The sequence below is a fragment of the Martes martes genome (genome assembly GCF_963455335.1).
Source record: "Martes martes genome assembly, chromosome: 7".
NCBI classification, from domain to species: Eukaryota; Metazoa; Chordata; class Mammalia; order Carnivora; family Mustelidae; genus Martes; species Martes martes.
This window is the reverse complement of record NC_137894.1, coordinates 47,183,175-47,309,800: the sequence shown is the minus strand read 5'-3', so window position 1 is coordinate 47,309,800 and position 126,626 is coordinate 47,183,175. Positions and strand designations below refer to the sequence as shown.

Below are 126,626 nucleotides of genomic sequence, written 5' to 3'. Positions count from 1 at the left end.
TGAGGGTAAGCTGAGAGCTCCATGAACTATTCTGAGGGCTTGCGGATGCAGAGCTAAATTTAGCGAACATGTGTCTAGTGTGGTCAGAGGCTCTGATTCATTGAACGTTCTGATTGATGGAGACAGAGCTTCAGAGAATTGTGTAATGAGTTAGAGTCCTTCACCGCCCCCCCTCCCCAACCCCAGATTTAAAGCAGTCACACAATTTAGGTATGGCATTCTGTCATTACATACCAAATCTTACTGGAGGACTCCAGGTGGAGGAGATGGAAAATCTAGTCAAGTGTGTACCACCTTCACGCAGGAGAACACCCTGACGATGAACTTCCCTGGAATTTGTGTGTCTCCTAAAAGCAGGCTGAACGTGCAGGGTGAAGTTCACGGTTTGACTTAGATTCCACTTAGGGTTTAGTGTAGAGATCCATCCTTGTGTCTCTGTCATAGAAGCTGTTGCAGAAAAGATTTTAGAAATTCTCGGTTTCATATTCTTGGCACTATCTAGCTTGTTATTAACACCTTGAGTCTTGCTCTTTGTGCGGATATCTTTATGCAGAGTTTAGTGTGTGTGTTTGTAGCACTAAAGCCAGTCTAGACTAGGAAGCAGTTTGCTCGATGCTGAGGTGTTTCTCTGACGTGCAGAGTGGAGAATTAGGAAGAGAGGTGGTAACAACCACATGGGCCTTTTGTTGGAACACCACCAAGCCCCATTCCAGCCGTGAATGATCTGTGGTTCTACCTCGTTTCCTTTTGAAAAACTACTGATTCAGAACCTGGACCTCATGGTTATTACTGCAACTTTAGAACACAGGTTTGGGAAGAAAAAAAATTTTCCCTCTAGCAAGCTGTCCTATCTGTATCTACCTGTTGATAGGTCTAAACCCTCTCTCCCCACGAGCACAAATCTGGGAGGCATAAACAGGTCACGTAAAGCGGTTCTTGACCAGCCTCCCTGGTTCTCGCCTGTGAAGGAGGTGACCAATCATTGCCTCTCCCTTTTCTCTTACCAACCAGGTGGCTTCCATGCTACAAAATGGGGGCTACATGAGGTGTGGGGTAGGAAACGGCACAGTTTGGGAGGCCATCCTCTTCATCTGAAGCCCAAGGACAGAGTCTGCACCCATCCTGCCACTCTGGAAAATTCTCAGGATGTCATCAGTGGGGAAGTTAGAAGGCTTCAAGGTTGGAGTTGAGGAAAAGCAACCATAAGGTGTTCCTTTACCCAGGTGAGAGATGAGCCTGGATTCAGGGTCCAGCACTGCCGGTGAACCTTCCTGGTGCCAGGCTGGGCCAGGTGTGGCAGAGACCACAGACTTGGGGAAGGATGTGGGTTCTCTCTGGAAGCTCCTCATCCAACCCAGGTGACAGAAGGGGGCAAGCAAGACGAGGCCACAAAGGTAGCATGCTGGGGGAGCAGGTGAAGTGTGACCAGCCTCAGTTGCCATGGGAAGAGGAGACTGGAAAGTGCCCCTCGGAGCAGTCCTCTCAAACCTGGGCCCACACTGGAGCCATCTGTAGGGCCCAGCCCAGAGTTTCTGGTTCACTAGGTTCCAAGTGGAGCCTGGGGAAGTATGTTTTGACCAGCCCGGGTGCTTACTGATGCTGCTGGCCAGGGTCCACACTTTAAGACCCACTGACATTGAGGAAGTGATACTTAAATTGAGCCAGGGGCTCGGGTATGAATTGGGGCAGATGGGTGAGTGGAGGCAGCAAGTTCTCAGTGGAAGTTGCAGCATGGACAGAGGTGTGGAGAGAAAGCAATTGGAGGGCGCCTGGGTGGCTCAGCGGGTTAGGCTTCTGCCTTCTACTCCAGTCATGATCCCGGGGTCCTGGGATTGAGCCTGACATTGGGCTCTCTGCTCAGAGGGGAGCCTGCTTCCCCCTCTCTCTGCCTGCCTCTCTGCCTGCTTGTGATCTCTGTCAAATAAGTAAATAAACTCTTAAAAAAATTGGAAAACCCTCATAGTCCAGTTAGAGAAACGGTGGTAAATAGGGATGGAGTGAAATGTGGAGAAAACCTTGAAATGCTACTATGTGGTGCCAGTGCCTACTCGGGAGGTAATCAAGGAGGCCAAGGGGTCTGGAGCGGAAAAGACCTCTAACCACAATTACATTGCTGGGAAATCTGGCAGCAGTAGTAGCCAAAACTAACTGATTAGCACTACCTGCCTGGAGAGCTGTGTTGAGAAGGATTCTGAGGCTGAGAACAGACCCCGCACTGGGATTTGTGGTTTTTGCTGTGGGTAGAGAAATGGCATGGTGTCCGGACTGGAGGGCACATGTTAGCAGGACAGTAGAGTAGCTGGGATCAGCAGGAATCAGGAACGAATTGGAGTGGCCTGCCCTCATGCATGTGTAAGGACTTGCAGGGTAGCACAGTGGAAGCAGATGTAAAAGATACTGCTAAGGTAGAACCTGTGAGATGTGGCCACTAACTGAGTCATTAATTCAGCAAAAGTTGGTAGCCCGAAGAAGGCAGGGCTATGAGAAGATGCAAACGCTGCTCTCTGGGAACTCAGCCTCGAGGGGAAAGCAAACACGGTTACCACACAGTGGGGCTGACTGGCAGTATAACCACGGAAGGCTTCCTGGAGGGGATGTCCGCCCTGAGTCCCAGAGCATTGGTGACAGCGCTTGGGTGACCGGCTGGGGTGTCAGGCAGGTCCGGGGTGTGGGTGTGGACTGGGGAAGAGGGCTCGTCATCATGGAGGGGAGTCCATAAGGAGCTCCACCACCTGTTCACTGCCAGGTTGTGGACTAACAGTGAGCTGTGACAGCCACACAGGGGTCAAGTGCCAAGAGCCCAGGGGTCCCTGTTAAAGGCTTTGGAGCTTGTGCTGTGGCCCGGGGCATCTAAGGTCATGCGGATCACAGGGCCGTGAGGATGATGCTTTCCCGGGAGCACAGGTGGAGGCAGGGAGCTATTGAGAAGCCTATGTGGTCTGGGTGCTAAGGATCTGAAGTACAGGGCAGGGGTGTGGATGAGCAGGACTGGGTGGACGTGGGGTGAGGAAGCGCGGGGTGACTGTGGCTTCTGGGCCACTAGGCCAGAGGAGAGGGATGTGGTTTAACGACGGCAAGGATGAATTCCACTTCCACGATCGTTGAGTGTGAGGTGCTGTGGCATCTCCGTGCGCCAGTAGGCTGTGGGATACAAGTCTGAAACTTGGGACTGATGTCTGTGCTATAAATACGGACTTGGGAGTCATTAGCATTAATGTGGCCTGAAATCATGTGGGGAGATGAGGTCACTGAGGAAGGAATGTCAAGAGTGCATACAGTGGTCTGGGAACACCAACCCGCTGGAGTAGGCACAGGCCCAAGAGAAGTTTGCCTGAGAGGGCCAGGACAGTCGGGGAGTGGGGCCTTCCCGAAAGGGAGGCTTGCTCAGTAGAGGATGGAAAGCACGGGAGAAAAATGCCTTGGACCTGTTCAGGACTTGGAGAGGGGGGAGGGGGACAGGCTACTTATCAAAACTGGGAGTCCCCAGAGAGTGCCAGCTTGAATGAGCTGGAAGAGGGGACGGGTTGGGGCTGCTGTGGTTTGGGTCCCATTTACTAGGCAACTGGAATTTTCAGTTGTGGATCTGAAGGAACAGGTTGGGTTAGAGTTGGGGATTTGAGTCACTTGCTGAGAAATACTGGCTAAAACCTTGGGGAAGACAGGGACAGGATGGTAGAACTAATAATTCTGAAGGTAGGACTTCACTGCAGGCCGTGGGGGCCCAATCTCTAGGCCCAGAGGTGCCGCCTCTGTCAACTTGGCCTCTGTTCAGGTGTGGGACGTGTTTGGGGAGTTCCTTAGCAGGAAAAAGCTGGACAAGTGGCCCGGCTAGAGGATTATTCTAGCCCCATGCCATTCCCCACTCCTGAAAAACTTGTTTATTCATTTTAATCTTGTTTCTTAATCCACATTATCTGGGGTCAGTGAAGATTCAACCAAGTAGTCTATTTCTCCTTCAGAGTTTTCACAGGCACTGACCAAGTCCTTGGAGCTGCAGTGTGAAAACCTTCTTTAGGAATCTAAAACTACCTGCATGCCTGTGGGGGGGATGAATCTGGTGGCACTCATCTTTCCTGTACTTGAAGGCCTCTGATGAGATTGGATGCAAAATGCCAACGCAGGGATGGCAGCGCTGGGACTGGTGCGGTGCTTAGATGTGGGAAGAGAGGGAGAGGCACCTGGTGTGACATGCCTGACCTTAGCTGGGCTGAGCTGGGGCTCCTGTTGTCACTGGAGGGCGGGCTGGCACTGCAGGGTACCCTGGGTAAGTGGAAGAGGCTGGGGCAGAATGGGGGGTGGGGATGAAGACATTTCTGAAGCCCCGGGACCTCCTTGGGGCTCCCTTTAAAATCTCCCCACCCAGCAAGAAGAGCTTTTCAATGAAAAGTTTATTAGAAGGGCACTTACAGGGGAAAGAGATGACACAGATAACTTTAACAATAGGGGTAAAATGCTTAAACAGGTGCTCTGCTCTTAAGATACAAAAGTTAGAAAAAATCTAAACCACTATAAATACGTACATGCTTTTTACAAAGGTGTTCAAAGGTCAGGCTGGCTGAGAAGTGAAGGTCACCCAACACCCTCCACCCTCTGTCCCTGCCCCCCCAACCCCACCCCAGAGAGTCTGGAAGAGCCTCATCGCCACAGCAGCAGGGAGGTGAGTGAAAAGGGGAGGGAGGGGGCTCCGGCTCCATCCCTGTGGCTGGAGATCTCACTGCTCTGAAGGGAGAGGGGTTGGGTTCCGAGGTCCTTTGGGGAAGAGCCTGCAGTCCCCCTCCCATTTGTGCGTGCTGCCACGTGCTTAGCCAGTTTGGGGTTGGGGGGTGGCTTCTGGACGCTGAGCGCTGTGCCCTCAACCAGCAGCGTTCAGAACGGGCTGGGCCCCTGACTCTTGCCCAGAGAGACCTTTCTGACTTTCTCCAAAACAATTAAATAGTTCTCTGTCTTGAATGGTTTTAAGAAATTATTACATAAATATAAAAACACCAGAATTCTAAAGTGTACATTATTTCAGCATAAAAAAATCAATTACAGAATCACTGAGAGCATTTCTCAATCCAGTTTACATGATCGGCTAGCTGTGTTTCTAGAAAGTTGCCTGGACCTCATCATGTCCCCACTGCCTGCCACCCTTCCATAAGAGACCCCTCCTCTTCGTGTCGGAGCCACAGCCTGCTGGGTATGTGTTTTGCTTTTCTACCCTCTTGAGAAGTAGTGGATACTCCTCAGATGGATGATCTAGAAGGGAACGTTCAGGCCCCGAAAAGAAAAATGGTACAACACAGCTGTTGCATTTTTAGTAAATTGGGGACATACTATAGATCTTGGGGCCAACTCCCAACTCTGCCCCTTAAAGTCACACAGAGCCCAGCATTAAACTCAGGCCCACTCTTGCTCTGGGTAACCCCCCCTGGGAAACCAGCCTGTCAACAGTCCCCCGATCCGTCTTCCTCATCCTTTTAAGGACAACAGAGAGGGGCCTCAGGTGAGCTCTGGGCCTGGGGAGAGACTGGTACGAAGTCTCAGAGCAGCAGCTGGGGGCCCAGGCTGAAACCCCATCTGCCTTCTCCCCAGACTACATCCATGCGTGTGTGACATGAACATGCTACTTAAAGCCTTTTCCTGCAGTTTGAGTAAAAGCACTTAGCCCCGGGATCGGTCCAAACTCTAGGAAGCCAAGGGAAGATGGAGAAAAAAAAACTAAGCACAAGATATGTGCTAAAGCTCATTCCAATACATAAATGATTTTTAAAAAATCACCACGGTCAATAAAAAAATACAACACAGACAACATAAGGACAATGGGAAAGTCTGCCAGCAGCCTTGCCCTTGTGTGCGCGCGCGCTTCCTAAGAGGAGTCAGAGTCCCCGCTCCTGACTCTCAGCTTGTCTCAAAATGTCAGATCGTCTGCAGCCCGCCAGGAAGGTGGCCAACTGAGATGATGTTCCAGCACAGGCCTGTAACCCGAAGCCGCTGGGGCAGCTACCTACTGGGCTTGTGCTGGAAGGACCTAAGTTACTAAATAAAGTTGGGAAGAGGGGTGGGGGAGGAAAGAAAGAGAAGAGATGTTGGCTTCTGGGGGTGGTGTGCAGCTGAGGACCTCAGGCCCTGGGCTAGCTCCTCGGTGGCTCGGGGCAGCATCAGCCCCAGGGTGAAGGTGACTGGGTGGGGAGTCCCACCCAGGACATGACAGTTAAAACTGCCCTCCACCCCTGCCCCCGGACTACCCTATTTTCTCCTGCCCCTATCAACTGTCTTTTAAAAATTCTCTTTAATATGAAAATGTCATTCCTACAACAGGATTTTCAAACTAAGAAAACCGCTTTGTGACTTAAAGAAAGGCCACTAATATGACACAAGTTCCCCCCCCCCGCCCCGCCCCCGACCCCTGCAGACCACCCCACCCGGGTAGAGCTGCAGCCTCTCTGATGGGAAGGGCACCAAGTCCTCACCTCTAAGTCTGACTGAATTTCTTCTAGAGGTGGACTTACCTACATTTTCCTCTCACATCTTCCTCCAGGGGTCTAGTCTATAAAGAAGAGGGGCCAAGTAAGCTTTTGTAGAAACACAAGACTAAGACTTCACACCTCCTAAAAGTAGCCCTCAGCCCTGAGCATCAGCGGTGCCAAGACACCATCCAGGCGCAGCCACCAGATCGCTCAAACCGTGCTGTACCTGAAGCGAGTCCCCAAGAAACAGGAGGACGGCTGTGTGCCACAGGAAGGCCTAGGAGGAGCAGGAGGCTGATGGAGAACGCAGGCCCTCGGAAACCGCTGCCCTGGCTTCAGGGGAGGGCACCATGGCACCAGCGGAAGCCGCAGTGGAGTGCCCCCACCACAAGTCTCAGACCTGACCAGGAGCATGCGTGCAAGTCCAGATAGGCCCAGCCGGCTTCCTGGAAGCAGCAGTCGGCAGATGGCTTCACAGCAGGTGAACTCGGGCCCCTCGGTGTCCGACTGTCTCAGGGAGAGGGTGGTTGTGTGGGGTCTCTGGGCTCTGAGTCAAAGACCACCATCGGTCTGGCAAGGTGCTCCTCCCATCTCTTCCTGTGTCCTCGGGGAGCTTGGAGAGCAGCTCTCCTACCTGGAAACCACACAGCCTAGAGCTGCGGGGGCATTAGGATCCTGCCGGGGAGGCGCCGGGAAGCTCCCACTGTCTCCATAAGGCATCAGAAACGTCATCCCATTTGACATTTATACCCGCCAGAAGTAGACATTTTCTGCCCTTCACCTGGAATCAGACAGGACTTCCATGGGAAATCCCTTGGTTTTTCCTGGTAGAAATCCATGCAAAAAGATGGGATAATGTCATTTCATACAAAAACAGCGACGAAGAATAAAGTCCCAGTTACAAGTGGCAATGCTGTATTCTGCAAGAGGCCAGTTGAAAAGGAGGGCTTTTTTCCAGTTGAAATAATTTATACCAGTTTCCTCACTAATTGCCACTGGGAACAGTCCTTCTTACACAGTATAGCTGCTGAAGTTGTCACTGATGATCCTCCACCATGAGCCAGATAATCTTACATCCCTGGGGGAAAACGGCACACCTCTGTGCTCCAAGCCTCCAATTTTCCAAGGTGTAAAAAAAAAAAAAATTTAATAGCCCTTTTTCATTTGCCTATGTTGGCCTGAGATTTTTTTCCCTTCTGGTGCATTTGCTTCTATTAATTTCAGTTTCCAGAAGTGCTGGCAGGTGTCTTCTCAACAAAACCTGGAAAAGCTTCACCTTGAAAGAGAGGTTGCCAGTCCCCCCAACAACGCTGGTTTCCCCGTCAATGTGCCAACCAGGATTTTTTTTTAAAATATAAAATAAACATTTAAACGAGCATACGACAAAGCTCATTTAATTAATGCAACTGACTACGTAAACCAAGAGAGCCGGTTGCATGAGAATGGCAGGTGAGCTCTTAGAGAGGACTGCAGACCCACGGAATGGAGCGTCGCCTCCGCTCAGACCCCACTGATGTGACAGCTGCCTCCTGCCTCACGTGACCATCTCACGTGCTTCAAATCTCTGAGATTAACGTGAGAAGAGAAAATATACATTGCATAAGCGCTGAGTCTCAGCAGATCTCCCAACCGTTCCAAGTGAGAAAGGACAAATTTGAGAGGAGGGGTCTCGTCCACTTTCCCCACTGTCTGCGAGTGCATGTTCTGAGCACGCTGGCTCACCCTTCTTGGGACGCTGTCAGAGGAAAGGGGACAGATGTGCCCCCCTCCCCACCCCAAGTCAATCTGGCTCCTGGGGTGCAGGGTCTGCTGGAGTGCTGGGGCTCAGGAATGCTCAGCTGAAGCACTGGTCACAAGCGCCAGAGGGCTAGGCATGAGGTTCGCTCCCGCCCCTGCAGGCTCTGTCCCACCTAGAACACCCAAGGTGAGTTTCACACTCCAGTCCGGAACCCAGGGCCATTTCCTGTTGGACAGTGCATCCCAGATTGCTATCATTAAATCCGAAGGGGGCTGGGAGGAGGGGGCAGGTGGTGAACTACTACCTGTTTGCTCAAGCCGCCAGAGCAGAAGCCGTTCTTGCCCTGCAAACAGGGGCCAGAGGGCACATGTGTTCGGCAGACACAGCTGTTCAGAAAATCCATCTCTGGGTTTGCTTTTGCGTTTTGGAAAACAGGTCAGTGCCGCTTTGATTGAGGGAGAAAAATTTCTTCTTCATTGACAATAGTGAGTTCCAATTTTCTCCTCCTATGCGGCCTTTCCCCCCAAAGCCCACCCTCCCCCCACCCTCCCTCTTCACACCCAGTGTCTCTAAGACACACTGGAACAGCGGATGCTTGGGGAGCCCATCTGGGTGAGGACCTTGTCAAGCCACTGCAAAGGCCCATTCAGGTGCAGCTCGATCCAGCAGGGGGTGCTGGTCACGGTCTGTCTCCTGAAAGACATAGGGAGAGGGGTGGGGTGGGAGACTTCAAAAATGTGCAGAAGGACACACATACAAGTCAGAACACCTCTTCCTGCTTTGATGAGAGTCTTCTAGCCAGAGCCAGAGAGAGGCCCATGGCGCCTTCCTAGACCCTGCTCTAGAGGAGGATCCAATGACTTGCTGAGACTGCCAGGGCAACTCCTCCAACCAGGAAAGAGCCTTGAACAAATCAGGTTCTCTCACCAGGGAAGGAAATAGCCCTTCAAGGGTTAAATGTATGAGGCAAATTCCAGGGTATCCTACTTGTCCACCCATTTCTGTGACACACACACACCCCCCCCATAAAGAACTTCCAGCCTGAACAAAGGTCTCCCTGGGTCCCATCTGTCCTGAATGGGCAACCTCAGCTCCAGGGCCAGGTCCAGTCCCAGCAGGCCCTGATGACGTGTGTCTGTCTGATGGAGGGGTGTTTTCTGCACAGCGCCGACAGAATCCACATGCCATCAGTTCCCAATGTGCTGATATAATTCCCATCTATGGCCTTATTTTGGAAAATCTTACGAGCAGAGCAAGCCATGGAACAATTACTGGAAAAAACCAAGGCACACCACACGTTTCTTTTCCCCAAAGCACTTTGTCTAAATTCAGGCTGGTTGATGACGCAGCCCACAGGCGAGCTCCCAAAGGCCTCCAGTGAGCAAAGGCTATCTGCTGAGGCCGGAGGTGCTCATGCCAGCTGGAGGTGAGAGGCCTGGGTCCGGGGCCCTCCCCGCTTTTGGCCATCTGACAGGAGGGATGAAACCTTACTCTCTCTTTGGCCCAAGAGGCAGAAGGAGGGCAAGACTGTTCTGGGAAGGGGCCGCACCCGCCCATTAGGCAGCTCTGTGGGGCTGCCAGGTGGCAGTGACGTGGTAGGCCGCACAGGACCCCACGTGCTGGCAGCATGTTCCACATGGTGACACAGTGCCCCCAGGGAAAGGCTTCCACCACCAAGGGACCTCCTCCCAGCACTTGGGAGCTGGAGGGCCACTGTGGTATGCAAGCTCGAGGGCTTTTAGCTCAAGGCCACTGCCCTCCTCTCTTGGCCTAGGCTGGGCCCAAGTGGAGGTTTCTAGATGGGCTTGTGGATCCCGGGGTGCCTCTCTGACCTAAAGTGCCTGAGTACTCTGGGAAGTCTGGGTGTAGGAAGAGCAAAAGGACCTCTATCTGGCTCTTTTCCATTGGTGTCCAGCTAAGTAGTTCCCTTCCCCACTAAAAGAAAAATACTAATTTTGTAACCTTTTACTCTGGTCCCATAAATGATTTCAGCCAGGGCGAAAACGTGGGCTAAAATCTCTCTCGGGCTGGGCCCTTGGGCCTGGGCTCATCTCCTCGGGCCGTCATAACTGGGCTGTAAGTTCTCCTGAGAGGCCTGACTACTTTCATTACTCTGTTAGTCACTCATCCTGGATTTCATAGAGACGCGCACCCCCCACCCCGACCAAGGTGCTGTGTTCCCTGGGCCTGCAGGGCAGACACAGGGAACAGCAGCTCAAATACGGTAAATAGGAGAGGAATTTACGGACCGAAATCCTCTAATGAGAATCTGACTTTCCATAAGTCATGCTCATCTGGATTTCATTACAAACGGTGGCCCAGAGCCAATACTGAAATGGGTTTGGCCTGGGTGCAGAATGACTACAAAACAAAATGGATTCCAAACATCTGGAAAAATGAAGAGAAGGGGGCAGTCACTCGCAAGGCGCTGGCCCAGGCTGCCTGGCGGGCTCCTCTGCGTCTGCCACGGGAGCTGGGGGCCAGAGGGCCACAGGGCTCTGGCCCTCCCACACTCCAGTCTAGGTATGGAAAGAAAAGGGACCAGCTCCGTCAAACCCAAACCAGAACACTCTGGGAGATTCAACAGAACAGACCAGGTAGACCTGACCAGTGCTACGTTTAAGCCAGTATCTGAAATTCTGAAAACAAAACAAAACAAAACTCCTTTCTTACCTTTCTTACCTTTTGACTACCCAAATCTTCTCTCCTCCCATCTGCCTCTCAATTTAAATACCTGAGATCCTCAGGGTCACCTCCGTCAGAGGCAGAGCCCCAGAGAAGGGCAGAACAACTCCTTGGAGAGGGTTGTCCTAAAATCATCTGCCCAAAATGAACAAGGAGCAAGGAGCCAAGAGGCAGAGTGCTAGGCTCAGCTCTTCCGCTAATGATGTGACTTCAGGCAAGTCACTTTCCCTCCCTGGGCCTTGGTCCCCTCATCCGTGCACCGGCGGTGGTGCCAGCGTCCCCGCCCAGGGTGATGGTGAGGAAGAGAAGAACTAGAACATACATGTTTCTGGTGCTTGAGACACTGCCCTGCCCAGCCCTTCCTTACCCAGCGTGGCTTGGGCCCTCCCGGCCCGCCGAGCCACGGCCTCTGATCCTTGGTCTCTGCTCTCTGGGGTGAGGGTGGCCTAGCTCATCTCTAAGGGGCCCCTGCTCTGGTGCTTGAGTCCCGTGCAGTTGGGCCCCCATGACAGGTGGCACCCAGACCTGACCTGTATTCCGCTCCCCAGCCTTTGACAAAGCTCATGCGGATGGTGCACATCCGGGTCAACTGGTAGACCGCCTCGAAGCCCTGGTTGACGGACTGAGCCAGGAGGGCGGCGAACTCCTGGTTGTTGAAGATCTTTAGGTTGCACCCTGCCAAGAGAACAAAAACAGTGCTTGTGGGGACAGAGGCATACGTGTCCAGTGCCCCACTCCTGGCTGAAGCCACCTCTGGATCATCCAGAACGGCATACCTCACCCGGCTCAAGTGGCACAGAGTTATTCCGTGCGTTAGCCCCATACTCCGCACTCGGCGCCACGCTAGGGACAGGCCCCCTCAGTCCCTGCCCTTGAAGCCGTCCCCACCTCAGTGGCCAACACGCAGGGCTGGATTCAACGCTGGCCTGTGAGCTCCAGCTCCCGGAGCCAGGGAAGGCTGAGGAAGACTGTAAAGCCAGTGACCTAACAACCTGAGAGAGGTGGGCCTTGCCCTGGGCAAAAGGGCCAAGGCAGGACTCCAGGGACCAGAGAGATAAGGTACCTAAGCCAGAATGCCCATGGCTGTGTGGGGCATGGCTGACCACCCAGGGAGCAGGAGCTCTTGACAGTAGGCGCAGGGGAAACAGGCCAGACGAAAGGCTCCTCAGCCTGCTGCTCCAACAGGTGGCTGGGCAGAGGCTCCCAGGGTACCTTCTACCCAGGCTTCCCTGGTAAATCCACCTGGGACCAGGAAGGAGCAAGAGACTCAGGCCACAGTTTGGCCTTGGGGCACATGGCTGGGTCAGGGTGACATTCGCAGCAAAGTGAAGATGTGTGTCTAACTCTCCAGGCAGTAAAACCCGAGCCAGGCCCAAATAAAGTTTATAATAAATCTCCTCAAGTCGTACTGCCTGAATATGTCAATCAGAAAAATAACAGCACATGCTCCAAATACCCAACAGGTGAGCTAAGGTGACATTTATTAACAGGCCAACACTGGACTCCTAATCTTGCTGTGTGACTCTGGGCCGGTCACTTTCTCTTCATAAGCCTGGGTCTCCTTTGTAAATTGGGAGGCTGGCCTCGGGGGTCCTCCTAGCTCCTACAGTCTATGAGCTAACAAACCCCACCAGGGCCAACTCAGCCCTCCCCAGAAAGGTGTGAGATGGCTGGGGAAGGGAGTAGCCACAAGGCCAGGAACACAACTGAGCTTCCAGTTTTCTTTTTCTTCAAGGGGAAGTCTGGTGACACGGGACAGCAGGTGGGGTCCGACTCCCAGCCAAGCCAAGAAGCAGAGGGACCACTGGACTCCACGGTCCCACCGTCCTAGGCTCATCCCTGATCAGGCACTCCCCAGCCGTGTGCCTCGGGGCAGGTGGCTTACCCTCTCTGAACTTGTCTCCTCACCTGAGGAGCCAGGATAATGGGAGAAGACTGTGTGAGAGCAAAGCCAGAGACATCCTCTGGAGACACAACTACACAATGCACAGGAAATGGCAAGCGCTGTTCTTTCAGACCTTCTGCATTCTTAAGCTGACCCTGCCCAAAGCTCATCACTCTGCTATCATCTGCTACCAAGAGGAGGAAACACATGCCACACCCAGTACCAGCCCTGTCACAGCCCACACTCTGCCAGCAGCAGGGCCCAGGGCTGCGTGCCTGTGAGAAGCAGGCTCTGGCGGGGCTCTCAGCCTGGGTCTTCTAGGTCCGGAGGCCCGGATGGGTCTGTCTCTGCCTGTGTTGCTGTGCAGCTGTGGCCCTATCCAAGCCCCCCTCTGGGGTGCAGCCTGTAGCCATTTCTTGGAATACAGGTGGGATTCATCAGTTCTACTCAGAAAATCTGCAAGAGCGCCCCAAAATAAAATCAGAACTTTCTCGCGTCCTTCTGGGGCCTGGCCCCATCATGCTTTCTAAACATTTCCTGCTTCTTACATGGCCTCTCCAGCCAGAGTTCCACCCGTATGTGCCCTACTCTCCATCACCCCCGGGGTCTTGGCCCATAATGTACCCTTGAGGTCCCCACCCCAACCATCACCCTGTGCTGAATGCCAGCCAGCCCTCAATGCCTGTGTGCCGCCTTCAGGAAGCCTTCCCTGATCCATCCCAACACTTAAATGAGTTTTTCTCCCTGGATCCAAGAGCACCTTATCTCTGTTGCTTCCTTGGTGATTAGTATCTTTCCTTGTATTAAACCCATTTGTGTCTTTGTCTCATACACTCAGCCTGTCTGTAAGGTCTGTGGGGACAGCAGCAGGGCCTCCCGGACCCCTCCGTCTCCCTCAAGCACCTGGCATGGCGCCCACATGCCATGCGAGTTTGTGGAATGAAGGACGAAAGCATGATGCCTGGGCATCTGTGCATGCAGGGCAGCAAGCAGGTGGCCGCAGATCAAAGGCAGAGCGATCAGAGGCTGCGTCTGCTCCTGGGAGGGTCAAGGAGAGTGCAGTCGGCCAGTAAGACACAGACAAAGCCCCTATGAAGCCCCTCCAGGTTGGCAGTACAAACGCAGAGGAGGAGAAAGGTAAGGATGGAGAAACCCCCGGCATCCAGGAAGCGCCACAGGGTGGGGCTGTGAGAGCTCATACCTGGCGGGATCTTGCAGACAGTGGCCGGGTGCCAGCCATAGCGTTGGTTACAGTTGGGCGACTGGACGAAGATGGCGCTGTCGCTGAGGCACTCTGCGAAGACCTCCCCTCCAATGTAGTACAGCCGCACGCCTCGCCCTGGAGAGATGGGGGTCAGACTGGCGGGGGGGGGGCTGGCCCCAGGGCCAGCTGAGGCACGCCAAGGGGCCCAAGCTGCAGCCAGTGCTCTGAGCGACTGCTTCCCCACTAGCCTCACCGGACAAACAGGACCCAGAACCCAAGCTTAAACCCACAGGGGGTGTGGGGGTGACACCGGGTCCCCTAACGCGGAGTGGCCAGTGATGCAGGGAAGGGGCATGGGCTAAGTCTGCATGACGGCCTTGGCCATGGGCCAACATCAAGTTCCTGAGCCTCTGAGCCTCCGTCTCTCCATCTGGAAGATGGGCGACACTCACACACACCTCATAGGGTGGCCGAGCCCCACACGGCGCCTGCTGAGCGGGAGCTACAACACAAACTCATTCAGCAGACATCCCAGGAGCCCTTCATGACAAGGATGGCTTCATGCCACCCTGTACCTTCTCCCCTCAATGCATTTTTCTAAAACATTCCATAGGTTTCTGTCATTCACTTTTCCTCCATCTCTTAAATCCATTCCAGATGGACAGAAATTATTTTTAAGTTGGCTCTGCAAGCTGAGCAAGCAGTTACGTAAACACGCTGACATGAGTGCCGCTCTCAGCCCGGGGAGGCTCTCTTCTGCACGGGACGGCCTCTGTTGCCGCTTCTGGGGAAGAGGCCCAGAGGGCTGGAAGACGGAGCCAGATTCTACAGGCACGAGGTCAAGTGGGACAGAAACCAGGGGGCCGCTGGGAGCTCTGCCTCCTCATCCCATGATGGCCCCAGGGCCCCTTTCTCCTTAGTTTGGCACCACACGTGAGGGGTGTGGGGCGACTCGGGGTCCACAAAGAGGGGCCGCGGGATTGTCTGTCAAGAGCAGAGGCAGAGATGGAAAGACCCCGACAAAAAGAACAAAAATGTGTTTTGTTTTGGTAGTTTCTGAACCACTATTTTTAAAACATAGGAAAGCGTAAGGAGAATAAGTAAACACCTCTGGATGCCACCCAGGATCCATATCTTTTTTAACGTAAAACAAATATGGACGCTGTCTGGTAAGGCTGAGGGCTCAGTGGCAGGGGGCTATTTGTCACCAACTAGGTCACACTCACGGTGTGGCCTCGGCAAGGCTCTGCTCTCCCGTGGGCATCAGGTTGTTCCCTGGAGAACCAGAACCCCAGGCCCAGACCCATGGCTTCCCAATGTTTCATCTTTTAACCATAAAATCCTCTCTTCAAATGAAATTTTCCGTGAAACTCAAGACATGATATGGACAAGATCAAGGGCGCTCTGGTGCACTTAAGACCAGACCCGCTGGTGCCCTGCCCAGCTCTGGGGTTTGCCCTGGAGCCCAGGGGCTCTGGACTGACCATACCCTATTATACCATCTCCAGGGTCCTTTGAGGGACTCAGGATCCCCAAACTACGAATATCCAAGTGACACACACACAGCTCCCTCTTCCATAAACAAAGTGGTCTCTTAAGTATGTTCTGGGTGTTAGAAGGTTCTGGCAGCCTATATGAAATTAATAAAAGATCCCTCTGGACACCACCTACCTATCCACCTAGCAGTCAGTCCTTTAGGAGTATGTTTATTAAGATAATCACATATATTGTCCTCTTCATAGATTTGCCATTTTTATCCCCTCAACTCAGTGTTTTCGTCCTTGGGTTTCCCCTCTTCAGACTTAATCTGTGTTTTCGAATGGGAGCGAACAAGCAATGTGAAGTTTTCTGGCCTGGCCCCTAAATAGGGCAATACAGAGTTCGAGGGCTGGCTGGGGGAGTGGGTCCTTTCCCTAGGCCCCAGCAGAAGGTACGGCACAGCAGGGGGTAGGAGGGGCAGGTGGGTTTTGGGCCCAGGCTGCTGGGGCCGCTGGGGGTTGGGAGGGGGGTGGATGAGGAAACAGGGTGCCCTTACCGATGTGCCTCCGCGTGAGCTCCACCGCCGCGTTCCTGTTGACGTTGGAGAGCAGCCCCAGGCAGAAGCGCTCCGAGTTGGAGGGGTCGGTGAAGCCATCCACGGTCATGGAGGGCTGCGAGGCGTGGAATGTCTCCCCAACGCGCTGGTTCAGTTCATAGTAGGAGATGGAGCACCAGAAGGCCGGCTCGCAGTAGGTGACAGGCTGCAGGTCTGGGGAGACAAGCCAGGCTACTGGGTCAGGGGCCCCCAGTTCGCCTGCTCCCCAGCAAGCTCCCCTGGCTGCTCCGCAAGGCTATTTCTGTACCTCTCCGAGGGTGTTATAATCCCCAGACCTTGTGCCTTGTCCTACCGAAGCCTGCAGGCTGCAATGTGGTAAAGTACTCTAGCGTTTGGAAAAGGGCTTCTCCACTAGCCTTGCCACTTTCATTTAGTCTTAGCTCATAAAGGGCCCCGTCCTGCCTGGCTGGCCTTAGGTTCAGGCTGCCTTCAAGGAGGGCCAGGCACCACCCAGCACCTGGGTAAGCCCGCTGAACAGGCCTGGCAGGTTCCCCAGGGGTGGCCATGCCACCCACACGGCCACCTCCTGGCCTGTCGGCCTCCAGAGGGGCTTTCAGCTTTCAGCTCTGCCTGGTCTTGGGTACTCCTAGCCTGTCGAGCTTCAGAGTCCGAGCCTGTAAGATGACAAGGCTGGCAAAGCCCGGGCTGTGGGGGACCCACAGGGCGCTGGGCCTCCGACCACACGCACATGGTCCACAGAGTGAACCCACAGCTATTATAGAAACTATCTTCCAAATGTCTCCACGTGCTGTCTGTTGGGATGGCTAAGACACAAAGCCACCTAAAAGAAATTCTCCATTTGTCCTGTGGTCTCAACCAAGGGCTCCTCAAAGCAAAACTGCCATCTTGGGAGATACCAGTTCTCTTTCTAATAAGAGTTGGGAACCCTGAAATAGAGGTTTCCCATTACACAATCCCCCCATCATCTTTCCTGGAACTCCCTCACCTTCCTGTCACCTCCGGCCACCCTAGTCCACACCTGCCCAGGCCGCTGGCCCTCCTCCCTGCATCATCTCTGACACCCCATTGGGTCCATGCTTGGCCCTGGGCCAGGCCCCCATCCTTCCTCCCTGCCATCAGTGCTACAGCATCCTAACAGGACCCCCCAGCACTCCGGTCCAGCCTCCCTGCCCCGCACGGCCCCAACATGGGGTGGAGTATCGTCCTGACCCCCCTCACTGCCTATGTGAATCCACCTCCCTCTTGGAGAACCAAGGAGGCCCCGCCCCTTCTCACTCCTCCATCTTAGACCTCCAGCCTGATCTTAAATATATTTGGAGTCCCCTGAGTACTTAGGGTGCATCTGTGGGATCGGGTACAAGGGACAGGAAAGGCTCACCGTGCCAGCGCTGAGCCCTGGCCAGAGACCCCAGCTCACTGCCTGGAGTGAGAACCCACGGGGAAATCTGCTCACCAGGCCTTTGGAAATGTGTGAAGCACAAGAGGGAAAAAAAAAAATCAGAAACTGTTCTGGGAGGGGCCTGCAGGGCCGAGGGCCCAGATCTACTTGTGGGGTCTGTGCCTACGATCCCTTCTCAGGGGAAGGAGAACGCCTACCCTGTGTGTGAGAAGATGCAGATCGGTAACATTCCTGCATTCAGCACAGGCCCAGAAAGCGTCTGTGGGAGGGCTAGGACACCTAGATCAGCCTCTTCGCCCCAGCATCATCAACATCTTGGGCCAAATGATCCTTGGATTGGGGGGGGGGGAGAGCCCCATCTGTTACAGGCTGTCTAGCAGCACTCACTAAATGCCAGTGGCACACATCCATCACCCCCACCCCAGCCGGGCCAAGGACAAATGGCTCCAGACACTGCCAGCTGTCTTTGAAGGGGCAGAAGAGCCCCTGCGTGGAGACCACCGCCTTCCAGCTTTAACCAGGTTGGAGCCCAGGCTTTACCGCCAGGCGGCCCAGAACGCACTCTGTGCTCCACCCGGATTGGCTGTGTGACTGAGCAAACCAGACGAGCTCTGAGGGTTTCAGCTTGACACGTGGCTCTCCACACCAACGCCGCCCAGTCTGCGGACCGACCGGGAGAAATCCCAAAAATACAGGGCACGCATCAAGCATTCCATACGTGGTACTGACGATTAGAACTGAGGATGTACGTGAACCTGAGTACGTCCTGCTCCTGTCCCGGCCTCCACTGCGGGGAAGCAAAACGTCCTTGGCCCTCTCCTCTCTTCCCAGGGTATAGGGAGGGAAGATGAGAGACGGTAGGGGCTACTTTTAATGGGGGAGGGAGGAGTGATGGGGCAGGGGCGACCATGGCTTGTGGCCTGGGCCCCGGAAGTCGGGTTAAGTCACATGGGCCACATCCGGCTCTGGTGTCACTCCACGCTCCGACATTCCAATGAGATAAGCTATATTTTAAACAGTGTGGTCACTAAAATGTGAGCTATGTTGCTTTGGCAACCTTAAAAAAAAAGAAAGAAAGAAATCCAAGTATAATCCAGGCACTCAAAAGGGTCGGGCAACGTGTCAGAGGCAAGAGGTCCTAAGCAGGGGCTGCTGACCACCACTGCCCAAGGGCTGGCTCTGCTAACCTTGCTTTGTGAGCTCTCCTGGCCTGGACAGCCACTGCAACTTTCCTGGAAGACGTCTAGTGCAGACCATCCAGGTCACTGTGCATCTGGCGGGGGTCAGCCTGGAGAGGCAGCTGGGGCTGCTCTGCACTGGCCTTGGCGTCCCCAGCAAAGTACAGAACAGAGTCCTCATCCCAAATCATAAAGCCTTCCAGCACCCCCTGGGTTTAGTGCAGACAGAAGAGAGAGAGAGAGCTTGGCTCCCAGGAAGCCTGGCACAGCCTACCCAGCAAAAGAAGAAAAGCCACAGGCCACCCATTGGGTAGCATGGTGCCAGAACCACTCAGGGGAAATGTGGGCTTTGAGGCATCTCAGAACCAGAGACAGGCTTGGGGTCCTGGCCCAAGAGGCCCCCCAAGCAGATCTGAGCCCTTATCTAAACATCCCTACAACTTACAGATACACACTGGACAATGTGGTGGAAAACGCTGGACTCGGGAGCCTGACACATAATTAAAGAGATGCTAGTTTGAGGAGTTAGGGGTGTGGGGGAGGGCAGGACAGTCAGGCCAAGGCCAAGTCTGAAGGGTACCATTTTCCTGAGTGCTGTTCAGATGAGCTGGCCTGTGTTTGGAAGCAGGACTGAGCTGGGGCAGTGCCCCCAGCCATGTAGTCACAAGTCTCCAGAAACACCTAAGACCCAGCCATGCCTTTCACCTCTGTCCCTCCCGGCACCTCTCAGCTGCCCCTCCTCAAGAACCTCTGCAAAGGGAGCTGCAGACCAAAACGTATGGCCGCCACCTCTGGGTTCTCCCTTGAACAGCAACTTATTCTTAAACAGCACAGGTATCCTCATTTTTATTTCCCACCCAAAGACTTATCCACGTCATGGTTAAGTACAAGAAAAATACAAAGTCAGGATGCTGGAAATGAGAACATTATAAACAGTAAAATCATGGGTTATAGTTACTGAGAGAGCACTCAGCTTGGCTCTGAGCTCCCTAGCACACAAGGCAAAAAGGGAACATCACATGCTACGTGTCTCTGGTTGTGTACAGAGAAGGCTGACAAGTTCTGCAGGGGAATGAAAGCTTGCCCTGGCCCTAAGTCTCAAAAGAAATCTTTTAAGAAATCAGGTGGCAACCTGAATCTCCTCCCACATCCATCAAGCCAGCCAGCCTGAATTCCAAGAGTCTTCCAACAAATGCAGAGGCCATTTTGCATAAGATCGCTCCTTGCAAAGGACCTGAAGACATGCCACACAGAGGCTCCTGTGAGAGGATGACTCTCCCGGGGCTAAGGGCACTTGCCTCCCTGACAGTGGTTTTGCGTCTCCAGGCCACAGACTCAGCACACCTGGCATGCTAGACAATGGCGTGTGCCCAAGGCTGCCCCTGCACACGGCCCTGCTCCCGGGAAGACTGCTGCGTCTGGGCTCATCGCTCTTCCCAGAGCAGAGGTGTTGGAGCCGCAGGAACCTCCCGCTCCCACCGTTCTCCGCCCCCTACCCCCACCAGCATGGTATCAGCCAAACTTCTCCAGGGGCGTGGGGCACTTCATTCACAGCTGGCTCCCCGCCAGCCTGACGGCGCTGGCTGGCTTCGCTTTTAAGCCCTATTCCAAGCTGGCATAGACTTTCTGTTTTGTTTAAGGAAAAGAAAACAGAATAAAACCCAGAAGGCAACGTTTGGATTAAGGGATGCCTATTAAAAACATGTGCAAGAGATCCAAATCCGGTAAAGGAAAAGGAGTGGGGGACGGCAGGGGGAAATTAACTTTCTACGATGAATCAAAAGCTAGGAGCGGGCAAAGCACCAGAGTCACAAGGGGGTAAAGGTCGGAATGTGAACAAACTGCCTTCGCCTGGGCCCTCCTCCCCTGTGGAAGGCAGTGTGACCTCCCGCCCTGGAGATGCCACGCTCCAGTCCCCAGGCACCCCCACGATCCTAGCTCAGTCCCTGCCGTCCCTGCTGCCTGGGCTGCCCACCCCTCAGCGACCCAAGCTCAACCATTCAGCCCTGGCTCACATGGCTCTGGAACATTCCCTCACCACTCTGTGCGTCAGAGCCACTTGTGTCCCCGAAAGGTTAGTTCCCGCAGGCCCAGGATGGCGGGCTCCCCACACCTGGGGCTCCAGTTCCAACCTAGCTCCTTAAGGGGGAGGACAACAAAACGAGGTGTGCAGGGACAGCAGCCCCCCCCCTTCCAGCTAGGACCAGTTTGCTGCAGCCAAGACCAGGGGCTGCCTTGCTGTCATCAAGACGCCTGTAATTTCTTAAGCTTGAGGAGATCAGAGCCTGAGGAGACCATAGCAAGAGCTCTATGTGGCAGCGGGAAGACACCTGGAACCAGGCAGGCTGTCACCTGGACACCGGCCTCTTTCAGGCAGGAGAGGAAGAGAGCTTCCACGTGAGACACTCCGGGAACTGTCACCTGGCCCAGCTCCAGTGTAGCCGCTACCCCGGGGGTGCTCCCTGCTACCTCTTTTCCCTCAGTCAAGACCCCTTCCCAAATGTCTCCCTTTAAAGCAAGAACCACTTACTCACCGGCAGGGTCCAGCTCATCTTGTTCCTCTTCCCATTTCCCTTCTCCCTCCCCTCCATTCAGCCCAGTCCTTGACTTTGGGGCTCAGGAAAGCCCAGGTGACTCATGGACCACGACGTGGAAGCACAGGCTCGGCACCTGCTCACATCCCTTCCCTGCAAGACGGAACTGCCGGGTCTCCCCAGAGCCTGCCTCTGACAAGGAGCTGAGCTGGCGGGCAGTCACTCATCTGGGCCCCGCCCCCAGTCACCAGAAGTGGCCTCGCTGTGGCAGGAGCCTCAGTCTCTTGCCCGGAGTGGGAAGGAAATGAGGAGCGAGCCAGATGTCCTCTGTTTCCTCTCTTCCCACATAATTGCTTTGCAGGAAATAGTCCAATGTCCTGAGATGTCCCCATCCTTCCCTACTGTCATCTTGCCTTTTACTTGCCCTGCCCATACCACTGCAGGACCTCAGTCCCCATCTTTCCCCGCAGGTGCTCCGAGGGTGCCCTTGAACTCCCGACGTCACCTCAAGGCCTCTCCTTCTCACCTGCTCACTGGCCTCCCTCCCACCCCTCTGGCTGCCGGACCCAGCCCTCCCCTGACCCTCAGCCTCTTCCCCAACCTCCTCCCTCCCAGGGCATCCCATCAGTCCCTCTCTGGCCTTCCTTCCTCCTCGAGCTGGGTTTCCCTCTCCCAATTCATCCACTCCCAGGACTTCAGCCGGATCTCTGTCAGAGTTTCCAGGGTGAGATCCTACAGATGGTTGACAGGTTATGAGAGCGAAGTGTTTCGGCAGGGCTCCGATGCGGGGGCGAAAGGCTCCAACCAACGGGCCTCCCTTCCACAGGGCTGCTCAGAGGCCTTCCCATGTGAGTGCCCTGGGTGCCCAGGGCGGGGGGTGTGGGGTGGGGGGGCTTATGGCACAGGTTTCCAAACTCCGGTGATGACAAAACCCTGTCTCCCTGACCCCACTTTGGGAAAGGCCGCCCACAGGCTAAGGGCTTCCAAAGTCAGCAGGGCCAGCCCCGGCGTCTCTCCGGACGGCTTGGTTGTGTCCTGGACACAGTTAGACACCAGCCACTCATTGCCACCTTCCCGCCCAAGCCCATTCCGGCTCCTGGACGTCCTGCCTCACCAGCTTCCCAGTTAAAGTTGGTCAATAATTGCCTGCTGATTCAGGCCCGCAGCCTCTCTCAGTGACCCTCCCAGTCCCGCCGCCATCGCTCCAAAGCGTTCATCTTGGTCTCCTTCACTTTAACAGCTTTCTAAGGGCAGGTTTTTCTTTTTAAATTTGGGGGGGCAAGGGTTTGGCCACCAGCCATTTCCTCTAGAGTTTAACTTCTGTACAGTGGCCAGGTTAATCTTTATGAAGCTGTCATCTGATAACCAACCACCCTTCCCCCAATGACTTCATTCGTAGGCAAGAAGGGAACCACTGAGTGTGGCATTCAAGGCTCTTTGCTCAGTGCCCCACTGCATCACCAGCCTCATCTGCCCCCCTCATCCCAGCCAACCACAGCAGTGGCTGTCCTCTGAGCTCCCCCTCCCCTTTCATGCCCTTCCTTCTAGCTTCGATGTCCTTCCCTCCTTCTCCACCTCCCAGCGTCCCACCTGTCCTTCTGGGGCCAGCTCACACCTGTCACCATGACTCTGAGGTCTTCCTACCTGATCTGGCACTTTCCTCCTTGGCCTACACAGTTCCCCTTCTGCCTACTCCCTTGGGGTCTGGCACAATGCCTCACGGGGGGACAGAGACCCCTCCCACCACGCCCATCAGATTGTGAATGCCCACATGGACTCCCAGTATCTGCACATACTGGGAACACAGCAGACCTGACTGAATGAATTCCACAGGGACACAGGCCAGCCTGAGGGCAGGTCCTTACTGGGACACCGTCACTGCCTCCTCTGGACGCTCTGGCTATTTCAACCGCACCTACTTCTCGTTTCATAATCACGTTTACTCCTGCCTTACTGATTCCCCACAAGGCCACAGTATCTTGATGGCAGGGTCTGTGAGTCCTCCTTGAACCCCCCACCCCACCTGTACTGGCAGGAAGTTCCTGGGGCATCAATGAGGAAGGAGGAGACAGGCTGGCGGGCAGGGCTCCCACACCCGAGACCCGCCCTCAACGCCAATCAGTGCCCTTCTAGAGCTTTGTCCTGAGGAGGAGATGAGGACGGGGGAGCTGGTCTAAACAACGCAGTGAGACCGTGTCCGGCTGCAGACAGAAGCACGTGCTCCGAATCCCAAAGGCCTGAGTTCGAAGCTTCTCCATTGACTTGGCAGGAGTGAGGTGACCAGCCTGCTCCTTGGCTTCCTAATCAGGCAAGTGAAGAATCATAGTACTGCCATCGTGTGCAGTGGTTACGAACCCTGGGTTAACATGCATGAAGTGCTCCAAACACTAAGTTGTCAAGAAATGTCTGCCATCATCATCACCACCTTCATCCTTCCCTTCCAGAGAGGATGCCTGGAGTCCCGTGAGATTTTCTGGGTGGGGACGAAGCCAAGAGTTTTGAAAAGGTGAAGGTGTGGGGGGTGGTTCTGGGGCCCCGCAAGTGGACAGGAAGCAGTGATGTCTTACCACGAGTCCTGCCCCTGACTCATGAGCTGACTCGTCCCCCCCATGCAGGTGTTCCCAGCACACCGGCCCCCACTCTCCCTCCACCCGGCCTGGGGGCTGTTCCTGCCTTTGGAGAAATGACCGAAGCATTCTCAGCCCTCACACAAGGGGCCTGAGGAATGGGGCAGCAGGAGGGAGAACTGAGTCAGTGGGACACCCCTGCCCCAGGTCCAAGTTCAAAAACCATCCTGTCATCCTGGTCTACCCAAACTAGAAGGGAATTCCCAGCAAGCTACCACCTGGGACAGCTTTCATTCTGAACCACTGAGGCAGCACGGCTTCCGAGGCAAGGGCCTGCCTCAGGGTCTGCGGACTCACGGGGCTGCCTTGGCCAAAAGCCGGGGGAGTAAAACGGCCCCCAAATGAAATTTAAACCAGCTAACCCCAAAAGCTGGAAACCCAGAGTCGAGTTCAAGATCCTGGCCTTTAATTTCTCAAGTGTTAACACAGCTTCTAGCCTTCAGAGTTTGTTTTTAATAACTCAATCGGTCCTTTCACATCAGGAATGTGACCTTCCCTCCGCAAAGCCCAACATTCACAGTGATATTATTTTACAAAGATGTTAGAACAGATTCGCCCAAAGTCCCATTTCACACTGCCCACTTGTCAGCCTCTATGAAAGGGGTTTCAGGCACCTCCTGAGGTTCTAAATGCTTTTCTTCATCTGATGCTATCAGTCAAGGCCTGGAAACAACTGGGAATAAAAGCCAGACCAACCTCTACCCCATTCGCGGAACTTGGATATTAACTCTTTCTTTTCCCGAGCCACAAACCAAACCCCAGCAGTCAAGCCCAAACGAAATCAAACTCACATTTTCCCAAAACTACCAGACCAGCACATTAAAAAAGACAGCCCCTCAGTGAAGACAGAGTGGAAGTTCCATTTGCCCAGGGCCTTCAGCAGGCCCCACGCAGGAGCGGATGGGCGTTCCTGGAGCCCAGAAGCCGCCCTCACACAGAAATCATGGTCCACCTGCTCCAAAACATCAGGAGACAAGGCAAGAAGAGAGAGGGGGCATCTAAGTATGGAAATGCCTTTACAAAGGAACAAGAAGAATGAAAAAAAAAAACAAAAAACCGGATGGACAACTGTAATCACCATCAGGGAGGCACTAATACAGACCCCTGATCCACAAACCTCGGAAGGATCATAACAAAACAAGAACAGTGTGGGAGGGTGGGGGGATAAGGGGCAACTGTGCTCACCCTTCCCCCACCCCCAATTTCCTTATATCTCACTGTTTCAAATAAAAGGCACATGGGCTGCCTGGGTGGCTAAGCCAGTTAAGGATCTGCCGTCGGCTCTGGTCATGATCCCGGGGTCCTGGGATCGAGCCCCACATCAGGCTCCCCGCTCAGTGGAAGAGACTGCTTCTCCCTCTGCCCCCCCACCCTGCTTGTGTTTTCTGTCTCTTTTCTGACAAATAAATAAATACTCTTTTAAACACTAAGCTTTTAAAAAAAAAAACTAAAAAGTACATAATTATAAGATGAAATACTAGGATAAAACCCTAAGTCTCTTTTGAAACTAGTCAACAGAAGTCAGGGGGCCAGAGTCCACACGGCCGTCCGTGGCTTTGCATCAAACCACACACGAGTGCTTGGCTGACCACAGCTTCTCGGCTCCTGAGCACAAGGTTTGGGGGATTTTCATTCACTCACGTCTGACAGCCACTCAGGGGAAATACAAACCCAGCACATGGTCACCTTTTTCCTGCCACCACTGCTCTCAGGTTACTCTGTTCCGTGGGTGACCCCAGAATCACTGTAACCAGAAACCTGATGGGCTGAGCTCAGCTGATGGTGGGGGTGGGGCGGGGGTGAGGGAGAGAGCCTTGCGCTCAGGGCCCCCTCCCCACACCGGCCTCCAGCCAGGGCTGCTGCTAGACGGGGAGGTACTTACCCAAATTATTGTGCGCTGGGGACATCGGATTCGGGGATAGGTTTGGAGAACCTGTGAGGTGAGACACAGTCGTGAGAACTAATAGAACATTCTTGACTTGGAGAGCCGAATTACTGAACGCCTGCCTCAAGATGGGGCAGCTCAACCCAGTCCCTGGGTCCCAGTCTTTACCTGCGGCACAAAGGGATAATCAGATAACCTCGGAGGTCTCTCCCAGGACTCAATGGTGTGAGAGTCCTGCCCAAGCCCACAGCGCAGGGCCCCAGAGCTCCCCTGCAGCTATGCCCCCAGGCAAATGAGACGGGCAGGGAAGGCCCTCTCCCCAGCTTTGCTCAAAGGCCCAGGCAGCAAAGCCTCAACGTCCTGCACAGCAAGGCCTGCAGCTCTCCGTCCCAAATGCAGCCCCTTCCCGGGTCTCAGGAAACTCAGCAAGCTGCCTCAGAACTCCCACTGGCCTCCAACCAGAGTGACATCCGACATGAGGCATGATGGTTCCTGGGGAACAATGTCTGAACCCACCCAGTTCTTCCTGTCCTACAGAGAAAACCGCATGGCATCAGACAACCCAGCGGCGCCTCTCCCCAGAGCAACTTGGCTCATCCCCGTGTCCCTGCCCCCAGCTGGAACAGCCTGTGGGAGGCACAGGCCCCTGCCACCTGCCAGTCTGCCTGCAGAGGTGTCTTGAGCTGTTAAAGGGGGTCTGTTACTGCTCCCCAACCCGGCTGTAACCTCCCCGAGGGTGAGGGAGGAGCCATGGGCTGCCTTTCCTCCTCCAGAACCCAATCCATCAGGGGATATGGAAGAGCCCGGGAAGAGGCAGAGTTTCCAAACTGGCCCCAGAGTCCAGGCCTGCGCCCAGTGTATCAGCTGTGGGGTTTTAGCAAAGTGGTTTAACCTCTTTGAGCCTCAATTTTTCCCCCGCTTCAGGTATAAAATGCGAATAATAGCATCCACCATGTGATCTGCAGACGTGAAGGGAGGTTGTGCGCATACAAATGGCTGCCCCTGACTGGCACACGATGGGCGCTCCGTAAATGCTTTCCTGTTTTGTGGCAGCCCAAATCAAGGCAGCCTGGGGAAGGCCTGGCCTAGAAGGGCCCGTGTGCATGTCACGGGGGCCACAGGGCCAGAAAAGGTGGTCCTCAGGCCCCAACTAATACACTACCATATCTCAGCTGCCAAGATAGCAACCTGACTGGTTTCCATGTAGACATCGAGTGGAGAACTGAGGATAAGCCGGAGACCCCACCCATGGGCGGGGGGGGGTCCCTGAAGCCCAATGTCCACCTCTGACAGACGACGGGCGCCCCCAACAGGGCCCCGCAGGTACACTGATTGTGGGGAGAGGAGTGGACAGACAACGGGGCAGAAAGGAGGGCAGGGAGGAGCCGAGAAACGAGAGCTGAGCGGGGCGGTGGGGGGAAAGGGGCAGGCTGCTCATTCGGTGCCCGGACCCTCTCCCTTGGCCTGTTTCCTTTGACAACCGCAATCATTCCACGCACAGGAAAAAGAGCAAGGAGGGGAGAGAGAAAGGAGCGAGGAGCCACGTGGCCTCCGGAGAGATGCTGCTCAGCCGACGCCTCACGCCAGCACCTCAGAGCCGCGAGCTTGCATGGGCCGCTTGGCACCAAGTACAGGAGGCCTTCGGCACATTCCAGCTGGGTCCACACCGTCCGCCACTCAAGGGGGGTGTGTGCTACCCACCACGTGCCACGATGCCCAGACTAGGTAGCAGGCAACTAGGTTCATGGTGAATGAGCACGTTTCCTTTGTGCTTCTTGCGGGAATCGCACACCCTCCCCTGGGCCATGGGCAAGGGTGGCCGGCTCTGTCTCCCACCATGGCTCTGTGTGGACCCAGCATGCCCGCTCTTGTCGGGACGGACACCTGCTCGGCTCCCTGCTCCTCCTCACCCGACCACACACCCTGCGAGTGCACAGTCTATGTGGCTGGCAGGTGGGCTTCGGTTCTGGGAGCCAATGTGGTCCGGTAACAAATGACGCAGGACATCTGGTGACAGGGTGGCTGGGTCCCTCTTGACAGGAACACCTCAATCACGTTTGGTCACTACACACAGATCCCCCAGCAAAGACCCTGTCTCTGCGGGGCTCTCCCGATCTTGGGTGATGGAGCCCACCCCCACCAGCCGACTGCCAGCAACATCTCACAGTGGGGTGGGGGAGAGGGGCCAGACTCTGCCTACAGCCCAAGGGGACTCCTGCCCACTCCCAAGCCCCGAATGACTGTCCTCCCACCTCTCCCCGCTCTCCAGCCACACTGAGCTCTCCTCGTCCCAGGAAGGCACCAGGCTGTCCTGCCCACGTGCCCCAGGACTCTGCCTGGCATACCCTCTGCCTGCCCCGACGGCTTGGCCAACACCTGCCCAGTTCTAAGACTCAACTCAAGAGACACCTACACTGGGGCGCCTGGTTGGCTCAGCGGGTTAAGCCTCTGTCTTCAGCTCAGGTCATGATCTCAGTGTCCTGGGATCAAACCCTGCATCGGGCTCTGCTCAGCAGGGAGCCTGCTTCCCCCCTCTTGGCCTGCCTCTCTGCCTACCTGTGATCTCTGTCAAATAAATAAGTAAAATCTTTAAGAAAGAGAGAGAGAGAGAGAGAGAGAGACCTACACTGTGAGGCACTGCTCCGTCCCCAGGGCCTCCCACCTTGTGCCCCACGCCCTAGGGGCATAAGGCAGATCACTGCCCGCTGTCTCCCTCTCAGGCAGGGAGCAGCTCAGGCTCACTCCTCTATCCCCAGCACGGGGCACACAGAGGTTGCTCTGTAAATGCCTGAGAGAGGGCTGGAGGGATAGAGGGATGGAGGAGAGGCAGGCACTCAGACAGGATTAAGACTCTGACCTGCATCCATGCTGTGGTTCATCTGGTGGTCACTGGTCTCTCCATCTTCACTCAGGTAGCCAGGGGGTGGGGTTTCTGGGAATCAAAAGGAAAGTGGTTCATTAAATGGCCTCCAATGTTTGGCTTGGAGAACCCCGCTACACACATCACACAGTCACGCCACCGCAGCAGATGCTGCAGGAACTCAGCCCCGGGGCAAGGGCACTGTCTCCTGGATCCTGCGATCATCACACTCTTCGACCCCTGGCTCCTCACCTGGATGGGGACCACCTCTGTTCATGTGGCCCTGACTCCCGAGACTGACATGCTTGTTCCGAGAGCCTCTGCCAGACTAAGTGCTCCCCACCCTGGAAGGTCAGGTGTAAGCCCACCCCTCCAAGGAGGCTGTGGACTTGCCTCAGCCTTGCCCATCTCTGTCCTCCCAAGGGCAACCGTCTCATGGTGCCCTTTGGCTCTGCTGTCTACTCCTGCAGGGACACCCTGGTCTTTGTCGTCCCTCTAGGGGCGGTCCTGGCCTCCCAGGGCGGCTGCAAGTTCACTGACAGCAATGACTGTGATCTAGTTCTCTGACTGACCCTGGACGGTGACTGAGCTCTCTAAGGTTTGCTCGGTGAACACAGTAACCTACCGCCAGGGACCAGTGCCCCTGTGAAGGACCTGGAAAGGCTGGGTCTGTAAAGGGGTCTCTTGGAACGCTCTGCCCCAGCGCACAGGCCTGTGGTCAACCTCAGCACCGCTAATTCACTCAGGGTGAGAGGCTCCCTCCAACCAGAGCGCTCTCGGAAAGGCAGGCGGCAGGATTCCTGCCACTGGGACCAGCCCAAGCACCGCCAGCAGTTTTCCTGGAAGCCCCAGGGCTGGGTGATTCACACCTTATTTGCATGTAAATGAGGGGCTTCTAAAAACATTTGCACTCTGACAGCTGAGCCCACTTTCTCCCGGTGCAGTAAAAACTCCAGTGGGCAGTAGCTCCCGCCCAGGCTGCAGTCCCTCCACCAGGCTTACTTACTTAGGACCCCGGTTCGGTTCTCCGCACTGGCCGCCCAGCCCTCGGCTCCCCCACGGCTCTGTAGGCCCCCAGACCGCCGGGGGATCCTGCCCAAACTCCAGCCTCGGCCGCGAGGGCGGTGAGAGAAACACAGCGTTGCTATTTCCGCTTCCAAAATAAATGACTGCACTGAGCCCGGGCGGAAGGGTCACGCCGCCGCTCCTCCGTGCCAAGAAAAGCATCATTAGTGAGCGGGGAGCCAAGGCCACGGGTCCTCTCCCAACGGGTGTGCGGTTCTGAGTCAGGGGCCCTTGGGCCAGCGCTGTGTGCAGGGGGGACAGGGCCAAGGGGGGCCAGGAGAGCCGCGGGGGGTCGTTGGGGGGATGGGAGGTGGGGCCCCTGGTGGCCTACACACCCTGGCGCCTACCTGGAATATTGCTCTGGGGCTCGATGCCCGCGGGGAAGTTCGTGTTCTCGGGGATGGAATGGCTGTAGTCGTCCAGCGGGGGGAACTCGGCCGGGATTTCCGTGTGGCGTGGGACCAGCACAGGAGGTAGAACTGTCCAGAAGAGCAGACTCGGGTCAGTGTCAAGGCCGGGCTGGCACCAAAGCCCTCCTAGCGTCGCTGGCCCACAGGCATGGTGGGCCCGCCCCCACCCCAGGAAGAGGAAGGAGACACCCGGCAGATAGCTGCAGACCCTGGGGGCAGATAGCTGCAGACCCCTGAAACGGGGGCGCCTACCTGGGGTCTCTACCCTCTGATAGTGGTAGGGATTCACGCAGACCTCGTCCTTCTTCATGTTGAAGGCGAACTCACACAGCTCCATGGCCCGCAGCTCATGGTGGCTGTGCAGGTCGGGCCATCGCCACAGGCGGCAGTAGATGACATGGGGGAGCCCCTTCCGATGGGACACCTGCAGGCGGCCATCCAGGGACCTGTGCAGACGGGGGGAAGAGGAACAGCGGAGTGGATTGGGCTGACGCTCTCCCTGACATCGGCCCGCACTGCTGGTCCTGGGAGCTAGCTGGCCCAGCCTCAGGAAGCCCCCCCCCCCACCCTATTTCTCTGAGCTGCACAGGGCCTCAGGATCAGAGAATCCTGTTAGGGCTGGCAGGGATCCCAGGAGAGGAACACAGAGGCCCACCAAGGAAGGCCAAGGGCCTCCCTGGGCTGGCAGGGTGGACCTTGACCTCACCAAGCCCTGGTGTGAGTTCTCCAGCCCTTGCTCCCCCATATGAAGGGAATGGCACCTGACTCATACTCTGAGCAGGTCCACGGGCCGGGCCGAGGTGTGCAGAGGGGCTCAGGCCTGAACAAGAAAATGGGATTTCTTCTTTTTTTTTTTTTAAAGATTTTAGTTATTTATTTGACAGACAGAGATCACAAGTAGGCAGGGAGGCAGGCAGAGAGAGAGGAGGAAGCAGGCTCTCCGCGGAGCAGAGAGCCGGATGCGGGGCTCGATCCCAGGACTCTGGGATCATGACCTGAGCCGAAGGCAGAGGCTTTAACCCACTGAGCCACCCAGGCGCTTGAGGTATGTACGTGTGAGGACCACAGGGACAGAGAAGTGACGAAGCACAGGCCCCATCTAGCCCTCCCAACATGCAGCCCCTCCCCCCACATCAGAAAAAAATGGGAAAAACCCCTCTCCCTTCTAGCTGCTATTTGTGAAGAGCTGGGAAGGAAAGAGGGCAATGGAAGGGAATTTCAAATGGTAAGAGCCTACAGTGGCAACCTCTCAAGAACCCCTTTCTGGTTGAGGGTGTCACCCAGGTGTCACTGTCCACAGAGTGCTCCTAGTTCAGAGCCAAGGCCTGAGGCCCCCAGCCGGAGCTGAGGAGAAAAGGAGCCTCCAGCTCTACACCAGGCTGAGTTCTGCTACTGTCCCCCGCCTGGCTGGACCAAACACCACAGCCAAGGGGCCTTTCCCTGTGCAAACAATGTCTTCTGTGGTGACCTGACGCCCCCACCTCTCAGGCCAGGCCAAAGCGTGGGCCCTGACCAGCAGCACGGGGCCACGGAAGTGGGTTAAAAGGAAGACTCTCAGAAGCTTCCCCAACCTACTAAGTCGGATTCTTCCTCTTCATAAGCCCCCAGGTGAAGTGCATGAGAAGAAAGGCAGAGTAGGGGCGCCGGGCCCGCCTGCTGGGAGCCCGGGACAATCCCTGCCAACAGTAAGGCAGGGACCTGGGAGGCTTCTGAAGATGACGCCCAGTGTCATACAGGTGAGGAGATCTTGTTCACACAGTCCTTTCTTTAACAAACCTTTTATGAGCTCCTACTACGTGTGGCACGGGGGACACAGTGGGGTGGGAAGAGATGTCATAGTCAAACAGACCACAGAGTGGTCCCTGATCCCATGAGCCTCCAGTCCAATGGACAAGACAAACATTAATAAAATCATTCTACGCAGCTACAATCACCAACCGTGCAAGGATTCTGAAGGGAAAGTGCAGGGAGCACATGACCCCGGGGACTTTGTTTTACTAAAGGGCTGGACAGGGTGCCTCTGGGGTGGGGATGGTTGGCCTAAAAGTCCAAAGGACAAGGAAAACTAACCAGGCAAAGGTGTGTGGGAGGAGGGCATTCCATGTAAGGGGAAGGTCATGTGCAAAGGCCCTGTGATGGTGGAAATTATGGTAAGGAGGGAGAACAGAAAGAAGGCCAGAGTGACTGGGGAGGAGAGAGGGAGAGAACTGGGTGTAAGATGAGGTAGGGGAGCGGGCAAGGCTAGCCTTGCAGGGCCTTGGGAGCCCGGATAAAAGGTTCTACCTTTTTCCCAAAAGTCAAGGAAGTCCCTGAGATGTTTCAGCTGAGATGTTTTCAGCACACATGTGTGTGCACGAGACTGGCCCTGTGAGACTCTGGCAGCCCGGACAAGACTGGGGACCGTGGGAGTGGACAGTGACTTGGAAGTACATGTGAATAAAGAGGTACATGGCGGGACAACTTTCCCTACAATAAGGCCCAGGCTAGGATCCCACCGCTCAGTGGGTGCAACTTTCCTTAATAGCTGGGTGGGGCCAGTGGAGAAGTGTTCACAAGCTCTCCCTGCCCTCGGCCCCCACCCAGGCCTGAGGGCACCCATTTGCCTGGCTAAACAGAATCCGAGCACAAGCCGTAAGGGAGGGCTGAGCCAGATGCAACCAGAAGCACCAACCGAGGGGAAAGAAACAGAAATCCAATCAAACTCTCTAAGCCCCTGGCCTGGGAATGAGGAAGGGACAAAGGTCAGAGCAAGACTTAGTTACAGGGATTGACAAGTAGCTGCTGACGAAGGGCATCTCAAAGGATATAATTACCTCCCTCCTGTGGGGCCTGAACCAAGGAACCCCTCCAGCCAAAAAACAGTAATTACCAGGCAGAGCGAGAGAGGACAACCTGGGACTCACCACCCCCCACCCCCAGCCACCGCCCCCTGAGGCAGAGAAGGAAGACTACAGAATATGGAGTCATGCGACCTGGGGTCAACAAGAGGCTCTCCTCTCCCAGCTGGGAGACCCTGGGCAAGTCATGAGGTCTCTGGGACTCTCAGCTACTTCATCTGGAAAATCCAAATCCCCTGCCCCGCCCCCCCCCCCGCCCCCCGCAGCTCAGTGTCCACTAGAAGCACTAGCGGTCTCTCTCCACGGGACAGCAGCCCTGGGGCAATGGGGTGAGTGACCAGGCTGTGGAGGAGAGAAAGGGAGGGTGGGAAGGGATGAGTGGGGACGGGATTACTCAGCTGCTCCCGTTCTCTTGCAAAGCCACTGAGTGCCTGCAGATGAGGACAGCGGCCACAGTCACTCCGTGTTTGAAAAAAGCCTGAGCTACGAGCCAGCTGGACACCGAGCGGCCTCTTCCAGGGGCGGCCCTGGAGAAAGGCTCAGGTGGGCAGTGAGGGAGGGCTGGGGCTATGGAGGGGCCCCTCAGCCCCCACCCAGCTGATTGAAGGGGATGACACTCTTGTTTTAAAGCTAACAATAACACAGGGCAAGAGCAGGGGCGGTGGAGGGTAACACAAGAGAAGGGTCTCGGTTTCCATGGGGCAGACGGCCCCAGAAAGTGAGCATGAGCCGAAGCTCCTGGCAACTCTGTATCTGGGCCAGAGCCTTTAGGAAGAGAAGGGGGAGGGGACAGGATGCTCTGGGCGCTCCTGAGGACGACAGACCCTCACACACAGCCCTGACATCAGAAACCCCCAGAACCAGGACACTCGTGGCTGGCAGCTCACTTCCCAGAGACAGGACTGGACCCAGGACCTCACACCTGCTCGGGGACCTGTGAGGGGGAAAAGGGCCCGGAGAGGGCACACATGGGACGGCCACGCAGATGTGCAGCTCTGACACGATACAGGTGACGCTGTGTGTGAGGCAGGCTGTGATGGGGTGGCTACAGGTTTCTGCCGCTGAGGGACAGGAGGGGGCATCGAGGTGGCAAAGGCGGACAGGTGCACTGCACTTGTAGGTCGAGATCCTCAGTCTGCTAGTCCCTCATCTCTTCCTTTTTGCATTTCATGGCTGTTTCCTCTCAAAGATAAAGTGCTTGGCTGTCTTCCCAAAAGATTATGGCATAGAAGCCTCCAGGCAAAGGAAAGACGGGGGAGAAAGGAGGAGAGACAGTAAAGGGGAGGGGGTATGGGAGTGGGTAGAAGAAGGTAGTGGAGGGAAGGAAGAGAGGAGAAAGGGAGGGGGGAGGAACAGATGAAGGGGGGAGGGAGGGGAAGAAATGATCTTCCATCACATACAACAAACTGAAAGAATGCGTCTACCTCTGTCCTGCGCAAGACAGCCAGTAGGAGAAGCACGCAAACGCACTCAGAGCCGGCCAAGTGGGAACCGACTTCGGAGTGGAGTGAGCGGAAACCAAGGCACCTCTCAGAGGAATCCAACAAAAGGGATTCCATTTGTGCCTCAGAGTCTGGGAAAGACTTGGGAACTGGGGGCACCATACACTTCTCAAGATGAGGCCAAAAACAGGAGGATAGCCTGAAGTCTATGGAAGAGACGGGCAGGTCAGCTCGCCTCCCTGAGCCCCCCAACTAGTGAGAAACAGGTCTGCTCTCTGCAGAAAATGAACTGGAGAGCAGGGCTCCAGATGGGACCACGACGGCACAGCTAGGGTCAGGCGAGGGCTGGAAACAGGATGTTGTCGACCGTCTCTTGCTCATGCAGTACCCAGGATGGTGACAGGCAGGCACGTCCCCCCCACCCCACCTGTTGGAGACATTAAACAGCCCAGCCCGCAAGACACGCAGTAGTGACATTTGGGGAACCCCCAACAAAATGGCCCTGTTCCTGCCAGCTCACCCTACGGTGGGGGCGGGGGGCTCACCTGCCAATGTCAAACACGGAGCATTCAATCTGCTTTTTACTGCTTCACTCGGAAATACAAACGCACAGCCAGAAGCCTCAACCATTTAAAGAAAGCCTCCAACAGGAGGCACAGGGACCGAAGTAAGTGGGGGAGAAAAAGGAAGTCTCAGACAACGCAGGGTGCAGAGAACCTTTCAAACAAAATGAAACAAAAACTACTCTCAGGGAGACAAGATATTATAATCCTAAAACCGGAACATTTACAAACTATTATAAAAAACACTTAGAGGGGCGCCTGGGTGGCTCAGTTGGTTAAGCATGCAGCTCTTGATTTTGGCTCAGGTCATGATCTCATGGGCTGTGGGACTGAGCCCCGTGTTGGGCTCTGCGCTGGGTGTGGAGGGATTCTTTCTCTCCCTCTGCCTGTCCCTCTCCATATGCCCCCCACTGCTCAAAACCAAAACCAAACAACAACAACAACAACAAAACCCTCTTGGAAATAATAATATAATAATAAATAAATAATAAAAATAAGTTTAAAATTCTGGAAAGACCTGAGTTTTTCAATTATATACATGATTTACCAGTTTTTAGAAATCAAGGAAAGCCCAGTAACCAAGGCAGTGTGATAATGGCAAACCACTGAGAAACACATCAACGGAGCCTAATGGAGCCCAGGAATAGTCACATGTAAATGGACAGCTGATGTTCAACAAAGGACCGAAGACCATTTAGTAGAGACAGGATTGTCTGTTCAACAAACAGTGCCAGGACGACTGGATATCTGTATGCAAGACAAATGACCTTCAACCTACACCTTGCACCCTATACAAAAATTAATGGAGATGGGTCCTAATACAGAACCTGAAACTACAACCACAGGAAGGAATCTTGGTGGCCTTGGGCCAGGCGCATGTGGTTCACACACCACCACATCCAAAGCATATTCTGCTAAAAAAACAAAGCTCACCAATCGGACTGTCATCAAAATGTAAGCTCCTGGTCTTTGAACAACATCGTTAAGAGAATAAAAAGCCACAAGTTGGGAGAAAATATCTGCAAAGCCTCCATCTGACAGAGGACCTGCTTCTGGAATAGATCAAGAACCCCAAAAACTCAGTATTAAGAAAACAAACAATCCGACTATAAAAACAAAAACAAAAACAGGTAGAGGAATTGAACAGACACACCACAAAAAGATATAAAGATGGTAAATGAGGCACATGAAATGATGCTCGACACCACTAGTCATTAGGGAAGCGCAAATTGAAACCACGATGAGACACCCCTTCGTAATTGTCCGAGCGGCTACAATTAAGGGCCGGGCCACAGGCTGATGAGGGCAGGGAGTGCCTCGTGCTGTAGACGTTGCTGGTGGGCATAGATCATGGTGTAACTACTTTGGAAAAACAGTTTGGAAATTCAAAATAGTTCCTCAAAAGTTCAAAACATCAACTTCCCACACGATCCACCCATCCCACTAAGTGCTTCCTCCCCCAGGAGAAGTGAAAGCATCTGTCCATTAGGAGACTTGTGTGTGAACGTTCCCAGCCACGTTACCAGTAAGAGCCCCAAACTGAAAGTCACCCCGTGTTTCTCAACAGGTGAACGGACAGACAGACCGGCATCTATCCACGCCTAGGAATGCTCCTCAGCTGTAAAAACGATCGATACATCCAACACAGAAGAATCTAAAAACAGTTATGCTGAATAGAAAGAAGCCAGCCAGGACTCGGTTTCTGCCACATGACCGAGTAACTTAAAGGAAACATGCCAGCTTCTCCAGAGTGACAGAAAGCAGATCAGCGGTGGCCTGGGGGTGGGGCAAAGGGACGGGAATGGGGGCAGATTAGGGGCTAAAGGTTATGTGGACTATTTTTACAGCATGGGCGGCTTCACAGGTGTAGACAGATGGCAACATTTCTCAAGTTGTTCACTTTAAATACATGCAGTTTGCTGTACGTCGATTACACCATTATTAAAAAAAAAAAAGAAAGAAAGAAAGAAAAGGCAAGAGCTTTGGGGCTTTGGACTCGGATAAACCTGGATTCAAAGACTGACTGTGCTCGAGGACCGTATAAACTTTATCAAATTGCTTCAGGTCTTGGTCTTAATTTTTTACCACCAGAAATGTAAACCCCTTCATTCAATTGCCAGAAAGATCCATGGATCCTTGGTGCAGAAAGCCTTTGGCAGAGAGTTGGACACAATCAAGGTGTCCTACTGACACTATTGTTTTCGGCTCTTGTTACTTCAATCGCCAGGACAGTGCCTGGCGAAGTGCATAGGAGGGCGCTCAGAAACCCCAACCCCCTCCCCAGCTTGGACACTCGGGTCCATGGCTTCATTTAGCCCGGTGCTGCTGTTGTCTGCAAGTCTTCTGTGCTCCTCTGCTCAGAGTAGCATGCCCACAGTGCTGTGCAGGGAGTGGGGGGCCGCAGCGGGGAGGGGAGGGGGGTAGTGGGGCTCAGGCCAGGCTTGTGAGGATGGTACACCAGTATGATGTCCGAGACGCCAGGCTCCTCGCCTGGGATCACACAGCAGTCTGCATCAGGCTGCCACTAAAAACCAGCCCTCTCGGCTGCCAGGCTGCGCCCCGATGACGGGGAGACGATCAGACTCTCCAGCTCACAAGCACGTGACCACCAGCCTGGCTTGGCAGGATTTTCCAGAAGTCATCTGGTCCATGCCCCTGCTTCAGGGCTATTCACTTCTTCTCAGGCATTGGCTGCTACTCCTCTTGGTTCAGAGTCTGGGCTGCCCAGAGCCAGCCCTGGCGGTGTTACTTCTCTGTCCCATTCCCTCTGTCCCACTGGAAATCCTCCCTGATGCTTACTGCAGTAAGAACAGTGAATCAGGCGTTTCAGCTGCTGGATCTGATTTAGCTGATGTGTCCTGTATACACCCTCCAGAGCTCACAGGGCACCAGTCCCATGTTAGGTAAATCCAATAAACAGGTCTTAATTCCGAGCTGATGTTACACCATGAACATGCTCTGTTACAAAAGACGGCCCATTTACGACCCACTCTGCCCCCTGACCCAGCCCTTCCTTGTAGCCCAAAACCAGTGGCTGAGGCTGAGAGCACTGTCCCAGGAGCCGGCCTCTGGGCCTCCTCCCCGTTTATGACGGAGATCTCTTCCCACACCCAGTGGCTTCCTGATGAGAGACCTCCAAGTCTTTCTCCAGCAACCCTCTCCAGCTCCCCTGACAGAGGTTTTAATCCTTAAATATATTCTTCACCAGCCGAACCATTTCCTGTGGCAGGAAATTAGGTTTCCTCCCATTGGCTCCAAGTGGGACCCGTGAAGTGTCCCAAAATGGTGGTGGGATCCAGAGCCAAGGATGTGGACGTGCCAGAGCCCAGAGCTGACGGCAAGGCAGAATCTGCCAGAGTGCTCCTGGGGGACAGGGTGGGACTGGGCCCACTGCCTGCCACGGGCCATTCACAGCCTCTGTCACCAATGATCTGCAATCCACAGCCACCTGGGAGCCCCCACAAAGTACGGGAGGATTTGGACATGGGGGTCCCGCAAAAGACTGGGAGCACAGCACGTAAGTTCCAGAAACACGCCAAGATCGATTCCGCATGAGCTGTGAGCCAGGTACACTGCTATTATGTGAGAATACAAAATATGGCAACACCCCGGGTCTGCCCAGCCTCCACCTAGTTCGGAACTCAAGGGGCTTGTCCAAGTCCTGTACCTGCGCAGGACGGACCCAGGATTCAAACCCAGGCCAGGGCTGAGAAGTTCAGGAGAGGGAGGGTAAACGGGGCTTTTTCTGCTGTTCTACGCTTGCATGCCTCTCAGGGAAACGGGCCTCTTACCAACCAGCAAATACTGACCGCATACCTCCCACAGGCCAGGCAGCAGCCGAACAAGTGAACAAAAAGTAGATTTGTTAACACTATCCTAGTTCAGTCAAAATCGATTTTGTTTAACACATGCGATACTGGGATGCCTGGGTGGCTCAGCTGGTTAAGCAGCTGCCTTCGGCTCAGGTCATGATCCCAGGGTCCTGGGATCGAGTCCCACATCGGGCTCCTTGCTCAGCGGGGAGCCTGCTTCTCCCTCTGCCTCTGCCTGCCTCTTTGTCTGCCTGTGCTCACTCTCTCTGACAAATAAATAAATAAAATCTTTAAAAACAAAACAAAACAAAACAAAACAAAACACATGCGATACTAACCTTTCCAGCTTCTTCAAGAGATAAACTTGCTTTCTTTGACCCGCCTCTTGAGTCACAACAATAACACCAGTGACAGAAGTTACAACTGCTACTACTATATGCCAGGTACTGTGCTGGTCTCAGAGTGAGTTAGCCACCTTCTCTGTATCCATGCCCTTAGCTAGATGGCTCCACTGCTCCTCCTCCCATGGGTATAGTGTACTTCCTAGGCCCTTGACTTTGGGCTCAGCTATGGACTAGCTTTGGCCCAGGGAACATGGGTCAACCAATGGTCAAGAGCCATTGTGTGCTTCTGCTTGTCCTCTTCTACCTTGCTTCGAGAAGAGCTTCCTCCAGAGAAGCTGCTGCCCCCCACCTGGGCCCAGGCTCTCACACAGGGGGGAGCAGAGCCAAACCTGCACAAGGCACCAAGCCCAGGTGAGCCACGGAAGCCCGTGTCAGCACCAAGATGGCTGTTTTGATCTAAGCTTCTGGAGTGTTTGTTACTCAACGCTAGCCGACTGATACGCCACCACCGGTCTTCTGGCTACACCTGCAAGTATCCCTATCATCACATCCTGATGGAGAAACAGAGCACTGACAAGGTTTCCCAACTTTGCTAAGGCCCCGGGGTTAATACAAAAGTGAAGTCAGACAATGTGACGCTCTTTTCAGTAACTCTAAATGGGGCATCATGGCTATTTCCTGACCTTGAAGAGGACACAGGGAGAAGATGTAACCATCTCAGAAGGACTTCCTTTTTATTTGTGGAGGACAACCTTCTCTAGGCGTTCAGAGCCCATTTGTATTAAATGGGAATTTACCACAATTTCTCAACTACTGCTCATTTTTTGAAGTGGTTCAACTAGCCCATTAACCTCAAACCCAAACCTTTGGTACTCACGGCATCTCAATCTATTCTCTACCTTTACTTTCCTCCACCCCAAAATATCTGCTATATCTTATTGTAGGAAAAAGGGGTTATTTCCCATCTTGGGGTTACCAGTTAATACCACAAACCCACACCCACCCTTCCCTGAACACAAATGCTGCGGCTGACAGGCCGGGTCCATGTGCTCTGACCGTGCGCTGCATTCCCCTCCCACACTAGTGGGATGAGGCCTCTGCCTCCCCTTCCTCCCTTCGACGACGATCCAGCCAGCCACGAACTACGGGTCCACTCACATGCAATAAAATCCTTACATTTTTCTTGAGCTTTGCCGTCTATGTGGGTTTTCTTTTTGTTTTGTTTTCTTGGTACAAACTAAAAGCAAGGCTTGAGTGACTTCGGCTTTGGGTTAGGTGCTCACTCAGCAGACCATCCAAGAAGGCAGAAAACATTCTGGAGACTTCACAAGGCCCCGAGCACTGGTTCCGTTAGGCCTTTGGGCCAGAGTGGAATGCCTGAGAGCCCTGCTCTCTGCTGCTCCATAACAAGCCAACATCAGAACACGCCTTCCTCTCTTCTGTGCCACAGACAGCCCTGGAAATGCTGTGAGAGTGCAGCAAATGCAAAAAGCCCAGAAAAACCTGCTGCTGAGAGGGTCAATGGATTTGGGGGTCCACCCAGGATCCATTCCCTTTGACAAACACAGCTGAAATCAAAGCATCCTTTGTTCTGGGCAGAATTTCTGCCTGGGAATTGTGGGGGTTTATGCAGTCTCCTGGCTGTGGGGGACAAAGCACAGAGGCCCAACATTCAGGGAACAATGTGTCCCATGTCAGCTAAAAACCTGAAAACCCACTGTAGAGAATTACCCACAGCTGGGACTTGAGAGTGATCTTGTCCAATCTCTTCTTCTGGTGTCTGAGGACACAGAATGGTGGACTGAGCATCTCCAGGCCACCCAGCAAATGAACACAGATTGAGGTGCTTCCCCCAAGCAGGGTTTCCCTGGAGCCAGGCTCCCAGCTAATGCACTGATGAAGTCTGTAACGTGTACAATTCTACTTTCCCACCCTGGGAATTCCAGCAGAGTGAAATGTTTTTTGTTGTACTGCATCTGCAAGGGCCCGAAGATCTCCCTCTTCGGGAGGACTCATGTTCAAACACAGAACTGAGCCAAGGCGGACTCCAGTGAAGACAGGATTCTGTCTTACCGTGGCAACTTGCGAAGGCGTGAAATTACACAAACGTAAAAAAGCTACCAACAAACCAAGAAAATCGAGCTGTCTGCTGAATACACTGTTCCCAGACATGTGCAAAGTTGTCTTGGGTGGAGTTTAAAGAAAAGAAAAATTTCTTGACATCAGCCTGTCCTTGTCATTTGGGGCCATCAAGGAGGAAGCTGGCGTGGTGAAGTGTGCGCTGGGGTAGGTTCGGGATAACTGAGGTTTCGCTATGAGCTCTGCCACACGGACCACACGCTCTTGCCTGGTTTCGTGTGTTCTCAGCAAGTTCTGAAAGTAGAAGCCCATTTTTGAACATTCCACTTTAGACTGGCCTGGGAGGAGCTCAACACAGGATTTCACAATCCTCCACACCACTTCCACCAAGGACAACTCAATTTCCGTCGGAACCTGCAAATGGGCAACATCCGCTGCTTCAGGCTGTCAAATTTGGTGACCGCCCCATAAAGGCCCAGGCCTGGGCCCCCTGTGCCTTGCCCCAGCATGGCAGCTAGCCTCCTCTTCATGTCTCCGCCCTGTACGTAGGGTCCCCCCTCTCCCTGCTAGCCTGCCAGGGCAGGCTGCTCAGGTCCAGGACGAGGACCGCAGGCAGATGAGCCCTGACAGTGAGGCCCAGAGGTTGAGAGAACCTTCTGGGCAGACCTCAAGGCAGGAACACCTTGTCCTGCCATCTGCAAGGGGCTGGACCCAGTGGGAAACACATGAAGATCATGGGGGAACTCGGGTTCTTCCTTCCTCCTCAGGGGCCAGGGTTGGGCACAGAATGCATGCTTCCTGGGGAGAAAAAAACCCAGAAGGCTGGTGTGTGGAGAAAGCTCAGCTTAATCATGATCATCTAAGCACACGTAGACCAAGAGCTTTTCCGCATGTGGCCATAAAGGGAGCCGGGCTGCTGATCAGTTTCAGCTCTCGCCATGTTTGGGGCCAGATGATTCTCTGTCGTGTGTCAGGGGCTGCTCTCTCTACTGGAGGGTGTACAGCAGCACTCCTGGCTTCTGCCCATAGATGCCACTCCCAATCCCAGTTGTGATAACCAAAAGTGTCTCCAGACATTGCCTAATGTCCCCTTGCAGGCAAATTCACTCCCCTGGGTCCCCTGAGAACCTGTGGGTTAAGGAAATGCTCTGGCCCAGGTCAGGCATGAGGGGCAGAAGCAATTTCTCAGAGCAGGAGTCTACCTGGCACTTCTTCCTCCTTATCTCACTGGATACAGGGGCCCTGTGTGGCGGGTATCCTCACTTTCACTTTCCAGGTAAAAGATGCATGTGATGTTGGGGGACTTGCCCAGAGCAGCAAAAAGCAGTGCCTGGCCTTGAATCTGGGTGTCACACCCCCCAAACCCAGTTCCCTATGATCTCAAAACGCAGTGTTCATTGTGTTAGAATTAACAGATTGTCCTTGGGCTCTGGTGTGACAACTGTGCTTGTCCCCTCCTTTCCCCCCTGTGCAAATAAAGTCATTAAACCTCAGCCGAGGAGGAGGAGGAGGTTGCTTTTGAAATCTTTCTATTTAACAGCTTCGGTGTTTGAAACCTCCCCTCCCCCCCGCCAAGCACCAGATTGATGGGGACTGCTTTTTCCTGATTATCCCCAGGATCATAGAAACTTCAGGCCATGGAAGACGCCAGAGATCTGGGTTGGTCTCTGGTTACTGGAAGAAGGGGAAAGAAGAGTTCCCAAGCCTCACAGAACTTTCTGGAAGGCCATTTCCCTCTGCCAGTTAACATTCACTCAGAGTAGAATTAAGCCCGAAGATCGTTTGTTTATTTTTAAAGAGCTCACTCAGGAAACTCACAGCCCTCAGCGCTGTTCTGATGGCCTCAAGGCAAAAAGTACACTTGAGCCCAAGTTTTATTACAACCCCCATCCCTAAAGCTCACCTCATAAAACACATGGAGCTTGAACTGGAATCATAAATCCAGGTGTGTTTAGAAACCTCCTCTTATCCTACTGGGTGCTTCTGGCCTCAGGCCTCCTACAGCCCGTAACCAACACAGAGGCTCGGTTTCCAAACTGCTTTTGGGAAACGGATGGATTTGTATATTTGCAATTCAGGAGAAAACAAAATATAATGCCAGGCTCTACCCACAAGACGGAAGCCACCAGAACAGAAAGGACTCCTCCACTCTGACAATGTGATGCTCCAGGTGGGGTAACAAAAAGGAGCAGTTAGGGAAAGAAATGTTTTTACTAGCCTCAAAAGTCTAACCTTGGCTGGAAAGACAAACAGAAAAGAAAAGGGGACTATTAGAGAATTATCTTGGTTTGAGCTCTTTTCTCTGCAGCAGGTGGGGCGGGGAAGGGGGCTGAAATGCAGATCTTGACCTGCCATGAATAAATGCTTTAAGACTGAGAAAGATCAGGGCGCCTGGATGGTTCAGTTGATGAAGCATCCGACTCTTGGTTTCGGCTCAGGTCGTGATCTCAGGGTCTTGAGATGGAGCCCTGTGGTGGGCTCCTTGCTCAGCAGGGAGTCTGCTTCTCCCTCTGCTGCCCCCCGCCCCCTCTTCCTCCCACACACTCTTGCAAAAAAACAAAAACAAAAACAAAAAAGACTGAGAAATATCTTTGCTCCCTAAAAAATAAAAAGGGCAGCGTACCAGAAGGTTCTTTCCCCTGACAACTACTATTTCTCTTGTCTTATCTGCCAGTGAACTTCAACATTAGCTCACTTCACTAAACAAACAATTCTTATTACAGGACTCTTAGTCATTCTGTTTTTCACTTTCTTCCACAAAGCAGAAACCATTAAGGTCTGAGTGTCCTCTCTAGGCCGTCTTTTCCCAGACCCGCTTCCCAGCCTCCCACCTCCTGCCCCATCAGGTTTGCATGAATAGAGCACCGTGAATCACTTCCTGTGGGCAGACTGCACGTTTATGAGTGGCATTTTCTTTTCTTCTTCTCCTGTTTTTTTTTTTTTTTTTTTTTTAAGACGATCTCACAGACACTAAGGGTTAAACAAGTGGAACCAGGTGATGGTGATGATAACTGGCTGCCTTGTCCTATCAAAACACATCAAAGTTTCCAAAGACTTATAGAAAATGTCAGGCTGGTGTTCGTGTCTAGGGCAAGGGGTGGGGGTGGGGTGCAGAGGTGAAGAGGGCAAGTAAGGAGGTTTTGTGTTAATTGCACAGTTTTGACTTCCTTAATTATGAGTCACCGGCCAGGGAGATAAAACAATGCCACAAATGTTAGAGAACATGCAAAGGGTAAACGGGGCAACGCGGGGACATTCCCACTGAGAGGCAGCACTCACTCGAACTCCAAATTTACGATTCCTCACAAAACACCATATAATACGGGTTGGAAAAGGAACATTCCCGCATTTCGGTCTTAACCACATTTACAGCTCTTTCCCTGTTTTTAAGAGAGGCCCCAAAGCCTTTAGAATCCTCAAACCTTTCAGGTCAGCCACTGTGGGGGAGCTGGAAGTAAAGGGGGATGGGGAAGAATGATCCCGTTTCTAGAAAAAGTTTAAGGACCCTGAGATTAAATAGCTACCTTTGTATGTAGAAAACACAGCATTTGCTGGCCGCCAGTCCCTGACCTTCCCCAAACACGCTCCTCCTCTCTGGACCACAGTTTACAGGCTTACAGAAGCAGTTTCCATCTAACTGGGAACAAAGGATGGCTGTCCCTCTATTCTGGGCACCGGTATCTTGAGGACAGTTAAGCACCAATTAGCATTCCTTTCTGTCTAAGGGGACAGACTTCCTATTGTACCTTAACAAAAGGTTCTGGTTCATTGGGGGCAATTTCACCTAAGACAGCCAAGAACCCCTATGGGCAGGATGGTAAGAATTCCCAGTCAACAGGAGAGGACTTCAGAGAGCCCGGCAAGTGCTGGGAATGTACCAGATGGCCCTTGGCTAAAAGCTGCAGCCCAGGTAGGAACACAGGCTTCCAGGTGAGCCTCCCCTGGGTGGCTCCCGGGCACTTCCCACTCCCGCCATACTCGGCCCACCCGGTCCTAGCCAAGATTTGCAACAACCCACTTTTGCAAGCAACCCACTTCCCCAATCCTCTTCAGACCCCCCACCCCCACCGCCGTCTGCAGACAGACAAATGTTTCGAGGCCTGATGTGCAGGGACAGAAATTCAAAGTGCTTAACCGAGCCGAGCAGCAGAAGTAGAACGTGCAGCCACAGCACATGAACGTGGGGCCCCTGCTCCCTGAGCCAGAAATCTGCAGCTGGTGGCGGCAGCATGCCACCATGACATATGGGTCCGGAGACTCTCCTCAGCCCTCCGACAGGCCTCATTTTGTCTTTAGCTCAAAACAGAGCCCATTCTGTGGCTCCTTCTGCATGCAGAATGCCCTCTCTCTAACCTCCTTCCTCAAAGTCACAGGCACTGCCATCCCATGTTCCCCTGACTCATCGGCACTTTGCCCCAATGGCCTGGTGAGATGAAGGAACTTCCAGGTGTTTCTGGCTTCCCCTCCCAACTAAGACAGGAGCTCCTTGAGGGCAAGGAGACCCAGCTCGGCTTTCCCTGCAGCCAGGAAGGAGCCCAAGGCTCGCATATTACCTTTGCTCACGAAGCAGGTGGTGACAGTGCATTGGCTGGTCTGTGCCTCCACCAGCAGAAGATGCGGGAAGCCAACAGAAACCTCAGGCCGCACCCCACCCAGCCTTGTGACCCCGATCAAGATGCCAAGCCTCCGGGCGCAGGGATCCACAGCCGCACGTGACAGCCCGAGACCCAGTCTCAGCCACGTTCTCTACGCCACCAGCGGCTCGAGAGGCACAGGTGGAACAGCAAAGGAGGACAAGGGATGACGACCGCGGGTGCCACTCATGCTGAAGAAGCCCGTGGGGAAGCTCGAGAAGCTAACACGCTGCTGAGAGAGGAAGCTCCTCCCACTCCACCGGCCGCCCCAGACAGCACCAGGTCATCTGTGGCGGGCTGGTGGCCATCAGGAGTTACAAGGCTTTGTGAGAGATTTCCTTCACAGATATCTCTTGACTGCAGACTTTACCAGCCTGAGGTGTCCCAGAAGGGAGAGCACGCAGACCCCCAGGGTGGGCGGTGGTGGGGAGTGGAGCGTTTGCAGCAATGCTGCCGAATAAGAGGGCCTCTCGGTCCGGGGCACCCCAGCTAGAACATGATGAGGGTCACCGACCCCTGGAGGCTCCCTGCTTTCCAGGCGCCGACATCCCGCAGACCCGCAGCTTCAAGGTGGCTGTGCCTGAACTTGCCGTTCCTTCACCGCCTTGAGCCACGCGGGCCTTGGACGGAACAAAGCTGCAGCACCAACTGAAGCCGAGCAAATGTGTGACCGAGAGTAAGGACACCCACCGAAATGCCTTCCTTCTCTACCGGAAGGGGGACCCCAGGGCAGAGGGTGAGGCTGCAAAACAAACAAAAAAACCCCAAGGTCACGGCAGGATCAGCCAACCCAGCAGCCACAGCTGTGATGGGACACGAAGGAATCCAGTGGCTATCAAATACCGTCCCGAGAGAGAAGGTGGCTTCAAAGGGGAAAGGTGAGGGAGCCGTGGTGAGTGTGACGGCCACGGAAGGGCTCCTGTCGGGGCTGGCCGGGGTGCAGTGCGAGCCGGTCGCAGGAGTGCACACAGATGCCCTCTTGTGCTGTCTCCCAGGCTCAGGAACCACAGGGCCCCAGAACTGAGGGTGGGGGGTGCGGAGGGCTCTAGAGCTCAGCCCCTTCACAGCCTCCTCCCCGACCCTCCCCCACACACTAGGACACCTAGGCTCAGGAGGGGACAGCATCTGAGCCAATACCCCTGTCTTTCCTCTAGTTTAGGAACCCATGATCCCAAACTCTCTGGGACCCCAAATGGAAATCACAGCTGCGGGCTGACAAAGCAGCTAATACCACAACAAAGGGCAGGGCGCCCACCCAGAGCAGGGAAGCCAGGGCCGGCTCTGTGCAGGGGGGCGGAATTCCCGCTGTTCTCACCCTCCACAGCCCAGCTGTGGGGTCTCCAGGGCCCCCCCCCCAGACTGCATTTCAAGTCAGCCAGCGCCCATCTCCCAGGTTCTAGAAACATCTTCAACTCTCTCCTTCCTTGGCCTGACACCCCCTGCCACGGGGCCTGCATTGTTTGGTAATAATATAGGGGACATTAAGCAGGAGCTGAATGAAGACAGGAAGTGAATCATGGATGTCTCAAACAGGCTCCTTGGAAGGAGCAGGGCGGAGGGAGGGGCGGCAGGAGCCTGGGGCCACTCCCGGGGCCTCCTAGAGTATGTGTGTGTGTGAGGGAAGAGTCTTGGGAGTTCTCTTCTTGCCCCGCAGTACGGTGCCCTCACCCTCTGTCTGCCTGTGACCAGGGAGCTGCTTCAGGCATCAGGTTCCTGAATGCACCCTCTTGAGGGACCCAGGTGTTCTCTGTCCCTTGGGTCAGGCAGAAGGAGGGGAATAAAGCTGGGTCTCCACACACTGACACCACTTTATCCCCACACCCCTTAAAAAGCTCGAACCTGAGAAGAGGTGGCTGCTGGCTCTCCGAACAAGGAGAATGGGCTGGGCTCAGAGCATTCATTACGTAAATATCAATGTTCTACACACACACACACACACACAATGACTGAGCGTGAATCCAGATTGCATCTAAGTGGCTGAAGGAAACGTCCTCTCCTGCCCTTCCTCCCTGCCTCCCATGCCCCTGGGTCTGCCCTGATTCCCACTCAGCCCTGGGGCCAGGCACAGCCAGCTCTCGGCGCCATCTCTCGCCTCCAGGCCCCACCCCCACAGACTGACCACCTGCCATGGACTTGAACAGCGCCTTTCAAGTCTAGTCTCTGCCAGGATCTTGTCCCGTTTTAAGAGTGTGTGTAGGGTGTGCAGGGGCACACTCACGGGTGCTCTGAGCATCCACAGGGAAGGGACTTGACCAGCCAGTCTGTGCTTGCTGAGGGCCTACTATGTGCAAGGACCTACTGTGTGCAAGGCACCTGGTGAGTGCCTCCGTTTTCTTAACTGTGCAAAGGATCAAGGACTAATGGACCAAGCCAGAAAACATATAAGCTTCTGAGTGCAAGAAAGGGCACTCCACAGTTGGTGCAAATCTGCCCTAATTTTTGTTTTACAGGAATTTTTTTTCATTTCATTTCGCTTTTCCTGCACCTGCCTCACCTTCATGAAAGGAACATCAACCAGTTGCTTTCTATAAGCAAGTTTTTTGCTACACACTTTATACACATACGTTTTAATCTCACTTCCCAAAAGACAATGAAATTCAGAGAGATTAAGATTATCCCACAAGGTCACACAGCAAGCGAGAGCAGAATTAAACTCTCAATTCCAAACATGAAAGCTCAGGGTCCTCCCACCGTGTTGTGTTGCTGTCCTGCACACCTACGTGCCTTGAAGGGAGACAGGCAGAAATGGGAGGAGACCGGGAGACAGGACGTGGATTCCAACTCTGGCTCCCTTTTGAAGCGTGGGTGAGCCTAGGCTGGTTTCCTGGGAGAAAGGGGCTATCCAGCAAGACTGTCAAAGGGTTCGTGTGTGAGGCTACATGTAGGTTTTTCCTATGCTAAATGCTACACAAATTTACAGTGTCACCTATCACCTTTCATTCGTGTGCCAGAAAATATTGCCAGACAAGGCTGATCACCCACCCCTGAATTTTTAACTTCTTCCTGGAACAAGTTGGTGACAAGCTCAGGAGACTGTAAGATATGAGAACATTCTAGAATCATCATCTGGGGACAATTTATGTGGCTTTTTAAAAAATAGTATGAGCAGCTTTCGACACAGGCTGAGAGATTAATAACTTCTTTCCCAAGCCTCCCAAAATTTGCCAAATGTTCCTGAAACTCCTACCTCACAGATGAAGGTCTTAGGCAGTTGTCTGGGTCCCCCAAGTCCCAGCTCTGCTATTAGGGACTACCCAAGTAGTCCCTCTCTGAGCCTCAGCACTCATCTGTAAAGTGGGGTCAGTGTTCTCACAATCTGTGACTGTTAGTCAGAGGCTCACCGGCTTTTCACACACACAGATGGCCGCTCAGTGAAATTCTCCGGAAAGAAACAACGAAGAGAACACACTTCCAACTCCCCCACCGACAAAACACCGTTCTGCTCAGGCACCTGCTGGGGGTTACCCAAATCCCCAAAGCACAGGGGGAGCACAGCTGCCATGGTGCCCTCCCACCCCCACCGTGGGCCGGTGGCTTTGTGAGGATGAGGGAATCCCAAGACGGATGTCCTGGCCACACTCCGCCCCCTCTCACACACGCGATGCTCTGGGCAGGAACCACGGAACTGCAGAAATCACAAATGCCCGACCACAGAGGAACCGAGGGCAGGAAGGCCTCTCTGCTCTCCCGTTCTATAGAGCCAGAAGACAAGGTCCGGCCCTTACAGGACAGTGGAAGGCAAGACTTCAGTATTTCTTTTTTTTTTCCCCCCTAAGATTTTATTTATTTATTTGAGAGAGAAAGAGAGAGAGTACAAGCAGGGGAAGCAGCAGGCAGAGGGAGAAGCAGGCTCCTCACTGGGCAACAAGCCCAACTTGGGGCTCAATCCCAGGACCCTGGGATCATAACCTGAGCCGAAGGCAGAGGCTTAACCCACTGAGCATCCTGAGACTTCAACCTTCCTGCAGAGCCGGCCTAGTCCCATGTCTCCAAGCACGGCGGGCCCAGCACACGTAGGGTGTGGTACCGCTAACTGCTGATGAAAGCTCAGAACCGAGTCCACTCCTGACCATGGCATGAAGTCCTTCTGCGCTGTGCAAGTCCAGCTCCATCATCACTAAACACTGGCGGGGGATGATGAATTAGGAGAACGTTCAGGGCCAAGAGAGTACCAGACAAAGTACCATCAGAAACTTGAAATACAAAAACAAAACACAATCATACACATTTTATAGAGCTTGCTTACTTCTGACAGTTTTAGCTGAGATTCTCTGCCTATGCAAACATTAAGATCAAAACTCTTTTTTACATCTGTACAGTGAAATATTGCCAGGCCGTAAAAGGGAATTCATGATTGCAACAGGCAAAGACATGAAGGAATCTGAAAATAATGATGCTAGGTGAACGAAAGCAGACCCCTCCCCAAGGACAGAGTACATCCCGTATGATTCCCATTAATTTTAGGAAATTAAAACAAATGTACATTGACTGAAAGTAGATCAGTGATTGCCTCGGGGACTGGTAAAATTACAAAGGGGCAGGAAGAGACGTTTGGGGGCGACGGCCATGCTCACAATCTTGACTGTGGGGGCAGTTTCACGGGCGCACACATATGTGGAACACATCAGACTGTCCACTTTCAATATGTGCCCTGGATTTACGTCAATTACAACTCAATACAAATGTCTCAACTCTGAAGGGAAAGTGATCAGAAGCCAGATTTTAAAATGTAGCAAAGAAGCAAAAGGCCCAGACTATTATTCCAACAGACTCCGTCAAAAATATCTTCCTCTGCTCATTGCATGACAAACTCTGAAAAGAGCCCATACTGAAACACGAGCAGGCTGCATTATGTTCTAAAAAAGTGTGACACATACATGCTAAAGATCTCCGTAAGAAAGGAGTTATGGCCTATCTGTCACATTAATGTCTCTTCTACTCCGTTACTCCCGTGAAAACGTCTGCAGATTCCTTACGTGACATGAAAAGTTATCACTCTGGGCCAACATTGCTCCTAATAACTGTTCACCAACAGAAAGCCCTGAGGGGCAAAGCATCCCAAAAGTGGGTCACCGAATTTCAGGCTGGCATTAGAGAATCCATCGTACCCAGAGACCCTCACCCCTTCTGCAGGGATGCTGGGGCTGGGGTCCAGAGACCTGGCTCTTCTGCCTAGAGGTCCGGTCAGGCCGGGAATGACCCAGTGAGTAAAGGACGTGCCAGGGAAAATGAGCAGGTGTTTAAGGCACAGGAGGAAACGGCTGGGTGTGTCAGATGCTGAGCTCTCTCCCGCGCATGGGTTCATGTCTCCGGTTCCAGATCACACGGTGGGCCGACCCGATGAGCCGCATGGGCCTTTTCATGAGCATTGTAAGGCTATTGTGTAAGCTCTTGCAAAAATCACCTTTACAATTTGAAGTCCCTGGGGCACCTGGGTAGCTCAGTCGGTTAAAGCCTCTGCCTTCGGCTTAGGTCGTGATCCCAGGGTTCTGGGATCGAGCCCCGCATCAGGCTCTCTGCTCAGTGGGGAGCCTGCTTCCCTGCCTCTCTCTGCCTGCTTCTCTGCCTACTTATGATCTCTGTCTGTCAAATAAATAAATAAAATAAAATCTCAAGTCCCTACAGCTTTGTTGTTTTTTTAGCATGGTGGTTTTCGAAGGTCTTCAGATGCTGGCAGCCCCTACATTCACTCAGGCCTCCGGACTCCCCTACTCCAGCCTCCTATTCCAAACCAAACAGATGCCTAATTCTCGGTCCACCAAGAAGCCTGAGATTTGGGGCTTGGAGGGGTGCATATCAAGGAACATCATTTAGAAGCCTCTTATCTAGGACACGGAGCAGAAAAAGAACGGCACACACTCAAGACTGACCTGAGGAGTGGGGGGGATGCAAACGTGGGGGGGCAGCATTAACAAGGTGAAAAACAGAGTGTCGCCAGTCCTGGAGGAAATGCCTTCCAATCCGTTGGTGATTTGTCCTTAAAAGTTCTACAGAAAGACCTAGTTTATTGCCAACCCAGCCCTGGGGTCGAGGGTTTCTAGCACAATTCCACGCAAACCGTGGAGGCTCAGGAAATGTTCACAGATGGTGATGAATTCCTACTTCTGGCCAAGTACAGAGGGCAAAAAACACCCCAGCTATTAAACATCTGAATCCTGAATCCTGATCGTCCTGAAACAATGGGGAAAAAGACACATGGAAGAATGAACACACAAAAGGAAATGAAAAAATCGAACAGGTTAGCATAAAGGGTAAGAGAGCAGGGGAAGTCAATCACCTGGTCTAGGGCCTGGCTTCTTACTGCCCAGCTGTGCGGCCTTGGGCAAATTACTTAAGCTCTCTGTGCCTTGGTTGCCTCAAATTATCCTAGCAGTCGCTATTATCCCTAATTTGAAATTCCCGGTGCGGGAGACTGGAAAATGGGAGTGACATTCCACAGCGTCAGGAACAGACTTTCCAAGAGCTGCTACCTCCCCCAAACCCTCACTCCCAAGCAAACAGAGCCTTTCTCCCAGTCAGAGCTCAACTGTCTTTTCAGGGTGGGGCTCCTGGCTCCAAATTCATCTGCCAGAGGGTAGAAAGAAGCCAGTACCTGCTGGGCGTCCATCAGACATAAGAGCCACAAGCCAGAAATGGTATGGAGGCCCAGGAGTCTAGGGGTATGTGCAGCAGGTAGCCTCAAGGCACTAGACTTTCTGGCAAGGAAAGGCCAGCAGAGAGGTCCTCTAATCCCACAAGCACAGGATGCCGAGCTCCATTAGAAAGTTCTGCCATGTACAGCGTTGAACACAATCTGCTCCTCAGCAACTTCTGCCTCCTGGTCCTAGCACGGCCTTCTAGGACCAGGCAGAACAAGAGTCCCCTGGCTGGGATCCCTCTGCTCCAGGTTTTACGTCTCCAGTTCTTTCCTTCGATGCGGATCCTCTCATCCTGTTGTTAAGTTCGCATTCATCCCGGTTCAGATCTCAGGGAGAGAGCCATGGAATCCCAACAGTGCATGACACACAGTCCGCCGGCATGAGGAAGACATGGCTCATCCCCAAACGTTAAAAAGAGAATACAGCCTGATGGAGAAAGTGCTCTAAACACAACAGGTGCTCAATAAATATTTATTGTGCAAATGAATGCTCCGTGGAGGCCAAGTCAAGCTCCTTTCCCCTCTTCCCCACCTCACTTGTAGTCAATCTGGGCAATTTCCGTAAGAAACTTCCCATTGCCGGAATTCAGAAGACCGCCACCAGTTAATTGGTCTAGGCTGGAGGTCGAAAACAGGCGGCAGCCTACAGATGTTGGGCTTGGACTGCAACCGTGTTTTTAAGATGTTTTCATTAGTTGCCATCTTTTCAAAGCTGGGAGGTTTCGTATATAAATGTAAATCTGGGGCATCTTTGGAAAAGAAATCAGAAGTCCTGGCAATGCTTGGCCACTGGCTGATTCCGAGTCACCAAAGCCCCTTCTGACTGGGTCCGGCTCCGTCTTCTTATGCCAGAGCCACTTCCTGTACTCCGCCTGTCCTCCTGAGCCTTGGAAGCATCAGTCCTCATGAAACAGAACGGAACCCGGAAGGATAGGACAGGGTCTGGACTTTGTGGGCCGACCGCACGCCCATCTGTTGGGACAGCTCCAGTCACACCGACTGTGCCAGTGTCATTAGTGACGGTCTCCCCCTTCACTCTCAGAGGCCAGGCTGGGGTAGCAAAGAGCTCACGCAGTGCTTCCTCATGGCTCTCTCGAGGCTGTGGCAGCGGCCAGCCCCACTGAGCTCCAGAGGAGGCCATGGAGGGATGGCCAGTGCCCTTGGGGTGGGCAGAGGTCAAGAAGCAGCATGGGGAGAAGAAAGGAGGACAGAGAAAGAAAGGAGTCTAATTAGCAATCCCACCTCTGGAAACCATTTCTCTTGCCTGAAGTCAAAGGGACAACCCTCCTCCCCCCTTTCAGGTGGGGGACTGAAGAAGAGAGGATGGTGGCTGAAGGATGAAAAGACGAGTCATCCATTCCTATTTATTGTTTCTTCCAGAACCCTGCATCCTCTTGGATTAAACCCACTGACTTGTCAGGGTCAAGGGCACCGTTTCTACCTGTGCCTGCAGACAGATTTACCAAACCTTTAGTTGGGAGAAGGTGGGTCAGGGCTCACCCACCCCTCCCCCAAAAAATCTAGTTACCCAACATTTGGGGGGCCTTTTAGTTTAGCCTAGGAGTACCTCGCTTTAGAAGGGATACTTGACGAAGGCACCAGGACAGGAAAAGTGGGCGCTGTGAGCCGCCTTTCATACCAAACACTAATACTCGGCCGGCACCAGGACCTACTGGTGCTGCTGCATTCTTAAGGATTTCCTAATACACCTGAATTCCAGCCTAGGCTAATACAGAGGCTTTACCTTTTTTTTTTTTTTAATGTATTTTCAACAGTTTTTTTTTAATTAAAAAAACTTATATAATACTTACAGTGTGCCTGATATATTATAGTATCAACTCTCTGAATCCCCTATAAGGTTATCCTCATTTTATAGATGAGGAAAGCGAGCAGAGGCTTTATCTTTAACCCTAAAATCAAAGCATTCCCTGCCCCGTCTTTAAAGGGTTAAAGGCCAGGGCCTGAAAGATCTCAGTAGGGAGAAGAGCAGAAGAGCCTCCTCCCCGTCATAAATCTTGACATTTTATAGAAAAACTTGACATAACTAGATATCCTGGGGCATCTGAGGCTCATCTTCCCCCCTAATGTGAGCAAACAGGAAAAAACCCAGTTCTTAAAATCCTTAAGGTACAATATGAATTTAGACTTGGAAGTTAGATCTTTTTTTCCTTTGGTAGCTGTCTTAGACAAGGCCAAGCTCACTTTATCGGGCAGCAGGCGGGCAGCGGGCGGGAGAGCTTGTGGAAGACACAATTTGTGTCCCAATGGGTTCCTGACACTTAGCTCTCTCAAAGGTAGCTCTGTAAATAGGCCCAGCGAAGGGCTTTTGCTTTGAAGTGGGCAATCGGCCACAGTTGTTTAAACACGGACTAAAATTCCACAAAAAGGATAGAGAGAAAACACATCAAAAGAAATGATATGTTACATCTTCCCCGATTGAGTCAACCAACAGCTTTGGTCTGGAGGGTTAACGGGAGGGAGCTTTTAACCATCTTGCGAGAGGGGAGGAGTCGAAGGGCATTTATACATTCTCAGTTGGCTTTGGCCAGAGCTGCTTTTATTGATCTAGACAGACACAAATTATGATGCCAGACATGACTTGTATATACAAATAGCCATCTGAAAACAGTCACAGGCCTAATTGAAGGAGACAGGGAAAAAAAAAAAAAATCAAAGGACACACAACTGGAGGAATAAAAAAAAAAACAAAAACCAAAAAACAAAAACGAAAAACCCACCCTGACCCACACAGCACCATTCCAGCTGCCTGGAGAGGCTGAGCAGGGCCTTTTCCTCTGAGGGGAGGTGGATGTTTACTTACACAGATGAGTTCGCTTCCCTTGGGTCCAATCGTCCCAGGGAGCCGCTCACCAAGGCCGTGACTGGAAAGAAGGAAGAGCAACCCCAGCCAGCAGGCTCCCCCTGTACGCTCTGCTCCAACGGCAAGCCCAGCCCTAAGGTCAGACGGGGGAGCAGAGTCTCGGGTGACCGGAATGGAGCAGAGGGCCATGAGTAATGCCTCGGCCTCACTCACGCAGGGGGTTTCCTACGGGAAGAGTGGCTTCCTGACACCCCAAGCCCCCACATCCCCCCCGCCCCCGGAGCAGGATGAAGCCTGGAGGCCTTTGACAGATCTCTGGCCAGCAACCCTGTGGACCAACAGGGAGGCCAGCCCCTACTGGAGAGAGCACTTGTCCCCATCCACGGGGCTTCCTGGCCTGGCAGGCCCTGAGCTGTCCCTTCCGATGTCTGCTAAGTGCGAATTCGGGAGGTCACAGGGTAGAAGGCAGGGGATCTGATGACAGACAACACTGCCCTTCCCAGGAGAGGTCGTACTCCCGAGACCTCCCATTTTCTCCGTCACAAAGAAGAAAGCACTAGCCCCCCAGAAAGGAGAAATCCGAGGGAGAATCATACTTCACAAGACTGTTCCACACTCATGAAGAAGAAAGACATGTTGACCCGTCATTCTGGTCCCCACGGGCATTGTGGTCAGATTACGAAGAAAAATGAGACCCCAAACAAAACTGGAAATGGCTAACATCACGCACCTGAAACATCTGTTGCAGATAAAAAGTGGGTTGAAGAATCCTATCTTGTTGTCCACAATGAAAAACTGAAAAATCCACCCGGGGGAAAAAAAATAAAGCTCAGGGGAAAAAAGTTCAACATAAAAGTGAAAGTAGTGGGGCACCTGGGTGGCTCAGTTGGTTGAGCCTCTGCCTTCGGCTCAGGTCATGATCTTAGGGTCCTGGGATCGAGCCCCACATCGGGAGCTCTCTGCTCTCTACCTGCCTCTCTGCCTACTTGTGATTTCTTAAAAAAAAAGAAAAAAAAGTGAAAGTAGCTGAAACTGCAGGCTGTGAAACTCATTGACTAAAAACTGATGAAAAAAATTAAATAACTCAGGTCATGCAACATTTTCCCCAGGAAAATTGGACTTGGTGGCAGAAAAAAAAAAAAAAATAGAAAGAAAGGAAGAAAAGGAAAGAAAATCCAAAATGGCAAACATTAAAATCAGTACCAATAAAAAAGCAAACAAAAAGAGAAGAAAGTTTTGTTGTAAAGTGCACATGGAAATGAATGGATACTAATGAAAATAATTTCAGCTTAAACAAACAAAAGGAAGAATTCTGGCACAGTTTCACTGTGGTATACACAAAAGGACTAAGATATTAAATTGATTTGTAGTCAGTTGAAAATGGTAAAATGAAAAATGTCTTAGACCATTTCAGGAAAGAGAGTCAAAGGTCAAGCCCAGGAGAATGCCTCCCAGTTTCCCTGAAGAGGAAGCAGGACCCCTCTCCTTGCTCTGGTGGGCACTTGGCACTGTGCCTAGATGGGGGGCGGGGGTGGGCAGGCATCATCATGCCGGAGGATTAGACCCCAGCATGGAGAGTAGACATGGCAGGAAAAACGCCTTCAGCCCCCAGGAGATGGCCTTCTGGTCCAAGTGGTGCCACTGACCTGACCCTGGGCGGGTGACTCTCTCTCTCATCTTGGGGACACACACAAGCTGAGGACCTGCTCAGGAAACCCTAACAGACCATGGGACTGGCCCTGCTTGGAAGGCCCAGTGACCTCCAGTTCTCCACACGTGGGGAAGGATGGGTTAGAGCTCAGAGTAGGAGGAGGGCAATGAAGGAGTTTAATCATTCCTCCTCTCTATGTTCCAAATTCTCTACAGTAAGCCCACGTCACAGTTGTGGCCAAGGCAGTGGGGAGGGGTCAGGCAGTGGAGAAGCATTACAGAAAAAAGCCAAAACACCTGCTCTAAGAATAACTGACTAGGCCTGTATTTACTCACATGAAAGGCCCAGATGACCCCGGGAGCTCAGGATGGCACAAGCTCAAATTGGTCATCAAGCATGCGGGTGGGGTCAAGTTTTAAGTCAAAAGCAGTAGACTTAACAATTTGGGAATTTCAATTTGGGAACAAGTGGGTTTATGCTCTTTCTGAAGTCACACGCCCCCGGCCTTAGGTATTCACGCGTCTTCTTCCCCAATAGTGATCATTTGCTTTGGTGGTTCAAACACATTCCAAAGGGGGCAACTAGAGTTTATAAACAACAGGCTACCCAGTCCTGGCTGGGAAGGACACACACCAATTTCAGGAGAGTAAACACCTGCGAGGAAGGAGGAAGAAGAACAGGGAGAGAGCAGAGTCTTCTTATTTTTCTTAGCAAAGCAGTAAGACATTATCGATATCTGAAGTCAATATGGAAGAACACCAACATTTGTTAACTCTGGTGGAAGTGGACAAGTTGTAATTTGCCTATAACTAGAATGTTTCACATCTGTAGGCTACAACGAAAGGACCCGCACAAAACCCCAACAACAATAGCCCAAGGCCGGGAATTGCTCCTGGCGTCTTGGAGAGGGCGTCTGAGCCAGCACAGACCCAGCTGAGAAAATCCAAGTTCACAGCCCTGTGGTATGTAAACACTTAGGACATTTCTTGGCCCGAGAGTATATACAGCAACATATTAGCTTGTCTCTGTCTTCTACAATTTTTGTTATCATGGCGGGGTCAGGGGTGGGGAGGTTATTTTAAAAAAATGAGTGGAAGGGAAAAAGAAAACTATTATTTAAGAGGGTCTACTTGGTACCAGGTGCTTTGCAGGAAGTGCTGGGTATCAGCTCCTCTAATCTTGACAGTGAAGAAGGTGCTGTGATCCCCTTCTTTTCCCAAGGGAGGGAAGGGAGCTTCTAGAGGATGAAGGGTTATAGAGACAGCAGTGGCTCAGAGACAGCCAGCCAGCTGGCCTGGGGCTGCCTCCTGGACTTCTGGCACAGGGAGGGGGCCTGGTGAGAAGGACTCACCAGAGTCATCCTCTCTCCTCTACCCACGGCTCCTGCTCCCCTCACAGTGTCCCATAGGACAGCCAGCACTTGGGACAGCCAACTCCTGGGACAGACAAGGAGCCTTCCCAAACAAAGCCCTTCCCTGCCATCTCTCTGTCATTCCAGAACCAGGCCAGCTCCAGTCCTGGCACCTCCCCCACTTACAAGCCGCTCTCCCAAGACAGGGCCACCCTGCATGCGTGTCCTGGGAGGGTCTGAAGGGCCGACGGCTTGGGCCTCTGCATCGCCACCACATTCCACTTGGCCTCTATGGCCCTCGGGTTCCTCATCTGTCAAAGAAAGGAGGCCCGGCCCTGCCTCCCATGGTCACTGTGAGAAGGAGGTGCTCTCAGAACAGGGCCTGGCACCGTCCCGTGCAAATATTTACCATCACTATCATGGTCCTTAACACCCACATGGAAAGACGGTTTTTCTTAAGACCTGGACTTCAGAACTTTCGAGAAAGGGGCTGATGCACCAGGGGGAACGGGAAGGAAGCCCCAGAGGCTGGGCTGGAGTGAAGGGTCCACCTAGGGGAGAGAGAGATGTGCCACCTAAAGGAAGGGTTCCTCCCAGCCCTTGAAGACATCCTGTTGATGAGGAAATGGCAGAGCTGGGCCGCGAACTCACAGCAGCTGCTCTGCAGAGTGTTCTCCCAGTTCGAGGTCTCTGTGTGTAACACACGCACACACACACACACACAACGAGCGGGAGAGGGAACATCACAGCGCTGCGCCTCCGATGGCCCAGTGGCATCTCAACGGCCCGGCTCCTCTGGCGGGGCAGCCTCAGGAAGAGCTCCTGTTGCACACAGCTCTGCATGGACACACATTCCCCGCTCGTTAACCACAGGCTGATTTCCCTCACACGACAGCACAGTCACGGGCACGGCGCTGGGGCTGGGCTGGGGGTGAGCCTGGGGGAAAACCGGGCTCTGGAAAGTGTGCCAGGGCATAGGCACCAGCACGTCTGCACCCTGAGCACGTTGGGGGCGGTGGGGACTCCGACCAGATCACCCCACCCCGTCTCACTGGGAGCCCTGCTTGGGGCATGAGCCCATCTCAGGGCTCAATGGAGTGAAAGCCTCAAGCTGACCAACACCTGGGAAGTGGGGGAGGGATGGCAGGCAGTGGTGGCCAGAGCCTCAGAGCACAAATCCCAGCTCTGGCCTTCCTGCTGTGTGACTTTGGGCAAGTTGCTTACACTCTCTGAGTCTCTCAGGTGCCTCATTCAGAAAACGAGAAGGTCAGAACACATTCTGAAGTCCCTGCCAGTTGAGATTGTTGGAAAAGTACTTTCTTCTGGGGAATATTTGAGTCGGTCTTACTTTCCCAAAATCACAGATCTGAGTGAAAACCAAAGCCACTCTTGGGTGGCTCCCCACCCATCTGCTTCTGCTAGAGTTTGTGAGTTGGGCCCTGAAAAGCCCTCCCAATCCTGTTCTAATTTGTAGTTAATTACAAGGAACTGCACTTACATTCACTTTTGGGTTCACAAATGGAAAATACTAATGACTCTGTAAATTAATTTCAGATCTGGGTCCATAATTTCTGGCAATAAGATCATACTTTGTTTTCCTTCTCATTGTTTTTAGAGGCGAATGGAAACTCAGCCCACTCTTCTCCAAAAAATACATTAAAAATTCCAATTAAGTTTTTCTTTAAAAAGAAAAGAAAAGAAAAGGCAATATATATTGGCATCTGGGGCAAACTTACGTTACAATGTGGAGATTACAGCTGTAAGCCGGGAAGTACGTCAACAGGCCAAAGGGGACATGATTTTCCTTGGGCAAGAACACGGATTACAGGTCTGGGAGGGCTTTTCCCATCTCTGTCAGCAGTTCAGCAAATGGGGTCGAGTTCACCCTTCCAAAAAATCAGACTGTCCCAGCAACCTGCCCCGAGAAGAGGCACAGCCCCCACAACAGGGAGGTCCCAGTCTCTGCTACTTTGATAGGACCAGTGCCTGGTGTCCCATGTGTGATGCTATGTAGGCCATCAACAGGCTGCACAAGTGTTTCGAGAGAGTGACCAGGAGGGTGAGGAGGCAGAGAACACGGGTCAGAGGAGAAGCAAATGAAGATGTGGGCGATGCTTTGCAGGGAGGAAAGCAGTCCGAGTGGACAGGGCAGAATATCCAAAAGGGCAGAAGACATAATAGTGGGCTGTCCTCAAGGGTGGAGAGGTTAGAGGGAAGCTGATTTTTGCTCAGCTCAGGAGTTTATTAGAAGGAGACAAAGTACACGGCCCTGCCTTAGGGTGACAAGTGGAGGGAGTCTGCAGCTCGCGGGTGATAACAAGCCCGCCTCACATCAAAGCCACGTTTCCTGGTTCTTCAGGACTGGGAGGCATGTCTCCTCATCTGAGGCACGTGCCACTTCTGCAAAGGCAACAACGCAAAGCTACTGGAAAGTTCATCTTCCTCCATATGGAAATGGGAACTCAGAGGTCATGCATCCAAAAGCACAGGGGCAGAGACCTGAACCCAGACCTTCTACCCAGTGCGCTTTCCCTCTCATTCCTCCGATTCCAGAGCCTTGGAACCCCTGCCTCTTGGATCAGAAGGCTAGACTTGGGGGTCCCGTCCCCTCGGCTCCCCATGGGAACCACAAGGTATCCACCCTGGTCTAGTTCTATTGTGCCCATGGAGGGATCCCCAAGGGGGCCAAACAGCATGCAGTGTGCATGTCCCCTTGGTTTTCCATCTCGGACAAGGGCAAACAGTGAGGTGGCCTTCCCAAAGTCCCCTGGCAAGGGTGGTGGGGACAGAGGAGCTTACCTAGCAAGTGCTAAGTTCTAAGCCTGTCACTTCCTGTAAGGTAGAGTGAGGGTCAGGCTGAGGTTCCCGGCTTGGGAACGTGCCGTTCAGACACAGAGAGGGGATGCATTCTCATGTACCTACATCAGTCCTTATGGCTGATCTCTCTTGGACTTGGTATCCCCCTCTATAAAGTCAACAGCTTGCTAGTTATTCTCCAAGATCCCTTTGTGTCACAAAGTGTAGGATCTCTCAGGAGACCGGGTTCTCTGCAGGCCTGCTTAGGCTGTTGGTTCTGGAAGAGGGCAGCTCCAGATGCCCCCAGTTAAGGAAGCACACCCCATGTGCTACACCCCGCCTAACAAGGGAAGAGGGACAGATCAGAGAGATACACTGATGGGGCACACATGCGGGATCTCTCTCGCACTAACACAGCATCCTTGGCTAGAGAGGATCCCAAAGAAGCATCGTCTCCTGAGCAGGCTGGTTTCTGAGGGGTAGACCAGCTGGCCCTGTCCCCACCTTCCGGTTGATAAACCTGAAGACCAGACAGGGCTTCACAAGAAGTATCGGCAAGTGGGGCTTCACATGAGGACCCGTATGGGACCCCAGTGACAGAGCAGCAGTCAGTGGCTATCTCAGGGCTCTGGAGAGTTGTGGAACTTCAGAAAGTACCGTCTCTGTGCCTTGCGTTCCCCCTCTTGACAAGCGCCCTGGGAGGACTCCCCAGTGCCTGGAACACACCGGACGGCAGCCATGATTCAACACCCAGTGACTGTGATTGCGGTGATTGAAAATAAAACCAAAAAAGCACACTGAAAACAAAAAATCTGAGCATGTAGCTCAACGCCCGGAAATAGAAGAAGCTCGGTGCCTGACTACTGGCTACACAGGCAGGCGGACAGATGGACGGATGAATCCAGACCCCTTAGTTCTGAGGACTTCTATTTGCCACTCAGCAGCCTCGATAGAGATCTGCACGCTGAGCCTCAGCGTGTCCTGTACTGGGCAGAGGGGAGAACGTGAGTGCTTCCAAGGGCTGCCGTGGGGCCCCCTCAAGCTGATGACCGGGATCCTCCGAGGTAAAGGGATTGTCGCAAGATAACACCCAATCATTCTTGCCCAAAGCGTGTATTCGGTAAATATTTGGTGAACAAGCGAGTAACTGCATGAGCACATACATGCCTTCCAGAACTTACTCAACACCAACCTCCCCGAATTCCTGGGAACTTCCCAGGCAGAAACTCTCAGCTGTTTGGAGGCTCATGAAGTGCACGGCGTTCTCAGCTGGTACGGGGTGCGGGGCCCAGCTCACCACATCCCCCCACTGTTACTAGCCCAGCCCCCAGGAGCAGAATAGGGTGCGCCTTTCCAGCAGAACCTGTTGGAAAGAACTAGAAAGAATGCTGCTTTTATGCACGTATCGCCTCAACCAAAGCAGGCCCACGCCTTCTGAATGGACAACCTGGAGCCCCCGTTGAACAGGCCAGCAGCAGTGCACCCCGCCCCCCCCCCCGCCCCCACAGCCCAGGCCTCTGTGCTCTCTTGGAGTACTCAGCCTGCCTACCATGCAGTGTGCTAGTTCTCCGCTCTCTGCGGAGGGGGAAGAGAACCAGTGAATGGAAGGCTCTGAAGTCAGCAGGCCCAGATTCCCACTCCCACCTCTGACCGTGACTGACCTCGGGGAAGTTGCTTGGCCTCTCTGAGCCTGTTTCCTCATTTGTAAGACGCATCTGATACCGACCACACAAGACTGCCAATGTGTGAAAAGCATATACTGGCTCACCTGATTCTTTGGAGAATCCAGGTGGTAAATTCTACTCCCCATATTTTACAGGTAAGGAAACCGAAACGTTGAGAGATTTGCCCAAGGCCCCTGGAAGGTCAGGACCAGCTGGGAGCCCAAGCCTAAGTCCAGGCTCCTCTCGGTCGTCCAAGAAACAAGCATCTGATCCACACTCCTTGTCCGCATGAGGCCTCAAAATCATGCACTTCCTAGAAGACCTCTACCCCGGCGATACTCAGCTTCCCATCCCTGCCCCTACTGCCAAAGACTTTCCCAGCAAGTCAGAAATGACACACCACCAAACACAGTCCGTGCATAACCCTGTCCACGCCTGGCCCAGGCTCGGTTAGCTCACAATTAGTCACATTTTTAAAAGGCTGAGTGGTACGGAAGGTGGATTCTGTTTTGTGCCTGTGAACTTCCTAGCCTGGGTACAGGCGGGAACCTGCAGACATAAGGATCCAGTGAACCACAGAGGGCCTGATAAGGTACTTTTTCAAAGGAACTCATCAGCGAGGCTGAGTATTCCCGAGCTGCAGAAGTTCAATCCCTCCCAACTCCATTAAAGACCACCTCCTTGGGGCGCCTGGGTGATCACTGGGTTAAGCATCTGCCTGCGACTCAGGTCATGATCCCAGGGTCCTGGGATCGAGCCCCGCCATGCTAAGCAGGGAGCCTGCTTCTCCCTCTCCCCTTCCCCCGATGTTTGTGCACTCTGTCACTCACTCACTCTCTCAAATAAATAAATAAAAATCTTTTAAAAATATGTGTATAAAAACCACCTCCCTGACACTCCTACCATATCCTCTGGGCTCTGGCTGCCCACTCCAGCCCAGGCACAGGCTTCTCTGGCTCCCAGCAAGGATGCCCAACAGGCTGCCGGTAAGTGTGTATTGTTGGATGAGCAGGTGAGGAGACGAATGTATAAGCCAACCCCATAAGGGAACAGAAGACACAGACAGCCGTGTGTCTAAAGGAACTCACAGGACAGGGTACAGAGGACAGGGACCATGAGAACACCAGGTGTCAGCTGCCCCAGACTACCTGCCAGATGAGTCCTGAAGGGGATGGAGGAGGAGTGACGGTCCTGTATGGTCCACCCTGTGCCAATCTGGGAAGGCTTCCGGGAGGAGGACGTGCCTGCATGAGGAGCAGGGTTCAGACAAGACCGGAGGACATTCTGATGGTTGACCGTGTCAAGCCATCACTTAACCTCTCAACCTTTCGGTTTCCTTTTTTAAAAAGGGGGGAGGGACGGCAGGCAGGAGAAAGAGAAAAACAGACCTCCTGGTAGACGGCTCACATTTGACCTCAGACGGGGTAAATATTTACTCATGCATTCATGAGCCTGGCTCTAGGTTTGAGCCACCTGGGTTTATACTGGTGTCTGGTCCTGATCGGAAGCCCAAGGTGGCCAGTGTTTAGGCCTGTGGCACAGAGTCCGGCCCTACACCTTGACTGTCTGCGGGCTGAACGGATCCCGTTTGATGGCAGTGGAAAAAGTGACTGCGATGATGACCCTGCCACTCACGCCAAGACACCAGGGAGCCGCAGCACATGACCTGCCCCCCCACCCCTAGCAATGTGGGGACACTCCATTGTGTGCGGGCAATGTTCATCTTACCCTCGCTAGGGACCACCTGGGAGGGAGGCACACTGCCCCCCATTCCTTGGATAGGGAAATGGACATGCAGCAAAGCTGTACCAATTACACAAACTTACCAGAAGGGAAACCTGGCCCAGCCCTGTGAGACTCCATTGTCCACTCTCCTGCACTAACCATGGAGCTGAGGGAAATACTCATGTACCCTACCAATATTTACTGAGGGCCTACTGTGTGCCAGGCACTGTCCCAGGCACCGGGACAGAGGACATGAGGATACAGCCATGGACAGGACGGGGAAGGTCCCTGTCCTGGGGGAGTTGGCATTCCACACGAGGAGCCTGGCCCTCAACACACAAGACTAAGACCATTCCAGGAGGCCCTACGGGTCTGAGGTCGGAGGGTTAGGCGGAGTTAGCCACTCGGTCACTTTAGCAAAAAGGTCTGTACGAGTCACCAGGAAGCACATTTAAAGTACGTATTTCCAACTGGTATCCCAGGGGTTCCATTCAAAGTGGAGGGAGAAGGCTTCAGGAAACCCCCATCTTCAGTAGCGGGCTGGGAGAGAGAGGCCCCGGGCTCTGGGCTTGCCCCGCCACATGGAGCCCCCACAGAGAGGAAGGACAACACGTACCCCAAGCTCCTCATCCTTGAAGAGAGTATCGTCACCTGGGCCTGCACTACCTCACAGAGCAGCGCAGAGACACGAAGAAGCCCATGAAGGTCAACTGTCAAGGGCAGAACAGAGGCGAGTTGTGTCCATCCTTAGATCACACTCCTGCGAAGAGAGGATGCAGGAGAAGCCCAGCAAGCGACCCCTGGGAACCTGGGGGCTCCTGTCACATGTGCAGCTGCTTGGGACAAACACCCCTACACAGAGCTCCCCGAGCCAAGGACGAGAACTCTTACTCAAGCGTGGTTGCTCAACTCGGCCAGGCTGTGTGGGTTTCCACGCAGTCGGCCCATCCTGTGGGAACCCCGCATGTGGGGCCCCCGGTGAGGCGAGCAGCGGCGGGAGAGGACCCCACAGCCCGCAGCCTGAGCCCACGTGTTGCCCTTCCGGCCGGCGCGCCCCGTCCAGCAGGGACCTGACCCCCCAGCGCCGGTTTAGTCGGCAGCCTCTCCTGTTATGTGAGGCCCCGGCTCGCATTTCAGGCCGTTTGCTCCCCTGGGCGTGACTCAGAGAGTCAGTTGTCTTCAAAAAACGCTTTTCATATTTCAAATCAAAAATAAATACCACGCACTCTGGACGCCAGCCATCGCAGATGTCTCTCTGTGGAGCTGGTGAAGGGAAAAGGCCCCGGGGAAGACGACAAAGTGGTTAATTCAGATCATCCTGTCCCCGTGGCCTTCGTGGAGGCCCGGCCCGCGAGAGGCCAGGTCGCCGGCCGTCACAGGGGAGTCGGGGGTTCATGCGGTCACTGGGACTGGAGAAGGTGGAAAGCAAATGCTCTGCGGGGCAATCCCACTAGAAAACAGGAGGCAATCTAGGCAGAGAGGAGCAAGGTCGCCTCAGAGAGGCTCTCTGTCGCCGGCCACAGCGGGTCCCCATCCCTACAGAAGGAAGGCGAGTCAGAAGGTGTGGGGCTGAGAGGTGCAGGGGGACAGCCACGGGCAGGGTCCCGCAAGCCTGCCCAGTAGGGAGGGGTCCCGCCACCATTAAGGGCCCTGGCACTTGCTTCCCAGCCTTCCCTCCCCCACCCCCCCATCCTGACCCACCCACGCCTCTGACCGTTTGGCTTCCTGGGTGGGGTGCCCACAAGGAGAGAACGCCCTGGCTAGAACCCCACAGTGGTTATACTTTCCAACAAATAACCTAGTGGTTTGATCTGTGTTTCAGCTTCTTGCAGGTTAGTGGGAGCTGGGAGTTCTGACTCCAGGCCTGACCCTGCCCCCTCCCCCAAAAAGGGGTTTCTGAATTGAAAAGGCCAGGCCCAGCTCCCAGGTAAATTTCCGAAGGTCAGGGCCATCCTCTGGCCACCAGCCTCCCACTGGCTGCCCCCACATCCCATCTTTCCTTCCAACCCTCCAGGTGCATCCTCTTCTGGACACCAGGCTGTGAGGTTTTTCAAGGTGCTCCAAGGCCACAATGAGAGGAATACCTTTGAAAGCTGAAGTTAAACTGACACTTTACCTTCAGCCATTTTCCCCAGAGATAACAGATTCTTTTTCTAAAGACCAAGAAGCCTCCAGCCCCTCAGGCCCAGATGCGGAAGGGAGTTCCCACGGCAGAGGTCAGCGAGCTGGGTCAGCTGCTGAGGTAGACAGTTGGCTGGGTTGCCAAGACACCCCAGGACAGTCACCAGCAATTTCTCTTCCAAAGGAACAAAAGCTTTAACATAAAAGCAACCTATTTCCAGGGCTTTGTTGTCTTAGTCGGCAGGGTCTTCAAAAAGTTGGTAAACAGGATATACTCTTTTCCCTGTTTCTAGACTTTCTGGACACTCTGGGATGTAGATGTTGTACTTTCCAGATTAGCAGTTAGACCCATCTCTTTAAATTTAGAGATCCTCAGGGCACCTGGGTGGCTCAGCCGTTAAGCAGCTGCCTTCGGCTCAGGTCATGATCCCAGGGTCCTGGGATCGAGCCCTGCATTGGGCTCCGTGTTCCATGAGGAGCCTGCTTCTCCCCTCTCCCACTCCCCCTGCTTGTGCTGGCTTTCTCGATGTGCCTCTCTCTATGAAATAAATAAATGAAATCTTTAAAAAAAAAATTTAGAGGTCCGCCACCTGAAAAGAATTCCAAGGGTTGCAGGAAAACACTGAATGTATCATTTAGAAATATAATTAAAAGACCCTTTCAAAATAAGTTTATCCCGCTTCCCAACTTTGTGGTGTCCTATAGGTCAGAGTGCTTTACAGATGGGACACCAGGCTATAACATGAGAGTGTTGGAAGGAGATGATACTATCATAATGGGAATGGCGACGGTTTAATGAGCATTTACAATACGCCCGGAATTGTAAACCTCTTACACATGTTCCAAGTTAATCTTTAAAACAAATGCAGGGAGGTATTTGTTTCATCCCTACTTTACAGATGAAGAAATGGATACTCAGAAAGTTCAAGTTTTTGCTTAAGTCCCATGACTTTCCAAGTGGTGGGTCCAGGATTTGAACCCTGGTCTGTATAACCCTAAAGCCCCATGCTTCTCCACCCTCCTGAATGGTCTCAGATCAGAGGAACATCACTGCAGCGCACAAAGTGATTACTTTTTTAAGATTATCACATAAATCCTGCCTTGAAAACAAGTTTAAGAATCCTAGCTACCTGCATGACCCTCCCAGTCCTCTCATCTTTCTGGACGTCAGTATTTTTGGCTACAAAACTAGTGTATATTTCCTGAGGCCTCTTTTGGCTTTAATAAAAGGCACCCCCCGCCTCCATCCCCGCAAGAGATCACCAACATCCACAAATCCTCCAACAGGAAACAGGCCAAAGGATTACTGTGAGGAAAACACTGCTAGCTTACTCACTCCCAAACCCTGATGAGGACACCAACAGGAACCAGCCACCCTCAGCTGGACGGGGTCTGGGAAAAGGGCAGGAGAGCAGACGCACACAGCACCCTTCAGGCTACCTGAAGGGCCCCTGAACCTTCCAGATCCATTTCTCTTCTCTGAGAAAGAGGAAAAAAAAAAAAAAAAAAGAAAGTATAACCTTCAGTTTCCTTATTTGTAAAGCGAAAGTCTCTCATTTGGTCATTAGACAAAGGACGGCTATATGAAGCCGCTGAAATATTCATCACAAACGTGCTTTGATAAATGAATGGATGGATGGACAGACGGACTCTGGAGTCAGGCAAATCTGGGTCCTCACTCTCGCTCTGCCATGTACCGGCTATCTGTGGTCCTGACAACTTAATCTCTGTGGGACTCAGTTTCCTCATCTATAGTGTTCACACCTTAGACCAGGGCTAGAACCTTCTGTCTGGATGAAAATGACCTCTTCGGTGTTGGCTCACGTGGTAGTGGCTAGCCACATGTGGCTGCTGAAGACCTGAAATGTGGCTCATAAGACTGAGGAACTAGATTCTAAATTTTAACTACCTGAAATTTAAACAGCCCCATGTGGGTAGCAGCCACAGAATTACATAACACCGCTTTCTACTGCGGTGATAAGAACTACATATGATAGCATTTACAAGCTGCCTTGCACAAGTCCTAGAGGGAAAAAAATCCATGAAGATGTGGAAATCCTACCAGCGGAGATTTTTTTTTTTTAAGCACAACAAGAAATGGGGGTGCTAAAAGCAGATAGAGAGATACGCAGACATTTTAGAAAGACCTAAAGAGATGAGATATTCTACTGGAGTCATCCCTTTGCATAAACGAAATGGCTCAAAGTCTGTTTTATTTACAAATGCTCTCATCAGCAGATCAAGAGCAAGCCGTTTTAGGCCAACCTGGGTTTTTATATCCCTAAACACCCCCTGTACAAACTGCCCCCTGAGCAAACTCTCGCTCCTCAACAAAACCTTCTATCCTAACGGGCAGCCACCCCTGGCCCAGCTGCAGCCTCCCCGGGGCCCTCCAGGGAGCTGCCCACCCAGCCCCGGGCAGAATAGAGCAGCAGGCACACCCTGGCGGGGACCACGGTGGGAGACAGCTGCCCACGGAGCCTCACTAGGGTCACAAGGCAGGCTGGCAGCGGCCCGGGTCAGGAGTGCCCCCCAGCACTTGCTGGCAGCTGGCCTGCGTCACAGCCCGACAGGAAACGAGGAGAAGACAACACAGGCCGCGTGGAAATCCCCACCGGGCTCCAGGCCAGAGAGTGACTCAGTGGGGCTGGCCAGCGAGCTGCCCTCTCCCACCCCTCGGCCAGGACCCAGGGGGCTGGGCGGCAGTCTGAGCACGGACTAAGACACCCAAGAGCTTCAGCAGTATTCATTACCATTACAGATACCATCGTGCCCCGCCTGACAACATGCCAGGTGGGGGTTCGAGGCCCTTTTATGACAGCAGAACATGCTTTCTCGAAAGGGAGGTCTGAGTTCAAGTCAAGAAGCTGCCACGAAGCCTACGAGATCCGCTTAAACTTTCGCAGCCTGACTCCTTTGAGAGCAAGGCGCACCCCGTCCCCCCAACCACGCAGCATTCCCGGGCAATCCTGGTCCGCAGGACCTCCTGCCTCCTCCCAGCCCCTCTGCCCTCTCCATACCATCCTGTGGCCGCCCTGTGATGTGAATCACCCTGTGGACATTTTGCCAGGCCTCCCCTCAGATACGAACGAACGTCACCAGGACCGAGGCCGTGCCTTACACTGCCTTCAAAGGGAGTTTGCTACATAGAGGAGTCTCTCCAACCCTTCCTGTACTGACCCAAAGAGATGGCAGCTGTCCAGCGCCGCCGCGGCTGGGCTGCCAAGGCTCCCGCCATCTCTGTGCCTTGTTGCCCCAGGCTCTTCTTCTTTCCTGCCTAAAATATACGCAGTCTATTCCAGGGGCCCACAGCTATTATGAAGCAAAAAGAAGTAACAAGTTTAAAAAAAAAAATTCCTAGTGAGATGGAAGAGGCTCACTAAATCCAATGTCTTGATCCTTTGAAATTACACCAAAAATCTGACCTATGTTATTTCATTTGAATAATACCAACTCACCCTGACTCTTTACTTTCAGAAGCTCTCTGAGGCCATTTACCTTTGGACTATAAACTTCTTACCAAATAATCCGTTTGCCCCATTTCCCTGAGTGTGTATTGGTCTGAATTTCATGGATGTCTTTGCCAAGTCTCAGATACAACTCGGGCAGGGTTCCGCACGTCTACTTAAAGCACAATTCCTTTCAGCAGGGCCATGAAGCACTGGAGGGTCCCCCCCACCTCTCTGGGTCATCCCTTGCCCAGGCCCCCACATAGCCCACCCTGTGGCTCCCTCCCCGCATGGATGAGCCACTGGCAGGGCTCCCCCGGGCCCTGGGCTCCACGTCCTCACCTGACACTGCATGGGCCTCTATCCCCAGCTCTCCACCCTGACCTCCCAGTTACAAAACCCAGAACATGTGCTTTTCACACCTTACTACCCTAGATCCTCTCTCTGCAGTGTCTACTGTTCCCATCCTCGGTGTCCCCGTATAGTCTGGCTTCTCCTCTCTCCCTATCCCCTAAGTGCGGCTGTTCCTCAGCTGCTGGCCTGAACCTTTTCATCCCACCCTTACATGCTCCTCAACCTGGCTGCCTCCATGTGATGGCTCCCAAATGCAAAGATGGCTCAGACCCCTGCCCCGAACCCCACACTCCTCCACCTAGCTGCCTGGTTTATGTCACACATAACAGGTGCTCCATAAAAGCTTGTTGTTGTGTGGCAGCATTTAGTAAGGCCCTCTTTGTGCATGGCTCTGTTCTAGGCACAGCAGGAGATGCATGCCCCTGAGCTCAAGAGGAACACGGTGCTAGACATGAAGCAGAGCTCTTTTGGTGGCTTTTTGTGACAGATATTTTCCCCTAAATTCTAGTCTGCCTGGGGTGCCTGGGTGGCTCAGTCGGTTGAGCATCTGTCTTTGGCTCAAGTCATGATCTCAGGGTCCTGAAATCGAGCCCCGCATCGGGCTCTCTGCTCAGCAGGGAGCCTGCTTCCCCCTGCTGCCTGCTTCCCCCACTCCCTGCCTGCCTCTCTGCCTACTTGTGATCTCTCTCTCTGTCAAATAAATAAATACTTTTTTTTTTAAGTGACCTGCCTTTAGGCCGGAGTTTGCTGGCCCCACTCCCAGCTCGCTCAGCAATAGGGTATTACCTTCTTGGCAAATATGAAAGACCACCAGAAATCAGGCAGAACAAGAACCGACATATATTAGCAGACATATATTACCCTAACCCTGGTAGGGAATGTTCTGGAGAGAAAAGCTCCATGCATATCTCGGTTCCTCTCAGCTGGGCTGGACCCCCTCACCGGGTTCCTCCTTGGCCATTCCCACATGGACCACGTGGTACATGCTCAGCCATCCCTACTGTGTCGAGGGTGTCCAGCCCCGCGTCAGGCGTGTGGGCAGCACCCACAACAGGCCTGCTGAAAGAATGGATTTCAGATTCTCAACGAGGAGTTCTAACTATAAATTATCTACATGCGATGCTTAGTATTATTTGCTTTCTCTACTCACTAAAACATTACCATTTGATCCCGTTTCCAGGTGTTTCTAAGATAACATGAACTCTCTAAAGAAAGCCTTAAGTTCTGTGCTCCAGAAACCACACCTCTCTCACATGAGCTTGGAGGGGTTGGTTCCCAGCAGGCGGGAAAACACCCACACATCCACCAGAGTCTCACACCCGCACCCCTGCTCCAACTCCATGTGGGGCCCTAGTGACTTCCTGGTGATCCAAAGGGGACATCCACTCTGAGCAGTGAGTATAGCCTGGGGCTGGGACTTGGAGGCCTGAATTAGAGGGCTGCCCTCCTTCACCATCACCACTCCTATGCTGGGCATATGGCTTCCTCCCCTAAGAATGAAGGAACAGACTTAGGAGGTCTGAGGTCCGTCCTGGTTCTTACAACAGTTCTCTTTCACCTTCCGGGTCTGACTGAACAAAACCGTGCTACCCAGTCCCTCGGGGGCAGAACCCAGCATCACCACCTGAGAGAGGCCAGAGGGTGGGAAAGCAGCTGGGTTTGAGGTCTGTATCCTAATCAGGACGCTCCCTGTGGGGGGCCACCGACTATATGCACGCAAAATGGATTATTACTCTTCCTGGTGACTCCGTTAGACACGCCAGCCATGGCCCCAGACCTCTAGGCACCCATCCTCCAGGGAGAGAGAAAGACACATTCACACTACGTGTGTTCAGGTGTTGGGGAGATGGAGGGCACCGGAGAACTGGGTGGGATAGCCCAGAAAGGCTTCCTGGAGGAAGCAAGCATGGGGATTTCCAAGCAACTTGCAACATTTTTCAAGATAAACATTGTATTTATCCGCTTTCTTATCCCCTGACCTTTGCCTTCCAGATGGGACGTGTCATCATCTCTGGTCACAACATTTTTCTATGACCATGAAGCAGAAAGCTGGCTGGGTCACTTCTCCAGAGCTGCGAAGCCATCTGCCCAGCTCCTTGAACACATATCCATTTCCCCTGCGCCTTGTGGATGCACCCATCACCCAAGGTCGTCCTCACCTGCCACTGCTCAAGAGCTGTGACCTAGAGCCTTCCAGCTCCCATGGGCTCCGAGGAACACTCCCTACACTGGCAACCTCTCCTCCTCTGATTTCCTGCAGCACCTGACTTTCAGCATGAATCATGGGGCTGTTAGGAATAACAGCGCTAACCGTGGCGGCTCCCCTTTGCCATGTGTTTCTCCAGCCAGGCGCTTGCTGGACATGGCACAGCCAAGGCTGCAGCACAGCCCACATGCCTGCAGGAGATGGGAACACTGTTACCCCACCGGAGCAGGAGGTACCCACAGTCCAAAAGCTTAGTTAGGTCCCTTGGCCGAGTCCACGTGGTTAGTCTGCGGGGAAGACAGCTAAGCTGCCTTGCACGGCTCAGATATGCATCCTCAGGCAACATTCCCACTCGCTCTGTGCTGGGCACTGCAGTTAAGGACGTGCATAGAGCAGGGCTGGGCCTTCGAGGCCCTCTCATCAACCCTCCTGCCCTGATGGACCTCAGAGCTGCCCTCCTGCACTTGGAGATGAACCTGGCACCTAGCGATTGCTCCAGAGACCTGCTGAAAGAAACATAAGAGGAGACGCCAGACAGCAGTGTCCACAGTCCTCCAGGCAGAGATCCCCATGGACCGTGCCTCCCTGTGCAAGGCTTCTGCATTTGCTTTTCCCTCCACTCAGGCTGCTCTTCTCCTGGGGACTCCTACTCACCCTTTGGGCTTCAGCCCAGATGTCCCTTCCTCGGATAGTCTTCCCTGACTACTCCCTCCCCAAACAGGGTCAGGTCTCTCTCCGGCTTCCTGTCCCCATTCAAGGTCTGCGATGTGACACCTGTGACCCCTGGGCTCCCCAGACTGCAAGAGACAGGTGCCGCTTCTGTTCACCACTGAATACACAGCCTGGCAAGATGGGAGGGGTCAGTGTATTTTGTTGAAGGCGTTCATGCCATTAAATCTTATTTCGGCCTCATCACCACTCCAACAGGGAGGTGACCCAGACATCGTCATGGCCCCCACCTTACAGATGAGGCGGTTGTGGCTCAGAGGACATAAGTCTGTCACCTGGGGGTCAGGGACAAGGTCAAGACTGTGGCAAAAGCACCCTAAAGGGGACCACGGTTTTTTATCTTTTTGGGTTCTTTGGCAACCAACTCTGAGCACACAGATTTGGACAGCCACATACATGGAAACAAGGGCATGATCTCCAAAACCACTTGGGGGTAGGGTTGGGGTGGGGGGTGTTAAGCATCACATTTCCATCATAGCAGATTCTGGAGGGAGGCCACATCTGTTTGCATTTGGGTCTGTTCTACCTGCCCTGTTCTGAGAACACAGCTAAGTGCTAGAGGGATACAAAGAAATCCACAGGTGTGGGTGCGACTTCACTTCTGGGGAGAAAAAGACTTTCCTATTGTCTCATCAGGTAGACGAGACACTCGGAGAGGCTCCGGTTCCAGGAATTTTAAGCTTGTTCGCGCAACTTAATACACGTTCGCTCACAGGCTGGGGCAGAGCACTGGACCAGGAGTCAGAGGCCTGGTTTCTAAGCCCACCTCTAGCCCTAACCACCTGGTCACCCTGGGCAATTCAGTGTCCCTATATGAGCACAGAGGGGTTAACAGCCCCCACCCTGCCTTGGTTGCAAGGCTGTGGCCAGACTCTAGCTAGAGGGCGGGTGTAAGATACTCAAGGTAAGCTATGGGCAGTCAGCAGACATTCATAGCATTACAAGGCTGCTCCTGGCCCCGGGCGATGGTGCAGAAGGTGACCCCAGGGGCCTGCTTGCAACTTTTAATGGAAGCATGGCACTTACCTGTCAGAAAGAAGGCTGGCCTCTCTACTTCCGAAATTAGATAAAGACCGGGGGTGGGGGGGGGTGCCAGCAGGTGGAAGAGGAAGGAGGGAACAAAGTCAAAGCCAGGAGTCCCTGGGCTGGAGCCACATCTTTGCATGCCACGACACTCAGAGTCGTGAGACTCAGAGCAAGTGGTTTCCTCCTCTGAGCCTCCACTTCCCCATCTGTAAGTTGTGGAATAAGGATCACCTCCCTAGAGGCTGGAATTCAAATCTATTTAAAAAAAAAAAAAGGAGTCTACTGAAAAATAATAAAGCCTTTTACTGGGAATGGGATGGAGAAGGCCACTGCGATACTATGAATATATTTCTCATTTGTCCAGGGCTCCAGCCCAAGGGCTCCTAAAATGCTTGGATTTTTCAGCTATAGAAGCAATAAAGAAATCCTTTGTTATGTCAATGAAGGTGATTTGGGTACTTTGCCAGGAGGACCACACTTGTGAGTGGAGGGTTGGAACTTCCGTTCCTACCCTCCTGCCACCTCCCAGGAGGGGAGAGGGCTGCAGGTTGACTCAGCCAATGGCCAATGACTTAGTCAATCCTGCGTGTGCGGGCCTCCCTAAAAACCCAGCGGAACCAGGGAGAGTGACATGCCTGCAGGTGAGGGCACGAAGCTTCTTGCCCTTTCCCCAGACCTCGCCCTACGTATCTCTTCATCTGACTGTTGATTCATATCCTTTAATAAACCAGTAAAGGTAAGTGTTGCCCTCAGTTCTGTGAACCGCTCTAGCAAATTCAGGAACATAAGAGGAGGTCCCTGGAGGCTCCGATCTGTGGCCAACTGAACTGAAGCACAGGTTCACAGCCCCGGGCTTGTGACTGGTGTCTTAAGTGGGGGACGGGGGTGGGAAGGGGGGTGACCTTGTAGGACTGAGTCCTTCACCTGCACAATCTGATACTACCTCTGGGCATGTAGTGTCAGAATGGAGTGGAATTCTCTGGCACCAGTCAAGGTGTATGCCTTGTGTGGGAGGAAACCGCCCCTATGTTAAAAATTGGGTCCGGGAACCCTAACAGAGCGACCCCACATGACATATGTAGTCAGTTGAAGGTGGCTGGTTCCTTGCCTGCCAGCAAAGGAGCTGATCTGGGTAGCCCTCTTTGCAGAGTGGCCATCCCTGCGCCCAACGCCACCTTCCCTCTCTGCAAAGTCACTGCCATCTCTCAGAGCAAAAGCACTCACACGCCCCTTCACCCAAAGGTCATTGCCGCTCAGGAGCCGAATGCAAGAAATAACTTGCAAAATGCAGCCAGAACCCCACCACTGCCCCTTTTCCACTCCCAGGTTAGTCCAAACCACTCTCAGACTGGTGGTGGAAAGGTCACCATTCTGAATTTCAGAAAGAATTCAACCAAGGTGTTGTTTTTTTAAGCACTTTCCTGTCCAGTCCTAGCACTATGCAAGCGAGACACAGTTCCTATCCAAAGGAGCAGAAACACAAATGAAATAATTATGTGCTTAAGCAACTCTGGTTCCTGGGGCCCACCGGAGAAATCCTCTCATGTGGTCGTTGCTGAAAATACTGGGTTTCTCCCTGGAAAATGTTTTGGTTTTGGGGGGTTTTTTTGTTTTTTTAATTCTTATGGACACTTATGTTACCCTTGGCAGAGGTCACATTTCTGTTTTACTTCTGGCTACGAGGAAGCTCAGAGCCAAATTCACAGGCCACATCTAACATCTCGCAAGACTTTATAATACGCAATACTGTTGCTAACATTACCTTTGATCTCATCTTCCTCTCCTTTTGTCTTTCCCCTGATTTCCTTACTTCTGTTTTTATTCACTATACTTCCGAGAATTACCTCACATTCTTTTTTGGAACGAGGTAGATTATGAACAATCCATTGAAAATGTTGACTAATATTACAAAATTTCAGTCATTGTGACCGGCACGAAGATGGACACAGCGATCAACAGACTAGAACGGAGAGTCCAGAAATAAACTCTCACTGGTTCTCAACAAAGGTGCCAGGCAATTCAGCAGGGGAAAGACCAGTCTTTTCAGACAGGGCTTGAGCAAAAGAATAGACCTGGACCCCTACCACACACCACACGCAAAAATGAAATCAAAATGAATCGGCCTAAATATAAGAGCTGAAACAATACTGTTTGAAGAAAACAAGGGAGTCGATTTTTGTGACCTTGAGTTAGGCAGGGGTTTCTTAGAAAGGACACCAAAACCGAAAAACAAGTTTAGCTTCATCGGAATTTAAAACTTCTGCACTTTGAAGGACAGCGTTGTGGAAGTGAGAAGACAACCCACAGGATGAGAAAATATTTGCTAACCCTTTATCTGATAAGAGGACTTGTACTCAGAATATATGCGGACTCTTAGAACAACAGAAAGACAGCCCCGTTAAAAAATGGGCGAAGGCGGGGGCGCCCGAGTGGCTCAGTCAGTTAAGCATCTGACTCTTGATTTTGGCTCAGGTCATGATTTCAGGGTCCTAGAATGGAGCCCTGTGGTAGGCTCTGTGCTCAGCAGGGAATCTTCTCTCTCTCTCTCTCTCCCTGCCCCTTCCCCCACTGATGTGTGCATGTACGCACTGTCTAAAATAAATAAATAAATAAATCTTTTTAAAAAATGGGCAAAGGCTCTGAAAAAGTACTTATCTCAAGAAGGTACACGATGGCCCATAAGAACATGAAGAGATGCTCCGTATCATTAGCCATTGGGGAAATACCAATCAAGACCACAATGAGATACTACTTCACACCCCATAGGGTAGCTAAAATAAAAGAGACAGGCAATAACAAGTGTTGGGGAAATCAGGTCCCCTCATAAATTGTTGGCGGGATCGTAATATGGCACGGCCGCCTTGGAAGAGAATTTGGCAGTGCCTCAAAGAGTTAAACACAAAGTTATCAAAAGATGCAGCAATTCTACACTTAGATCCCTACTATGTATCTAATGAGAACATGAAACCATACAAAAATTTATAAAGAAATGTTCACAGCAGCATTAGTCATAATAGGCAAAACATACAGACGACCCAAATGTCCATTAACTGAAGAAGCCAATGGAGACACAAAATGGGGTACACCCAGACTGAGGAATATTATTTGGCCATGAAAATGAACCAAGTACCAACACAGGCTACAACATGAACTCTGAAAACATCACGGCACGCGAGAGAAGACAGTCAGCAAAGACCGCATATCACAGGACTCCAGTTACAAGAATGTCCATGCAAGGCAAATCCACAGAGGCAGAAAGTAGACTTTCCAGAGCCGGGGGAGGGACACAGGGAGTGGTTACTGACGGGTATGAAGTCTCTGGGTGATGAACATATTCTAAAATTAAATCATAGTGACGGTTACAGAGCTCTCTTAATACACTAAAACCAATGAACTGTACATCTTAAAAGGGTATTTTATGGTATGTCAATCATTTGTTAAAAAGGCTGTCATGGGGCGCCTGGGTGGCTCAGTGGGTTAAAGCCTCTGCTTTCGGCTCGGGTGGTGGTCCCAGGGTCCTGGGATCGGGCCCTGCATCGGGCTCTCTGCTCAGCGGGGAGCCTGCTTCCTCCTCTCTCTCTGCCTGCTTGTGATCTCTGCCTATCAAATAAATAAATACAGTCTTTTAAAAAAAAAAAAAAGGCTGTCATTTGGGGCGCCTGGGTGGCTCAGTGGGTTAAGCCTCTGCCTTCAGCTTGGGTCATGGTCTCAGGGTCCTGGGATCAAGCCCCGCATCAGGCTCTCTGCTCAGCAAGGAGCCTGCTTCCCCTTCCCCCTCTGCCTGCCTCTCTGCCTACTTGTGATCTCTGTCAAATAAATAAATTATAAAATCTTAAAAAAAAAGAAAAAGACTATCTTTTTTTTAAGTTTGATTAAATAAATTCTGGAGTTGTGTTCCGAGTAATATGCTGGTATTGGTTTCTTCGTTTGGACGGATGTACTGTGGGAATGGGATATGTTAACATGAAGGAAATCTGGATTAGGGATACACGGGAACTTTGTGTCATCTGCAATTTTTCTGCAAATCTACAACTACTCCAAAACAAAGTTCCTTAAAAAAAAAAAGGCTGATCATGTACAGCTCACAATTATGGAATTATTTAATTAGGCTTGCATGACTGTCGTTTACCTTCCCTTATGGACCACGGCAGCTCGGGGGAAGGGACAGCCCATTCAGGTGTCTACACCACTGACGCTCAATGAACCGTAGGCAGAAGGGCTGAAGTCATAATAAACAACAGTCCTTTCCCCCGCTCACTCCTTCCAAGGCTCAGCACGACATGGTGAGGTAAACACGGTCACCCTGGGAAAGGGCCAGCCAGAGGTACTGTTAGCATCCAATCTGACCCCCCCCAACCCATCTCATTGTGTTTATATACACACGCTTCTGTTTTGCCAAACCCACCAACCTGTAAATCCACATCTCTCCTGCTGTAGGCTGGGGTCATGGGGGACCTAGCCAGGCATTTCCTCGCCCTCCCTCTCCTGGTGGAGCGTTCCATGGCTCCTCGCACACACCTTGATCTGAGCCCTTAGACCTCTGCGTATTTATCAGTCTTACCCTCCAGCTAGTGTAGAACTCCAAGGGCAGAGACAGGATCTTTATCCCTCTGCCCCCAAGGTCTTACAGATAGACACCCAAGCAATGGATGAGGTCATGAATCCATTCACTAACTGCTGACCTGGACGAGTTCCCAAAATACATGGCAGCACCATCCCCTAAAGAAATGTGCTGATTTCAGGCCAAGAGCCCCTAAAAAAAAAAAAAAAAAAAAAAAAAAAAAAAAAAAATCAACCCCCTCACAGGCCTCTCTTTCCTGCATGGCCCTTGCTGGTGGGTCGGGGTTCTGTTTTTCTGAGAAGCCCTGGTTGGGTTTCCCTGCTCCGTCCAGCCTGGGAGCTGTGGCATCTTGCTCTCCGGGGACACGAGGGGGCTGGGAACTTGGCCGGGGTGGGGGGGCGGGGTAGAGCCGGCTTTGCTTCGCATGCTCACTGGGCAGATTGCAACCCAGCTTCCGGTGGGGCCACGGCCTGCTGACATCACTGGGAGGCTGGCAGCACACGGGGTCATGTGAAGTTCAGCTCCAGGGCTCTCGCAGGTCATTGGTTTTTACTCATCCCCTGTCCATGAAGCGTGTTTCTCCCCCTCTCGCTTTCCTTTCTCTGTGTGCGTGTGTGTTTTAATTATTCGATGGCTCTTGGCTTGCTTCCCCAAACCCCAAATTAACAGTTCTCCCGGCTACTGAGAAACTAGGCATTCCACCCACTGGAAAGCAGTCAAAGAGGCCAGGGAGAATTCCAGCTCTGTGCGTGACCCTTGGGGACGCGGTCCGTATCCGATCGCCGAGGAGGAGGATCAGAGAGCATGAAGAGCAGAAAACTCTCCACAGCCACATGGCCACTCCTGCCTTCCGTCCATTCCGCAGATGACAATCACAAGGCCCAGAGCAGCGCAGCGACTTACACAAGGTCACCCGGCCCGGGTCAGAGCAAAATGACTCAATCTTTCAAGACTGCCCCTGCAAAGCCTGTGTCAGTCCAGGCCAGCACTCCCCCACACAAAGATTTTTACAGTGGAATTGGTGTCTTACAAATTAACAAGCCATGGGCATGTACTCATCACCAAGCACTAGAAATTCCGAAGTTCCTATTCATCCCGTGCATTCGTTTGCAAAGAATGTATTAAGTGACCGCGCTATCAGGCACCATGCTAGGCTCAGAGGACATGAAGATAAATAAGGTCTTGTCCTTCTGCTTTCAAGGAGAACCCAGTGGTGAGACACAGACCAGCCCGTGGAAAATAAACCCGTCTCAAACGAGGCTTGATTCATGTAACATTCATTAAGGAATAGCACTTTGTTCTTTATAATTTCATCCTTACCTCCAGGTCAGTGAAATCTCTAGATTTCCACTCCTTTAATTTCTTCCCAAGTGAAAATGAAACACAACTGTCTATTTTCCGTATATTAAGTCATAAACCACAGGGCCTACACTGGACCCAAAGCTCAGTTTAGAACCACTACGGTCCAGAAAACAGAACTCACACAAGGCAGAGATCCCCCCCGCAACCGCTGTGGGGTCCAGAAGTGCGCCATGCATTGTGGGACCTGGGAGCTGGCACCCCACCAGCCTCTGACCCAGACACCGGCCCCCAGAGCTCCTGTTCTTGAGAGGTTCACTGTTTAGGATGGAGAAGAAAGACCCAGAAATATAGGACTTCTTGACATATCATGGTGCCTGCTAAGAACTAAGTTTGCTCCAGTGACAGTGGGACATACTGGGCTCAGCATGAGGCAAAGCACAGTGTAAGAAATGGCTTGCAGCAGGACAGGGGCACAGGATAGATAGGACAGGATAGTCAGAGTGGAAATTCTTGGCCACGTGGGGCAAAAAGGGAGCATTCTGGACTCCAGAGATTTTCAAAGACCCCTCCTACAATGCCGTACTTGAAATCATTGACTCTGCAGACCGTGCTAGCGTTCACGGGGATCCTGATCATTTGCATCCAGTATGGAACCTACCAGCGTCTTCAGCGGCCAGGTGGGACAGCTCCTTACCAGAGCCACCGAGGGCAAGTCTGGGGGAGAGGTGGGAGACGAGGCAGAGATCCCAGGGGACGTGCCACGTCATCCCCGAGGCTCCCGGAGCTGGGGATGGATTCTAGGCAGGGAGGTGCCAGGGCAAGAAAGAGGACCTCAGGCACATGGGGAGAGCAGATCCAAAGGCGTGGGATGGGAGGCTCAGTCATCCAGGTGAGGAGGGATTCTCCATACCAGATGTCAGTGTCACAGAAGCCTCATGCCCCAGATAATCCTCCCTCCCAAAAACTAAACTAAGCCAAGCTCACCCACTCATCTTCAATGACTGCCATCCTCTTTGCACCCAAAGCTCATCCTTCCTGCCTCCGTTCTCAGGCCACATCCACAAGGGGTGGTGGGGAAGTTGGGGGCGGTGGGGAACAGACACGGCACGGGACCCACAGCTGTGGGGCGGGGGTGGGAGCAGAAGTTCTAAGGAGTTCCCGTCAGCGCCATAACCACAGTCAGCTGGGCAATGATCGGACTGTGCACACCGATGTGACCTTGACAAGGGTGGGAGGGGCCGGGGAAACCTGCTCTCCTCAGAGGCGTGATTTTCAACCTTTTGGGGCTTTGTGGGCTTCCGCCTGCCAAGGACCACAAACTGCCCCAGCTGAGGAGAAGAATGTGGTGACAAGACCCCCTCCTCTCCTCTGGCATCTTGGAAAGCAAAGAGCTAATAAGTCTCACGCGGGACAGAAGGACAGGTGGCTGGAGCGGAGTGACCAGTGTGGGAGGTGGGGAGAGATCTGGACTCAGGGGCTCGGAAGAGCCACGCCCCTCTGCCCACATAGAGCTCCCTCTCCCGGTCTCCTGGCACGTTCATGGCCACGGTGCCTGAAGTTCCCACCATTTGTCATTCCTCTGGCATCCAAAGCCGACTGACTACACCAAACGTTTTGTTCACGCATGAGTCAGTAAAATCTATTTCTTTTAAAACCATGTAGTAAACATGAACTGAGGGCCTGCCCATGCCAGGTCCTGGGCTGGGCCTCAGGTAGGGGAGGAAGAGGACTAAGGCGTGGAGACCTAAGGCCAGAGGCGTAGACACGGAAGCCGACTGTGCAGACTGAGCCTTTCGAACCTGCCTAGGGAGACCAGCCTCTACTTGGGCTCTCTGGACGTTCCTGAAGAATCTTAAACCACTCGGGAATGATATGTTTTGATGCCATCATTTTGCATCCCCTGGGGTTTAAACACTGGTCATTAGCACCTTTAACACCTTAGTGTGAATTAGGTAATCATACGAAGTGTCACCCTGTAGAAGACGGAGACAGGGGGACGGATAGGTTTTGATGCCAAAGGAGTGATGCCAGGAGACACTGATGCTCTATGGGGGCTGGAGAGTAGGGGACAGGCCCCAAGAGAACCAAGGTGCCAGGGCCACGGCAGCTCAAACAAGCGGACCGTAGTCTACATACAGTCCTGCAAATATTTACCCAGCTCCTCAGTCCTGGGCCCCAGGGCATGGTGGAGAACAAAGGAGATGGTCCCTGCCCTGGAGGGGCAGACAGACAGTAAACAAATAACCACACAGACTTAGAACTACAAGCTGGGGAAGGGCTATGAAAAAAAAAGAACAGGAAGTATATCAGGGGACAGAATTTAAACAGAGGGGGAAACAGCGAGGGTTCTCTTAAGAGGGGAGAGTTAAGCTAAGACCTGACTCACATTAGCCGCAAACTGTGGGGAAGAGCATTAGCTACAAACTATGAAGAAGGAACAGCATGTGCAAAGGTCCTGAGGAAGGAAATGCAAAGGCCTGAGTGGGGAGGGAGGAGAGCCAAGCTGTCGGGGGCGGGGGGGGGGGAGGCCTGACAGGCAGGTGAAGCCAGATCACAGCCTCATCAAGGATTCAGACCCTTACCCTCAAGGCAGCAGCAGGGAGCCCTGATTTTAGCGCATGTGCCAGATGATAGGACACACCTTCTACAGAGATCTCTCTGGCTGCTAGCAGAGAGCAGGATGCAGGGAGAGAGACCCATCAGGAGGAATGCCAGGCCAGAGATACCCTGATTTAGAGGAGGCGGCCCCAGTCAAGATGGGGGAGCAGATGGGTGGAGCTACTCTGGAGGCAGAACCAGCAGGGCTTGGTGATGGACGGGATGGCGAGCAGGAAGGGAAGGACGGTGAAAGGGATGACCTCCCCAGGTGTGGCTCAGGCAACTCGGTGGATGGCGGTCCTTTCACAGAAAGAGGGGAGAATGGAGGAGGCTGGGCAGATGGCAGGGAGGAGGAAGGCCGATTGACACTTAGATGTGGGACGCACTCGAGCAAGGCCTGGAGAGGCAGCCCAGCAGAGCGGGCCAACAGAGGCATTCATGGCCCCTCTATGCAGAGATGGGTCACTGGGGGGTTGTAAATCCTGTGGGATCTCCAGCCAGGCCATCCCAGGAAGGGAATTTCTTGGCACCTGAGCCCAGAGGAGACACATTCTTGTTTTTCCCTCCTGTGTGCTATCAGAGAGAAAGGCTTTCCCTTTTCTGGAAGTGTCAAAAAGGCAGCACAGAAACCTCCTTCAGCTGCTAGGGTGACTAATATTTATCACTGGTATATACAGTAGCCATTCTTCAAGGCCGTGAAATTTAGCCACAGAGGCCCTGCCCAGGCTCAGCCATGCCTCGGCATTCCACAAAGCTGAATAACACCCTTCACTTCCCAAAAGGGCTCTGCTTACCTTACACCCCCGAGGCTTCTCAGCACCCTGGCCTCATGGCCTCCGGGTCAAGGTCCAGGCTGTCCACTGGCGCATGGGGGTACACCATGCCCTCACCCAGCCGGCCCCTCCAGCCCAAGTTCCCACTGTAGGACAGAGGAGATGCTTGCCTCCCTGGAGACAGCAGCGGAAGCGTAGGGAGTGCAGGAACCTCCAAAGCCCCTAGGTCAGCCCTTTTGTTTTCAGAGGAGCAAACAGAAGCAAAGAAACCAAGCTGATTTGGCCAAGCTCAAGCAGCAGGGGCGAGATAGGAACTCCAGGCTAGAGCTCGCGCGCGCTCTCTCTCTCTAGGGTCCTGGCCATAGGAGCAAAGGCAGCTGGGCTGGATCGGCTGAGATGGTATGTGGGCAGCTTGCCAGCAAAACCCCCGGGGGAGAGCAGCAAGCAGATCGGGATAAACGGCCACTGGGATATCCTGCGAGATGAAACTCTCAAAGAAGATCGCTCGTGGGATGCCCCACCGTCTGTCCTCCCCCGGGAGCTCTCAAGAGAGAAGCAGACAGCAGTGCTAAACAGGAAGAAGAATCAGGGCTTGGGAGACGGACCAGAGTCTCCTGGGAACACGGAGGTGGAGGGGGGTGCCGGCGGGGACGGGCTCCTTCGAGGAGGCTGCTTTGCAAGATCCCAGCTCTGAACAGAAGCGGTTTCATTCAGACAACACAGTGGATGAATATATCTACATCCAAGGTCTCTGCGAAGGGAGGCCCACAGAGGAAGTCCTTTCTCGTGTGACAATGACCATCGAGGAAACAAGATAACAAGCTAGCACGGAATACAGTGATCCCGTGTCAGCTCTGTCATTTGCACCAAGCCTCTGGCCAAGGTTACCTGCCTGCAGCACCTGCCAGCACAGAGGAGGCTAATAGGAAATCCCATGGAGAAAGGGCCCTGCCCACGGTCAGTGTGAATTTGTGTCCCTGAGTATGTGCAGAACAACGCCAAGTCCCCATAAAGGGGGTTTCTGCTCCTTCCCCATCCCAGATACCCCGGGATTCAGGAATATGGGAAGGTGACCACAAAACACAGAAGGACGGGATGGAGACGACAGCTTCCAGGGGGCAGTCCTTTCTTCCCAGAAGCTCCGTTTTCCAGATTTAGACACACTGATAGGTATTTAATCCACAACGTCATGTATACCTGGACTATCTCCGGAGAACTGGCAGCCACGTGCTCACTGAGCACACTGCACACCCAGGGGCCTTGCCATGCGGGGGTTACAAAAGTTGAAGAATACCCAGGCCCCGCCCGGCCCAAGATGCGAGCTGGCAAAATGGGGGGGGGGGCACAGTGGTGAAAATCCTGAAGTCCAATCTTATCTATTTTCCTGCCTTTGAACACCCCCCCCCCACCAAACCAGCAGAGGCTGGTTTGGGATCTGTTACATATACTGTGCAGCTCCGGGCCCCTTCCCTTCTTCCAGATTTCCTGCCTCCACTTCTGGGCCGTCATTCCAACCACCCTTAAATGTCAACACCTCTGCAAAGGGGTGATGAAAATTCTGCCACCTTACATGGTGCAAATAGCCTCTCCCATTAGTCCAAGCTAGTGTTCATGGGGATCTAGCAATAAGCGAGGCCCAGGAAAAGAAAGAGGTCCAGCGTGATCCCTCGAGGGGACATTAAAGCTGCAAGGGCTAACCCAGAAACAGTAAGGTTAGAGGGAAGCCCTCCTGACTGTTTTGGCTGAGTTCCAGTCACATGAGAGAGGGAAGCCCACCCCGCCGCCCCATCTGCCACACAGCTCCAAGACCACCAGTGTCAGAGCTGGAAAGGGTAGTCAAGCCAAGGAAACTGAGGCCCAAGGATGGTGAGAGGATCTCAAGGGTCTTGGACTCCAGGTCAGCAGCATACACCAGCTCTCCACCTGCCCTCCAAGCCCCTCAACGGACCCAGCATTAATGTCAAGGCCACATGTTATTGACAACCTACAAGACCATTACTAACTCACATCTGCACAGTGCTTTGTGGTTTTCCAAGACTCTCCTGATCCTCGTGGTAGCCTCTGACCTAGGTCAGGTAGATCTTACTATCCTCACTCTGTAGGATAGAGGTAAGTGCCAAGGAGGCTGTGCACCATGTCTGACACCACACGGAACAGGGAGAGAAGTGTCTAGGCCTTGCAGGATCTTATCTACCACGCTTCTGTAAGCTGGCGGGATGGGGGTGGGGTAATAAAAAACAAGACTAAGACAAGACTAAGACACAGTTCCTTTCCAGGGACATTGGCCCTCACACCTGGGTAGATGAATGACACAGACGCAAGTTACCCATCACGGACAGGGCCACGTCCAAAAATATTTACGGAGCGTGTACTCTGTGCCAGACCCAGGAAGTGATTCAGGAGACCATTTAGAGAAAGGGGAGGTGGTCACAGTGAGCTGGGATAGATAGTCAAGGAAGATGTAACAGGGGAGGCAGGGCTCGCTCCCGGTTTTAAAGACAGAAAGGTACAAAGAAGTCTGGGAATGCATCCCAGGAAACATACGGGTGAGTCAAAGCAAGGCGGTGGGTGGGGATACAGCAGGCTGGGGAGGAGCTGTGAGGAGACTCATCTGGAAGGAACAGAGGCCCACAGAGAAGGCAAATCCACTGAGTGGTCGGCTCTGGAGGACCTGAGGTACCAGGCCTAGGGGACCGCAGAACCTGCCTATGGAGGGCTGGTGATGAGTTCTTCCCAGACCGTCCAAGACCGCCGCCTGCTACGGTCCCACCAGGACCAGGGAGTCCAGAATTCCAACTGTTTCACAGAACAGAACCTCTAGAACCTTGATGCCGTCACACACAGCCGACACCTGTGTACCCCCCCCCCCCCGGCCCCGCCAAACACACACACGCGCCAGCCGGGCCTGGCCAGAGACAAGCACCTCAGGCAAAGACAACATTCCTGTAGATCAGGAAAAAGCTGAACATTCACAAATCCATTTGTGCTCCAGACCATGTGGGTGTAAGGCATACTTTCAAAAGGGCCACATTTCACACATTTTAAGTGGTTTTCACACATTTCTGTGCAAACGCATGACTGCTCTGTGTGTGTGAGCATAACACATTTCAAAAGGGGAAAAAACAGTGGGTAAATCTGACTCATCGTACTCCCCTGGCATTCTCCTCTCTCAGAACACATACACATTCTCCCCCAACCACATACACACACACACACAGCATTTCCCCGGGGCGCTCCAGTCTGAACAGCACAATGGGCCTGGGGGCCCAAAGGCTTCATCAGGTCAATTGCGCGCCCTCTCAGCATGTGGCCTTCCAGGCGACCCGTGAAAAACACAATTACGCTGTGAACTTGGGGAGGCAGGGACTGGGTTTTCCCCACAAGGCCTTCGAGCAGGGGCCTCCCAGCCGAGTGGCCCCCAACAGAGACTCCCCCGAAAAGGGCCAAAAATGCCACCCCCTCCCCACCCACAGTTGTAGACCAGTGTGGCCATCAGTTCAGTTCTTTCAGCCCCTCCCACCCCTCGGTCTCTTTCAGTCACCCCAGGAAGAGCCTCGGCAGCTCACAACAGCCCGGGAACGTCCATCCATTTGCTTGGGTGCTCCCCCGGACTCCGTGACGTGGGAGGGGCCAGGAGAGTCCTCGGGCTACTTTGCGAAGGTCACGTCACTAAGAGGGACACCGGGTCTGGGTCTGGTCATTGCTTGTCCCTGGATCCTACCGAGAGAAAAACTAGACTTCCAAGACTCTGAAACATTATTCACCACATCCTCGGGATTAGGTCCACGCTTAATTCAACTACTGTTCAGTCTCGTAAATGGCAACGCTATCGTCACCATCATCACCATCACTATGTGGCCAGGACAGTATGCCAGAGCTTAACTTAAGAGAGAAGGCAGACCTAGCCACTACACAACCAGAAAGGGGAGGGGACCCCTTGCTACATCTGAAACCTTCTCTGACATCCAAGCATTTAAACAGCTCATTGACTTCCATACATAAATATTACTATAAGCTACAGTTTCATTTACCCTGTGCTGGGGCCAAGAAGGGTTGAAAGTAGAGCGAGCACAAATTAGGTACTGGAAAGTTTCTTATTTCCTGTAGCGTCAGATGTTCACAGTCAAAAAGAGAAGCAGCAGCAGCGTCACGTGCTAAATCCCCCATCGAACACCACATGTATGTGTTTACACATAATTGGTTCTTTTTGCTAAATGTTGCATGAGTAGCGCCACTGGAATTGTTCTAGACACAGGCTTGGGGACACAGCCCAGGCCTTTGGCTATTTCCACCGAGCAGCCCCAGGGCCTCCTGACAGCTGAGCTAACACAGGTGCCGTCCCACCAGCTCGGGATGGGTTCCCCAGGTACTCAAGGAAAGCACAAAACACCAGGTGAAAAGAGCTGAAGCTCTGCAGCCCAGAATGTACCCAGGGATGCCAGGGAGTACCCACTTTACCACTGTAATTTTCCTAATGGAAAGCGAGAAGCTAGAATCCAAATCCTGACTCTGGCACCTTGCTCTGCGCACCCTTGTGCAAGGGACAAGTCCTTTCTGGGTCTCCGGTTCCTCATAAAGGTGGAACCTGAATCAGAAAGCCCCAAGCTTATTTCAGCCTCAGTGTCCGTAAAAATGACCCCTTCACTTTCTCTTGCATTCCATGCAGGCCTAGGAGAACCCAAGTTTTGAGAGCGACGCCATGAGAAGAATACACTTTTAAAAACCACATATTGTGTGTAAATGCACATAGCAAAAATAAGCTGTCTTAAGGTGCACAATTCTGTGGCATTCAGTTCAGGCACAATGTTTGCAACCATTACATCTATTCAGTCCCAGAACACTTTCATCACCCCAAAAGGAGACCCTGTACCCATGAATCAGGCACTCCTCATTTCCCCGTGCTGGACCCCTGGCAGCCTTTAATCTGCTTTCTAGCTCCGTGGCTTTGCATATCCTGGGTATTTCACATCAATGGCATCCTACAATGTGCGGTCTTACGGGCCTGGCTTCTCTCCCTCAGCATCACGTTTCCAAGGTCCATCATCTGGGCCGTGCCACATACTTCATTTCTTGGCTGAAAAATATTTCATTGTATAGAGGAACATGCCTTTAATGGCTAAGTCATTTGCAAACTTCAGTACTACGAATGAGTCGTCGTAATTAAGTAAGATCACCTACATAAGATTGTGGGATCACAATGAGTGCCCCATGGGCCGGAGTTTCATGTTTATCGTCACTGTCGTCCCTAACAACTCCTCTTCATGCGTCTGGCTGGCAGTGGGACACCACATCTCATTTGGGAATCCGTGGCCTGGATGCCCCCTGAGGCCACCCCCAGGTCCCAACATCTCGGGGTACGTGGATCAGAACATTCTGCACACATCAGCTGTTCCCCCAGTGCTCCCACCTGTGGGAACCCCTTCTGAGACCGGAGGAGTAGGCAGCGACCATCGTCAGCTAACAGAACAGTGGGACTCCTCTTTTAAGCAATCTTGCAATGTGAACTCGGCCAAAATAGAGCAGTGCTGGGGAGACAGTGTAATTCTTCATTTTTCAAAATGACCCACAACAGGATTCCTTGAAATGGTTTTCCTGTCACGCTTAAGACATAATTCAATTTGCACCATCAATGTTTCGGCAATATACCTTCTCCATAAAACAGTACGTGGCCATTAGAGGAGTTTGGGGTCCCATCCTGGAGGGCAGGGGCGGTCGACAGACAGCGGGAACTAATGTGTGCTCCCCGCCCCACACACACATAATTAGCATGTTCCATCAGGACACAGAAGTCCTAAGTCCTTAGTTCACCTTCCAGTCCCAAGACCTGGAACAATAACAGCCACCTTGGGGTGTTGGTTTACTCTTGGGGAACACACCAAGGCGCACTCACGTTCCCTGAGGCCAATGGGAGAATCCAAAACGCCCCAGCGATGTGAATGATCATGATTCACAGAATTCACTCCAGGACTCCGTCTGTATTTGCGAAGCATGTCAAAACACCGACCCATCTTCGTGGGTAGCTTGAACTCCTTCCACACGGGCCCCCTCACAAACCGAGACCACCTCCCCTCTCGGGGAGGCCCTCTGCCGTCTCTATCCGGGTCTCCCCTCTCAGCAGCCTGGGCCCTCAGGGCACCACTAGGATGTGGGGGCCCCGGATGCCCACTTCCACCTGCCTTCCGGGGACCGTGGAGACCTCCGCAACCAAAGAAATCCTCCCCAAGTCCTCTGTGGCCAGTTCTCTCCCAACTCCCAAAGCTTGTTTTCTTTAATTAGCTCACTGTGGCAGGAGAAAAATGCAGCCCCACCCTCGAAATGAGCAGATCTGGGCCTCAAATGTACTCTGTGGTTTGCCTCGGTGCTGCCAAGCTCTTAGCCAGGGAGTAACAAGCTACCGGGGCTCGGGAGGAAGGGGGTGGCGAGAAACCCCTGCCATGGTAAGACGGGCCTTTTTCTTCCCGACATCTGACATTTGTCAACCGCAAGGCTGGGCTGCACCCCTTCCTGAGTCCCTGAAGCCCACCATTGTGGTTCCAGAGAGGGGACAATTCCAAATGCTGTGGGTTTTCTTGCTCTCTCTCCCTCCCCATCCCTTCTTCCTTGTTTTATAACCTGGCCCACGGGGCAGCTCATGCTTCATCCAAGTCTGTTCCACTCAGTTCATGGAGGAAGAACTGAAGGCCAGGCAAGGTAACTGCCTCTTCGTCTCTCGTGACAATAGTGAGCAAGATTTCAATAAACATGGAAGATACACTGGAGAGCTCTTCCCAACACAGCACCTCAAACTGAACCTTAGGAAAGACTTCTTCATGTGTCCCCTCCACGGGGCCTCACGCCGTAGGGCAGGCAGACCCACCGCGGCTCCATTTTACAGATGAAGCAAGTGAGGCTTGGTGGGAAAGGGACTGCCGCTGATTACATGACAAAGGGTGAGAAGACAAAGAACCCAGACCTCCAAAGTTCAAGCATTGTCATTTCCCCCTCATTCCAGTAACTTCCAGTTCCCCTCATTCCAGGAACACACGGTCTGAAGAGCTGCTTAGAAGTCTGAGGCAAAGGTTCCATAGGCATTTATACTCAGACTCTCTGAGGTTAGGCCCAGAAGGCTGGGGTCCCCAGATGCTACTACTTTGGTCCTAGCACCTCTAGGGATTTTTCTTCCTCCCTCAACGTCCTGACCATTTTAACCATTTATTCAACATTATGTACCCGGCACAATGTTAACTGCCTTCCCTGTACTCAATACCCTATGAGTAGTTACCATTAACCCCATTTTACAAATGGGGAAACCAAGGCTCCAACAACCTAAGACTCAAAAACTACTTAAGAAGTGAAAACAAGAGTTGACCCAAGAATGGGCCTCCAAGAGGCTCACATTCTTGATGTGAGGGACATTACAGCAGAGAAACTGAGGATCACCTGATGAGGAAACAGATCCAGGAAGAAATTCCTTGCCCAAGGAGACCAAGCCAGCACTGGATTCAACCAGGGGCCTCTCTCAGCTCATTGTTGGCTCAAGCCTCAAAACAGCTCAAAAATTCACAAGAGTGAATGCACAGTGGGCCCCAAAACACCTCCTATAAGACTGTGTGTGGAGCCTCTGGCATTCCCGAACTCTATCAACAGACCCATCAACCCCTGGAACAGCCTAGAAACCTCAGAGAGAGCAAGTGTCAAGGCTCATCTGTCCATATGTTGTTTCTTGGCTCTGCAACCCGGAAGACAGTCTGAGGAGGCCCGGGATCTAGCAAAAGGCCTGTGTGTACAAGATCAGCTTGAGACCTCCAGCCCTGGGATGCCAGCCAGCAAGGACTCCGTAATTGGCGGGCCCTTGGGCAAAATGAAAATGTGGAGCCCTCCAGGCAGAAAGCAGGAAGAAAGTAACATTAACAGTATTAAAGCAGAGAACTTTTTCCTTTCCTTCCACAGTTTCTGTCCTGACTTGTTATGGTGGTTTTTTATTTGCTACTTAATAGCATTCTAAGAAAAGTGAAAGTTTTAAATTATTAGCATGTATTTTATCACTCTTGTATAGGTTACGCAATGCAGTTTTAAATACAAACATAAGAGCATTTCACGCGTATGTGAAATCCCTGAAATTACACAATTTGTACTTCGTGGCTTGGACAAACATACACACTGCGACTTCACCAGAATAATAGCAATACGGCCCAAAACTCACTCAGCTGTTCTTACTCCACTTTTTGGTATGTGCGCATCCTACCAAGCCTCTAGCCTCTGCATCCTGAGGGAGGAAGGGTTTTGAAAGGAAAAGGCACTATCGGCTAACTTGGCTTTCCCTCTCCTACGTCATCATTTTCGGCATGAGCGGTTGGCTGGTAGGGGACATAACACACGTCAGAAGGCGGAGGAGAGGATTTCTTGGTCATTAATGTTTCTTAGAATGGCAGGGCCTTCTTTCCCAAGTTCTGGTTCAAATGGAAAGTGGCAGGACTTTCTGTCCTGTTAGGGCAGAAAGAAACACTGTGCCTGCCTCTCTCTTCTACTCGGGCAGACCCTCCACTGACTCCCTGGACATTGCTTACAAAACCCTCGCTCAAAGAAAAGCGAGAATTTCAAGATGCTGACAGCAAACTCTGGCCCAAGCACGGGGCCCTCCTGAGTGTGGGGCTGTGTGTGATGGCGCACGCCCGGTGCCCATGAAGCTGGCCTTGATACCAGCCACTCCCGTGTCAAGGACAGGCTCAAGACGCGCTCCCACGCCTGTCCTTTCCTTTGCTGGCTGGTCCAAAGCCAAATTATTTCAAGTCCCCGTACCCAGAGGCCCTGCATCCCAGAAATGTCGGTTCAGGGATTCAATACTGAAACATAAAAGTGGTCTGGATTAAAATGCTTACCCACCTCAGCACCTGACAGGCTGGGAGACTTCACAGGCATTTTTTTTCATCTTACTGGGGCTGCCATCCTGTGGGACTGTTCCTTTGTCCACACAGTATAGTTGGCTTGGGTGAGCAATCCGCCACCTTTTTATGTGGTCAACACCAAGGAAAGGGAAGAAGGGACCATTTACCAGCTCTTAGCAAGGTGACAAACACTGAGCTGAGCTTTGTATGCGCATTTTAACTCAATCTTATCACAACCCTAAGAGACAGGCATTATTATCCTCATTTTATTGCTAGAGAAACGGAGGCTCAAAGAAGTAATGTGACTTGTCCAAGACCTGCCCATCCAGTCAGCTCAAGCTGACTTTTCTGGACTTATCACCACCCCGCTGAGGTTCCTTGTGATAGTGTGATTTATAATAAGAAATATACATTTGGTCTTGGTCCACTGTTCCTGGCACATAACTCCTAAAATCCTTGCAATTTCCTAGAGGAGAGCCTTAAGGGCATCTTTTGTTTTGTTATAATTCCTGAAATAACTCCAGACCAATGAAGGTGAAAAGAGTCTCTTTTGTTTTTCATAACAAGCCCTTTCCAACACAGCTGGGTTTCTGTAAGCGAGGGGACTTCTGGAAAGTCCCTAAGGATGGACAGCTGGCTACTAGGGAAACCAACCGTGTGATTAGAAGGCTGGAACCTTCGGTCACAGTTCCCCACCTCTGCTCCCACCTCTGGGAACAGGAGAGGGGCTGAAGATTGAGTTCAATCACTGATGGCCAACGACTTAATTAATCATGTTCATGCAATGAGGTCACCACAAAACCCCCAAAGGATGGGGTTCAGGGAACTTCTGGGTTGGGGAGCCCAGGGAGATGCCAGGAGAGCTGGGCTTCCAGAGAACATGAAGGATCAGAGCCCCTTCTTCCCTTTCTTATCCCGTGCATCTCTTCCATCTGGCTGTTCCGGATTCGTATCCTACCAACTGGTAAAATGTTTTCCTGAGTTCTGTGAGCCACTCTAGCAGATTAAGTGAGCCCTGGTAGGGGGTGGGAACCCCTGATCCATAGCCCAGGGGTCGGAGAAGATGTCAACCTGGACTTGGGAGTGGGCATCTGGGGGGGGGTCTTGTGGGACCGAGCCCTTACCCCATGGCATCTGACGCTGTCTCCGGGTAGAGAGTGTCAGAATTCAGTTACACTGGAGGGAGGACATTCCGCTAGTATCCAAAGCATCTGAGAATTGCTCTGTGTGTGGGAAATCGTGTGTGCATACACACACGTGCGAGATACACACACACACACACAGCAGCCAGAAGCATCTCAAGGAAAATATGCTGTAGGAGACTAGAGGAGACACACAGCAGAGTTTTCTAAACGCCCCCTCCCCCAAATGCAGCCCTGCCAGCTGCGGAGAGGCTTGGGGAGCTGGCTTAGAACTCAAGTGCATTTAAATCCAGCAGAGGAAAGCAAAAAAGACAAAAAACTTGCTGGCATATAAATAAAGAATTAAGGCGAAGGCTTCTTTTGAGACACCTGTTAAGTGATGTGGCCACATTCTTCCCTAGCTTGGTGCAGCCCAGTACGCGTCCCTAAGTGACTGTAAAGCCAATCTCGGGTAATTATGATCCTCGACTCGTCCCTGGCTGCACTGGCAATAACGTATACTTACTGAGTTAACAGCTCAGGTCCTGCCTCCACCACAGTCATTGAGTCATTAAGACCTGCCCGGGCAGGCCCGGAGTTCCATGTTACCATGCCCCACCCGGCCCTGCCACAGCCTTCTCCTCAGGGTGGCAATTTTGAGCCGAGCTTGAACAAGAAGATTGTTTTGTGCTGAGTCGACCTTAGAAGGCAGCCGGGGAAGTGCCCTCCACCCTGCCCAGGTGGGATGATGGCACCTGCTCGCCCCCAGATGCAGGCTGAGTGGAAGTGACTGGCGCTCTCCTCCCAGGGGCTTCACTCCCCAATTTGAGGTCACTTCTAGGTGCGGCCCCCACAGTAGTGTCGTGGTTGTTGGCTGAAGGGTGGGGCACATCTTCTGCCCTGCCTGGGGCTCTGGCTGACTTTTCTGGGTCCTTCCCCCAAGGACCCACCATGCCGGCCACTCACTATCCTGACTGCCCCCCCCTTCCCAGGGCCTCCCGTAGAATGAGCAGGAAACCAGCTGGAAAAGTGCCGGCCATGCCTGGCTCAACACGGCACTCGGGTGTCATGCAAAGAGCCCCGGACCAGAAACCACATGATCTGGGCTCAGATTCCTTGCCTGTTTAACCTCAGGTAAACCGCTGGAGGTCTCTGAGCCTCAGTCCCTCAGCCATTAAGTGAGGAAGGCACCAGAGTCTGTGGCGGGATGGCAGCTGGTCCTCCTCCTGTTGGTCCATGAAGTTTCTCTCAGGTCCTGCCAGAGGCAGGAAGATGGGAAGGACTGGCTGCCTTTGCTTCTCCCGACCAGCTCCCATCAGCTTGTCTAGTGCACCCACACACAGGACTTGGGGGCCCAGTGGATCACCACCGGTCAGCAGGAACTATTACCCTGTTCCTCTTTTCCCGGCTCAGCAGGAGCGACTCCGTGGATGGCTGAGGCAGAGTGGGCCTCTGTCTGTCCCCTCAGGGGTTTGCTCACATCCTTCCTCTTCAGCTGGCTGAGCCTGGTTACTTCTCATAAGACTCCCTATTTGGTCGGGTTGTGGGAGGAGTTTGAGAGAAAGACGTGTAGAAGACCCCGGCCCAGTGCTTCCCCACAAGGTCGTGACAGGACAAGGGGGGTCCTGGATGCCTGCCCTCGCTCACAAACTCAGATTTAGTACTTCCCACATCGGGACTAGAACACGAGACCTACAGGGGTGGCAAGGCCGACCCTGACAGATGTGGACCCTGAAGGCTTTCCCCTCATGGGGCCCACTAAGATTCAAGGCAGAGGTTGTGTCCATCGACCCACCTGATCTTCACCAGGGCTATCCAGGGAGACAAGGCAGAGGTTTTACAGGTAAAGAAAGTAGAGCTCAGAAAGGTTAAGTGGGCTGCCCAGGAACACACAGCCAGCACAGGCAGCCAGGGTTCCTTCCACTCCGCCAAGTGGCTAGACAAGAGGGACAAGAAGGGGTAAGCACAGGGGCAGGTTAGAACCCTAATAAAAGCAGGGCGGGGCAGGGAAGCTTGACTCCTAAATGCCAGGCTCCGTCCAAGATTCCTACAGACCTGCAGCTCGCTCGTCAGCTTCCTAAGCGCTCAGCATTGACTTTCAGACCACACACGTCACGGGCTGGTACCAAGGCCAATTTTCTGCTCTTGCCACACTTCCTCGGCAAAGCTCCAGAAGACCCCATATAGGGACCACTGTGCCCATGACTTCATTTAATCCTCACACTACTGCCATGGCTTGATATTTTTAGCCGTTGAACGAAAGAGGAAAGAAGAACCACAAGGTTAAGGGCAAGGGTGAAGCGTGACCCCAGAAGCATACCGCGCTGGAGTCTTGCACATTTGCCCTGCACCACACTGCTCTGGATAAAGAGGCCTGACCGCCAGCACCCTCGGCACCCCGTCCCCCTCTTCACTGAGGTGCGGCATCGCCCATAACTGTTTCTCAAACTAGAATGGGCCTCGGCAGCCCCCCTCCACCCCAAAGGGCTTTTAAAGCACAGATTGTAGGGCCTACCCACAGGGTTTCTGAGTCAGGAGGTCTGGGGTGGGGCCTGAGACTCTGCATTTCTAGCAAGTTCCCGGGTGATGCTGAGCCTCCTGGTGGGTCCACACTTTGAGAGCCGTGGAATTATCATTATTTTAAGCACCCCCCCAACAGCTGGGGAATGGGCAGGCTAAGCATGGTACTTTCACTTGAGTTAACATGCAGAAGTATGGAGACCATGGGAAAACACAGGAAAATGCTTCTGATGGTATTAAATTAGGAAAGAAGCTTGCACCCCAGGCTGGTCTGGACCCCGTCTGCCCTCTGATCCACTCCTCATCCTCTCGTGTTCTACTCTGTATACCCCAGAGCTGAAGTCTGACTTTCTAGGCCCCACCTCAGGGGCATCTGGTGGGGTATGGACAGCAGCAGGCACTCAGGAGACCGGAGGGTGGGAGGAGGGGAAAAGCCAGGACATTTCTCCCCTTTCCCCCTACCTTGGGTAGGCAGGTTGAGAAGCAGCTGCATCCACTCTAGGTTGACCGCCAGTGACCCTGACCCTGGGCTTTGGGAACACAACCTTCTCCCTTTGTCCCTCCAGCCTAAAGGGGGCAGTGGCTTCCTGCCACAAAGCTCTGGGTCACCTCACCTTCCTATATTTGGCTTCTCGGCTCCTTTATCACCCGTGTAAGCAAGGCCACAGATTAACTTCCCTCTGTGGTAATTACTGGCTGGAATTCCTGCTTTCCTGGTTTGACGGACTGACACACTGATGACAGCCACATAAAAACACACACACAGATGGGCAACTCTAGAAAATATGGAAAAATCAGGGTGTAAAAATAAGGGTTTTTCCCCCCAACATATTAGAAGAGTGTTGGCTATCTATTATTAATATGTAAAGCTGCTACCAAGTCTACGACTTAGAAGAAAACCAGGTGGGTCTTTATGAGAGAAAGGTAGGGGAGCCGTACATCCATGCCAACAAATCTAAGGAACCAGTCCCCAGACTTTCATTTCTACACACACCTGATTTTGGAGAAACCATGGCCACAGCCACAATGATGCCAGCAGTTCCCCTGAAAGTACTGGTGGTTACCTGGGGGGTGAGTGACTCACTGGTTGAAGAGGTCACATCGTAGTGCCACAGTGCTGGAACCCTGGCCTCCCCGGCAGGGCAGATCACTGGGCAACACCCCAAACCACCTTCAGGCCTTGTTACCACGGAGACAGCTCCCACCCCAGGCCAGCCTCAGGCCTGGAACCTCCTGGGAAATCCCTTCAGAGGGGACAGGGTCCCAGAGACTGGGCGACAGGAATCACACACAAGGATGTGGAAAAACTGGGAGGACTCTGCTCAGCCCCTGTTCACCAAGCAGCATGGCGGCCATGTGCATGCACTTGCAGAGCTGGGGAGTGGTGGGGGGGGTGTCTCATTTTTACACTATTCTGGGGTTTTCCTCTCCCAAGAGGGTGACAGAAGTCTAAAGAAACAGACTCTGTGAAACCAGATGGTAATGATCTAAGAAATCCTGGATTCCTGCATTGGAACCAACAGTCTCCCTCACGGAGCTCAAGGCAGAACCCTACATCAGATAATCCAGGGCTCAAGCGGGGAAGGAGGGTCTTGGACAAAGTGCAGTTTGGTGGTCTGTTGGTAATATTTTAGCCAAGGGGCAGGGCACAGAATGGACCGGAGGCTTACCACTAGGATGGGCTAATTCCAACCCCAAGCCAAAGAGGACTGAAAGCGCTAGAGGAATGGGGGTGGGGAATACAGTAGCGGGAAGCATCGAGGCTCTTTAAGAGAAACCTGTCTCCTTTCCAAGACCCCAAGTGGACCGTCACAGCAGCTGAACCTCACTTACCCTTACCCTCACTTACCAGGCACACTTAGAAAACTGGGATTTAACCGACGATGGTTCACGTCAGACAGGCATACGTGTTAGCACCCTGCCCTGATCTCCCATCCATGCTCCTCTCCCCAAGACACTGACATCAGAGGCCTCACACATTCCTTCGTGGGTGTTAATGGACTTTACCTTGTAAGACAACTAACTACTCAGGGAAATCTGTGAGGGGGTGAACAAATAGACATAACCTCAGGTTCATGAAAAGTCCAAGCAAACGAAAAAAACACCCAGGCCTGGGATCAAGAAACCTGGTCTCAACTAACTTCAGCTTTACTGCTAATTCACTACAATCTTGGGCTACTCATCACACCACTCAGGGCTGCAGATTCATCCTCTGTCAACGACAGGGTTGGACAACAGGGCCTGTCAAGTTGCTTCTGACTAGGAGAGTAACTGTTCTAAGACCCCTACTATGGCAGGGACTCAAACTTCCAAAGGACATACTGAGGATCCCCAAGTTGGGGTTCAGAGTATTGAAGTCACTCTCCAGGAGCCCATGGCTACTACGCAGCAGAGCTGGGGTTTCCAACAAACCTGTCAGACTCCAGACTCCTCGATCTTCCTACCACAGCAGGAGAGGCGCCATGACCCAAACCACCATATTCCCAGACATGCCCTTTGAAGTTCACCTCTTGAATCGGAATGCCCCGCCCTGAGCAGGGTGAACCCCAATTTCAGGCACTCCCATGCCCTGTCACCACGCCCTCAGGGGGCCCTTCACTTGACCTGGGTGTAGCTCTTCCTCACACGCTGGTCTAGGCTTCCACGTGGGGCAGGGCATGCACAAGCAGGCTCTCTGAGAGAGGTTCACGCTCAGGAACCAGGAGACCAGAAGAGCCAAGCCTACTGCCTCCGATCACTAGTTACACCACCCATGGCTTCACTGGACTCTCGCTTCCCCCTCCAGGGCATTCAGCCAGCGCCGCCCACTTACCACTGCGCTGCTTGCTGGCTGGTGTCCTGGGCCAAGTCGCTCAGGGCCTCCGACCCTCCATTTGCTCATCTAGACTCGCATCTATTTCCAGGGACTGTCACAGAGGTGAAATGAATTCATACACATGAGCGTGCTCTGTACATTGCAAAACACTGTACATAGGGTAGGTCATGGTGGCGGTGTCCCCTTCCCTGTGACAGCAGCTGGAAAAGAATCCACTATCCTCACATTTATTTCTGAGGCCACACAGTGTAGTCAAAGAACCACACTGACAAAGGACTAGAGGAAGAGCCTAAGTCCCTGCTTCTGCATTCCCAGGTAAATTGTCCCTGGTCACCTACAAAATAGGGGTAAGACCCCCTCTGCCCTGCCCCCACCCAAGGCCGTCTCAAGACAGAACAATGGGCAGTCGCTCTGCAGGCTCTAGAAGCATGCCAGCCATCCCCCCACCACGAGGTTGGATATGAAGGAGGTCACAGAAGAAAATGTGGCTCATTTTCCTGCTGTTCACCATCTCCAAGAGGCTTCAAGGCAAAAGGAGAATTTGTTGAAAGCAGCAGCCATGATCATAGCCTGGCTTCTTCAGAACTAACAGCCCAAAGCAGCCATCCTCCCCTACACACACCCCAATTTTAAAAAAAGCCCACTTTGTAAAAGAAAGCTGTTGGGTGTGCTCACACCCATGGGGGTCTCCTGGAAACCATGAGTCAGGGGCTGAGGGTCTCTGGGGGAAAGCCCCCCCCTTCTAGCTTCCCTGGGCCCTCTCTGTCCAGAGCAAGGGGACCCTGACAAAGGGATGAGGTCAGGCGGGCCACACCACACACTCCCAGGTGCAGACTCTTCTGGCAGAAGCGGCTTCCCTCCTCACCCCAGAGCGGGTGCTGCCTCTGTTGGTGGGGTGGCAGGGGGCAGCTCTGAAATGGTCTTCCCAGCAGCACGCAACTGGGAGTGGTGTGAAAAGCAGCAGAACGCCACAGAGTTTCCTCTGCTGCCATCCCCACCATACAGCCTCGGACAGCTCTGCGGTTTGGAGGGGGGGGGGGTCTTCTCCCCAGCTTCTCCTGCTCATCTGCCTCCCTTCCCCGTGTTTCCCCAGCTGACAAGCAAAGCGAAGAAAGAACAACAATGTGACCCCCCCATCCCCCCCCCCCCGAGAGGCCACTTCCGCTCTGCAGCGGCTAAACCCAGTGTGTGCCCCACCGAAAATTAGTCCCAGGCTTGGGGCTCTGGAAAGTTCTGACTTCCAGAGCAGAACCGTCCACGTGGGCGAATGGGGAACCGAGAAAACCGACCCCGGCCCAGAATGACCCACAGAGGATTCTCCTGGCCGCTGAAGTGGTCATGGGGGATAAACTAATAAATGCAGATCCCCATCCTCCACCCCCCCACCCACCCCCAAGGCTCAAAGTTTCTATTTTTGTTGTAGAGGAGCTCGAGTAATCACCTCTGAGCTGCCAGTCAGCTGGTCAGAGGAACTCTAAGAACTCTGACCTAAACCAGGGCTTCCAAAGGGCCCGGCCGGCTCCACCCATTTCAGGCAGGGCTGGCCTCACGGCCAAACCATTTCAAAGCACAGAGCCCGTAAACACAAAATTAAAAGGTGAAGCAAGGAGGGAGGGAGATGTTTACTGGAAACTTAAATTCTGCTGCCCAGAAAATATAGGTCTTTTTTTAAACACACAGGGACACGCACGCGTGTGCGCGCACACACGTGTAATGGCTTTGCCACCCACCTTCAGAAATATGTACTTTGCTCTATATATAACTTTCTTATCTGCCCCCGATTACACTCAGCTCGTGACCGTGAAGCCTGGAATAATTACCCACAGAGAAATAACAGCCTTGGCCACAGCCGGGGCCTCATGAAGCCAGTCCTGCCTTGACGGACAGTCACACAGCTTGCGCACAGGACAAACGTGAGTTTTCTGAAGCACGGATAATCGTTCCCATCCATACCTGAAACGCAGCCACCGCCGAGAGGGTGCCAGGTGGCTACTGGAACCAGGACCAATCGTATTACACGGTGTTTCTCAGCCCAGCAAAGAAAGACGCTCCAACTGAAACTATGCAGAAAATTAAGGTGGGCAGATGGTGGTCATCAAAGCAGGGGTCTGGCAAAGTGCACCCCTCCCTTGCAGGAAGACTTTTGAAAAAGCTAAAGGAAAATTTACTCTTGGAAGCCAAGAATGTTGATGGGGGCAAGAACAGAAAGTTATTCCTGCTAGCAAGGAGGTGCCCACCAGGGCTGTTCCCCTAAAACCATCGACGTCATGTTGAAAGTGGGGGGGAACCTACACAACAGTGGGGTGGGTGGGTGTGTCTCTCTTTTACTGGCTCACACCCACATTCCTTGATGCATCTGTCCCATCCCCCCTACTTCTGAACTCCCAAGTACTCACCACGTGACCACAGCAGGGAAGGCCTTCGCTACTATGCCCCTCCTCCACTTGGGTATTAAGCCCCTAGGGAGACTACAGGCTCTTTGGAGACGGGGACTGCATTTCCCACTTCTCTGGGTGTCTTGCTCAGCGCCACAAATATTTGTTGACTGCTGTACTCCTCGCTCATCTCAAAAACAGCAACTTACATCTGGCCCGTGTGTCTACCCCAAAGGTTGTCATCTCAGAACCTCCTGGAACATCCCCCCCCACTTTGTGAAACTCTTTGGAGTTGATCAGAACGGACAAGTTCTCCTTCCTCCATGGCTCATTTCACACCAACTTAAGCAGTCACCTTTGCATTCTGAACCACCACCTGAAAGAGATGCACATTTAGCTGGCCTTTCCCCTTTGGGTCCTTTTCCATTAATGTTGAACCTGGACAGCTGTGCCCCATCAGATGTCTTAGGCCGCAGAGATGGCTGCCCTGCTGCCAACCACTAACAACTGGGCAAGGACGGGCGTGTTTAAATGTTACTCATGAAGTGGTCCATGCTCTCGACCAAGGGCAGGACCACTGTCACCGAAGCACAGGGACAACAGCCTACGTGCTCCATAGCCCCTGGAATCCACCCGGGGCATTGCCAAAGATCTAACACGAAGGTACGCCAACGTGGGCCAAGGCTTCTGACTTCGTTTCTCGAAAAAAGTGTGGGTGTGTGTAATGGCCTGTTTAATCCATCTGGGCTCCACCCCCCACTCAGTGCTCGGAGTTTCCTGAGCAGAAGTAACCAACCACAGATGGTTCCACTCCTTCGGAGATGTCGAGAAACCACTGACCCAGAGATACAACAGAACCAGGGCTCTAAACCTCAGGGTAGCGGCCGCTGTGCTCACCAAACCAACACGCTGCTAGAATCTAGAACTTTGCTGTTTGAGTGCACGTGCTTTTTGTTTATTTATTTTTTAAGCAACCGCGATCATGCTCTCCCCCATACAACCCCACCCCCCCCAGAACAGATGTCGGTAACACCGAACCACAGCTTTACATAAGATCTGAGGCTCGGATTCTCCAACCTGGCTGCACAATCACCAGGAGAACTTTAAAATACGGATTCCTGCAGGCCCCACCTGCAGAAATTCTGAAATCACAGGTCTGGGGTACAGTCTGGGCAGCAGAGTTTTCATAAAGCATTAGGGACCTTCTACAGGGAGCCCGACAACCAAATGTGAAACGTTCTAAAGCAGGAGTCCCAGTTACCACGGCTCACCTTGAGCCTCTGATCTTTTTCCATTCTGTCTTCTGGGGGCCCCCATCTCTAGCCCCCACAGCGATTTTACAGTGATCCCGAAACTATCCGAATGAGTAACACAGCCAGTCATTTCTTTGAATGCAAGCTCGAGAATCAGAAGTTTTACAGTGGAAGAAACTTTAAAAGCCTGGTAAGCCAACGCCTTTGGTCTGTAAAGGAGGAAAACAGGGGCTGGGGGAGTCAAGTGACTCATCCAAGGTCACCAAGCTGGCCCACTAGGACCTTCTGCCTCTAGGTCTCTCTCCTGACAGAGCAACCCCTATGGAGCATCAGAGGAAGGCTCGTTGTTCACTTACCAGACGCTCTCAGAGACCATTCTCCAGTTCCTCTCTGGAAGGTTCCAAGCCTCAGTGGTCTTAAAACAGCTTGAGGACAAAAGGATGCTTCTCTCTAAAGATTCCTGACTGCGTCAGTCAAATCGTAATCCTCAAAGAATATACTTGCTGGCTGAGGTTTATGAAAAAAGCCATTCGCAAAGAGGCTCCTAACTGCGGTTTTGAAAGGACGCTCTGTTGAGCTGAGCTGCGGGCCTGGCACACAGAGAGCCGGTGGTGGATTCTGGTTTCTTGGGGATACGAGAGAGCTGAATGTTGGTTTAAAATCTCTAACCAACCTGTGAACGCGTTTCCCTTCATTCCTGTATTTTACGACACCACGGACGGAATGGTGCCTAGACGCAGCGGAAGCACGCTTTGGGCTAAGTGGGAATTGCTCTCTGCCTGTGGACTGATTTCCCCTGGCCCAGGAGCAAGGAGGAGATCCCCATCAGGTGGGCCTCACTCCAGCACAAGCCAGAAGTGTCAGAAAGGCAGAAGCATGCATGACTGTCCAAGTCAACCGTGCATTTACAACTGCCAGGCCACCGCAGTGTCTGGTCCCACCACCGCCACCGACTAAAGATGCTCAGTAAACTTCTGGGGAATTCGACAGGGATTATGATGGAATTAAGTGAGATCATTAAGGAGGAATGGGCCACATCTGAAGGTAGAACATCAGATGAAAGCTTTAATTCGTCCCCCTAGGAAAACACGAGCATCCAGAAAACAGCACAGGGGCACCTGGGTGGCGCAGTCGGTTAAGCATCCAACTTTTGCTTTCAGCTCAGGTTGTGATCTCAGGGTCCCGAGAACGAGCCCCAAGTTGGGCTCCCGGCTTACTGGGGAGTCTGCTTGAGCTTCTCTCTCCCTCTGCCCCCTCCGCATGCACATGCATGCACTTGTGTTTACTATCTCTCAAAAATAAATAAATAGGGGCTCAGTCAGTTGGGCATCTGCCTTCGGCTCAGCTCATGATCTCGGGGTCCTGGGATCGAGCCCCGGTGTCGGGCTCCCTGCTTAGTGGGGAGTCTGCTTCTCTCTCTGACCCCTACCCTCACTCATGCTCACTTGTGCTGTCTCTCATATAAATAAAATCTTAAATACATTTAAAAAAATCTAAAAAACAAAACAAAGACACAAACAAACAAACAAACAAAACAGCCAAGGCCAGAAGCCAAGGAAGAAAGAGAGGACAGAGAGGAGTCAGAAAACATGATAGCTGATTTAGAGCTCTGGGATTCTCTAGAGCCTCTCATTTTGTAGCTGCAAAGACAGATACCCAGAGAAGCCAGGCTGACCTTCCTGAATTCACAAAACCAACCTCCACCAGGGAGTGGCCAAGGGCCCCTCGGTCTCACGGAAGCAACAGGACCCAGAGACTACATTGCCTCCATGTGCGCCTCTGTCTGTCTTCTCAAGGATTCAACACTTCATGAAACCTGAGGCCCCAAGAAGAATGAAAACCAGCGTAGGTTGTGGGAGGAGGACAGAAAGGAAAAGCACAGGTTCAATTCCAGGTGTAGCTGGGACGTTCCCTCGCTGACATCCAGAGCACAGCGGTCTGGAGGGTCTCTAGCTATGGAGAGAGACACAGAGCTGGTGGCGGGCACCAGCGTGCACGGCAGTCTGGCTCCAGCCCGGCTGGGGTAGCTTGCCGTCCAGCCTGTGGCTTGATTCTTTTCATGACCGAAGTGAAGGCCGATAGGCAAAAAAATACATAAAATAAAACTAAAAACACCGTGGCCAAAAGATGACATTCAAAAGGATTCTTGGATCAAAGTCCCTTTGTGAGTACTGTTATTCTATCCTCCTCCTAACGGTAACCACTTCCCACATGAGCCCCAGTAAGGCAACCGTGCAGCCCACAAAAGAGATAGAAATATGACCACACTTCCCTCTTATAAACAGGCGATGGTAAACATCTGAGACCACTGGTCCACAGCCGTGGTTAAACAAAGGGCTGGGGGCACCCTGGGATGGCAGTCGGGCCCTCCACCTCCACACATGCTGACTCTCCCTCTGCGAGTGGGGAGCTCGGACCATTAACTTCCGAACCGGAGCTGATCAAACAGGTCCAGCCTCACATGGGGACAACTTAGTTCGGCTTCAAGGCCAGTCTCACCTGGCCACGACTCCTGGAAACTCGGAAATTTTCAAGGAAAAGGAGCTTGCTTTGGTTCCAGGCCTACGCTCAAAGATGCCTCTCTGTGGGGAACCGTGTTAACAGAGCAGAAGGATGACGTCACATGTTTACTGACACCCCTCCACGTCCCCCCACACATGGATCAGCAGCGGTGATAGCTTCCCTTTTTTTTTAAATAAAAGCAAAAAACGGAAAAAAAAAAAAAGCAAAAAACGGCAACTCTTTCAATCAAGCAAGAAAAACAGGCATACCTCAAGCAAACATCTTTAATTAGCTTTGAGATGTTCCCCGGGGTCCCGAGTTATCCCAGCATCTAGATCAATAGGAAAATGAAACATGAAGCCTTGGGACGGGCTCTTTTTTTTTTTCCCCCTGAATTAGAATGAAAACGCACTTGCCGACCTGAAGTCAAGTTATTAGCTTTCTGTGACAGGAAGACTGCAGGGCATTCCATCTCTGCAGAAAGTTCCATCAGAAAACAACCAAAAAACTACATTAATCAGCCAGCACTTTTGTCTTTAACCGCTACAACATTTACAGAATTCTCATTTCTTCATCTATATGCTTTCAGAGAAAGTTTCCAGCAGATTCAAAGCCAGTGAGACTCACAAAGACACTGAGCATGCCGCTAAATGGCACATGGTTTTGAAACCAGAATACCACACGAACCTTTAGAAAATTTCCCCTGGGGGCAGGAGGCTCTCAGCTCTGTGTCTTTCCCCCATTGCACACCCAAGGGCAAGTTTCTGCCTTCCTTTTGTCAACAGGAAAACAAGACTGGAGTGGAGGAGACAGAAGTCTGAACTGCTTCAAGCCACCTGGCTTGGGTCACAAGATGCCACCCTCAGGCACGGCTTTCTGAGGCCTCAAGGGTCTTCCCTGTGAGTCACACAGCTATTTGTCTCCCCAAACCCCCGATCTCACACTGCTTCCACAGACGCCGCATGGCAGACGGCCATGGGCCACACGCTAGAGGCTCTCCATCACTTAACTGTTTCTCCATCTCCTCTGGACTCTAAGCTCTGTGGGGGCAGGAACTGCTCCCGCAGTGGCTTTCCACCACAACCTCAGAATTAGCAAGACATCGAGTGAGTGCTCAGGAATCTGCTCAGAGAAGGTAAGCAGGAATCAGCATGTGCTAACTGAAATTTACCAAGTGCCTAGCAGGGACTGAGCACAGTAATGAGCCAAAGAAACAGTCCACACCCACGACTCCAAGAGGCTTCTCACAATCCATGACTTGTGCCATGACTGCACCAGACACGACGCTGGCCAGTGAGGTCCCAGGAGGCTCTTCCTGGAGAGAGACCCCCAAGGATAAGAGGCCTTTTCTGCCCCCTGGACGTGTAAGGAGGGTCATGCCTGCAGTAGCTGGGGCCATCATGGGACCCAGAGGGGTGGAGCTTGAAGGCAGAACCCCTCAGGCTGAAGACGGGCCAAGCAGAAAGATGGAACCCTCCCCGCCTTCCGACTTAGAGAAAATAAACCTCCCCACTGCTGAAGGTGGTACGTGGGTTTCAGGTGACTTGCAGCCCAAAGTACCCCAATGCAGTGAGTCTGGCCCCAATACGGATAGAGGATAGGGGATGGACCAGAGAGGGAAAGGCCAACTGGCTTAGAGTGGTACCAGGCATGAGGGACTGTGGGCCTCCGCTACGGAGGAGAGGGCTGGAACGATCTGGATTGCTGGAGCCCGGCAACAGACTGCCGCCTTACCCACGAGACGGCCTGGTCATCTCCATGGAGCCCAAGACCCAGTTCCCACGATGTCTCTCCGAAGAACCGGAACATAAATAATTAATACTCCCTGCCCATACTCACCCACACACATGCCTCCTTGTGTCTGTGAGGCAGAGAAAGCGGCGGGGGGGTGGGGGGGGGAATGCGTCTTGTGCTATTTATAAGACACGGCATAGCCACAAAGGATGACGACCAGAGCTCCACAGTATCAGCTCAAGTTCTCCAAGCAAATGCTGCCAAGCTCGGCTTGAATTTACACTTCCCTTTTCTCAGCCTGTGACCGGTCCTCTCTCTCACTCCAGCTGCTCTCCTTGGAGCTCCTCAGACAGGGCCTCGCCTACCACAACCGTGTGCTGGGAGAACACAGGGGACTCACCTCTCCAGACTTCCGACAAATTATTCAGGGCAAGAGAAGATCACAGGAACAAATCCTGAGAACACAAAGCAGTGGTGGAATGGCTCCGAGCCCTTCCCTGTCCTCTGCGGAATTCCACTGGCGGAGGGGTTATGTGGGGCCACGTGCTTCACAGAGGCCCTGGCACATTCCATGCATTTAACACAATCAAAGAGAAAGAGAAGGCATGCTTGCTGTTATTTTTAATTCCTTCCTCAATGCCTTCCAAAATTCCTCAGCAGAAGGATTAGCCACTAAACTTGCACCAGCCACCGGCCAGTGGGATCCTCAAGGCCTCTAAAATGGAACGGGGGAGCGGGAGAGGTCAGCTTCCAGAAGTCTCTGCTCCTGGCCGTTAAATACCATCTCAGTCTCACTGGGCCTGAGGGCATCTCCTGGGTTTCAAAGGGATGAGGCCTGTAGAGGACGGCAGACCTTCTCCAGACAGAGGAATGCCTTACACCGTCTCCCAGCAGCCACCCCCACCCCTGCCCTCTGTCCCTTTCCCTTCGGACTAACCATCAGCCGAGCCAAATATTCCCTAATTCTACTCCACTTAAGGAAGCTCTAGTGCTAATGTGATTCTTTCTAAGGCCTCATCCCGTTTTCAAATATTGTGTTGCCAACTTGCTACACAACCTTAGGCGAAGTCACTTCCCTGGGACTCACAGTAAGTAAGCCAGACAGTCCCTTACCCTTTAGTGGTACCATATGAACTGGCTGGTCTAACATTCCCAGTTACCTTGGCAGGTGGCATAACCGTGGCCACAGAGGTAGGGGGCTTGAGGCCACCTGTTTGCCCAGGTTTGGCTGGACAGTCTGGGCTTATGCCCGCTTTGGGGCCCTAATTAATAACAGCACCGCCCCCTTTTCACTATTAGAAGTATCCTGGTCTGTTCAATAAATTCTATCGTCACTCTCGATTCTAGAAGGGCTGGTAGAGCTTCTGAGGCAAATCCAACTCCATGTTTTATCATGGGACCTAAAGCAACTTACCTAGGCCATCACCTGCTTATGAGGCTGAAAACGGTAAGAATGGTAGCCCCTTGTGGGGGAGCTGGGGTGGGGAGCAGACAGTCAGAGTCAGGAACCAGAGATCTGAACTCAGATTCCTGCTCTGCCATTGACCCCTCAAAGCCTCAGCACCCTCCTCTGTGACCATGAGTAACCCACCCTTCTCAGAGTACGGCAGATGGGGAAAGAAGACGAACTAGTTGATAGGTGGCCCATGATAGCCTCGGGCATACAGTCAGCACTCGGTTCACACTGTCCCACCCCCAGGCGAGAGGGCTCAGGTGACCGGCCCCAGGTCAACACTGCCGAGTGAAATCCTCAGGCAGGGCCCAGAGCATCAGTTCGTGGAAGGTTCTGGCACTGCCGCCTCCCCAAGCATGCACGCCCCGAGTTCATACTCCAGTTGAATTGTGCATCCTTTGTGATTTTTCTCGAAAGCCTTGGTGAAAATCTGGGTGTGAACTCGCAAGCCTCAGTCCTTCTCTCTCAGAAAGCATCTTTAGCGATACGACAGAGCCGCGCTTCATAAAGAAATAGCAAATGACGCTGTAATATTTTCCAGTCTGCGAGTGCTCTGAATGCATAGCTCATCCACATAAATAATGTCAACAGTCCTACTGGGGAAGGTAGTATTGTTCCCGTTTCACTGATGAAGAAAGGAGGCTCAAAGAAGCGAGGGGACCCACCTGTGTCACCAAAGCAGCGAGTAGGGGAGCAGAGGTCTGAACCTGCCTCTCCCGAGCATAAACCCAGAGCTCTCCTCAGTGGTCTGCGGTCCCTTCAGAAGCGGGGCTCCATGGGTGTCTTCAAAAACAGTCCACAAACCACGAGCAGTCCGTGGACACAAAACCTTACCTTCTGAAAACCTGCCAGCTTCTGCTGCCAGCATCCATCCACAGCAAGCTGACTCCAACCACATTTGTTAAGTTGTACCCAACCTCTAAATGGTCAGCAGGCTCTCGGCTTGCTCTCGGGGCTGACAGAAATGAGCAACACGGGGGCACCGGGCGGGCTCAGTTGGAAGAGCCTGGGACTCTTGATCTCAGGGTTGTGAGTTCGAGCCCCACGCTGGGTGCAGAGATTACTAAGAAACATAAATAAACTTTTAAAAAAAGAAATGAACAACACAGACTTAAGTAAACGATGCTGTTCCCTAATTAGGGAATATAATCTGTTTTTTTAAGACACTGAAACAGCGTTCTGTGAATCTGCAGGAGAGAAGGGAGGCATGCTTGCCGACTGCAATGTGGTCGGGAAGTGAAAGGCCTGCTGGCCTAGATGGTCATCAAGGAAGGAACCAAAGAACCCTGTCCGGGGACATTCCACCCAAGGCGCTGGGCCAGGCACACGGGACACCACAGGGGACGCCAAGATCTGGTCTCGAGGCCTTTGCTTGAAGGGACCAGGCACCACTCGGCTCACTTTCCCAAGGAATCCGTGGGAAGAGGTGAGCATGACTCACCAGCTAATTACCTGAACACTCGGGCTCCCGGAGCCCTCCTGGCTGGACAGCTAGTCTTCTCCCCTGAGAACGAACAAAACGCTATTTTCACCAGGCCCAGACATAGCCTAAAGCTGTCCACATGGTGGTGTGAGGGATTAGGACTCTGACCTGGGTAACTCAGGCAGGAAATCTTCTACCAGCCCCGAGGTCGGGGAGGAAATGAAGTCCCAACCCAGCGATGGCTTGGACCCCTACTTGAAAATCCCCAAAGTGCTCAAAGAGCAAGGTCCAAATGCCAAGCCTGGCCTACTGAAGCCTGGCCACACACCCCCTCCATGGCCTGGCCACCCGGAAATCTCCTCCAGTGCTCCGTCTGGCCAGTGTACCAGGCAGCCTTTGCCCCATGTGCATGCTCTATCCATCCACTGAGGTCCTGCTGGAGAACCACCGCCTCTGGGAAGCCTCCTGCCTTCCCCCCAAAAAGAGAGCTGCTCTTCCCCTGGGCTCCCAAGTCAATACTGATGTGACCTTTATGAGAGCATCTGTCCCATAAACCCTCCCTAACAGTGGTCAGTGGGACCTGTCCTGCCTCTATGCAGCTCAGAGATAGGACCTCACCTCTACGTCTCCACATCCCCTAAGGCCCAACACAACGTCAGTGCCCAGTAAACACATCAGCAAACAAATGCACCTGCGGCCGTCCTGCTCTTCATCCCACTTCTGAGACTGGCAACTACAATACATATTGCCTTCTCCCTGAGTTGTAATCCACCCGGATCCAGGTTCAAGGGGAAGGAAATCAATCTCCGTGGAAGTCCCCAGAGCCTTGTCCATACAGTGGTACCACCTAGGCTGGGCCTCAGTCGTGGCCCCAAAATAGAGAGGAGGTGCTAGAAACAGGCCTGCTCCGCCACTGGTGGGTCCTAAGCAGAGGACGTGCAAAGGCCCACATGCCATAGGTCCTGTTTGAAAGATAGAAGTCAAGGTTACAAACCAATAAATATAATATATTCTATCCTTCTACCCTGCGAAATACCTTAGTGCAACCTCGGAAGGCCAGCTTTGCATTTAGAGTTCCCTGACTCCTGGGTTTCACAGGGGAATGTGGACATTCAGGGAGAACAGGGCCCAGAGGCCAGCCTACCCCTGGCACCATCACACATACTGACCGGCTTCATGCACACCCATACAGACGCCACAAGTGTGAATTCCATCTGATTCCTCCATCCCCCTGCCCTGCACGCCTTGTCAGAACCTTAGGCCCACGGGTGCACACATGTCCATGGCCAACGCAGTATGCCCTCCCTGGGGCAGATGGATCCAGGAAAGGCCCACACAGGACTTGGAAGCAATCTTGAGACGACCGGGGCAGGGAACTGAAGGGTCAGGACCCAAAGCATAGCCTGGAAGGAGGAGGTATGGGCCCTAGATGGGCCATCCCTGACCCTACAGCTGTCACGTGAGAGGGAGCACCCCCGGAAGGAGGACTAAAGCCCGGCCCTGTAGGCAGGAGTCCTCTCTTGTGAACACCTAAGGGCAGTCAAGGGCACCACCGCCCGCATCTACACAGCCAGTGCTGACCATCCTTACTCAACCACCAAGCCAAATGGTGAAGTGGTGGTTGGGACCAGAACTGCTTTCCAACCAGGTCTCAAAAAAAAAACCAAAAAAACAAAAAACCCCAGCAACAACAAACATTGTGCACTTGCACACACTTACCGGCTGGCTATCGGTGACAAGGGTGTGAGTCACCGCATTTCTGCTTCAGGAGCCGGCCCATCCCCCGCCCCAGGAGCCCTGATTCATCAAAGTTTGTTTTCAATACTATTATTTTTAGTCAGCCAAACAATTTTTTAAATGACAATAAAGAGGGGGAGGGGGAGAAGGAGGGCAGAACCACCCAAGAATATGAATTGTTTCTCTTTCCTTGGCTGCCCTAGCCCTCAACCAACCAGTGGCATGCTTGGGGGCCCTCACTGGGCTGGGGGCGGGGATTCTGTCACTATGGGAACTGAGGTTCTCCCAAGGGTGAGCTCAAAGAGCAAGGTGGCGGGGGGGGGGGGGGGGGTGTCCTCTGCTGCAATCCACTGTCACTCTCTGTCAAAGATCCCTCCTGAAAGGGAAGGGGAGTGTTTACTGAGCACCTACTATGGGCCGTGAGCTGCAAATATGGGACAAGGGCTTGATCTCTCTTACCTCTTTTGAGTTGATTTATGGCCGTCCCATCCCCATTTTACAGGTAAGGAAACAGGCTCAAGAAATTGAAGCACATGTACCCAAGTTTGCCACAGAGCCAGCAACTGGCAGACGCAGACCCAGGCTTGTCAGACTCCAGTGCCCTTTGCTCTTTCTTCATTACCAGGCTTTTCCTGTCCACCCACGCCCACCCCATCCCCACCCCTGCTCCCCAGGTAATATTTTAAGCATCTGTTGGGTTAGAAATAAATGGCTACATGCAAAATTTAAAGGGACAGCAGAATAAACCAACTCACCCAGCCCTCCCATGCACACAGAGACCTTGACTCTGAATTCAACGAGGGTCAGAGAGACTTTACAACGGGAAAGATTTGAAGCAAAAGGAAAAACCCAATTTCCATCGTCAGGGCCTGCTTTCAGCCGCTTGTAACTACTCAAAAAGTCTTTTCTGGATCCAATACTCCACAGTTGGGCTTAGCCCAGAGGTGATTTTTTAAGGAAAAAATGCCTTTTGGCATTTTTGAGCCGTGACAGCGTAAAAACAGACCTTTAAAACACACACACCCAAAAAGCATCACTATTTTCAAGAGTCCAGTCTAAAAGGAAAAAAAAAAAAAGTGACACCTCAGAGCTACAACTTGGCTTGGCAATCGGTGATGGAACACGGAGCAGCAAAAGCAACCAGATTTATAGCTCTGGAGCGTTCAGAGGTAAACCCGTACACAATGTGTCTTACACAGCGCTCTCGTCCTTTGCTGAGCAGAGCAGTAAGGAGAAAAACTTGCCTGATGTTAGCATGGAGGGCCAGGGGTTACAGAAAAAGTACTTTTTCGGGGGGAAACTCACTTTTCATTCCCTGGCTGGGGTTTCAACTTGTAACCTCCACACTGCCTACCAAAAGGCAAAATGCTTTCCAAAAGTATAGCCTTTCTTTATATAGATACTTGAAAATAAATAAAGGAGGCTTCCTGGGTAAGCTCTGACATATGAGCAAACATTTTCCACAGGTATCCTCTAGAATGCCTACCTCTTCACAGGTCGCCGTTTTTAGGCGTCTGTGGTCATTAGTGTCTGTAAACTTCCGGCTCTGAGAATGGCCAAAAATAGCAACAAAAGGAGAAAAATTGCTCAATACATCTTAAGACACATAGCCTTCATGTCTCTAGCCTCAAATTTGGTCATTTTTATATTCCTTGGTAGTTAAATTTTGGGGATTTAGATTCAGAGAGTTAAGGGAGAGGCAGGGAGGAGAGAAGGGTAACATAATCAAAATTAAGACTGGATTGGAGTTTTATTACTTTCACTTGTATAAATTAATTGGCTCCAGACCGACAGGCTCTCAGGACATTAATAATCAAGAAAGACCTGGGATGTATTATTCAACTAAATGCATCCAAAGGAGAGCTCCTGAAATGCTTACATGAAAATCATTTTAGTGTTAGGCCCTTCAATAACGCTTTGCTCACCTATGAACTGGGAACATCTGAGGCCCAGAGATGTTAAGCAATTTGCCCCAGGTCACACAGCCAATCGGAAACAGAGCTAAGCCTAGAACCTATCCCAGGTCTGCTGACTCCTGCCTCCAAAAGGAACCCCAAAGCCCTGTTTATAACAAATTTTTCTTTGACAGCATTTCTGGGGAGAAAAAGCCTGCTAAACAAACTTCAGCCTAGTCCAGAATTAGCCAAACTTCTTAATTAATAGGCTTCGACTGTGTTTTCATTTTCAATTGAGTCTCTCTGTCAAAACATTCTACAGCAGATACGGCTGTGGCTGGCTCTGTTTACAGCAGGGGCCTCGGGTAATCACCAGCGAATAGGGTGACCTGTACTACAGATTTATTATTTCTAAAACCATTAATTAAATAAAAACAAAGAATACCGTTACACACTCACGTACACTGGCACACACACACGCAAATCCCCTTTGTCAGGAATCCGTAAACTGTAGAGCTTGAGTGATTCGGTTCTCTGGCATCAAGAAAACAGTATTTACAAATTCACCAGGGGGAACACCTACGGCATTATTACAAATCCAAAGAACCCGTGTTGGCAGCCGGTGGACTAGAAGCGACCAGACGGTAGGGGTGGTGCCGGTCTTCTTTACTCTGTCACTCCTGCCCCCTAGCATAGCGTTTGGCTCCAGGGACGGATGATGCAGGAAAGCAGAACAAGGAAGGGGACAAGTTCTCTGGGGATCGTGGTTCTGAAACTTGGCACAGAGTAAAATGAGAAACCAAATTTCTGGCGGGTGGGGTTGATATGGCCATTTCCAACTGTTTCCAGGATCCACTGGTCTTGAAGGTAGAGACACGTTGAAGGCTCCGTGGCCAAGAACTGCTCAGTGGTCAGCAGACGAGTCCCCGCCCCCTCTGGGGGAGTGGCTAGTACCGTCCAACTGGGCCCCGGCCATTCCCACCTGCACCAGGTGGTAAAACCTCCCAGCCCCAGACACAGAGAAGGACAAAAAGTTTATTAGGTCTAATCATGAGCCTTGTTAATTGCAGAAAGCTCTATCTCCCTTTTAGGAGGCTGGGGGGGCGGGAAGCAGAATAAAAAGATGGGAGAGTAAGTAGTGGGAATAAAGTCTGATTTCAATTTTTAAAGCCAGCGCTGCCTGGCCCTATTTATTTCATAAAGGAGCTCACGCAGAACAATGGCTGTATTGTGCGTTACATGGCATTAAAATCCCTTAATAAATTAACAAGGGAAAATTAATGGTCGCTCGGTCCATTAAATCATGTTAATTTTATTTCCGTTAAAATAATACAGCAATTACAAGTTTACATTATTAAACCAATATTTATTTTTCAAGAACTCATTTTAATTGGATTTCTGATGTGATAAGCTTGAGCCACATTCTCTCAATTTCATCGGCTTCTTGCATTTCTCATCAGAACTAAATGACTACCGTATTGGCCGACTTTCTTCCACGATTAAAATGGTCATTTGAAACGAATCCTTGCGAAGATTTTTAAAAAAATAGATCATTCAAAGCTCTTATGTCCACGCAGAAAGTCAGGCTTACAGGATTCAGTTCAGCAAGTGTTAACCAGAGACCCAGAAAGCTAGGTCACACCAGAATGCTGAAATTCTAAGTATCCACGATAATCAACAAGTTACCCAGTTTTTACTGACACTCTTTGTTACATTCTGAGCCAATATATCTAAAGTCACCGTTCCCACCAAGGAAACCTGAATTTCAGGTTTGCAATACTAAATTACCTCTTACTTCAACGAGAGAATGCTGTAAGTGGAGTAAATACTGCACACCGGTCACTGACCCTTCCATGCAGGCCACGAAGTAACATTTTTTACAACAGTACTCAGTTTAGCAAAAGACCAAGAAGATAAAGACATCCTCATTCTTAGAGACCGGTATCACCACGTACCCACAAGTTCATGTGATCATGTTTGTAGTCCAGAAACTTCCTTTGGATAGTAATTCCTCGCATTGACCCTTCCCTCTCTCCCCACCCCCTCCCACAGAATTATCAGTCTGTCCCCATGTCCCTGGGCACTTTGTCCATCCCTGGGCTGTAGCACATTTCCTGTATCTTTGGCCAAGTCCGTTTCCCCGCACCCCTACCCCTGGACAGGGAGCTCCTTAAGCACTGGTGTCCTGCCTTGTTAATGGTACTAGGTATTTAACAAATGAGTGAATAATTCAGTTACGAATGAGTGATAAACACAGAAGGCTGAAAACGTAACACATATCTGTCAAACTCCCTGGTCTACAAAACATCTCCATAGGCCTTCTATCAGCCTGATTTCACAGGTGCAGATGAGAAGGCTCTGAGACATTAAAGGGAACTCCTCAATCCTTCGAGATAGGAAAATGGTAAAATCCAGGACTTGAATTTTTTTTTTTTCTGGCAAAAACAGATGGCGGCCATTATTTTGTTTTCTAGCAGGGACTTCCACAATATTTAAAAGACACATTATAGTCCCCAGCCCCCACCCTCAAATCACTCCATGCTAGAACTCATTTTTCTTCTGATGGGGGGGGTGGATAAAAAAGCAATAGCAGTTAGACCTTCACGTAATGCCTTGTTAATCCTTCCCTTATTGAAGTGGAAGCTCCTCTCAGGCAGGAGCCATCTCAGATTTACCTGCGCATCCTCTCCCATTGCCTGGAATATTGACTCAGACCTGGGAGGGGGCCAAGAACCATCAATGAATCAACAAGATCCAACCCCGTAGCCTCTGATCAGGAACTGGGAGCAAAGAGCTGTCTGTAAGATACACTAGCCCAAACATTCAACTCCTGGGGCAAGCGGCAAGTTCCAAGGTTCCAAATGCCAAGGGAACACCAAGTGGCTCCAAGATTCAGCCAGAGCTCGGAGCCAGCCCCCCAGGGCAGCTTCTGTGGTCTGTGGGGCCCTTCCTCTCCCCAGCTCCCTGTGTGAAACTCCCTTCATCAAGGTTAACCAGGGAAAGGAGTGGATGGACAGCCTCCCTGGCAGCCGGAGGTGGGCTTGCTTCCTGAGGGACCAGAGTGGCGCTCTGAGCGGCAGCAAGGGAGGTGGGGGGACAGGAGATTGACCTCACTATCTCCTGTCAGTGAGGTCAGGCAGACCTGGTCATAGGTCTGCCCCCAGACGTCTGAGAAAGGAGCCTTAAAGATGACCATCTTTTCCCTTTCTCCCTAGGGGGAGAGTAGCCTGGCAAATTCCAGGTGGTGAACAGGAGGAAGCCGTGTTCAAAGAACAGAGTCACAGAGGAAGAGGAGATGGCACGTGTCAGACCCACTGTCTGGTTCAATTCCCCCATTTTCCTCTGGACGTTGACACAAGAAAGCCCAGATTCCCTCCCAAACCAACCAGACTGGAAGCCTGGTCCAGCTCCCAACAACCAGGCCAAGGCATGGAGCCCGTCGGTAGAAGGACAGTTACCAGTGTCCATCAAAACAAGTTATTCTTAAGTGTGCCTGGCCCGATTACTGACCCAGCATGAGCACACCTTCTCTTCCTCTCCGTGGTAAAGCTAGGACTCCATGCTTCCCAGCTGGCCAGGAAGATGCCTGCTGCCTTACTCAGATACTCGGGCAGGTGACGGGTAAGATGCTGTTATACAACTTGTCTAAGTTCTGCCCAGACTGCCAGACCTCAGAGTCTCCTGATAGCCTCTCGCCTGGTGATTCTAAATCAAGCTCTTACCACTTCCTTGGCACGGGTCTCTTTTACATTCTTGGTATCAGTAAGCCTGCATCGCTCCAGCTCTCCTGATCACCGAGACAGGTTACAGCCGGCGTTAACACAAGCAAGCCTGCCGTCTGGAAGACCCTAGGATACTGCCGTCCTTGCCAAAGGTTGCTGCTGTTGATCATGATTACACATTAGCCAAAACACGCTTGTCAAATCTCTCCAGATTGAGGTCTCCTGAAACCCCAGGGTAGTTTTAACCACTCAGTCCCCCATCCCCCTCCACACACCATGGGATAACTAGGTTAAACATCGCCCTTGGTCAGCTCTCCAAAGCCTTCGTTATACAAGGTAGTGTAGAGACAGCAGACAATTTGACATACACCACCACCACACTCTTTGGGGCTTAGCAGACACACTGATATCACCAACGTGGAGGCCAGCTAGACACCTCCCCAAGACGTGGCCTTTAGTTTCCTGCCCACGACCAAAACAGTGGCAGCCGTTGCCAAGGGAGACAAGGTGACCCAGAGGCGTGGGCACAAAATCCGGGGATGGAAATCCATTTTGTCTGGATCCACCCAAACAACTGGGTTTCCCGAAGAAAAGATTAAAAACAAAATCTACCTTCCTATTCGGCCCTTGCTAGGCAGGTGGAAGATACTGCACTCCTAACAGAGAGTCGTGCGAAGGCCAGGTGCAAGTTAGCCTGAACTCAGAAAGGTCCAAACTGTTCCTATGCCTCACGCTGTGGAGGACTTTGGAAGAGGAAAGGGCAGGCCCTAGCTGAGCTTCCCTAGAGGGCAAACCCTGACCAAGGCAAGAGAAAGCAAGGGTTTTCCTCCCAGCAGTCACCAACCCAAAGACAGAACATTAGCAACCTTACCAACAGAGATCCACGGCTGCCCCTGCCCCAAGCTAACTGTGCTCTAGCATTCAGCAAAGAATGTATTCAGAACTTTGGAAGTAGAGAGCAGCCTGTGGTAGGAAAAGGAGCACATGTGGTCAGAGTCCCAAGTCCACTGGGCCAACCCTTTTCATCTCCCTCCTCCAGTTTTCTCAACTTTAAAAAGGAGATAAATCTGCAGTCTGACGGCCTTATCTATTTTCCAGGAGTTTCTTTCTTGATCTCATTAAAACCATGTGAAAGTGCTTTGTAAACTATAAAGCACTTTACACAGCTGCTCATTTTATAACTAATGCCTTTCTTTCTTTTTTTTCCTGTTTCAAGGCACAAAGCACTTGTCCTCAATGCACCCAGACAGGTAAGAAGGCACGTTTTGCACACCCCTCCTCAGATGTGAGAAGTATGACACTCATTCACCCTACCCCCGCCCCCCTAACCAAAGGAATAAAGAAGAATTCAGAACCAGAGCTGGGCCCAGAATCCAAGGCTCACGACCCCATCACATCACACCACCGCCTCTGAAGTAAATTCTGGCTCCTGATCACAGGCCCAGGGCGCACTTCCCAGACGACACACCACCTTCCCCCCCCTTTATTGACTGGATCCACCCAGTTAAAAAAAAAATATACTACTTTTTAAGCCAGCTCTTCCACCATATGTGGCATTTATTTCCAGAGGAGGCCCGTTCTGGGTTCCTGTGGACAGATGTTGCTTTGTGCCTGCCTCACACGGCTGGCAGGCCGTGTACAGCTGCCCCAAGCAGGTGGCCAAGGAGGCAGTCCACTCCTGGCCCAGCGGCAAGGCCCACAATCTCTGTGGGACTCGGGCCCTGCAGACCCTCTGCTCATTCCTCTGCAGCCTGGGACCCCCAGGGACATCCCACCCCTATGCACACACACAAACGCCTATGCACACACACAAACATCCTTGGTGCAGAGTCCGAATTTAAAGGCGGCCCAGAGGGAGAGATAGGAGGCTAAGGTGTCCCCCCTACCCTGACTCTCCCTCTCTCTCTCAAACACACACACACACACTTCCCAGCCAGGGGCAGCAACACTAAGAGAAAGCCCTGGGGAGTGAAGTCACTGACCCCTTCTATCAGCCATCTGTGAGCTCCCGCCTGACCTAGCTAGCGCGATGCGGAGGAGAAAGGAGGTCCAGACAGATGGCAAAGCGCTTTGGGAAGGAGGGCTCTGCAGGAATGCGAGGGCCGATGCGAGGCCCACTTTGGGGTGCGTTGTTATCTGATCAGCTCGAAGCTCGTTCTCTCCTCCATCAGCCCGCAATCTCAGGCTGAAAGCTGGACAAAAAAATCGGCGGGGGAGGGGGAGAAGAGAAGACCCTAACCTCTGCCACTTCTCTCATTTGAAAGCACTGCGCGGCAACTAAAGTGCGTGTGTGCGGAGGGGGCGGGAGACTGGCACAACCGAGTCTAAAAATACTGGATAAAAATGCTAATCCCGAAGGCAAAGAGAGAACGAAGAAGGAATCTGTCAATCACGAGGCTCCCGCTCCTCACCCACAGCCCCAGCTGTACGGACTGCATTCCTGTTGCGGAGGAAAGAAGTGGGGGGACAGGACTGAAGGAAAGAAAGGGAGAGACACCACCACCTCCACGAGCGCGGGCCGCGGGGGCGGGAGGCGGCGGCGGAGGAGGGGCTCCGGCCCGCGGAACTGAACAAAGCGGGCCTCAACTTCTGTCCCGCAGCTCCCCGGAGTGGGGGCTGCCAATTCCAGCAGCACCCCCCTTTCGCGGAGGTGAAACACGAATGTGAGGTCTGGAAGTGAGAGTGCCCCATGGAAGCCCCAGGCTCTGAATCTTTGCAAATCCAGAGAAGGTTTTGTTTGGGGTCCCCCCCAGCCTCTTCCGGACCGCGCTCCCACTGCCCCCCTTACAGACACACACACACACACACACACACACACACACACACGAGCCCTTTCGCTCCAACCCCACCCGACCGGCCCCGCCATGCCAGGGGTCTGGGCGGGCGCGCTCCCCGGGTCGCTAGGGCCCCCCACCTGGGGATGGTGATGCACTTGGTGTTGACGTTCTGCGTGGTGATGGCCTTCTCCAGTTCGTCCAGCTGCCCCGTCTTCTTGAGCTTCTTGACCAAACTCTTGACCGCCTTCTCGCACCACTTCTCCTCCTGCCCGTTCTGCTCGCCCTTCTTCCAGCCCAGCAGGCGCTTCACGATCGGGGGGGTGAAGGGCAGGATGGACGACATGGCTGGGGAGGGCGCGCGGGCTGCGAGGGGCGCCCCCGGCGGGGCTGGGCTCGGCGGGGCGCCGAGGGGGCGCAGAGGGGAGCTCGGCCGCCCAAACTTCGCCCCAACTCCCGGCGAACTTGCCCGTGCTCCGGGACGGGCCGCGGCGCTGCAGCCAGCGGGGCTCGGCGCGCGGCCCTGCGCCCGAGCGGTTCCCGCGGCGGGAAGGAGGGCGGCGGGGGAGGCGGGCGGACAGCGGCGCCGGGTCGGGAAGGCCCCGAACGCGGGGCGGAGGCGGCGGCCGCGAGACTCAGAGTGGCAGAAGAAAGTTTGGGTTTCCGCACGGGGTAGCTGTTTGGGTGCCGCCTCCAGGAAGGAAAGTCCAACCCCCAGCCAAACTTTGCTCGCCTCGCTCGCTTTGATGCGCAGATCCCTCCGCCTCGGCAGCCTCGCTTCCCCGCTCCCCTCCTCCTCCCCGGCTCGCTCGCTCGCTCGCTGGGCCGGCCCGGGGCGTGCGCCGCGCTCCCGCTCCCGCTCCCTCTCCCGCTCCCGCCCGCTCCCAGTCTGTGTTTCATGCAAATCCGCGTGCAGCCTCCTTTCCAAGCGCTGTCACCGCCCCCTCGCCGCCGGGGCTCCCCGCCTCCTCCCCCGCGCCCCGCCGCCTCCGCCCCCGGGCGCCTTGCCCACCCCCAGCCTTCCGAAGGGCGCCCGGCCTTCCCCCGCCCGGAGCAGAGCACGCCCACGTGGGCGACCCTGGCCGGCGGCGGCCCTGCCTGGTGCGCGAAGGACCCCGCGCGGCCCAGACCTCGAGTCGGGCGGGCGCCGGGAGGAAGTCGTGGGAACCGAGCGGCGAGAGGGGAGGGCCGAGCTCTTGCCGTGGCGTCCACTCTCTGCACCCACACTCAGGAAGCTCGGTTGCAGTGTGGGGCTGGAGAGGGCCAGACTGGCAGCGAGCGAGCGCCGTCCGGCCAGAGGCTGGCGGTGCACCCATTGGGGCACCCGGGTCCGAGAAAGGGCGCGCGGAAGGCTGAGGCCCAGGAAGTCGGGGCGCGCTCTTGGATGTGCGCGGGCTGATGCCGGCCAGGTGCTTTGGCGGCGCCGGAGTCCCTGGAGCTGTTTTTGTTGTGGTGGTTGGGTTTTTGTTTATTGTTTTTTTATTCTCTCCTCAGTGAGATCACACCGGCTGAGAGCCCCCGAGCCCGTGTGCGAAAGAGAGAGTTGGGATGGGGGGATGGAGATTTGGGGATCCCTGAGACTCCCTGGATAATAGCCGGAGCCAGTGGTCCCTTGGGCCTTGTGAATCAAGTCCCGGGCAGAAAATGGGCCTCAAAGACATCTGTTGAGTTCATGAAGGAATGAAAGGGGGCGCTTTAGAATTTATCTTGGAGGGAAGGGGGGATTACATTACTGGGTGTTTGAAATCTTATGATACCAAAAAATCCGAAATTCGACACCCCCAAAACTGGGAGAGAGCTTTGTTTCCAAAGCTGTGAACTCGCAGAAAGTGGGGCAGAGGGGGAGTACTCGGGAGGTTTCTGTATTCAAACTTAGGGTCGGTGGGAAGCAAAGAAACCCCAGGACATTGGGGCACCTGGGGATTGTCTCCCCACCAGCAGAATTCAGGGCCTTCTAGGCGCAAACCCCGCAGTTGCGGTAGGGAGTTATTCCAGACCCTCAGGCCATTTCTCCTACTGCCCCTCCCCTGCCAGGCCTCTAGCCGAGTGTCTACAGCCTTTGTTTGTTTTTAACAGCAGGAAACCCCCCCGGTGAGAAAGACGTTATCCGCTAGCGGGTGGGGAGTTACAAAGCTCTGTGAGGTGTGGCCCAATCCACAAAATCCACCGGGTGGCTGCAGGGGTCCCTGCTTTGGAGAGAATGGCCTCCCACAGGCCATCAGCTGCCGGCGAGGGCTGTGTTCTTCACACTCCCCTCCTAACTCCCCAGCCGCCTGGCCCTGAGAACCCCTGAACCCCAAGTGGGGCTTTCCCTTTTGGGGCTAGACCTCAGGTCACCTGCAGCCCCTGTAGTGTGAGGTTTCATTCGGTTCCTCCCAGCCCTCATCAGAAAAAAAAAAGAGAGAGAGAAAGAAAGAAAGAAAAGGAAACAACAGTCAACATGAATTGGTGGCTTTCTTCATTCCAGGTAACCCAAATGCTGCTCTCTGCTTTAATTCTCAGAACGGCATCCCCAGGTAAGATATCCCTGTGCCTCCCATTTACAGGTGCACGTAGAGCCTACAGTACTTAACTCGGGTTTCCAAGCTGGGGAGCTGGAATTTGAACCCAGTGCTCTGTGAGGCCGAAGTCCACATTCTTGCCTGTGCATTCAGCTCGCTGCTTTTCAGAGTCCTGGCCCTCGAAGGTGACATCACTGCTAGAGCTCTTTGCAAAACAAAAGTTCTTTACGCAGGTGCACTATTGTGGCCCTGCAAGGAATGTTTGCTCGCTGATTAAATAGGGCTAGAAATAGCTTTCCTCTCAACCTCAGGCGTGGTGGTCGTTGTGGGAATCTCCTGGGAAAAGCTTTGCAAACAGTCAAGGGCTGCTAAGGGACAGAACCACAGCTGCGGGCCCCAGGGGCCGATGCCACGAAGAGTGGTGTGTGGTTAAGCGAGAAAGTTCTGATAGACACGCGTCTGTAGGATGCCTCTGTGTAACAGCCCTCTCCTTCGTTTCTGGGGAGGCTGAAAAGGATGATGAAGGCCCCTCTCCTCAGGGAGCTCACAGCCTAGAGAAGCACCAAGGCATGGGAGTCGTGTGCCTGGGAGAAGGGGCCCCTGCAGGCATCACCTGCTAGTAAAACCTGAACTCTAGGGGCACATGGGTGGTTCAGTGGATTAAGTCTCTGCCTTCGGCTCAGGTCATGATTGGGGATCGAGCCCCGCATCCGGCTCTCTGGCTCAGTGGGGTGCCTGCTTCCCCCTCTCTCTCTCTGCCTGCCTCTCTGCCTACTTGTGATCTCTCTCTCTGTCAAATAAATAAATAAAATATTTTTTTAAAAAAACCTGAATTCTAACCTGAATATCAAATCATGCCAATGGGACTGCTGTGAGGCCATCAGATGAAGTAAGGCTCCCTCAGTGACTTGACCTGACCTTCTGCCCTGGCTCCCCTTCTCATGGAGCCTCTCCTCCCAGCTGTCAGAACAGAGAAAAGAGTTGTTACTGTGCAGAGTAGTGAATCCAGAAAAGCATCAAAAGTGCCCTCCTGCGACATGAACATCTCATTCCACAGAGGCAGAAGCCACGCCTCATGGAGGCAGGCGATGTCCTACATGGAGGTCAGGAGCCAAAGAGATCGGGAAATTAAGCGGAGTGGAAGGGCCTGGTGTGGACCTAACTCTCTAAAATCATGGCATGGGAAGAGCTCTTCTTCCAGTGCTTCCATTTTCCCAAGGGGAGGAAATAACTAGTCAGCAGCTAGTTAGCGTGGCTGACATATGCTTTCTTGCACTTCTTCACAAGCCATCATCGTGTGACAGGGACAGTCGTGCGTGCAGAAAAACAGGGTCGGATCCACGTGTGAGTCCAGCAATGCCGTTTCGGGGCTAGTCCTTTCTCCTCTGGGCTCAGTCTCTCCACAAGAAGAGTTGAGGGGCTAAGCCCAGTTTCAACCAAGCGGCAAGGAGGGCTGAGGAAGGAATTCCTTCCCCACCCCAACCCCCCCGGGCCAAGAGGACCCTGCGTGCTCCTGTGACTGGGCGGTGAATGGGAGGATGGCTCCGGATGGATAGGAACCCTGTTCTGGCGCCTGGTCTCCCGGGGCCCAGCCAGGCCAGCTTTCGCAGAGGTTGTCCTTGGAAGGGAAATATGAGCCCAGTTAATTTTTCATCACCATAAGTGCAAAGTTCAAGAGAGGTGGGATGGGGCTGGAGGCAGCGAATCTGTTTCCCTGGGAATAGTCAGTCCTATCAGGAATCGCCTCGTAAATGGACTTGCCAAAGGGTTCTCGCGGATTTGGAGCCGCTCCCAGGTAGAACACTGGAGAGAAACAAACACATGACTTCATTTCTGATTATTTTTTTTTCCATGAGCTAAAGGGTGTTTAATCAACAAGTGGCAAATCTAGAAAAAGCTTTAAAATTGTTTTGTCTTCATGTCACCTAGACATGAAGGGACATCTGGTAAAGGGAGGTGACTGGCAGATCTAAGTCAGATTCAAGGCAGGACCGCAAGTCTCACCAGAGTGGCCTCATCTGAGAAAGCACGTTGGCCTGTGGCTCTGTGCAGCACCTTACACGTGGGAGCCCGCCCCATGGAGCCAGACAGAGCTGGGTTCGATTTCCAGCTGGTTCGACTTCCAGCTCTGTGACTTTGGGTAAGTCCCTTAACTCCCTGCGGGTCAGTTTCCTATTCTATAAAATGGAAATAATACTCACACCTCCCGGGGTTGCTGTAAGGAATCCAATAACCCGGGAGCTTGCCACAAACACACGGTACATTCCACACAGAGTAGGGATATAGTGGGTGCTCAGCACAGAGTACTAGAACAATGAGTACTAGTACTAGTACTAGAAAAATGAGTACTAGTATTAGTATTAGAACAATGAGTGTGGCGCACACAAAGCAAACAGGTGGATCTTAAAAACAGTGCGGAGAGCAAATAGGAGCGCAGAGAATGAGGTAAGTAACATAATGCTACTTGCGGAGAAAATTACAGATACACTGAACAACTGTGTGCTTTCTGAAAGATGTCTTAAACAAAAAGATAACATGTCAAACCACTTCACACTTACGCATATGGGTAGTATTTTAAAAAAGGAACAAAAGAACCAGTGTTGGGGAAGACAAGGAGAAACCCCCTAGGGAAAGTAAATGCCGCAGCCGCTGTGGAGAACTGTATGGTGATTCCTAAAAACAAAAAAACGAACAACTACCCACAGAATAACCACTTGATCAAGCAATTCCACTCCTAGGTTTATACTCACGGGATGCCAAAGCAGGGACAAATGGCAACGGCTATTTGTACACTGTTTGTAGCAGCATAATTCATGAGAACCAAAAGGTGGAAGTAACTCTAGTTAATCTGCTCATGGACGAATGGATAAACAAAACATGGTATATACACATACAATGGAATATTATTCAGCCTTCACAAGTCCAGAACCTTCCAGCCCAGTGATCATGATCTCTCATGGTGCAGAGCACAATCAAAACTATTTCACATGTCCCACCTTATAGCCACCCCTAGGAACATATAGACTTAGGGGCTCTATGCCGGGCTCTGGGCCCCAGACCTCAAGGATAGACTCATGTTTGAAGTTATCCCAGTTGCCACATCACTGTAGCTACTTCACAGAGCACAGGGACACCTGGAGCTCAGCTGCTGTTACTCAAACAGGTCTACTGACCCCGGCCTGCTGGCCCAGCACTGCCCCCCTGTCCCCAGAACCCCCCGCAGGGTGCTAATGACAGAGTGCCCCTGGGAGCTGGAATGGGTGGCAAAAGGAACTGGTGCAGGTGCTGGCCAAGGAAGGCACTGGGAGGGACCAAGTCTGACTTGGGGAAATTTGGGTCAGGACATTGGACTTAGGGCTAGGAACGGTCCCCTGCAGCTGTGTGCACACAGAGGCACGGGATCAGGGCTATGAGGGAGGACAGGAAGGGCCTGCAGGCAGGTGGCTGGAGCCCAGGGCAGAGTTCACAGAGCTGTTCTGAATTCTGCAGGGGTTCCTTCCCAGCATTCAGAAATTGCAGGAGTTGGGGGCCAGGAGAGACTCCTGGTAGGGGGATGTGTGTGTGTGTGTGCGCGTGCGCGTGCGTGTGTGATGTCTGCGTCTGCCCGTGCCTCTGAGTTCCGCCTTGTGGGATCACATTATTTCACTGAGTCCAGCCTGACATGTGTAAGCGAAACAGGTATATGTTTTGTGAGTTTTCTCCCTGAGCCCATGTGTTTTTGCGTTTGCATCTTGGATGTATGTATGTTTGTAGAGGTCTCTGTGTTTCCCCTTTCCTATTTTCTGGGAGAGTAAGAGTCATAAACACAACCTTGGCTTCAGCCCAGGATCTCCCTCAGTCCATGGTTCAGTTTACAATGTGAACCTAACAACTAGTAGCTGGAAAATTGTTGGTTCATTATAATTGCATTCATTTTAAAAGAACACACACACACACACACAGCCACCAAAGAGTGTGCCAAAACGAAAACATAGTTCCATAAAGGCAGTGAGATTGTATGCCTTCAAATTATTTTTAATATAGTGGTATGCTCTTTTTATATTAAAAATGAATAGCCTATACCACATCAAAGTTATACCTCAATTTTTAAGAAGATTTAAAAAGCGAGTGAGAAAACAACATGTAGAACGAAAGGGGAGGCGGGTGTCTCCAGGGTTCTGGAAAGTGGAAGGGAACCAAGCAGTGGGTCTTTGGACTGTCAGGTCTGAGAGCAGCGCATGCTCCTGGGGGCCCCAGGGGCCCGTCTGTGCTTCTTTGCAGTCACACCGTGGGTATGTGAAAGGAGAAACAGAGTCCTTACCTCTCAAAACACACACCTAGAACACTCCCCACCTTATATAGGACTCAGCATCTGAAAACAAACATCCTATAGCTGACTCACTTTGAAGTTAAATAGAAGTTAGAGAAACAAGGAAAAGCTGTGCCTCTTCCAAGAGTTTCAACCAAGGTGAGCTTGGTGGTGTGCTTTGTTACAGGAATCAAATGTT

General features: G+C 52.6%; 1 protein-coding gene across 1 annotated transcript; it reads right to left on the bottom strand.

Annotated features, from left to right (window-relative positions):
* Positions 1-7,647: 7,647 nt before the first annotated feature.
* SMAD3 (SMAD family member 3) lies at positions 7,648-120,386 on the bottom strand. The gene is made up of 9 exons (XM_080808401.1): positions 119,779-120,386; positions 30,228-30,421; positions 29,913-30,044; positions 28,498-28,572; positions 25,638-25,688; positions 15,997-16,209; positions 13,959-14,096; positions 11,403-11,547; positions 7,648-8,880 (listed from the first exon to the last, which is right to left on the bottom strand). Exons 1-9 carry the CDS (start codon positions 119,982-119,984, stop codon positions 8,757-8,759), a joined length of 1,278 nt encoding a protein of 425 aa, XP_080664527.1. The 5' UTR covers positions 119,985-120,386; the 3' UTR covers positions 7,648-8,756.
* Positions 120,387-126,626: the final 6,240 nt, after the last annotated feature.

What these genes read in the sequence shown, in the direction of transcription:
- SMAD3 (XM_080808401.1), bottom strand. Translation starts at nt 119,984, where the DNA reads ATGTCGTCCATCCTGCCCTTCACCCCCCCGATCGTGAAGCGCCTGCTG. An exon ending in AAGTGCATCACCATCCCCAG is followed by an intron (nt 30,422 to 119,778) that starts GTGGGGGGCCCT and finishes CCGTCTGCACAG; the next exon opens with GTCCCTGGATGGCCGCCTGC. An exon ending in GGCTGGGGAGCGGAATACAG is followed by an intron (nt 8,881 to 11,402) that starts GTCAGGTCTGGG and finishes TATGTCTTTCAG; the next exon opens with GAGACAGACCGTGACCAGCA.